The sequence below is a fragment of the Cebidichthys violaceus genome, unplaced genomic scaffold (genome assembly GCF_023349555.1).
Source record: "Cebidichthys violaceus isolate CVI_PGR_0920_01 unplaced genomic scaffold, fCebVio1.0.p SCAF_11, whole genome shotgun sequence".
Taxonomy (NCBI): Eukaryota; Metazoa; Chordata; class Actinopteri; order Perciformes; family Stichaeidae; genus Cebidichthys; species Cebidichthys violaceus.
This window is the reverse complement of record NW_027176274.1, coordinates 5,929,208-6,033,146: the sequence shown is the minus strand read 5'-3', so window position 1 is coordinate 6,033,146 and position 103,939 is coordinate 5,929,208. Positions and strand designations below refer to the sequence as shown.

Sequence of the window (103,939 nt, the reverse complement as noted above, 5' to 3'; positions counted from 1 at the left end):
GCTACAGGAAACACACCACAAAGGACATTTTAATAGTTACCTAAAGAGAGTTCTGCTTTGTAACAGAAAACTGCAGCATGTCAACATTCTACATTTTTCAATTATGATTTCTGCGTTCCAGTACGGCTGGCTGATATAGACATAGACAGTTTTAGGTATGTTGATTTGAGCCTGAATTTTGGTTTTAAACTGCAGCTTTCTTAGTTCTTAGTTCACATTCATCTGTATAACTTTACATCTGGCCCTTTTGATACCTTCATCTAAAATTGACTTAATCCCAAATTTGGGGTTCAGTGTCTGGCTCATGGACACTGAGCTGGGGATCAAACCACCAATCCTACGATTAACAGACCAAAGATACCGTCTCACATGTTTTAACTGTGATTTATTTGAGAATGAACTTCGTGGGTTTTTCTATTTTCTAATGTGATAAAATCACAGTTAAATTATCTTGGTAACAACACATTTCCAGCCTTGGCTAAACAATACATTTGAATTGTTTTCTATTGTCTTTTATTCCATTCCTCTTAGTGAACCCTTGGCTGGTAGTAAACGTTAAAGCAAAAGCTCCATATTTTGAGAAATACACTTCGCTTTCTGGACGAGACTAGGATGAAAAGTTTAAAACCACTGTCATGTCTGACTTTTGAATATGAAGCTACAGCCAGCAGCCAGTTAGCTTAGCATTTAGACTGGAAACAGGGGGAAGCTAACTGGCTGTTGAATGTACTATGTGGTGACTATCGTCTCATGTAACTCAGCAAAAGAGCCAATAGGCTAATTTCTGAAAATGTCACAAGTATTTCTTTAAGTGTCTTTTTTTATGATATCAGTCACTGCCTTGAAATGTACTTTCATGGGGCAGGAAGAGATGTCAGTCCATGTGGTTCTTGTTTACAATCTTTAGCTGGTTCATCAGCTGACCTTACAAAGTGCGTGCTGTTGCATACAGAATGCATTTAATTCGGACATACTGCCTCGTCATAACATGGCATCTTGAGCTGTGATTCTCTTGCTCATATATCTGCTCCCTAAAGCGTTGTGGGTCCTAATTGCAGGTAAAGCATGCTGGCCTGCATACTGCAAAATGGGACCGGATACAGTGGGACATCCTGGTATTTCACATATTATGCATTGGGACATACTAAATATTTTTGGCATGCTAAATTGTATAGTATGGGTATTGGAATGCACAAAGGGAGGAGGTATCGCTTGACAACGCTGCATCCTCGCTGCTCCACCATCATACGTTTTGATTTTGTGTTCATGTTTATTAAATGTTGTGTATCTCAGGCTCTGCATTAAATGTTCATATGTATTTAAAGTTGAGCACTAAAGTTGCATGAAAACACTACATAGTGCCAGCAGCATCCAATAGTAAGGAACGGTAAAGGGTTAAAAGAAACAATCATTGTACACCTTTTCCCAGTTTTACACTCCATGATGAACACTTAAAAACAGAATAATAATCATCACAATCAATGTTTATCTTCAAATCACCAAAATACATAAAACATGAATGGTAAGATACTGCACAATAAAAGACTGAATATTTTGCTCTAGATAAATAATAAAATATTAAGCAAATTAAGGATTGTTTAAATTCATTAAATTATAACTTCACTTCGGCTCGATACTTTTTAAAATAATGACCTAATGAAGTCTTTCTAATTGTATACCTTGTCTCTTTAAAAAGAGGAACCATCTCTATACCAAGCACATTTTCTATAACGGTATTTACAGGTGTATTTCAGTGAATCAGTATCAGTGCTCACCTGTGCAGCTGACTTGGTCTGCGGCTCTGAAGAAACAGACTCTGATCAAATCAAGCTGAGGGAGAGTGTCTTAGGGTGAGCCTCAGTGCAAAATCTCACCCCCCTCTCCTTTTATTTCTCCGTCTCCTGCTCTTGTTAAATCCCAAAAGGTGGATTAAAGATGGCTGGTTCACTTTAACATCTTTTAAACTTGGATGGATGAATCCAAAGTGAGGGAGATAAAGTGAAGCAGAAAGGACAGCTAGCTTAAGGACTCGTCCTGGGGTCTTAGAGCGGCAGGTGGATCATGTGCTGAGCCGTGACAGCCTCTGGGAGCTTTGTGGTTGGTTGATCAGCCGTGATGTCACCTGCTGGTTGTGCTCCAAAGTAGCCATGGATGCTAATACTCCCTCACTCGGCTCTCCTGCCAATCTCGTCTTCAACAGGTCCAATCACTCTTTACTCACAAATGGGCAGAATTAATAGACAGGTTTTGTCTGACAAGTCTGTCCAAGTTCAGTATTTAATGGTGTGGTCCTGTGATCTGCTCTCTACCTACGAAGTTGCCCAAAATAAATTCAGCTAGGGCTGAGGCCAAAGAAACTCTCCTCATTTGACTGACAGATCTGTAAAACCGAGTTTCTTGTGTTTACCAGAGAGGTGCTCATATGTTTCTTGGAATAGTATATGAAAAACCATAAAAAATGACTATGTCACTGTAGAATTCTCAGTCGACTGAAACCAAAAAAAACTTAATGGGACGGTAATCATGCTCTTTATACAAGCCATACAATATGTACATACAATGTAGTGGCTTTGTCGCTCCACATCACATCCTGACCCGAAGAGTGTATTAAGTAGAAGATAGCTCTGATGTTTAATAATGTAGTTATGAAGCTTTTTTTTTAATAATGTATCAAAGAAACATTGGAATCTTCTGCATAAATTGCTGATAAGGTTTATTCCGTAACTTTCAGTTCAGCTAAAGTCAGTTTGAAACGGTGGATGACTCTAAACACTTTGACACCGATGAGTCTCAGCCGTTGGTGCTGTGGGAAAGAAGTGAGCTATAACACTGTCTGAGCAGGTCTGCTGGCTCCCACTGAGGTTAGCAGGGCAAAGTTAAAACCTTCACACCACAGAAACCAGGTCAACACATCCAATCCTATTACACACACACACACACACACACACACACACACACACACACACACACACACACACACACGGTGCATTTACAAGTACTGTACTTAAGTGCAAATTTTGAGGTGCTTAAACTACTCCACTAAATCTAAGAGGGAAATATTGTGCTTTTTACTGCACAACATTTATTGAAGTTATTTTACAGATTCAGATTAATATAATATGATCAACAAATCAATTATGACAGGGTTCAACACTGTTGATCACGGGGGGGGGGGGGGATTCACAAGCTACCCAGCATTATTCAAAGCAATTAAAATGGGCTGCACCATTAAAGGTTCTATAACATTCAGAACCACTAGATATCGCAGTAAAGCAGCAGAATCTCAGACCAAAACAAATGGGCGCAAAGGCCACACAAGCACTTTAAAGTGGAGATGAAGTGATTGAATTCGGACACAGTCACAGAGGAGGATTCTCTGCTCAGGACTCTACTAAATCTTTACATAGCAAACAGTTCTTTGCTGCTAATGTTTAAAATATATACAGTTCCTTTAAAGTGATTAACACAAATGCATCAAATACATTTTTCCCAGTTTATTCTGGGAAACGAGTACTGCCATTTTGGGTACATACAGCATATTTTTACAATTCATTCTAAACTGTGGTATTACTGCGTTTACTTAAGTACAATATCTGAGTTTATATACAGGCACTTTCTCTCTCTATATTTTTTGGTTGTTGTTATTATTTCACCATATAAAGATCATGTAGCTACAATATTTCTTATCTTAGCCGGTCACTGTGTCATGTTACCTGTTATGTTGTGTTACCTTGACCACCACTTGCTATTGGTTGTATAGATGGCAGTTAAAGCTGAATAATGCAGTGAGAAGATGCTAATCCTCCTGTTAAATCGGCTAACCTACAGCTGTCTTGCAGAGGATTAACCTGACAACAGAGAGAGAAAGAGAGAGAGCGAGAGAGAGAGCGAGAGAGAGAGAGAGAGAGAGAGAGAGGGGGGGGGGGGGGAGACAAATGCACCCACATGGCTGTAGCTTGATCTTTAATTAGGACACATAATACATGTATGTACATGTTCACTTTTATTCTAAATAAAACCAACACGTCATGCTTTTCGTAACGCTGCCAGTCTTTGATGATCAAGTCTTTTCAGAAGGTTTAGACTGAAAAGTTGCCAGCATAAAGTTTCAGAGGTAGAAACTTCAAGACTGGTTGAGTTAAACTGTAATCAAGTGCCGTGGAGCAGTTAATGGGAGCTTTGCAGTGAGCTTCAAGCTCATTATTTATCTGTCCGACCCACGACTTTACTGTTCTGGTTCACCCTCACCGCTCTCATAGTGTCATTTGCAGGGAAGAAGCAGTAAAAACCTGCTGCACACTATACCTGCTCAGCATCAAACGGCAGACAGACACAGTTAAGAGACTATAGCTTGTGAATAGGAGCTAGAGGAGACCAAAAACAGAGCTAAAAGAGAGTGAATATTTGACTGACATTCATCAAGTGGACACAAACACCACTCAAAATGAATGATCATGTTGCTCCGTGAGTGCTGGATGTGCAAATAAAAAGCTGTTTGCTTACACGTTCAAAAACAGTAAAGATTAAAGAAATGTCCAGAAAATCTAATAAAAACCTATTAATTAACCTATTCATTTAACTCAAACCCCCTTGTGTAACATGTCACTAGTTCTACAAGATCCCCTGGACAGAAAGAAGGAAATCTTTTGTAAAACATCAGAGTTATTAGAGGAGGGTTTACAGGTGAGGTGCCACAGCAGTTATTGAGGCTTGTCTACTGCCAACACAAACCCATCTATAAAGAGTTAATAATTTAAATACATTTGAAAATTTAAGATAGTGACGTAAATAGTATCAAAAGCAATACAAATGAACTTTAAAGTGCAGCTTTTAACAAAAGACATGAGGTAACGTGAGACGACAGTCGTCCTTTATTCTTATTATTCAGTATTATTCAAGCTAGCTAGTAGGTACTTACAGAGTCTGCTATCCTGCCAACATCGAGAATGAATAAAAAGAGAATGTAGAGGTTGTTATTCAGTCAGCGAGTGCTCTGAAAAACATGCTTCACATCGTAATTCTTCCCTGAAAAATATCTGCACAACTATAAAACTATACATACTATCTGAGAGTTTTGGTGCAAATTCCAAAGACGGAAAAACGAATACAAATTCTCTTCCGGCAATCTCCTCTCCATCATGTCATCACGTCCTTTTTCTTCTCATCTGTCTCCATATCCAGGTCTTTTCTCTTCTCCCAATTTGTCTTCCATCTCCTCCCCAGTTCTTTAAATTTCACTTAGTATTGTCCCCTTTTATCCAGCACATCTCCACTTTATTTTCTTTTCTTATTGTCACTCGTAGTTTTTATGTCCCATAATCTCCCCTCTCCTCCTTTACTCCTCCGTCCGGCTCCAGCTGACAGGTATCCACTGTGGTTCGTTCTGTGCCTCCTGGATGATGGAGCAGAGCTGCATGCAGGCGTGCTGCAGGTCGTCGTTCACCAGCATGCTGTCGAAAAACTGTTTGTACTTGGCCTCCATCAGCCGGGACGCCTCCTCCAGCTCCACAAAGTCCTCCTCCTGCAGAAGTGGAAACATGAGGGCTACATTTTTTTAGCATTTTCACTTCTTTCTTTCTGCACTTGGTGCTGTTACATGAAATATTTGTGTTGTTGTGCTTTCATTTTGTCAGAGCTCTTACTGTGAACGCTCTGTTGATGGAGCACTTGATGATGATTCGGGCGTCTCTCCGTGTTTGCCTCAGTCTGTCTGGACTGGGAGCTTTGATGAAGATCACGTAGGGCTTCAGTTTCCTCGTCCTCAGCGGCTGGATGCTCTGACGACAAAACCAACATATCTGTGATTACTAGTGTGTTAATCCACCGCTAAAAATAGTCCCCAACATATGCACTACTTCCTCCCGTTTGTTTGATACAAACTATACAATAACCAGCTGTTTTAGGAAATTAATGAGACTTTTTTTTAAACATGGAGTTATACATTTGTGTTTTAAAGATTGACGTCTTCCATATGAACTCTCAGACAGTACTGAGAGACGGACTACTGCATTGTTGGCTTCTTGTCATGTGATTTGTTGACAGTAAGGAAATATAGAATAACCTAAAAAAAAAAATGATTTAATTTTTTACAAATACATCCATGCATGTAATCTGACCTCTGCATTTAACAGATCATAAGAATTAGGAGCAGGGCGCAACTATGGGTTCAGTGTCTCACTCAAGGACACTTTGACATGCAGACAGGAGGAGCCAGGGATCAAACAGCCAATCTTCAAATTACCAAACAACCCAATCCGACCATCTGAGCCAGCTAACTAGTGAGCCTTCATTTTGTCTACTTACTGTATGTCTTATAACAAGCACTTTGAAGGTGCAATGTGTAAAATCTATCCATAATTTTATAATACGTCCATAATTTTATAATACGTCCATAGTATGTGTGTGTCTTGATAGTTTGGTTACTGGCATAAATCCAAAGTGGCAGAAACGAGAAAATGACTCGCACCCTTGCCACGTTGCCCCACCGCTGGGAGGCTGCTTGGCCGGGACTAGAGCATGGGGCAGCTCCTGGAGATGCACCTCCAGTAGCAGACGAGACGAAGGTGCACATTGTTTTCCCGTTTAGTTTACGCAACTATCAATGCGTAAACTAAATAAGTGGATCCATGCTGTCAACGACAGGCTTCTTGATGAGACTCACATGTGGTTCAACATCGAGGATGCACATCCGTCCTCGTTTAAGCACCTCATCAATAGCATCAGTGCTAGTCCCATACTGGTGGCCCTTATACTCCCCATACTCCACAAACCTGAACACACGTCAACACACACATGGCAGAGGTACAAATACAGATCAGATAACAGTACAGTCAGAAAAGTAAATCAAATTCAGTTGACCATGTGGCAAACATACATTTAACCTGAAGTAAAATAATCACAGTATATCCTAATAATATTCAAAAAGACTGTGCTTCCAAATACAGTGTACAGTCAGTACAATACAGAAATCATGTCAAATGAAAATAAAAGTTAGGAGAAGCCCACCTGTGGTTACAAACCATGTACTCAAACAGCTCTTTGGTGACAAAGTGGTACTCTCTTCCTGTCTGCTCCCCTGCTCTGATTGGACGAGTGGTGTCTGGAGGAACAGGGCGACAGCCAATCAAAACCAGTGCGTTATTATTTACTTCACATGTTTTTTAGTATATTTGTCTTCATGTAGAACTCAAGATTATGAACCATTAAATCCTTATGAAACCTGACAAGAACCATTGACCTCATAACCCTTCTTCTGGTTTGTTCCATTTCCTGTTCTGTCTCTGTGCTTTTTGCTGCTATTGCTGACTTAAGTAAATTAAAGTCACAAGTCTTGGTCCTGCTGAACTGACAATCCTCACAGTTGTGAGTTGTCAGTTCAACTAACAGATGAGACTCTGTGACTCTGTCAGGAAATATTGTATCCACACACATTTCGAATGTCTACTCAGACGAATTCTGTTATGATGTCATATTGTTATAAGAACATAATAAAACACCAAAACACTGTGGCCAGTCAACATGACGATTATAACAATACTTGTTGGTTTATTAAATTCCTTCACTTAGCTGTTAACATGACTGAAGACTTAGACTTGTTGTTATGGATGTCTGTATGTGTAAACTAAAACTAGTCCTAGAAAATCAAAAAATGTGTATTTGATTTTAAAGTAACTTTTATCTTCCTTTCTTTAATTCGATGATCTTTTACATATCACATAATATTCCATGTGAACATTGTGAATGATGTGCAATATGAAAACACATTATTATTGCTTTTATGTCTTTTACTTTTTTATGACTTATAATTTTGGAGACACTGTATGTGAATATGTTGGATTTGTGGAGGGCACATACGAGGTACGGGTCCCTGGAAGGTTGAAGGGTTCAGTTTGATGAGTCTTTTCCTCAGTTCATTCACTCCAACTCTTGTAGCACCTGGACATGTGGGAATATATTGTATATACAGTTGATATTGTAGAGAAATGGAAAATTAAAGAGGAACATACTGTGAGCGAAAACAGTCAGAGCTGTCATCAAAACAAAATGATAATTTGAAGATTAATTTCTCACCGATAAGGACGATGAGGCGGTGGTTCTCCTGTGGGGGGCGCTGGTACAAAGCCACCTCCTCATAGGGGGTGGACAGGGCACTGCTGTTGGGTGAGCAGGAGGTACAGGACTGTCGTCTCCTCCTGAAGGATGTCCTCCTCCAAAAACGGAAACTCTGCCGGAAACCAGCTAGTGAACACAATTAATTCATTCACTGATTGTATCTGTGACACAGTGACAGTATTTTGTATGTATTAAACTGCTGACAAACTCTCCCAGGGATTAAGTGGAGAAATGAATACACATTGGTACAACTTTATACATCTATACTGTATATAAATAATCATATATACAGAATAAAGAATATAGAATATATATATATATATATATATATATATATATATATATATATACATATATATATATATATATAATTGGGAAATTCAAGTAACTTTTGACAATATTTATCCAAGATCAAGATCTTTCCCTAACCTTAACCAGGAGCTGTGAGTGCACAACCATAAAGAAGTTCAATTCAGTTTTAGTTGCTACGAGTGGATTATAGGTCATACGAAATTAATAAAATAAGTTATCAGCAAACATTTTTGCTTATTTGTGTATAAACTGACAAACAAATGAAACAAATTAATTAATTGTGTCTTACCCAGGTAGATTCCATCAGTAATATCAGAGTCAGCCTTATCTGAAGGCAGAAAACATAAAATGTCTTTACTCACTTCAACTGTTAACACAGACAACCATTGTACTGCAATGCCTAAATAAACACCTACCGAAGTATATTTCTTCCAGCTCTGTGGAGATGAGGAAAACAGAAGATGATGATTAATTTCAGTCTATATAAAACGTCACGTATCATATATTCATCATTGTGTTGGACATGTTGTACCTGTTACGGTGCGTTTGTCATCAGAATGTATTTGATTATTCTCTGGAACATATAAAAAAAAGGTACTTTTTAAAGTCAAAGCTCGTCTACAAAGTCACAGTAACTATAACACTGTGTGATGAAAGGTTTTGGTGTAATGACCAGGAATAATATGAAGAATTAATGTTCCTGACAATATTTTTAACTGCGTCTAAATAAAAAAGGCGCCGTCTCTACACACAAAAAACTTGGAAACTTCCCCTTAAGCTGCTTCTTAATTGTTGCCACACATAAACCTCACCTGAGGCAGTACTGCAGTTTTAGTGTGAGAACAACTCTGGTTGTGGGTACAGTGTGTATGTGTACAACTTGTCTTGTAAATTTGAGTTTAATAGCTTGCATTGTATCGTATGTGGTGCTGAAATATAACTTAAAGGGAATATTTTGTGTTTATATGTATATGAAATGCAGCTAAATAATATTTATTATTAAACTAATAAAAATGACTTCACATTATTTTGTCATTAAATTAACTTGTCAGCCAAAGTGATGAAAATATATTATAGCAAAGACAAATTCAACCACAACTACCATAATCTAAAACAAAGTACATGTCACATCATTGCTATGCATGGCATAAACAGAAATTGTGGTGTGTGTGCGGTGTGCTAATGATCAACCCCACAACATATTAAGGTAACAAATTAAGTAAGTACAGCTTGGACCAAGTACGGATCAATTTATGTCTGTGTAAAAATAAATAAATAATGACTTTCCCCTCCACGGATAAATAAATACAAACCAAGCTTTAACATTTGGACACAGTCATAGATAGATACAGCTACGTGCCTCACCATTCATACCACATTACACACTTCATCAATATCATAATAAACTTACTGAAGTCACACGAACAGACAAACTATTGGATTTAAATGTTTGAATTAATAAAAGAACAACTGACACAATGAGTGAACAATAAGCTGTCTCACTCACCGTCACCATCCAGAGTCACTGAGGACAGACAGAAGAGAAACGTTGTCAAAAGAGTTTCTTGTTGTTTTTAAGTCACATTCACAACATGTTAAGAACATGTTAAGAGTCTGTACTCATGTTCATGCATTGCGATCTTGATTTGATTATGTGTGAGTGATTTTATAGTCTGTATGTGCTTTTAAATGCGAGTGCTTCTGTGTTGTATGTTTTAACTCAGCACAATGCATTTTGTAGTGCATGCATCTATTAATGTTAATATTGCTTTGCATGTCTTGTATTTCGTGTTTTTGTGCTGCATGTTTAAATACCTTTAGTACCTTATGTTCATACTATCTCTTTATAAACTATTTCAATAACTTTTAAATCTTGTTATTGTGTAATCTTAATAAAATGATGTTATTAAATATTCTATATAGCAGGACAACTTTGAAACGTCTGTCCAGGGATCACAGATGCAAAACATCTCTGCAGCATTTAAAGTTAAATAAACCATACCTAACTCAGTTACTACTGCTACACATTGCTGTAGATGCAAATCAATATACAGTACATAAATATTAGAGATAATAATGATGAGTGCTTACAGGGTCGAATGCAGGTATGAACCTGTAATGGCTGACACCACCACTGTTCCCTCTGTTTACTGCAGAGAGAGATGATACATGTTCATTTCTTCCTTTTGTACAACGTTTATATACTTAGTTCTTTTGTATTGTTTTATTTCATTTAAATTTTGAACAGTGAAATATCGGTTCACATATTTTCTGAGTGTGTTGTATGGAGGGAGTTCCAACTGCATTTAATCTCATGTTAATGACATCAAAGCTGAACCTTGAAAGCATATTTCAGAAATCTTACAGTTTGTATAGTAAATGGTATTTCTATTAAATCTGTTAAAAGATGCTAAAACATTAGTATGGCCCTTTAAGATTTGTTGGGAATGATGAAACACATGTAAGGTTCACATTCAGGGTGTGTGAGGTGTCACCTCTTCAGCATGCTGGCAGAGGGAATCAGACCAGCGCAGGATGCGGAGCAGGGTAGCTTCCTGGCCTGCCACCAGCGTCCGTCCGACTGGTCGACCACCTCCAGCAGGTCTCCTCGGCTGAATGCCATCCCTGCATCAGGACAGGGGATGGAGGAGTCCTGCAAGGGGGAGTAGTCCACCAATGCCCTCATATACACCTGACAGACACAGAGAGAAGGATTTAAAGGAAATCTCCCAAATTTAAACATCCTCTCACAGGTCTTGTCAATTCCGATGTTTATCAGTTGTTAGCGGTTCCACCAAAGAGACATCACCTCTCCAAACTTCTCCCATGATTTCATTTAAATAAAAGTCTGAAGTTTGCCCAAAGAGGGAAACAGATTTAATGTGTCATAATGTAACACAGAATCAGATATCAGTCACAGGAGATGTCATACTGCACAACCAGTACTTTCACTGCATGAAGCTGATAATACTTATGTACTTTTACTGCTGATACTTTAAGTGCATGAAGTAGATAATACTTATGTACTTTTACTGCTGATACTTTAAGTACATGAAGCAGATAATACTTATACTTTTACTGCTGATAGTTTAAGTGCATGAAGCAGATCATACTTATGTACTCTTACTCAAGTAGTCAAAATAAGTAGTTTTACATTAATCTATTTGCACTTTTAGTAAAGGTGAATATTTTTTCCACCACTGGCAAAGAGACAGAATCAACAATCTGAGGACATTTGCTGGATGTTTCTTACCGACTTCTGTCTCATGCTGCTCTGAGCTTTTTCAGGAATGACTTTGAACAGGATTGTTCCCTGGGAATTGATCTGCAAATGCAACAAATACTAGTAAATAACTGATCAATTGTTTTAATAATCAGATTATGATCACAAGTATGAGCACCTGCAGTCACAAAATCACACAGCAGCTATTCCTTATTCGATTTTCTAATTAATTTAATTGTTCAATATTGTGCACAGATATTTTTTGCTATCAACACGTATGTCATTTTCTGCCTTTATTTTGTTATATTTAAGTATTTATTTTCCCCTCAGGTGTCCTACCAGTATCTGGATGACCTGTTCTGGCTCCAGACCCCCCACAGGGTTTCCATTGACCTCCACTAACAGATCACCAGGATGGAGAAGTCCTGGGACGCATACAAATTAAACCATGGTATTGCACATTCTCACCATGTTTAATACATTAATAACTCTCTGGTATTACATGTCATATTTAATACATATTTATCTCACTGCTGCGGTCGGCCAGTCCTCCATGAATCACCCTGGCGATGTAGATCTCTCCCGTCTCCTCGTCCCTCCTTATTGTCGCCCCCTGACATAAAGACAGTTATTCCAAATTGAATAACCTTCAATGGCTACAGAAGCAGTAACTATCAGCGCTGTATAAATAGAGAGGAGTATAATTGGGGAAGAATACAAATGGAGGATGGGATGAAAGCATGATGACTGAACCTCTTAAAGCATGAGCTGATGCAAGGAAATGTTTTGTATACAGTCTTTGGTTTATGCCAATTCAAATTATCAAATAATTTCACAGTGTAGTATTGGTGATTTTACTTAAATAAAGGATCTGAAAACTTCTTCCACCACTGGCAAAGATATACTAGAATGTAAGCATTAAGAGACCAAAACTCTATAGCTATGCTCTATTAGGCTGTATATAGGAGCTAAATGCTAACATCAGCATGCAAACATGTTGATTTTTAGCAGGTATAATTGTATAATAACCTTCTCATGCTGCCATTAAAAGACTGAGACTGATTTAGCATTACCATCCTATAACGAATCATGATAGACTGTTCAGAATCGATGTAGCAGAACCAGAGATATCAGTTTTTTTCATTTCACATTTTTCTTTTTTGTCTAAACCTGGTGCCTAAATTACCCACAATGCAATTCCTACTCTGACAGTGGTGTAGTAGATTGTTACATGTTATGCCAGCAGCAAATACTCTGAAGCCTCCACCATGCAGCAGAGATGAACAGTGGGCTTTCTTTCTCACTCCACACCTACAGATTTTTTAAATATTCGTATTCATATGTTAAATGTTTATACTTATATTTGTTCTACTTTTTTGCTGCCCTTTTTTATTCTTTATATATTTTTTCTTGTTTATTAATAAAATAGTGTATGTACATTGAGAGTGGAGTGGAAACCGGAGCCAAATCCCATGTATGCGTACGTATACATGGCCAATAAAGCTGATTCTGATTCTGATATTCAAACTTGTAGTATTCAGGCCCAAATTACGCTGACTCAAGTGACATAACTTGAGGACATTTATCAGATTCACACAGCTCCCACAAAAGACTTTCTATTACTTTAAAAAAACATGTGCAGTAGAATCTCCAACACCTGTTAACACACTGATCTGTGGTGTTCAACATGATGATGACACCCAAATTTACCTTTCTCTGTCACTAAGCAACTACTGTCCAGTTGATTTGTGCATTAAACCACTCAATGTTTTAATGAGCCTAAACTTCCTTCAACTAATTAAAGCCAAATCGTAAGATAAGACGGACATATGGTCTGACAAGAGCAACTACAATGAGTACCATAGAGGCAATGACGGTGGTCACAGTTTTAAGTATAGCTGGATGGAATAGGAGATGTAATATTTTTGTACCTTCAAATATTTGCTTTTCCCACTTCCAGTGATAAATCCAGAGATGAAAAAACTGTCTCTCAAAAGTGTTTGTTGTTCGAGTCAGTCTGCTTCTTGTATATGGTTTAACTTTGTTCCTTAAACTTATATTTGGAATCCAAATTCTGATATAGATTTATATTAAAAAGAATAAGTAGAGATATCTTAATCAGCTTCAGAGTCTATTTTCAACACAACAGCAGACAACGAGACGAGATGGTTCATTTTCGGGGCCTACTTATTATTTTTCTTCTTCTTGGTTGTCAAGCACCCTGTGCTGTGACAGTCTTGTTGGTCGTCCAGAGGAGCTCTAGAGACTGCTCCATTGTTGAGCCTCACTTGTCCATTACTACCACCACCACCCGCCCTTTGGGTGGCACCAAAGGTCACCACCGTCCTCTTGGAGCCTCCGTTCATTCCTTTTGGACTCCTCGATGTTGCAAAGCCGTCTGCACAGGAACTGACAGACGTGGATGAAGACGAGGAAGAGCAAGAAGAGGAGGACGAGAGGTGTCGTGGGTAAGGTGTGGGAGGTTTGCGGACCTCTTTTGGAGACATTGAGGAGACCCTTGGAGGAGGTGGGGGAGGAGTGCGCTGTTTGGGCCTGCATGGAGGTAACGCCTCTGTGTGTTTGCTGGCCACAATGAGCCCTTGGAGCTTGTCGACCACCTCAGCCAGCAGGTTGAGCGCCTGGGCATTCTCCTCCACACTGTCAGTGATCATCTCTGTCGCCGCCACCATCTTCTGGCCAAGATGGCGGACGTCTTGAGTGCCATGCTCAATGCTAGTGGCCACCGTCTGGACGGTGGACCTGAGTTCCTCCATGCTGCACTGTTTGGTGAGCTCACGTTGTTGACGGAGTTGTGGTTGCTCCTGCTCGTTTCGTGTCTGTTGTGGTTGCTTCTGGCGTCCATTGTGATGAGAAACAGTAGAGTATTGGGTCATTGAGGGACGACTTAGAGGCTCTTCTTGGAGTTTGCTATGAGACCCAGTTTGACACACATGTGGCCTGCCAGGGGTCGGGAGAGTACTAACCCCCTGCTGCCGAGTGGATCGATGAGGTGCAGGACTAGAAGGTGCTGTGTGGGCTCTAAGTGGGTTTATCCCAGTACAAGATGTTCTCCTGCCGGGTGTAGGGATGTTCCTTGAGTGTCCCTCTGTAGCCCCCTTTTTGTAAAAGATGGGAGAATTGGGAAAGCTCAGACTGTAAACTGGGACTGGAGGAGGAAGGTAGGCGTAGTCGTCACTGCTCCCTCCGTTAGAGGCACCTTCTCCCTCGTTGTGATTGGGTTTTTCAAAAATTGGACCTCCATGTTGGGTGGTGGATGAAGACAAGAAAGAAAGCGATGACAGAAATGTAAAATATACATTATTGAAAGAAAACAGCAGTGCAGGAACAAGTAAAAAAAAGAGCCAAAGGATGGTAAGATGAAGGAGACGGATGATGACTTGATGACAATTGATGAACGGTGAGGATCATAAGCATGTTTGTGAGGTACACAATGGATGAAGTAATAGATGAACTGGTTGCTGTCTTTCAACGCATTTTCTGGATGAACCAAAGATGGTCTTTCCGACAAAGGAATGTGCAAATGCCGAGATGTATGTATGAATGAAGGGATGAACCGAACGATGTATGATATTAGGGCCCGTATTTATCAAGCATCATCAGAAGAAATTGGTCCTTTTTCTGGCTGATATTTAGGAGAGCTCCACAGGCGTCCTAACCTGTTAGAAGCAGCAGGAGAGCTTATGAGCTTAATAAAAGATACTGTTTCAGCAAAGATTGAACAATGTTTTGATGAGCCTTGTGCAGGATGCAAAAGAGAGCATGATCTTCACAAAAACTGAGCTCCTCACAACCACGCAGAGATCATATTTTTGCTTCTAAAACCTACCTATGCACAATAGCCGTCATAAAAAAAGTTGAGCTATTTTCTGTATTTTTATTTTATTCATTATATATAGTACAACACATCGTCATAAGTTGTACTGAGAGTCATGCTCTGAGTTTTTAGTCCTCTGTTAATGCGTGATTCCTGATCAAATACGCCCCCTGCTGGATGAAATGTTTATTCACCGTTCCTAATATGGTGATCGGTCGTCTTGAGTGAATGAAAAGAAGGACGGATGCTTGATGATTGCATTGATTGACAGTCGTCCTCCTCTTACCAGGGCAGGAGGCCGGGCTAAAGACAGAAGGAGCCGATTGGTTGAGCCCTTTCTTCCAAAGCGTTGTGGTTTGTGGACGCAAACAGCAGCTTCCCGTTGACTCGTAGCGGGGGAGAAAAGGACGTGACTGTCCTCTCCTGGGGAGGGGCAAAGGCCTGGCTTCACTCTCAGTTGCTCTGAGCTCCTCCCCCGACCACGCCCTCCTTGCAGGGACGAGACGATCCAACGTGAGCCGACGGAGGCTGCTCCAACGACTACGAATCACCCGTACTCCGTCTCCTACACTTCCTCTGCTCTCTTCTCCGTTCTTGGTGAACAAAAAATAATGAAAGATCTCTTCTCATAGCTTGAAATGAAATGATCTGTGAGGCATTTACAGATCAATACCTCTACCAACTCTCAGCCAAATTGCTTTAAAGACTGGGGAAATAAATTGTTATTACATTCACATAAATTATTTAAATCTTACCATATGGCCTTAGTGTGGTACATTCCCCCAAAATATGGCAGTTATATCTCACTTAATACCATGTAGAATACATTTATAAAGAAGAATATGAAAATCTACAAAAACTGTTGTCAGGGCATAAAACCAATGATCTGCTGATCTTTACGAATCAAGACTTGATCATCTAACAATGGCAGAGAGCTGAACAAGAATCGTGACACAACAAATCATAATCCAATAATATACTATACATTATTCTGTAATGAGCCATTCTGCATAATGAGTACTTTTACTGATTGTACTTTATGTATGTTCTTATCATAATACTTTTGCACTTTTACTTAAGTAAGAGTTTCAATGCAGGACTTGTACTTTTAACAGCTAATTTGTACACTGGTGCTACTTTTAGTTAAATAAAAGATCTGAATACTTCTAAAGTTTTAAAATAAATGTAGTACAATAAAAGTACAGTATTTCCCTCTGAGATTTAGTGTAGTAGAAGTATAAAGGAGCAGCAAATCAAGTACAGTACAAGTACCTCAAAGTTCTTAAGTAAACAAACTTATTTACCTTCCTAAGAAAAACCTAAGAAACTGGGTTGAATAATTAATATTAGTTCACCAAACTATTATTTCAGAGAGAATATTGGTCGTCATTGACAACCAGATTTATTTATTTAGGGAGGTATAAAAAAGATATGATTTCAGGTTTGACCTGTTTCAGCATTTTATAACTTCTACAACAAAGAATTTGTCTTAGGCTTTGTGTTAACTGCACCAGTTACACCAGGATCTCACTTTCCTTCAAACAAAAGCTTATACCATTAGAACAACTTTCCACCACTAAGTTACTATAATCATAGGGTTTTTATTTGTTTTACAACCAGATCCTTATGAAACTAGAGTAAAAAACTACAATTGGAGAAAAGCTTATGTCTCACCAGCGGCTGGTTGTTCTTCACCAGACAAACAATCCTCATGGCCTCCTCGCCCTCGGGCATCTCATCAGGCAGAGGCGGTAAAACAGGTCCATAGTCTGACTGGGCCACACTGTCGTGAGATGATAGGAGGGCCTGAGAGACAGGTAACGTGTGTTATAACAAAGCACCGAGTACAAGTTCTGCAAGAGCTTGTACATGAGAGACACACACCTGGATGTGTGGTGAGCTGAGGAGGCTGTAGAGCTCTCTGGCTTCAGCAGAGGGACGATGGACCTTCTGTATTGTAGCCATGATCTGATGGACAGACAAAGAGACAGTCAGACAGAAAGACAGACAGATAGTCAGACAGGAATATAGATGATAACACTCCAGAAGATCAGATGTAATCTGTAAAGCCTCTATTTTCTTAAAATGAATAAGATGAAGAAAATGAGCTCAATCTTTGGTGATGGTGTTGGGTATGAACAAGGACATGTTCCTACTGATGTAGGAACATCACTGAGGCAGTGCTGTATTTTTGGGCTTATTTTCCCTATTTTCTGTAAAGCCCTGTATAACCTGGTTAAGAAAAGTTTGTGATTATGATTATGACTATCATTATTATTATTATTATTATTATTATTATTGTTATTATTAATATTATCATTATTATACATGCATAATTTCTGAAGACACATTTTCTGCATTGCCCTTCTTTCTGTTGGAAAGAAACATGAACATGCTTATTCTAGTGTGTACAAGATACGTACTGACACATCTACGTGTGTGTGGTGGGTGTGTGTGTGTGTGTGTGTGTGTGTGTGTGTGTGTGTGTGTGTGTGTGTGTGCATTAACCTCATGTGAGAGTCCTGAAGCATAAGGCAGAAGGGGTGTGGGTGTGGACATCTCAAACTGCAACAGGCACTCATGAATCTAGAGCAACAAAACAGGAAACAAGGTCATTGTTTGACATGTCCATGGTGTGTCTGCTTTAGTGCAGGGTTCGTTGAGTCATGTCGTACCTTCAGCAGAGCGTGCAGCCACGGTGCACTCAGCAGTTCATGCAGAACTTCAGCACCAAAAATGTTTCTGCTGACCGCGTGACTGACGTCCTCCATCACACTGGACAGCATCTCACTGACACCTGCACAAACACACACACACACACACACACACACACACACACACACACACACACACACACACACACACACACACACACAGAACGCAGTAAAAAATTAAGAAATGAATGAAGACTTGCAGTTTGAGTGCAGACGAAACATTTTGACTTTTTAGAGGTAAGTTGTTCTCACAGGACAGCGACGCTATGATTGCTGTAAATGAAACTACCCAACAGTATATAAAGGAGTTAAAATTAGCACAACTTTCAGGAATCTTTGACAGCAGTTAAAATGCTATAAATACACATTAATGCAGCAGTAATAATAATCTAAAATGGTAAATCACTTACAAGGAACATTTACTGCACAATTAATACTTTTACTTTTCATGCTTTAAATAATTTAACTGATAATATTTACAAACCTTAACTTTGGTAAGGTGTAATACTTCAGTAAAAGATCTGAATACTTCTTCCACCACTGGTTATGTCATGCATTATTTCAGATGAACAGCGTGACACTACTCAGTTAATGGGAGCAATTCATGTATTATAAATGTACGAATATCAAATATGATAATCTCTGCCACTAAAAAGTGAAAGAACAAAGGCTCTGAAGCCTCGCCATGTTGAATAAGATGCATTACATCGGTCAACAACGGAGGACAAAATTGTATTTGAACATTCTGTAATATCACGGCAGATGCTTCGGGATGAAAGTTTCTCCTGAGTGAAGGGTGAAAAACAGACTGGTTTGGGCCAGACGGATTAACTGACACTGAGAAGCCCTGACCCCGCAGAGAGACACTAATTCCATCTGAATTAGATTTCACATTAGAATTAAATTGAAGCAAAACACACCCCTGGATTTAGACTCAAGTTCAGGATTAAGACTGAATTCAAGTCAGACAATAAACAATGAATGCAACCAATGAAGTTTAGATAGACAGAGTGTGTGTGTGTGTGTGTGTGTGTGTGTTTGTTTCTCACCGTCCTCCATTGCTGGTCTCATGGTGATTGTCCAGACTCACCGCAAAGAAAAGAAGGTTTTTACTGGAAAAAAGAAGGGGAAAAAAACTTCTAATATGAATCATACTCTGAGCTAATGCAACAGGGTCATTACTTAAAACATCGAAACAATCAACATAATTCAAAATCATTTTATGAATTGATATCAATGTCTTTAGTTAGTATTTTTTTCATGTAAATATCTGTGACAGTGTTACAATAAAGAACTTTGCATATACAATGTCTAACAATGCTATTAGCGCAGCAAACAGCGCTAACAGCAACAGTGCTGACAGTGAGCGCCTCTGAAATAATCATTTTGATAAAAACTGAGTGCGTTCACATCTGCGGTAAGTAGGTCAAAGTTTAAAGCAGGAAGTCTTTCTGCCGCTGACATCACAAATACTTTTGTTTGTTAGGGCCTTTTCGCACCTTCCTTGTTTGGTCCAGTTTTTAAGACTTCTCAGTTTGATTCAAACCAAAATTACAAGTGTGAAACATCTCCCAAACCATAGTCCGGAGCAAACAGCCAAAACTTGGTCCGAGAAAAGTGGTGGTCTCGGTCTGGATCAAACTAAACCATGGTTCGGTTCGTTTCTAGTGTGAATTTTTTTTTGGATTGTTCTGAGCTATATAAAGAGTCAGTCTGGAAAAAATAAATAAAACTGATAAGTTAATCACTTAGCACTTCAGTTATTTTCTGAGGAGGGGAGAGAGTTAGAGACCAATCAATGCCAATTATAGGGAGACACAGTTCACGTTGGTGAAGACGTCAAGTATCGTCCTTTAGTGGGCATGCATGATTGCCTTATGAAATCCAAAATGTACCCAATGTAGCAAAAAGACCAATCTTTTTTCTGACTATCAGGAGTGAAAAAGCCCTAATGTCAGTGCTTATTTCCACTTTCAGCACTTAAAGAGCAAGTCTAAAATTCTCTCTCTCTTATCTCCGTTTTTGGTCTCTACCAACTCCTGAGGGAAACATTTGTCTCTTTAGCTGCTAAATGAACCACTATGTTCACCAGCTAGTCTCAAACTGTGTCTGTCGGCTGTTTGCTGCTGAGCAGGTGGAGTACGGTTGGTTTATCAGAGCTTTTTTAATGAAAACACTGAGACTAAACAAAACAGTGAATGTCCCACAAAACTAGAAGCAAAAAGAGGCTAAAAATCTTACATAACACATTGTCATATGTGCATAGAACTCTCATGTAACATATTCACATTAGTTCATATTTGTATATGTTTTTATGCTGGTTTGAGAAGTTCTTGGTTGTTTCAGTGTCTTTCTTCATGTAAAAGCTGAAAAGTGGGTTTTCTTGGTGCATATGTTTTGGCACATAAGATGTGATTAAATGCGATTGTCATTTTGTTTGATATGTATGATTTACTACCCCTTTAATATTACTCAAGATGAGCTTAGAAAGCCTAGTATTATCATTTATATTTCCAGCAGCCAATAAGCTGTGTGATATTCCTTTGTGAGTGTTAATGATTTGTAATTTTTTTTAATTCTGTCACGTTCCCCAAAAGCAGCAGCACAGAGACAACCACTGAATGACCTACATGTTTAAGGTACAGCTTGTGTTATTTTGGTACTTCCTCTGACAGCAGCAAGTTTCTAAATATGGGCTAATTTTATGTTACGTCTCCTCTTTAGCTTCTTAATTGGCTCAGCTTCCGTTTCCACTTACGCTGCAAAAGCTTTCATTAACTAGATCTCAAAGTCATCAAATGTCAACTGAGCAAATCACGCAGCCTCACAGAACCTCTTGAGTTATGTAAAGCCCTGGATCATTCCCACTGGCTCTAAATACTACAAACTCAAACTCAATACAATACAGGAGTGGATTTTACAATGAAGTCTGAAACTGCGGTGTCTGACTTCTGCCAAAAGTAAGAGGGCTAAGATTAATCAAAACGTTTTAATTGTCCATATTTAACACATTTCTTTCCTAAAAAGTCACAACACACTTAAGAACCACTGACAACAAGCCTATTTCAAAACTCCAGCAATGCTTAATATATAGTAATAATATATAGAAACAACTTAATTGTTTAGACCAACACGTTTCGGCTTGTGGTCTTAAACCAGCCTTTTGCACAGGTATTTATTCATTTGTTGGCTGTTTAAGGACAACTAACTAGGGCTGGTGACTTAGCTTTTAGTTGAGCATACTATTTCATTATTTCATGGCCATTGAAATGTTTCCCTAATTACCAACAGTTCACGTTTTCCTCCCTAAATTTACCTTGTCAAATTGAACTAATTGCTCCACTATTCATAAATATTTGTTGCGACAGAGGAATTTTGTTAAATCAGCACTGTGAAATTAAACTCCGAGCTTATTGAAAAATGCCTCAGCTACAGTCAGAAACCTAACACCAAAGCTACTGAACTGAGTGCCAAATTAATTTGTGAATTCCTGCAAACTGTTAAAGTTCTCCATTTTGTTTCAGTTAGCTCTGCCAGGAATTTCATCCTGCCATCAGAGCCAAAGAAATAGATGTTTTAAAAGGTTTAAAGCTCATTTTACAGGTGAAACAATGGATATAATCTTAAATTGATTAAAAATGTTCTTTTCTTGAAGGTACAAATATTGAAGGAAGTTGAACTCTTTAATGTGGGTTTTTGGGCACCAGCTGCTGTGATGTTTACATTGTTAATGCTGTGTCTATATATAATCTGCTTTGATGATTTATTCTGCTTTTGATTTTATAAGAAGCATCAGGTTATTTAATTTATGCAGTTTGATAATGTCTGTTGCACCTGCCATGCCTTTTTTTATTTACAGTTTTATGTAATAGTCCTAAGTTTTGTCATTTTTCTTTCTGGAACTTTTGGATGGTTTGCCATAATATTGTATACAGATATTAATTATACCCAGAAGAGGATTTCAATGCTTTGGTTTATGACCAAATAACTAAACTGATGATAACCAATAAGCCTCAGCTGTAATTTGTGTTTACTGCTAATTAACAAATGTGAGCATGCTAAACCAAGATGGTGAACATGTTAAACATTATACCTGCTAAACATGTTCATGTTAGCATGCTGATGCTAGCATTTAGCCTCACAGAGCTGCAACAGACTACAGAGTCTAGCATGAAGTAGAACTCTTGCTCGGGGAGCTCAGTCCTCGACTCTCAAACACATCCAGTCAAAGCTGTGAAATAAGACCAACTCACCACCTCTTCGTCCTCCTCTTCCTCTGGTCCGGTGATGTTACAGTGTGTCAACAGTGAGCTGAACTGAATCAGCAGTGTGAGCGTGTCAGCAGCAGCCAGTGGTGACTGACATGGAAGCGATTTTACTACCAAACCAAAACAGACATTAATCCTCTCTAACCCGACTTAATCCACCAACCACCAACCTCTCTCTCTATCTCCCTCTTCTCTCCTTCTCTTTGCTTCCTTCTGTTATTTTTAAAATCTTATTCTTTCCCTGCCTCACCTCCTGTCACTCACTGCATCTGTTTCTTTGGTGTGCTCTTCACTCTTTCATTGTGTAGCTCCCTCTTTCTATCATTAACTCGCTCTTTCACTCACTTTAAGCACTTCTACAGCAGATCACAAAGCTTCTTAACTCTTTGCTGCTTTTAGCACACACACACACACATACACGCACGCACGCACGCACACACGCACACGCACACACACACACACACACACACACACACACACACACACACACACACACACATACACATGTGGCAGGTCAGACATGCTCAGCAGCAGCAGCAGGCAACACAGTGTTAAGAGGGCAATAACAATAGTTATGATGCATTAAACCCTGCTGCAACATCTGGGTTTTCAAGAGGCAAGCCGTTATCAACTGTGTGTGTGTGTGTGTGTGTGTGTGTGTGTGTGTGTGTGTGTGTGTGTGTGTGTGTGTGTGTGTGTGTGTGTGCGTGTGTGTGTGTGTGTGTGTGTGTGTGTTGGGGGTTATCACAGAGTAATGGTCACTGGGTCACCTCCTCAGGGATTAACACTGATCCTTCAGAAACAGAGACTGTGACAGACGCCACAAAAACAGGCAGACATAAGAAAACATGACCGCCAAAAAATGAGCCCTGTTCTCGTACAGCTTTTCCCCCAAAATATCAAACCTCTGCAGGAACATTTCCTCCCAAATTGTACAAATAACTGTGAAAACATTAATATATATTTAAAATAGTATTGTCGCTTTAAGATAAACAAAATGTTTCAAAATTCCAGGCATTGAAATTATAAAAGGGTGATTTTTTTTTTCCAGTAATGCTAAATGAGTCACGCAACTCATACACACATACGCACAGACACACACAAAAAGTTATTCAGTTATGCTAATATTTTCTTTCTATCGCAAAGCTTTAAAAAGCTCTTTAGACTTTTGAGGTATATAATTGTACATGAAAGGTATGTTGTTTATTTTCTCCTTTTCAACAATGCTCTAAATATATTATAAATTAATGTTACTATTCATACAGTGCTTTGGCAATGCTGTATCTGATCATGTTGATGGCAATACAAGACCCTTAAAATGTTTATGAAAACATCTTAATTGCTTTACAATTTCTATTCCTAAATAAAAAAGATCAGGAGGTTTACATTTAACAGGTGGACACCACATCCGAACGCAGATATAATTTAAATATAAATTTAAATTTAATCGGAACCTGGAACAAAGTACAACTGCAAAGCGACACATCACCTATAAAATTGAGAAAAAATATTTTATTATACTGTAGAGCAGATTTTTTTAGTGTATAGGCATAACTAGTATTTTAAGTCAGGTTTCTTATATATTATAATGCCCGATTATTTATTTCATAAATGTCTGAATTCTCTGATTGATTGCTAATCATCTGAGGCTTAATATCAGCAACACCAAAGAACAGGTGGTAGACTAGCAGAGGAATGGGGGCCCCCTATCATCCAGGGAGAGGAAGTGGAAAGAATGGACTCATACAAACACTGAGGAAGGGACAAAGCAGAGTGTTCGTCCTGAGGAGACTCACATCTCCCATCGTCTCCCTACTCACATCAGCAGTAGCCAGCACTCTTCGCTGTGAGCTGGGGTTTAACAAGCTGGTAAGGAAGGCCGGCTCTGTGGTTGGGCAGGAATTGGACAGTCTGGAGTCAGTGGCGGAGAATAGAATGGAGAACAAGATCAACGCCATCCTGCAGTTAACCCCTCTCACCCTCTCCATGACGAGCTGTGGTAGGTGGGCAGCTTGTTCAGCCACAGGATCAACCCACCCAGATGTGAAGCCTGTGTCCACTGCCATCTGACTGAACAACAACAGTGTACAGGGCAATCAAGTATGATTTGTCAAAAAACGAAAAATCTTATTGTTTTAGTTTTAGTATTTTGACCGGAATGCAGATTTAACATTAGCACCCTGACATAACTCCTACCAGCCAGCTTCAGATAACCTGATATGTACAGGTGTTCAGATTTCACTGAGTAATGACGAGGCAAGGAGTGCACTTCTGACGTTAATTCATTGCAGGTAAGAAGGTGAACAAGGAAGCAAATGCAAAGATACTTCTTTTGATGTATTTGTAGATAAAATATTTATTTCCGGGGGAAACTGAAAGAAACAGTGGTACTGTCTAAGGTTTGCTTTGGTTTAGGCACAAACACAACTTGGTTAGGGAAACATTGTGGTTTGGATCAAAAGTAGTACTTTTTTGCGAAAGATCAACTAAATAAAAAAACTGACACCAAAAACACTGACCTCACCATTGTGTTGTTTTGGATCACAGAGGTCCCCTGAGGCCTTCACACTGTGACTACTGGGTCATAATTAGAGACTGGCTGTAATCAGGCCACTCCCATGAGTCCTGGCCTGTTGTTCACCACAAAGGAGGTGGCCTACTAATGACCCTCATTACAGTATCCTTACATCAGCTGTGTTTTTGTGAGATTGCATCATACTAAGTGGAGGACACAATCACACACACACACACACAAACATACACACACACACACACACACACACACACACACACACACTACAAACAAAAACTGTTTTTAAAAGTTACTTTATTACCATAGCAGATGCATTGAAGATATACTGTTATGAGAATAGATACAACTACTGCCATACAAAGGTTTTGAATCAGCTGACAATGTTTTTCTTCTTTCCTTCAATAATTTCAACAGAGACAAAAACTGTATAATTTAGACATCAAAATGTATTATTTACATTTCAAATAGTTTTGGACCCAAAGGAAGAAAAATTAAATGATTCAAACTTCCATTTCGTCAACGTCTCCACAATAGAGAGTACTGTTGAAACTTATTTTGAATGAGTTTATTGGTTTTCCCGTTGAGAAAATCATGATTAGTACCCTACACTGTAACGAATTACCGTAAATTTACGGTGGATTTTCAACGGTATCTTACAGTATTTCATAATAACTGTAACATACAGTTAAATGTTCATCCCTCGCATGTAAATCAACAGTTAACGCCGTAAATTAATGGTTAATGCTGTCAATTAACAATAACAGCAGACTACCATAATTTAACAGCATGATACAGTATTTTTTGTGAAGAGGTGGATACACGCTTCTCTATACAAGTTCAGTGAATCACAATCCATCTACATCATACTGTCTATTGTAGGTTAATGTGTCTGTAATGATGATAGAATATTTTTATTATTCAAACTGTTCATTGCCTAAAAGTCCTTTTTGAGTGACAAGACGTGACCGTCTGCTCGTGAACTCTGGACATCACAGCTTCAGTTCATCCTTCTGAGCTCAGCCATGTGATCAACGGAGGAGCCGAGGTAACTTACGCTTATCATCATAAATTCAAAGTTCTCCTGTATTGTTTTGTCTTTATGATTATTGAACTGTTAACAGCTCAGATAATGTTTCACTTGGTCTGTTTCATTACATCAGGTTGCTAATATTGGTGGAGCTAACATTAGCTAAGTAATGTTAGCTAGCTCAAGCTCAAGTAGCCTTAGAAAGGTTAGCGAGCTAACAGCATAGCAAATTAAGTTAAAATAAATAAAGTTAATTACAGTGTTAAGATGTAACATTAGCAACCTAACTTGTGTTTACTTGTGCTCTTATTGAACCGACTGTAGGACCGTAAACGGGATGATTATCAAAATGGAGAGGGGACCAGAAATCACAGACAATGAACAGTTGAGGTAAGTTAACGGTAACAGTAATGTTACGTGTGTGTTATCCCAGGACCAACATTAACATCAGATCAAACTAATTGTATTGTTGAACGTTAGTCCATTGTCTTAGCTTCATTACTTCACCTAACGTTATCAGCTCATCACATAGGCAAGTCTGTTTAACTGTATGGTATTGTTGTATTAGCTTTTTTTAAAGACTTCAAAGTTCAGAACATTGTGTTTCTAATTTTTTTATTTTGTTTGTTTTACAGTCACTTGTCATCAGATTGAGGATACCAGCCAGACGCTGCAGTAAAGTCCTCTTTCAAAGTGTTCTCTCTCTTTATTGTTTTCATTCATGTGTGAGTTCATGCAGTTCAAATTGACTATAAATGTGTATAAGACTTGTTAACAAGCTAGACTGTGATGCAGTTCTATTACACTGTTCTTAATACTATTTTAATTCAATGTTACACTGTTGCTGCTAATGAGTTTAGTTAAGCTGTTCATTAACGATTTTATTAGTTTTCTTCTAAATATGCAGTACATTGTGAGTTTTGTGATGTAATACAAATGTCCCTTTATTATTTGAGAACATGTAATAAACTGCAACAAGTATGTATTGAATATCTATTGTTATTATTTTATTTGTTGGTAAATAAAAGCAAAAGTATTGGGTTGTATTACCCTTTGTAAATAAATGGTAACCTTCTGGCATATACCGTAAAATCACGGTAAAACCCAGTTATCCTACAATCATCCTACCATAATCCAGTTTACGGTAAGATACCGTAAAAGTAAATTACGTAGTGCACCGTAAAAAAACAATAAATTACTGGCCCCCCCTGCTGCCAGTAAGTTACCGTTAATTTACGGTGGAATAATTTAGAGTGTATGATTAGAAGGACTGAGCATCGGCGGGAGAGAGCACCTCTCAGCAGAGATGCAGGCCCTTTTATGGAGTGTCTCATTTCCACATTCTAAACCGATGTATTGCCTGTAAGATGTCTAATTGGCAGCTGCTAGAACTAACAGGGTTATCGGTTGACCACCATCGACTTAAAGGACACATACTTTCATGCCGAGGTGGCACACAGGAAATTCTTGGTTTGCGCCTTCCAGGTAAAACCCTACGAGAACAACAGGCCACTATTCAGCTATTCCCTGGCCCTCATGCTTCACACAGCCCAATTCATCTTACACCTAACCAAGTTGGGGTTCATGATAACTTGGCTACAGAGCAGTCCCCTACCATGACAATAGAATATTCGTGGGTTGTGCTCGATTCATGCAGCTGATGGCCCACTCTAGCTGAAATCAGACAGACTGCCGTGTTGCAGGCAGCTGGCTACCTGCGGCGGGGTGTGAAAGTGTTGAGGTCATGCAGAATTCTGCAGAGGTGGTTTGCCAGTCTCCACTTTGATGCCAGGAAGCACAAGAGACATTTGGATACTATTCCCCCCTCAATAGAGAACGACCTACGCTACTGAGGATCCTCATAGCACCTGTTAAAAGGGAACGCAGATGGTACTAGTGTGGTCCTATGTCGCTGTGTTTACGGATGCATCCCTGACGGGGTGAGAGGGGGAACTTGCCTTGGTAGAGCAAGTGTGTGGCCTCAGGTGGTGGGCCTCAAGAGTAGCTGTTGTTTGTAAAGGCTCTACACATTCTAGGACTGGAGAACAAGGGTGCCTACATAATTTTGAGAGGCGGACCCTACCAGACAAGTGGAGGCTTCACCCAGAGATGGTGAGGCAGATATCAACCCAGTTTGGGAAAGTGTAGGATGGGTGTGTTTGCCAACCAACGCAACAACCACTGTCCGCTATGGTTTTCCCGGGCACAGGAGATCAATCCCACGCTGGGGGTAGACACAGTTGCACACGTGCCATGGCCAAGAAAGTTGCTTTATGCCTGTATGCTGCTCTGCCTCAACCCTCCCCCGATGCAGAGGGTGAGGTAGGAGAAGTTGTCGGTCATTCTGGTAGCTCCAGGTTGCCGCTCTACCTCGTGGTATCCAGAGGTGACTCAGATGATGGTCACTCAGCCCTGGAACATCCCCCAGTTCTTGGGGTCTCTGTCTTAAGAGGGGGTGGTAATAGACCTGCTGCTGAGGAGGGCTGATCTGTCAACACAGGCTGTGCAGACCATCCAAGCGGCTAAAGTAGGATCCACCATTGCCTGTTACAAGGCAAAGTGGTCAGGGCTCCAGTACTGGGAGAGGGCTGTCAAATGTCACTATCACTGTGCAGCCCTTTCTTCCAAGGGTTATGTTAGAGAAATTCACTCGAAGTCAATGTAAAAGTAATTATCACAGGACATTTATTCTTGCAAGAAGGAGACAGAGTTGAAACACATACAAGTCATGTATCAAGGCTGCTCAGAGGTCTGTCTCTGAGTCTCTGATATTTATACTTCGGATAACACACACGTGCGTTTGCACAGAATAATTTGCATAAAGCTACATGGCATGTCTTGAACTTGCCCCTTCCGCACAAGCAAACGTCATCTTGACGTTTAGTAAGAAGGTCACAGTGACTGCTAAACGAGGAACATCTGAGATAGCAAGTGTGAAGAGAGTTCACACAGTAGCCACAGACTTCACGGAGCCTTGTATGTTAAACAATAAGAACTGATCATTCTAAAAGTTATTTTCTCCAACAGTTTTGGCAAAGTTAAGGTGGGTAAGGAGTAAGGACTAGTATGGGCCCCCCACTAGCGGCTGTTTCCTTTTTCTTTGCAGGGAACAGCAGCTGCGTGTGGAGTAGCAGCAGAAGACAGGATGGCGCTGGCAGCTAGCCTTCAAAGCAGGACTGAGAGAGAGTGGCCTGCCAATGGAGGAACAAGGGAAGTGGCAACGGACTTGCAAGGGACTCTGTATCTTAAAGAAATTGTTACATTTTATTATTATACAAGGCTTTGTTTTTTAAACTGATTATTGGATAATTTGTAAATAAAATATTTAACTTGAGTTCTGTGTCCCCTTTGGTAATTTCTACTATTCACCTCTATTAAACTAACAAACACACGTCATATCCTCTAGGTGGTGTTGTCACAAAGAACCTCTTCTTGGTCCACATTTACATATTAGTATCTATTTTGGTGGTTTAGTTTAATTGGATCCTTGGAGGGTGAAATAATCTAATAAAGACTTTCCACAAACACAAACAGTTCATTTCAGTAACATTCATATTCATTTCATCTGAATTTTGGAAGTGAACATACACCAAAGTGTACTTCAAGGCCAGGTATCTGTGAATGAGAAAGATACTTCAGCAAAGGTTGAATGTTGGTGTAATTGTTATAGTGAGACTTATGTTTTGAACTATTATTCATGTACACATTAATTTCATCTGCCTGTTTTATTATTGAACATTTTAGACAACAGTAATGGATGATGAGCAAAATGTTACATATATAACATTTACTAGCATGTGAAGTTAACAAATGCAGATATGTTTATTTTTTATAACATTGACAGTATATATATTCTAATAATAAGCAGTATTTGGAGTCACACAAACTTCCATGAGTCTATGCATATTTTTATATTGCAGCTTTGCTACTGAACTGTGTTCTTTTCAGCACTAGAAAGCTTCCGATTTACTATTTATCCGTAAAACAGATGTTATTCCGCCTGTCTTTTTCTCACCAAAGTGCATTTCAAAGTGAGGTATCTGTGAATGAATAAAACAGTCCAATAGAGGCTGCATGTTATTTGCTGGTTCTTTGATCGGCCTGTTCTATTTCTGAACATTTTATTTTAGACAACATTAATGGATGAACTTAATGTAACATATATAACTCTTGGTGGGCATGTGGAAGTGCACAAATACAGATATCTTTATTTTGTGATCATGTTTACAGCATATATTCTAATAATCTTCTTTAATTTCACCATTGTGTACCTTATCTGGATACACAAAAACCTGCATGAGCCAATGTACATTTTAATTGCGGCTTTGCTACTGAACTCTGTTGTTTTCAGCACTACTATCTACCCAAAGTTGTTAATTGACTATTTATCTGAAACACAGATCATATCATATTCAGCCTGTCTTTTTCAATTTTTTCTATGCTATACCTTATGTGGTACAGAGTTCCTACTGTTGTCAGCCATGTCTTATGACAGGTATGTTTCTATTTGTAAACCTCTTCAATATCCAACTATTATGACAAAAAACACTCTGAGTATTTTCCTGATTTTAGCTTGGCTTCTGCCTGCTTGTCAGACTGCAGTCCCAACAATACTGAGTGCTGACACGAAACTCTGTAATTTTACTTTAAAAGGATTTTTTTGTAACAATGCAATTTACAGTCTCCACTGTGCAAGTTCTAAAGCACAGACTATATATGGCTTGGTTGCTTTGCTAAACTTTGCGCTTTTCCCTGTCCTCTTCATACTTTTTACATACACCAGGATACTTATAATATCTTATAAAAGTTGTAGAGAAGTCAGGACAAAAGCTGCACAGACCTGCTTACCTCACCTGTTGGTTTTAATCAGCTTTTCCTGTTTGTGTGCATATGATGTCATTATAGTTCGACTGGGATCTGATTTTCCAAAAATTGTAAATTTCATAATGACTTTACAAACAGTTTTGTATCATCCTCTCTTTAATCCCATAATATATGGACTAAAAATGAAAGAAATCTCTAAACACCTGAAGAGGTTGTTCTGTCAAGTCAAACTGATCTAATGTATTAAAAGTGATGTTACAGTAATAATGATGTTAGTGATACTAATGTGCAGTCTTTTCTTACGTAGGAATAATAATAATAATGCAGAAATGAAAACGTTATACTCTTTGGAAGGATAGTGATTGTGTCCACGTCGTAAAGATCATCTTTACTATTCAAGGTTGAGGTTTGAACTTTGGCGATACATATTGAGCGAGAAGTCTGTGGGCCCTCACCCAGACATTTTTGAGGGTTAAAATATTTAATTTCCTGCATTTTCGTGAACTTTTTTTGCATCAATTTATGGTGGAAATGTCTGTATAACACAAAAGTCAGGCGCCAGGTGACAATTCAAAATATAATGTAATACAATGCAGTAAGGTTCTCAGACATTCTGTATCCCTTTCAATACGTATTCTGCTTTAGATCAACTTTTCTTTTGATGATATCTATGCTGAGCAATGAAGGTAACAGTATTCTTGTAGCTGCCATGCAGCGCTAACATTGTGTGCTGAGCACTTGTTTTCTGTCTGTCTGTCTGAGTGCTATAGGGCCGGTGGGGAGCGTGGCCGCCCAGACAGTGGAGGGTTTGGTGATAGAGTTTCTCACCTGTGCTTCGCACCCCCATAATCGTGTGTTTGGTGGTAGTTTACTTTGCACTCCCCCTACCAATTGTTTCTTTACCCTATGGTGTGTGTAGGGCACCAGAGCATGTTGAGTACTCTGTCCCATTATTACTTTCCCCTCTCTGCCTTAGGCTACGACCATTTGTCCTGTAGCACTCCCCTTTTTTACTGTAGTTTGTGTCACGAAGTATATTTGATATATACCTTTTACTGTCTTGAATCTATTAGATTTAATGGATTTCCTATGTTCTTAATACCCTGTTTAAAATATAGTTTGATGTAATAAACTTTGTAATCTTGGGGGAATCCTTTAGTCTCAGTCATCATTTACCGCCACATGTACTAATAGAGGATCTGTGGGCATTTAGTTGGTTTGAGCCAGTAATAAAGGGTCAGTGTACTCTAAAAGTTTTAAACCGAATCCGGGCCTGGCAGTGGCCGGTGGTTACCTATGGTTTATGTCCTGTCGGTGGTGAGGAAGACTCTTCTTACACTCTCATTCATTCACAAATCTCTCTGTCTCCCTCTCTCTTCGGCTTATACCCTAATCAGCTGATTATTGGCGTTCACTCTTAAGCTCAATAACTAGATTCTGCCACGATCTCCCTGAGCCAATCACATTGTTGCTGTCAAATTTGAAAACCGCTCTCCTCTCTGCTGCTGTCAGTTGTCATTTCATCATCATCATAATTTCTTCATCCCATCATTGGATCATCAGCAGTTCCCTTCACCACCACCACCACCACCACCACCACCAGGGTCTCGACTTTGCCGTGAATATTAGTGCCGCAGCATCATTACCCCCTTTATTATACTACGTCACTATGGAGTATAATCTCTTCATTATTCATCTCACCATGCATGTGTAGTAAATATTTTTTCACTCTAAGTGAATTCTCTCCTGATTGAAATAGTTTTAGTCTTACTAGTGCAGTGTTTGTTCAAAACATGCCTGTTCAGAATGAGCAGAATCCTTGGCCTGTTGTGTTGCTGCTTGGAGCTTTCTTAAAACAACTGGACACTGTGCTTCCTTGAGTCCAGAGAAATACGTCTGCCATGACATACTTGTGTCACACACCCAAAACACGGCTACTCACGGTCTAAAACAGGTGAAATTGGACTACGGTGTGGTTCACTGTTAAAAAACACCAGGGGCAAACTTTACTGTTCTGCAAGGTTGGCACCCTGAGCTTGGGACGCACAACTAAAAAGCCCCCAAACAGCTTTAGGTTTATTATGATGTTTCGATATACTGCTTAATGAAAACTTAACAAACACCAGAAGTGCTCCAACAAAATGGTAAATGCACAAGCATATACAGCTTGAATCTTGTTGTGATAAGATGATGCCATAAAAAACATCTATGACCTCAGGCTTCTAGAATCAAGTTGTTTACCTAGCTCATTCTTTGGAGAGTTTAATGAGATCCATGGAGGGAGAAGTAGTCTGATAAAGACATCCCACCGACTCCAACAGATCCCTTTCCAGTTCCTGTGTTTGCTGGATCACACCAGAGCACATCAAGGTCAGGTACTGAAGACTGAATAAGACAATCTAGTGCTGGTTACATGAGCTTTATTATTTTTGTATCATCTCATTTGATATATCAATAATGGATAATAGATTAAATGTGACATATATAACTTTTAATGGGCATGTGGAAGTGCAAAAATATAGATATCTTTATTTTGTGATCATGTTTACAGTGTATATTTTAATAATTTGCAGTAATTTCACTATTGTGAGCATCATAGTGATTCACAAATCCCTCCATGAGCCAATGTACATTTTCATTGCAGCGTTGTTAATCAACTCTGTTCTTTTCAGCACTGCTATCTACCCAAAGCTTTTGATTGACTTTTTATCAGAAAAACAGATCATATCTTATCCAGCCTGTCTCTTCCAGTGGTTTAGTTTTTATTCTATAGCCGGTTCAGAATTCTTCCTGTTGTCGGTCATGGCCTATGATAGATATGTGTCTATATGTAACCCTCTGCAGTATTCAACCATCATGAGAAAAACAACTGTTATTATCTTCCTGATTTTTGCTTGGATTCTGCCTGCTTGTCAGATTTCAGTACCAATGTTATTGAGTGTTAAAAAAGAAATCTGTAAGTTTAATTTGAAAGGAATACTTTGCAACAGTACAGTTCACAAACTTCACTGTGTGAGTTCAAGACTGCTGAATATTTATGGATTGGTTGTTTTTGTGAGTGCTATCCTTCTCCCTGTGCTCTTCATACTTTATACATACACCAGGATACTTGTAATATCCTATCGATGTAGAGGAGTCAGGAGAAAAGCTGCACAGACCTGTTTACCCCATCTGCTGGTTCTAATCAACTTTTCCTGTTTAAGTACATATGATGTACTTCTTGCTCGACTGGAAGTTGATTTTCCTAAAATTGTACGTTTGATAATGACTTTACAAATAATTACATATCAACCTCTTTTTAATCCAATCATTTATGGACTAAAAATGAGAGGAATTTATGAACACCTTAAGAGGCTCTTCTACAAAAGGGTCTAATGTATTCACACTGTTATCTGTTGTACAGTCATCGTTTTGTGTCATAATAATGCAGAGATGTGATAACTTTCAACATTTAAAGACTTGGTTCTGATATAATAACGCTCAGAGAATCTTCCAAAAGGTAATGGTTAAGTCTAACAGATAACCACGACTTAATAATACATCATTTTACAGTTTGATTGTAGTTACCGGTGATGACATGACCATCGTCTTCAAATGTATTGCTTTAGTTTATAATATCCCTTAAATAAGCATAAGATCAGATGAGATAAGCCTTTATCAATCTCTGGAAGGCAATCCAGTGTTTTAGCAGCACAAAACAGAAATAAATATAGATAAGAGAAGTAAAAATAAGTATTATAATATAGTATGTGGTGCAGTGAGTTGTGATCGGGCAGTTGTTGTTTTGTTATGGTGGGGGTTGTGATGAAATGAATCCATGTCAATATTTTAAATGAACAACGTTGAAAGCATGAGCATGTTTCTGATTAATTTTGCAAGAGGGAGGTAAACAGAGTGGATTTAAGCTTATAATTTCAGGGGTTTTTTAACCCTCTTCTAATGTTTATGACTGTGTAAACAGACAGCTCTCAATAAATACTATGCTTAGACACATGACTATGCAGATGTGATGATTGATTTACTGTTGAATTACCTTCATAATAAAAAAAACTCTGATCAAAATTACATGGATGATGCACTGAGTGGGGGCCAGCTCCCTGAACTGGTGGAGAAGTCCTGAGGTAAAGATGAGAATAAGATAGGAAGAAAAGAGTTCTTTATTACAAAGGGATCATACTGTAATAAATAAACAGACATTCCTCCAACCTGTATCCATCAGGATGTTGACTCTGGAGCATCTATTCACAGGGAAACTCATAGGGAAGTTAGGACTCAATCAATTAGAGATATATTTTAGAAAAGTTGCAGTTTTGTTTTCATCAAGCTGAGATTCCTCTGTACATGAACTGCTTTACTGTCACCACCCGGTGCCAGCCAACACCAGGGCAATAACTGATGAATTCAACTCTTTCAGTCAGTTCTTGCAGCATCCACAGTGTGGGTTTGAATCATTTTCAATTAAAATAGGGAAAGTCTATGAAATGTTGCATATGTCGTTTTCTCTTACATGCAAAATACAGACATAAAATGTGTGAATCTGCTTCCACAGTGTTTTAAGCGTTTACGGAACATCTGAGTTTCTGGGCTTGGTTGTAACTAAAAATGCCCCCCGAAAAAAAAACGGGAACCGGTTTTAGATTTGTAAAACTCTGAGTATTGATAATGTCAGGGGTTAATGGTTCTACTATCGATTCGTTAAAAGTTACGGAGTGAGATCTCCAGACTACAGCAGCATCACAAACCTCCTCTCTCTGCCTCTGTGTCTTTGCACGAGGGCCAGAGTCGTGCTTTACTCTGACTCACCAACTCCGGCTCAGTTCAGCGTGAGACACACATCATGGCAGAGAGAACAAAAAGATTGGAAGTGTGGCTACATTTTACTCGAGTAAATTCTAATAACTTTGACAAAAAAGCAAAAAAAAACAAGTAAGGGAATTAATACCAGCAATTTATCACAACATTTGGTGAACAAGCAGAACATAAATCTGCAGAAATTAAGTTTTCTACTGTTTGGCGAGCAGCCGTCCATCCTCGTCCACTGCAGGTAACGTTAGCGATGCCATGAGGAGTTAATAGGCTAATATATGGAAGCTAATCGCTTAGCTAATTGTTTAGCTGTAAATTTATGTTCCAGACTTTGGAACTTTTTGTTTTGCAGCTCACTAACGACTATTTTTTTACATACAAGAATAATGAAGCGATGTTGAGTCTTTTATTAATTAATTGTCCTTTTCTTCTCACAAAATAATCAAAAAGAACCGATAAGGAACTTAAAACCGATAAACAGTAACAAGTATATAAGAGTACTAGTATCGTATTGTTTGTTACTAGTATAGTAACATTTGATTTGGCTGTATTTGATCAGCTCTGTTGTCTTCGTTCTTATGTCTATTTCTGTGTAAGTACATTGACAGCAAGTCAGAAACCAGAGTCAAATTCTTTTTCTGGGTAGACATATTTGGCAAATAAAGCTGATTCTGATGAAGGCTTGGACAGGCTTGAGTATTTACAGGACCTGGTTTCACATCAGCCCAACCCCACATGATCTCTAGCATCTTTTCTGGCTTCAAATCAAGTTCTGTGTGACTCTTAAAACTCTCTTCTTAACCTTCAAGTGTCTTCATAAGCTGAACCGTAAATGGCTCCCATAGGGCTCAGTAAAACCACGCTTTGCCGCTGAAGCACAACTCACAGACAGTAAGGTAAAAACAAAGATTACTGAATAGATCTGACAGGCAATGACAAAAGTAAGCAGTCATACCTGGAAAACAAGTACCAAAAAGGCAGGCAGGGAAGTACTGGAGCATATGTTTTGTTAAATAAATATTGAAATCAAAACACATATGTATGGTTTATGTCCTGTCGTGGTGAGGAAGACTCTTCTTATGCTCTCATTCACAAATCTCTCTGTCTCCCTCTCTCTTTGGCTTATACTCTAATCAGCTGATTATTGGCGTTCAGGGTCTAGGGTCAAGGTCAAGGGTCTCTAATGTATTCACATTGATAACTGTTGTACAGTCATCGTTTTGTATCATAATAATGCAGAGATGTGATAACTTTGAACATTTAAAGACTTGTTTCTAATATAATAACGCACAGAGAATCTTCCACTTCAACAATGTAATTATAAGTACTGAGCAATTCACTGCAGTTTTTCAAAAACCCAAAGGTAATGGTTAAGTCTAACAGATAACCATGACTTAATCAGACATTTTTCCGTTTGATTGTAGTTACCGGTGATAGCATGACCATTGTCTTCAAATGTATTGCCACAGTTTATAATAGCCCTGAAATAAGCATAAGATCAGATGAGATAAGCCTTTATCAATCTCTGGAAGGCAATCCAGTGTTTTTGCAGCACAATATAGAAATAAATAGAAGTATCATAATATAGTATGTGGTGCAGTGAGTTGTGATCGGCAGTGATTATGTTATGGAGGAGGGTGGGGGTTCTGATGAAATGAATGCATGTCAATATTTCAAATGAACAACCTTGAAAGCATGAGCATGTTTCTGATTTGGCAGTGTATGTAATTTAAATTGTAGTTTTGTGCCCTGAGAGACATTTTTTTCTTCTTCTTTTAAATAAACAATTAAACCAACTGTTGTTTCTGTCAAGTTAATATTGTATCATTATTACCCCATCTTGAGCAAATAATCACATTTATAAAAAAGTAAAATTTTGTATTAGCTTAAAAGTATATATATATACATATATATACATATATATATACGTATATATATATACATATATATACGTATATATATACATATATATATATATATATATATATATATATATACGTATATATATATATATATGTATATATGTGTGTATATATGTTTATATATATGTGTGTGTATATATGTGTATATCTCGTCATGAATGGGGATATTAGATATAAAGACCAAAAATATTTTTTGTACAAAGCTGTAAACTGTCTGTACTGTTGTAAAGTTAGCCATTTAAAATGGGGGCCTATGGATTTTGACTCCCTTTTGCAGCGAGCCCCAAGTGGCCATTCAATGAACTGCAGTTTTTGGAGTTCCGGTTTTTGCTTAATTTGTCAGCCTGAGAGGTTTGCTTCTTGTGTGGACTACAACAGCTGATAACTTGAGTGGAAAAGATTGCGTAGTGCTTAAGTTAAAGAGTTCAAGATCCTTGGTGGATGAAGCTATCTAATAGAAACTCTCTACAGACTGAATTTTGGAGACAAACACCAAGTGCATTTACCTGTGAATAAATAAGACACTCCAAACAGTTTGGATGTTTGTATTATCATAAAAGACAGAGTTCTTTTTAAAGTTTAATTCATCTATGTTGGTACAAATTCTGCCTGTTTTATTACTGAACATCTAGTTTAACATTAATGGATGAGGAGGTATAACATATATAACTCTTGATAGGCATGTAAAAGTTAGCAAATACAGATATGTTTATTTTTTGGTTATATTCGCATTATATATTCTAATATAATGCAGTAATTCTACTATTGTGTACCTTATCTGGATACACAAAAACCTCCATGAGCCTATGTATATTTTCATTGCAGCTTTATTACTGAATTCCATTGATTGCACTGCTATCTACCCAAAGATTCATCATATCAGATCATATCTCATTCTCTTTCAATTTTGGCTCAACTAAATGTTATCTAACATGTTGATAATTTCTGGGAAGAGGGTTTGTTGACCCTCTCCAGAATGTCTCCATGGCGGAGCAGCTTTGAGATCCCGAGAGATGTGTGTTGTTTTCAAGTGTGGGTAAGTGGTTATAACATATAATGATACTATATGCATGACATATATTGATACTACCATATGAGACACATAAAAACAAAAAATAACCTATAAGAAAGCACAATGTTGCTGTCGTTATTTCCTTACTATGCATAGTCAACTATTGGCTTGTCTGTAACTGCAGAACACCCATAGTGAGACACACACACACACATTAAAACGTGGCTGTTGGAGCTCACACAGGTCAATGTCAACTGAAGCTGTGTCAATCAAGGACACCCTAGCTCAGGGGTCACTAATAGGCGGACCGCGGCCCGGTTCCGGACCCAAACGCCGTTTTATGTGGACCCGTACCTAAAACCGATAGTTGATAATTAATACATTCTAACAGAGTGCTTTTATTTTTACCGACACAGCTTTTCCAGCCTTTACGGCACTCGTGCACCGGTCCAGGAAACACACAGACCAATTACATGCGTTGTAAATCATATACTGTATGTGTATTCCTATAAGCGTCACAACTCCAGTCGGAGAAGTATGTGAGTTAGAGATTTTATCTCACATAGTGTTCTCTAAGAAGAGACACGTGACCAGAGAGACCAGAGTCTTTATCCATGAATGAACAGACTCGTATATCTTCATTCTTCCTACAGGCAGATCAAAAGCAGTACGTCATATGTTCAGAGACCGTAGAGTGAGTTTAGAAGCGGTAATGTGAAGCGCCACTACGAGACAAAGCACACATCTTTTGAACAAACGTAACCACTCAAATCCGAAATGAAGGTACAAAAAATAAACGATCTAAGAGCCCAAAAAGATCAGAATCCTAAAACATGAATTCACCCTCCAACAATGATGTTAACAGAGAGGAATAAAGCAGAAACAAGTGGTAACAATAACCACAGATAAAGTCCCTGCACACTAATTTCTCTTTTTAGAAGAAATGAATATGGATATCGGGGCTTTTTTGATTAATTTTCTAAAATGAAGTACTTTATTTTAAGAGTCACATTTTTCAAAAGCTTACTGATATGTATTTCATTTTTTAATTCAGCCTACATCTTACTTAAGAGAACATTTATTTATTATTAGAGTATATATTATTTATAATTAATCCAGTTCAATTTGAAATCTGACAATAAATATTGTTTAGATATTATTCAATTGAACTTTCTTTATTTGATTTGACAGTCAGATGTTGACTACATACAGACGTTAATACAACTGTTGGCTACTTCAATATACATGGGACTAAATCACAGCGCAAGTTAAGACATTATTTGGTGTTCCAGACCTTTGGATGAGGAAAATCTCTCCAACTGGACCTCGCTGAACTTTAATTGAATACCCCCGCCCTAGCTGTTCAAAGAGGCTGAAATGTCCAAAAGATTCACATCTGTCCTCCCTAAATGTCCAGAAGCTTCCCATATGTCCCGGGACAATTTGGGATGCTTTTGGCCAATCGTGTTAGGACATTTGGGATGCTTTTTGACTGTTGGACATTTGGGAGGTATCCTGCCATTTGTTAGGGGGACAAATCGAAATTCGAAATCGAATACAATACAACACACACACACACCGACTCCGGCTCAGTTCAGTGTGAGATGCACATCGTGGCAGAGACAACAAAAAGAATGGAAGTGTGGCTACATTTTACTCGAGTAGATGCTAATAACTCTGTCAAAAAAGCAAAAAAACCTAAGTAAAGGTGTTAATACCAGCAATTTGGCGAACAAGCAGAACATAAATATGCAGAAATGCATTTTTCTACTGTTTGGCAAGCAGCCGTCCATCCTTGTCCACTGCAGGTAACGTAAGTGATGCCATGAGGAGTTTGCCAATAACAATATGGAAGCTAATCGCTTAACTAATTGTTTAGCTGCAAATTTATGTTAAAGACTTTGGAACTTTTTGTTTTGCTGCTCACTAAAGACTATTTTTATGCATACAAGAATAATGAAGCGATGTTGAGTCTTTCATTAATTGTCTTTTTTCTCACAAAATAATGAAAAAGAACCAAAAAAAGAACCTAAAACTGATAAGCAGTATCAAGTATATATGAGTACTAGTATTGTATAGTTTCTGTGTAAGCACATTGACAGCAAGTCAGAAACCGGAGTCAACCCCTTTATCTGTGGACACATACTTGGCAATTAAAGCTGATCCTGATTTTGATGAAGGCTTGGACAGGCTGGAGTCTATTTTCCATTTTTAGTTATAGTATATAGTATATAATTGTGAATTTTTGTACTTTTTTAATTAGTTGATATTCTTTACTGTTTATTATTTATTTATAATACTTGCTGCTCTTGTTTTTTTTACCATGTACCTTGTTTGCACTGTCCACTTTGCTGCTGTGATCCTGTAAATTTCCCCACTGCGGGACTAATAAAGGATTATCTTATCTTATCTTGTCTTATCTTAGTATTTACAGGACCTGGTTTCAAATCAGCCAAAGGATCTCGAGCATCTTTTCTGGCTTCAAAGGCAATGACAAAAGTAATCAGTCATACCTGGAAAACAAGTACCAAAAAGGCAGGCAGGGATGTACAGGAGAACATGTGGGTCTGGTAGTCAGGAGACTGGGTCTGGTGGGAAAACACTGAAGACTCCTGGTGAGGCTGGGAATGGCAGCATCTGAAATGTGAATGGCAGGTGAGTTACTAACAAGGCAGTTAAAAATGTACAATAACAGAAACAAAAAGTAAAAAGCTGGCAGATGCTATGACACCTATTTCCACTTGTATTCTTATCTCGGAAAAAAAAGCAGAATCAAACAATACAACTCTCATAACTGATTTCATCAAATACTTAAATCAGTAGCACTCATTTATCTAGGGTTTTGTTTGTGATTAATATTATGTTTTAATTAAATATTGAAATCAAAACACATATGTATGGTTTATGTCCTGTCCATCACTATGGAGTATAATCTCTTCATTATGCATCTCACCATGCATGTGTAGTAAATATTTTTGACTTTAAGTGAATTCTCTCCTGATTGAAATAGTTTTAGTCTTACTAGTCCAGTGCTCGTTCAAAACATGCCTGTTCAGAATGAGCAGAATCCTTGGCCTGTTGTGTTGCTGCTTGCAGCTTTCTTGAAACAACTGAACACTGTGCTTCCTTGAGTCCAGAGAAATATGTCTGCCATGACATACTTGCTTCACACACCCAAGACACGGCTACTCACGGTCTAAAACAGGTGAAATTGGACTACGGTGTGGTTCACTGTTAAAAAACACCAGGGGCAAACTTTACCGTTCTGCAAGGTTGGCACCCTGAGCTTGGGACGCACAACTAAAAAGGCCCCAAACAGCTTTGGGTTTTTTGTGATGTTTAGATATACTGCTTAATGAAAACTTAACAAACACCAGAAGTGCTCCAACAAAATGGTAAATGCACAAGCATATACAGCTTGAATCTTGTTGTGATAAGATGATGCCATAAAAACATCTATGACCTCAGGCTTCTAGAATCAAGTTGTTTACCTAGCTCATTCTTTGGAGAGTTTATTGAGATCCATGGAGGGAGAAGTAGTCTGATAAAGACATCCCACCGACTCCAACAGATCCCTTTCCAGTTCCTGTGTTTGCTGGATCACACCAGAGCACATCAAGGTCAGGTACTGAAGACTGAATAAGACAATCTAGTGCTGGTTACATGAGCTTTATTGTTTTTTTTATCATCTCATTTGATATATCATTAATGGATAATAAATTAAATGTGACATATATAACTTTTGATGGGCTTGTGGAAGTGCAAAAATATAGATATCTTTATTTTGTGATCATGTTTACAGTGTATATTTTAATAATTTGTAGTAATTTCACTATTGTGAGCATCATAGTTATTCACAAATCCCTCCATGAGCCAATGTACATTTTCATTGCAGCGTTGTTAATCAACTCTGTTCTTTTCAGCACTGCTATCTACCCAAAGCTTTTGATTGACTTTTTATCAGAAAAACAGATCATATCTTATCCAGCCTGTCTCTTCCAGTGGTTTAGTTTTTACTCTCTAGGCAGTTCAGAATTCTTCCTGTTGTCGGTCATGGCCTATGATAGATATGTGTCTATATGTAACCCTCTGCAGTATTCAACCATCATGAGAAAAACAACTGTTATTATCTTCCTGATTTTTGCTTGGATTCTGCCTGCTTGTGAGTTTTCAGTACTAATATTACTGAGTGCTAAAAAAGAAATCTGTAAGTTTCATTTGAAAGGAATACATTGCAACAGCACAGTTCACAAACTTCACTGTGTGAGATCTACACTGCTGAATATTTATGGCTTGGTTGTTTTTGTGAGTGCTGCACTTCTCCCTGTGCTCTTCATACTTTTTACATACACCAGGATACTTGTAATATCCTATCGATGTAGAGGAGTCAGGAGAAAAGCTGCACAGACCTGTTTACCCCATCTGCTGGTTCTAATCAACTTTTCCTGTTTAAGTGCATATGATGTACTTCTTGCTCGACTGGAAGTTGATTTTCCCAAAATTGTACGTTTGATAATGACTTTACAAATAATTACATATCAACCTCTTTTTAATCCAATCATTTATGGACTAAAAATGAGAGGAATTTATGAACAGCTTAAGAGGCTCTTCTACAAAAGGGTCTAATGTATTCACACTGATAACTGTTGTACAGTCATCGTTTTGTGTCATAATAATGCAGAGATGTGATAACTTTGAACATTTAAAGACTTGGTTCTGATATAATAACGCTCAGAGAATCTTCCAAAGGTAATGGTTAAGTGATGACATGACCATCGTCTTCAAATGTATTGCTTAAGTTCATAATATCCCTCAAATAAGCATAAGATTAGATGAGATAAGCCTTTATCAATCTCTGGAAGGCAATCCAGTGTTTTAGCAGCACAATATAGAAATAAATATAGATAAGAGAAGTAAAAATAAGTATGATAATATAATATGTGGTGCAGTGAGTTGTGATCGGGCAGTTGTTGTTATGTTATGGTTAGGGTTGTGATGAAATGAATCCATGTCAATATTTGAAATGAACAACGTTGAAAGCATGAGCATGTTTCTGATTAATTTTGCAAGAGAGAGGTAAACAGAGTGGATTTAAGCTTATAGTTTCAGTTTTTTTAACCCTCTTCTAATGTTTATGACTGTGTAAACATACAGCTCTCAATAAATACTATGCTTAAACACATGACTATGCAGATGTGATGATTGATTTACTGTTGAATTACCTTCATAATAAAAAAAACTCTGATCAAAATTACATGGATGATGCACTGAGTGGGGGCCAGCTCCCTGAACTGGTGGAGAAGTCCTGAGGTAAAGATGAGAATAAGATAGGAAGAAAAGAGTCCTTTATTACAAAGGGATCATACTGTAATAAATAAACAGACATTCCTCCAACCTGTATCCATCAGGATGTTGACTCTGGAGCATCTATTCACAGGGAAACTCATAGGGAAGTTAGGACTCAATCAATTAGAGATATATTTTAGAAAAGTTGCAGTTTTGTTTTCATCAAGCTGAGATTCCTCTGTACATGAACTGCTTTACTGTCACCACCCAGTGCCAGCCAACACCAGGGCAATAACTGATGAATTCAACTCTTTCAGTCAGTTCTTGCAGCATCCACAGTGTGGGTTTGAATCATTTTCAATTAAAATAGGGAAAGTCTATGAAATGTTGCTTATGTCGTTTTCTCTTACATGCAAAATACAGACATAAAATGTGTGAATCTGCTTCCACAGTGTTTTAAGCGTTTACGGAACATCTGAGTTTCTGGTCTTGGTTGTAACTAAAAATGCCCCCCGAAAAAAAAACGAGAACCAGTTTTAGATTTGTAAAACTCTGAGTATTGATAATGTCAGGGGTTAATGGTTCTACTATCGATTCGTTAAAAGTTACGGAGTGAGATCTCCAGACTATAGCAGCATCACAAACCTCCTCTCTCTGCCTCTGTGTCTTTGCACGAGGGCCAGAGTCGTGCTTTACTCTGACTCACCAACTCCGGCTCAGTTCAGCGTGAGACACACATCATGGCAGAGAGAACAAAAAGATTGGAAGTGTGGCTACATTTTACTCGAGTAAATTCTAATAACTTTGACAAAAAAGCAAAAAAAAAACAAGTAAGGGAGTTAATACCAGCAATTTATCACAACATTTGGTGAACAAGCAGAACATAAATCTGCAGAAATTAAGTTTTCTACTGTTTGGCGAGCAGCCGTCCATCCTCGTCCACTGCAGGTAACGTTAGCGATGCCATGAGGAGTTAATAGGCTAATATATGGAAGCTAATCGCTTAGCTAATTGTTTAGCTGTAAATTTATGTTCCAGACTTTGGAACTTTTTGTTTTGCAGCTCACTAACGACTATTTTTTTACATACAAGAATAATGAAGCGATGTTGAGTCTTTTATTAATTAATTGTCCTTTTCTTCTCACAAAACAATCAAAAAGAACCGATAAGGAACTTAAAACCGATAAACAGTAACAAGTATATAAGAGTACTAGTATCGTATTGTTTGTTACTAGTATAGTAACATTTGATTTGGCTGTATTTGATCAGCTCTGTTGTCTTCGTTCTTATGTCTATTTCTGTGTAAGTACATTGACAGCAAGTCAGAAACCAGAGTCAAATTCTTTTTCTGGGTAGACATATTTGGCAAATAAAGTTGATTCTGATGAAGGCTTGGACAGGCTTGAGTATTTACAGGACCTGGTTTCACATCAGCCCAACCCCACATGATCTCTAGCATCTTTTCTGGCTTCAAATCAAGTTCTGTGTGACACTTAAAACTCTCTTCTTAACCTTCAAGTGTCTTCATAAGCTGAACCGTAAATGGCTCCCATAGGGCTCAGTAAAACCACGCTTTGCCGCTGAAGCACAACTCACAGACAGTAAGGTAAAAACAAAGATTACTGAATCGATCTGACAGGCAATGACAAAAGTAAGCAGTCATACCTGGAAAACAAGTACCAAAAAGGCAGGTAGGGAAGTACTGGAGCGTATGTGGGTCTGGTAGTCATGACACTGGGTCTGGTGGGAAAACACTGAAGACTCCTGGTGAGGCTGGGAATGGCAGCATCTGAAATGTGAATGGCAGGTGAGTTATGTTTTGGAAAAACTTCTAATTATAAATCGGGAGAAGAGTTTTGTTCACAAATCCAAAGATAATAATGAAGTCTTCAAATGATTCAAAGTTGTCCCCTTCTATTTTATTTTGCTTGCAAGGGAAAGATGCACCACAGCCACCTCAGTCAGTGTCTGTGATGAAAAGTTCAACATCGTACAAGATACCAAACCATTTTATGCACACATGAGTTCACGCCCTGGGATAAATCATAGACAAAGAGTGGATGTTCTCGTACCCTGGCTATCGTTCTTATCTAAACACATGCCAGGTGCGTTAACTGGGAGTCAGTGATTGTTCTACGGTCCGTCTCAAAACTTGCCATACAGACAAAGAAGACACTGTGTCTTCACTTTCTCTTTCTGAAGTGGGAGTGTGTGACCAGCCTTGAGAAACAAGACACTGTGTTCATTAAAACTGATTAACTACTTCTATAGGACTGCTGTGTTATGTCAGTATTTGTGTTCCTCACCTTACCTTTCAGTTTTACATCTTTTAAAACATTTCATGATATAAGAATATATTTTTTCCCATTACAGTTACTAACAAGGCAGTTAAAAATGTTCAATAACAGAAACAAAAAGTAAAAAGCTGGCAGATGCTATGACACCTATATCCACTTTTATTCTTATCTCGGAAAAAAAGCAGAATCAAACAATACAACTCTCATAACTGATTTCATCAAATACTTAAATCAGTAGCACTCATTTATCTAGGGTTTTGTTTGTGATTAATATTATGTTTTAATTAAATATTGAAATCAAAACACATATGCATGGTTTATGTCCTGTCGTGGTGAGGAAGAATCTTCTTACACTCTCATTCATTCACAAATCTCTCTGTCTCCCTCTCTCTTCGGCTTCTACTCTAATCAGCTGATTATTGGCGTTCACTCTAAAGCTCAATAACTAGATTCTGCCACGATCTCCCTGAGCAAATCACATCGTTACTGTCAAATTTTAAATCTGCTCTCCTCTCTGCTGCTGTCAGTTGTCATTTCATCATCATCATAATTTCTTCATCCCATCATTGGATCATCAGCAGTTCCCTTCACCACCACCACCACCAGGGTCGCGACTTTGCGGGGAATATATGCCCTGTTTTAGCCTGTTGCACTTTGAGATTTAAAAAAAAATAAAAAATGTAAAGTGCGATACAAATAAAATGTATTATTATTATTATTATTATTATTATTATTATTATTATTATTAATATATCATGTCACTATGGAGTATAATCTCTTCACTATTTATCTCACCATACATGTGTAGTAAATATGTTTTGACTTTAATTGAATTCTCTCCTGATTGGAACAGTTTTAGTCTTACTAGTGCAGTGCTTGTTCAAAACATGCCTGTTCAGAATGAGCCGAATCCTTGGCCTGTGGTGTTGCTGCTTGCAGCTTTCTTGAAACAACTGAACACTGTGCTTCCTTGAGTCCAGAGAAATATGTCTGCCATGACATACTTGTGTCACACGGCTACTCACGGCCTAAAACAGGTGAAATTGGACTACGGTGTGGTTCACTGCTAAAAAACACCAGGGGCAAACTTTACCGTTCTGCAAGCTGCTGAGCTTGGGACGCAAAACTAAAAAGCCCCCAAACAGCTTTAGGTTTATTATGATGTTTAGATATACTGCTTGATGGAAGAATAACTACAAACACCAAAAGTGCTCCAACAAAATGGTAAATGCACAAGCATATACAGCTTGAATCTTGTTGTGATAAGATGATGCCATAAAAAACATCTATGACCTCAGGCTTCTAGAATCAAGTTGTGTACCTAGCTCATTCTTTGGAGAGTTTAATGAGATCCATGGAGGGAGAAGTAGTCTGATAAAGACATCCCACCGACTCCAACAGATCCCTTTCCAGTTCCTGTGTTTGGTGGATCACACCAGAGCACATCAAAATCAGGTACTGAAGACTGAATAAGACAATCTAGTGCTGGTTACATGAGCTTTATTATCTTTTTATCATCTCATTTGATGTATCAATAATGTATAATAGATTAAATGTGACATATATAACTTTTGATGGGCATGTGGAAGTGCAAAAATATAGATATCTTTATTTTGTGATCATGTTTACAGTGTATATTTTAATAATTTGTAGTAATTTCACTATTGTGAGCATCATAGTAATTCACAAATCCCTCCATGAGCCAATGTACATTTTCATTGCAGCTTTGTTAATCAACTCTGTTCTTTTCAGCACTGCTATCTACCCAAAGCTTTTGATTGACTTTTTATCAGAAAAACAGATCATATCTTATCCAGCCTGTCTCTTCCAGTGGTTTAGTTTTTACTCTCTAGGCAGTTCAGAATTCTTCCTGTTGTCGGTCATGGCCTATGATAGATATGTGTCTATATGTAACCCTCTGCAGTATTCAACCATCATGAGAAAAACAACTGTTATTATCTTCCTGATTTTTGCTTGGATTCTGCCTGCTTGTGAGTTTTCAGTACTAGTATTATTGAGTGATAAAAAAAAAATCTGTAAGTTTCATTTGAAAGGAATACTTTGCAACAGTACAGTTCACAAACTTCACTGTGTGAGTTCAAGACTGCTGAATATTTATGGCTTGGTTGGTTTTGTGAGTGCTGTCCTTCTCCCTGTGCTCTTCATACTTTATACATACACCAGGATACTTGTAATATCCTATCGATGTAGAGGAGTCAGGAGAAAAGCTGCACAGACCTGTTTACCCCATCTGCTGGTTCTAATCAACTTTTCCTGTTTAAGTACATATGATGTACTTCTTGCTCGACTGGAAGTTGATTTTCCCAAAATTGTACGTTTGATAATGACTTTACAAATAATTACATATCAACCTCTTTTTAATCCAATCATTTATGGACTAAAAATGAGCGGAATTTATGAACACCTTAAGAGGCTCTTCTACAAAAGGGTCTAATGTATTCACACTGATAACTGTTGTACAGTCATCGTTTTGTGTCATAATAATGCAGAGATGTGATAACTTTGAACATTTAAAGTCTTGTTTCTAATATAATAACGCACAAAGAATCTTCCACTTCAACAATGTAATGATAAGTACTGAGCAATTCACTGCAGTTTTTCAAAAACCCAAAGGTAATGGTTAAGTCTAACAGACAACCATGACTTAATCATACATTTTTCAGTTTGATTGTAGTTACCGGTGATGACTGGAGGGCAATCCATAGTTTTAGCAGCACAATACAGAAATAAATATAGATAAGAGAAGTAAAAATAAGTATTATAATATAGTATGTGGTGCAGTGAGTTGTGATCGGGCAGTGGTTGTTATGTTATGGAGGAGGGTGGGGGTTGTGATGAAATTAATGCATGTCAATATTTTAAATGAACCATCTTGAAAGCATGAACATGTTTCTGATTTGGCAGTGTATGTAATTTAAATTGTAGTTTTGTGCCCTGAGAGACGTTTTAAAAACCCCCAAAACAATTTAAATAAAAAATTAAACCAACTGTTGTTTCTGTCAAGTCAATATTTTATCATTATTACCCCATCTTGAGTAAATAATCACATTGATAAAAAAGTCACATTTTTAATTAGCTTAAAAGTACTCCTGAAAATAGATTTTATATTATTATTATTATTATCTGATTTCTAATTTGTAATTGTCAGCTGGAATATTTAAAAAAAACCTATCATGTACACACCATTGTGATATCCAAGTCTTGCTTGTGGGATCTTTCATCCTTTATGGATAACAAATAACCGTATAACATTGACAACACATTAATGTTTCAATGTGTGGTGAATTTTCCAAAAGGGAAGTAAACATAGATTCAAGCTTATACTTTCAGTTTTTTTTGATTCTCTTCTAATATTTATGACACCAGGATACTTGTACTATCCTATCAATTTTGTCACAGTTCAGCTCCACACCCTCCTCATTCTACTTGTCAGTCTCTCCCTCCTCATCAGTCTAACTCCCTTCGCCTGTTCAGTCACCTGCCTCTGATCATTAATCAAGCCCCTATATATACTCCGGCCTCCCAGACACACACTGCCAGATTGTTCTTCGGTTTTTGATGCCAGACTCTACAGCACTTTGCCCCTGTTCTACCCGCCTTGCCTGACTCTTGGTAAACCCACCAGCCTTCTGATCCTGACTCTGATTAACTCTGCCTGCTGTATCTGGAAGTTTGTAATAAAAGCCAAAGATCCCTGGAATCTTGTGTGTTGCATTTGGGTCCATATACAACCGGTTACATTACAATCTGGCCAGTCATGGACCCAGCACACACCCCTGCACTAGTGAGTCGTTTCGAGAGGATCGAGGGGGCTCTCCAGCAGCATGAAGCGCTGATGACCAACATCGCCGCTGAGACACGTCAGTCAGCAGCAGCCCAGGAGCAGGCTATGGCTGCGTTAGCCGCTCAGGTCCAACAACTAACAGCAGCCCTGACCCAGCATGTAGTCTCAGCTCCTCCTCCTGTCCCACCGACGCCTGCTCCAGCACACAAGCCCGTGTGGGAACCCCAGAGCGCTATGCATGAGAACCTGAGGGCTGCAATCCATTCGTCACAAACTGCTCCATCTTGTTTTCCCTGCAGCCCTACACGTTTGCCTTGGAGCAGGCTAAAGTATTCTTCACCATCAACCACCCGACGGACAGGGCACGACTGTGGGGCACCGCTGAATGGAAGAGGGCACGTCAGCCTGCTCTTCCTTCCTGGCATTTTCTGCGGAGCTACGCAAGGTGTTCGGGGCGGTCTCCAAGGGCCCTGACCCTACCGGGGGGCTTGTGGAACTGTGTCAGGGAGACCGGACAGTTGTAGACTATGCCATTAAGTTTCGCACGCCTTAGCGACTGGAACTCTGCAGCTCAGTGTGACGCTGTTTTGGCTGGACTAGCTGAGTATATTAAAAATGAACTGATTTCTTTTGATTTGCCTGCCAACCTGAATGGCTTAGTTGAACTGACTTCCCGAGTGGACCGATGCATCCAGGCAAGGCGACAGGAGCAACGCAAGGGGGAGACAGATCTTCCACCCGGCCTCGAGGTCCTCCAGCAGCTACCAGCGTCACCACAGGGTCTCAACCTGGGGGTGTTGAACCCATGCAGGTGGTGCACACCAGTCTCACTTGAGAGGAGCGTGAGCGCCGCCGCCGGGGAGATCTTTGCCTGTACTGTGGCCAAGCTGGTCACTTTATATCCCGGTGCCTGGCAAAAGTCATGGCTCATCAGTAGTAGGGGAGGTACAGGTGAGCTGAACCACAAGACTTTCCCCCAACCAAAGACCCCTTTGCCACGTTCAGCTTCTGCTCGCGAACGGATCCCAGACCCTCACTACGTTCATTGACTCTGGCGCTGACGACAGAATCATTGATGGGAACCTAGCTCTTCAGCTGGGTATCAACCGGGTACCCCTACCATGCCCTGTTCCTGCCAGCGCCCTGGCTCACCAGACCACGCCAGTCTGTATGCTCCTGTCTGCTAACCACCATGAGACCATCCGGTTTTCTTATCCTGCGGTAGCCCCAGCATCCTCATCCTGTCACCTGATTTGCCTGGACCAAGCTGCTGCACCCCAGCAGTCAGCCTGTTCCAGCTCTGCTTCAGACCTGTCAGGGGTGCCTACTGAATACCATGACTATCGTGAGGTATTCAGTAAGGTCAAGGCCTCGTCTCTGCCTCCACATCGCCCCTACGATTGTGGCATTGACCTGCAACCAGGCACCACTCCACCCAGGGTTCGCCTGTATTCCTTATCTGCACCTGAAAGAGAGGCCATGGAGGCATACATAAATTCCTCCCTAGCTGCTGGGCTCATCCGACACTCTTCTTCACCTGCTGGTGCAAGGTTCTTCTTCGTGGGAAAGGACAAGTCACTGAGGCCTTGCATTGACTACAGGGGCCTCAACGACATTTCCATTAAGAACCACTTCCCACTCATCTCTTCTGCCTTTGAGTTGCTGCGGGGGCTACCATCTTCACCAAGCTTGACCTGTGTAACGCCTATCACTTGGTCCGGATCCGAGAGGCTGACGAGTGGAAGACGGCTTTCAACACCCCCACTGGACATTATGAGTACCTGGTTATGCCCTTCGGCCTCACCAATGCCCCAGCCGTCTTCCAGGCCCTAGTGAATGATGTGCTGAGAGACATGTTAAACAGGCAGGTGTTCGTCTACCTAGACAACATTCTGATTTTCTCCAGGTCCCGAGAGGAGCACATTCACTATGTCCAAGCAGTCCTTCAACGCCTCCTAAAGCATTCTCTGTTCATTCAGGCAGAGAATTGTGAATTCCACTCCTCATCTGTCTCCTTCCTGGGGTACATCGTAGGACAGGGGATTGTGCAGATGGATCCTGCCAAGGTGTCAGCTGTTACATCCTGGCCTGTCCCTGACTCACGTAAACAGCTGCAATGATTCCTGGGGTTTGCTAACTTCTACCGGAGGTTCATCCACGGCTATAGCACCGTGGCTGCCCCACTCACGGCCCTTACCTCATCCATTACATTACATTACATTAGTCATTTAGCAGACGCTTTTATCCAAAGCGACTTACAATAAGTGCATTCAACATTGGTAATCAAAAGAACTACTAGTCACCAGAAGTCATAAGTACATTTCCTTTTCCAAACAAGCATCTAAGAGCATGAAGCAGAGCATAACTCAGAGCCAAAGTACAGTGCAGAAACAAGAAAAACAGTTAGTGCTATAAGTAATACGAATACAATAAGTGCAACAAGCTAGTATGAATACAATAAGTGCTAAGTGGAAGGCTCAGGGTAGCACTTCCTGAAGAGGTGGGTTTTCAGCCTGCGCCAAAAGATGGGCAGCGACTCTGCTGTCCTGACGTCAGTGGGAAGTTCATTCCACCACTGTGGGGCCAGGACAGAAAACAGCCGTGACCGGGTCGATTGGCCGCCAGGACCTCTGAGGGACGGGGCAACCAATCGCCCCGAGGCAGCAGAGCGAAGTGGTCGGGCGGGGGTGTAAGGCTTGACCATGGCCTGGAGATACGAAGGAGCTGTTCCTTTCACTGCCCTGTAGGCTAGCACCAGAGTCTTAAACTGGATGCAAGCTCTTACAGGTAGCCAGTGTAGAGAACGGAGAAAGGAAGTTGTGTGGGAGAACTTGGGGCGATTGAACTCCAGGCGAGCTGCGGCTTTCTGGACAAGCTCCAGAGGTCTGATGGCCGACGCCGGGGCTCCGGCGAGTAGAGAGTTGCAGTAGTCCAGGCGGGAGATGACAAGAGCCTGGATGAGAACCTGCGCTGTCTCGTCAGTGAGGAAGGGACGAATCCTCCTGATGTTGTAGAGCAGAAATCTGCAGGAGCAAAGTGCAAAGTGCTGTTCCAGTGGTCACCCTCGGCTGAGGAGGCCTTTCAGAACCTTAAGGCCTGGATTACTTCTGCCCCTATCCTCCAAGTCCCTGACCCAGAGAGACAGTTTGTTGTGGAGGTGGATGCCTCCGATGTTGGGGTGGGAGCCATCCTATCCAGAAGGATCAGAAGCTCCAACCCTGCTCCTTCTTTTCTAGGCGGCTCTCACCTGCTGAAAGGAACTATGACATTGGTAACCAATGTTACCACCTGGCTCAAGGCTGGCAACAAAAAGGGAGGCCACACACACATATCTAACCCAAAAACAGTATATTTGAGTTACATAAACTTCAGCATAAATGAAAAGAGGAGCAACAGGCCCTGCTGCGAGAGAGAGAGAGAGAGAGAGAGAGAGAGAGAGAGAGAGAGAGAGAGAGAGAGAGAGAGAGAGAGAGAGAGAGAGAGAGAGAGAGAGAGAGAGAGAGACTCACTCCCAGAAGTGTTGTCTTTTATGCCTTCCTGGAGGCTCCAATCAGATGGGCTGGTATCAGCAGGTGACTATCCCAGCTCCTCCCACCAGGAAACCATCATGCAGCAGGACCATAGCCAACAGAGTGGGAGGGTCGTCACACAGAGAGCTGCTAGCTGTTAAGCTGGCCCTTGAAGAGTGGTGCCACTGGATTGAGGGGACCAGTCTGCCCTTTTTGGGATGGACTGATCACAAGAACCTTGAGTACATTCAGTCTGCCAAGAAACTGAACTCTCGGCAAGCCAGATGGTCCCTGTTTTTTACCCGATTCAACTTTTCCCTCTGTTACCCGCAACGTCAAACCTGACTCCCTGTCCCGCCAGTTTGTGGATAAGGGGGATTCCACCCTTGGCAATGACAATATCCTTCCTGCCCCTGTCTTGGTTGCTTCGATCACCTGTGAGGTTGAGGAGAGAGTCAAGGCTGCCCTGGAGGACCAGTCCTAGCTCCTGACCTCCTAACCGCTTGTTCTTCCCTCAGACCCTGAAGTCCGATGTCCTCCAGTGGACCCACAGCTCCACTTGCCACCCCAGAAGCCAGCGTACCAGGGATGCTCTGCAGCAGAGGTTCTGGTGGGCTACTCTGGAAAAAGACACCCGGGAGTTCATCAACACCTGTCCTGTCTGCAACCAGTACAAGCCATCCCACCATGCTTCCGCTGGTTTCCTGCAACCTCTGCCTGTGCCCCATCGGCCCTGGTCCCACGTCTCCTTGGACTTTGTTACCGGTCTACCACTGTCCAACAAACATACCGCCATCCTGACAGTGGTAGATCGGTTCAGCAAGATGGATCACTTTGTGCCCTTGCCCAAGCTCCCCTCGCCAAAGAGACTGCTGAGCTGGTCCTGCTGCATGTCTTCCGGCTCCATGGTCTGCCTACTGACGTGGTCTCTGACCGGGGACCTCAGTTTACGTCAGTGTTCTGGAGGGAGTTCTGCACACTCATCGGGGCCACAGTCAGCCTGTCATCTGGACACCCCCCAAAGTCTAACAGCCAGACTGAGGACAAGAACCAGGAGATGGAGACCGCTCTACAGTGCTTTGTCTAGAGTTTCTCACCTGTGCTTCACACCCCCATAATCGTGTGTTTGGTGGTAGTTTTCTTTGCACTCCCTCCACAAATTGTTTATTTACCCTTTGCTGTGCGTGTGTGTCCAGAGCGTGGTGAGTACTGTGGCTACGACCATTTGTCCTGTAGCACTCCCCTCTTACTGTCTTGAATCTATTAGATTTAATGGATTTTCTGTGTTCTTAATACCCTGTTTAAAATAGTTTGATGTAATAAACTTTGTAATCTTGGGAAAATCCTTTGGTCTCAGTCCATTTACCGCCACATGTACAATTAGAGGATCTGTGGCCATTTAGTTGGTTTGAGCCAGTATTAAAGGGTCAGTGTACTCTAAACGTTTTAAACCAAATCCGGGCCTTACCGTGGCCACATATGATTTGTCCTCTCGGTGGTGAGGAAGACTCTTCTTACACTCTCATTCATTCACAAATCTCTCTGTCTCCCTCTCTCTTCGGCTTATACCCTAATCAGCTGATTATTGGCGTTCACTCTAAAGCTCAACAACTAGATTCTGCCACGATCTCCCTGAGCAAATCACATCGTTGCTGTCAAATTTTAAATCTGCTCTCCTCTCTGCTGCTGTCAGTTGTCATTTCATCATCAGTTCTTCCTCCCATCATTGGATCATCAGCAGTTCCCTTCACCACCACCACCAGGGACTCGACTTTGCGGGGAATATTAGTGATAACAGCATCATTACCCCCTTTAATATATTACGTCACTATGGAGTATAATCTCTTCACTATTCATCTCACCATGCATGTGTAATAGATACTGTTTTCACTCAAAGTGAATTCTCTCCTGATTGGAATAGTTTTAGTCTTACTAGTCCAGTGCTTGTTCAAAACATGCCTGTTCCAAATGAGCCGAATCCTTGGCCTGTGGTGTTGTTGCTTGCAGCTTTCTTAAAACAACTGAATACTGTGCTTCCTTGAGTCCAGAGAAATATGTCTGCCATGACATACTTGTGTCACATGGCTACTCACGGTCTAAAACAGGTGAAATTGGCCTACGGTGTGGTTCACTGCTAAAAAACACCAGGGGCAAACTTTACCGCACAACTAAAAAGCCCCCAAACAGCTTTAGGTTTATTATGTTTAGATATACTGCTTGATGGAAGAATAACTACAAACACCACAAGTGCTCCAACAAAATGGTAAATGCACAAGCATATACAGCTTGAATCTTGTTGTGATAAGATGATGCCATAAAAAACATCTATGACCTCAGGCTTCTAGAATCAAGTTGTTTACCTAGCTCATTCTTTGGAGAGTTTAATGAGATCCATGGAGGGAGAAGTAGTCTGATAAAGACATCCCACCGACTCCAACAGATCCCTTTCCAGTTCCTGTGTTTGGTGGATCACACCAGAGCACATCAAGGTCAGGTACTGAAGACTGAATAAGACAATCTAGTGCTGGTTACATGAGCTTTATTATCTTTTTATCATCTCATTTGATGTATCAATAATGTATAATAGATTAAATGTGACATATATAACTTTTGATGGGCATGTGGAAGTGCAAAAATATAGATATCTTTATTTTGTGATCATGTTTACAGTGTATATTTTAATAATTTGTAGTAATTTCACTATTGTGAGCATCATAGTTATTCACAAATCCCTCCATGAGCCAATGTACATTTTCATTGCAGCGTTGTTAATCAACTCTGTTCTTTTCAGCACTGCTATCTACCCAAAGCTTTTGATTGACTTTTTATCAGAAAAACAGATCATATCTTATCCAGCCTGTCTCTTCCAGTGGTTTAGTTTTTATTCTATAGCCGGTTCAGAATTCTTCCTGTTGTCGGTCATGGCCTATGATAGATATGTGTCTATATGTAACCCTCTGCAGTATTCAACCATCATGACAAAAACAACTGTTATTATCTTCCTGATTTTTGCTTGGATTCTGCCTGCTTGTCAGATTTCAGTACCAATGTTATTGAGTGTTAAAAAAGAAATCTGTAAGTTTCATTTGAAAGGAATACTTTGCAACAGTACAGTTCACAAACTTCACTGTGTGAGTTCAAGACTGCTGCATATTTATGGATTGGTTGGTTTTGTGAGTGCTGCACTTCTCCCTGTGCTCTTCATACTTTTTACATACACCAGGATACTTGTAATATCCTATCGATGTAGAGGAGTCAGGAGAAAAGCTGCACAGACCTGTTTACCCCATCTGCTGGTTCTAATCAACTTTTCCTGTTTAAGTGCATATGATGTACTTCTTGCTCGACTGGAAGTTGATTTTCCCAAAATTGTACGTTTGATAATGACTTTACAAATAATTACATATCAACCTCTTTTTAATCCAATCATTTATGGACTAAAAATGGGAGGAATTTATGAACAGCTTAAGAGGCTCTTCTACAAAAGGGTCTAATGTATTCACATTGATAACTGTTGTACAGTCATCGTTTTGTGTCATAATAATGCAGAGATATGATAACTTTGAACATTTAAAGACTTGGTTCTGATATAATAACGCACAGAGAATCTTCCAAAGGTAATGGTTAAGTCTAACAGATAACCACGAATTAATAACACATTTTACAGTTTGATTGTAGTTACCGGTGATGACATGACCATCGTCTTCAAATGTATTGCTAAAGTTTATAATATCCCTCAAATAAGCATAACATGTAATGGAGTGAGACCTCTGCTCGCAGGAGGCCGCGGACCTCTCGCTCTGTCGTTGTTGTTTGAGCAACGAAGTCACGCTAAGAAAAATCAGCTGGATCCGGCTTACAATGAATAAGTATTTATAATTCACAAATGCTAAAAAGACAATTACAAACTGAATTACACTGTCGACAGTAAGGAATCGCGAAACCGAGTTCAAAGACTCTCCCCCCCACCGGCCTACAAACGCCAGTTTACAGTAAAGAGGATCGCCAAGAACTGAACAACATCTCTCCGAACAATGTTTTTATACCCAAAAGTCAGTAGTTTACTTTCAAAAGTCCATTATCAGCTTTGTGATTGGCTGGAATCCGATTGTCTCCTCCTGTCCTCGGACAATGCTCTCCATTGGTCTAAGTGATCCGCATAATGTCTGAATAGTGTCCTCTGGTCCGACCTGTCCTCCTCCTCATAAAACTGCGTTTACCCGACCCCCATGTTTTCTTAGGGCTGTCTTCATCTACATCTCTGTTTGATCAATACGTCTCCTTCCCCCACTGTTAACACCCCACATTCCTGAAGTCAGCTCACCAAACTCATCACATTATCATACAGTTGTTTTCGGATCTGAAAAGCCTGTCTCAAAGGTCTCTCTCTTTCCCTCAAAACATTCAGTAACTGTATTATATAGTTTGATACATAGAATGATTATACTTTTATGATTTAACACTTTTCCAAACAAACATGTTATAACATTATATCCACCACTAGGAGTGATTATTAAACACATTAACATTGCTTTTTAACTTTAAATTCTTCACAAACATCAGATTAGATAAGCCTTTATCAATCTCTGGAAGGCAATCCAGTGTTTTAGCAGCACAAAACAGAAATAAATATAGATAAGAGAAGTAAAAATAAATATTATAATATAATATGTGGTGCAGTGAGTTGTGATTGGGCAGTTGTTGTTTTGTTATGGTGGGGGTTGTGATGAAATGAATCCATGTCAATATTTGAAATGAACAACGTTGAAAGCATGAGCATGTTTCTGATTAATTTTGCAAGAGAGAGGTAAACAGAGTGGATTTAAGCTTATAGTTTCAGGGTTTTTTTAACCCTCTTCTAATGTTTATGACTGTGTAAACAGACAGCTCTCAATAAATACTATGCTTAGACACATGACTATGCAGATGTGATGATTGATTTACTGTTGAATTACCTTCATAATAAAAAAAACTCTGATCAAAATTACATGGATGATGCACTGAGTGGGGGCCAGCTCCCTGAACTGGTGGAGAAGTCCTGAGGTAAAGATGAGAATAAGATAGGAAGAAAAGAGTCCTTTATTACAAAGGGATCATACTGTAATAAATAAACAGACATTCCTCCAACCTGTATCCATCAGGATGTTGACTCTGGAGCATCTATTCACAGGGAAACTCATAGGGAAGTTAGGACTCAATCAATTAGAGATATATTTTAGAAAAGTTGCAGTTTTGTTTTCATCAAGCTGAGATTCCTCTGTACATGAACTGCTTTACTGTCACCACCCAGTGCCAGCCAACACCAGGGCAATAACTGATGAATTCAACTCTTTCAGTCAGTTCTTGCAGCATCCACAGTGTGGGTTTGAATCATTTTCAATTAAAATAGGGAAAGTCTATGAAATGTTGCATATGTCGTTTTCTCTTACATGCAAAATACAGACATAAAATGTGTGAATCTGCTTCCACAGTGTTTTAAGCGTTTACGGAACATCTGAGTTTCTGGGCTTGGTTGTAACTAAAAATGCCCCCCGAAAAAAAAACGAGAACCGGTTTTAGATTTGTAAAACTCTGAGTATTGATAATGTCAGGGGTTAATGGTTCTACTATCGATTCGTTAAAAGTTACGGAGTGAGATCTCCAGACTATAGCAGCATCACAAACCTCCTCTCTCTGCCTCTGTGTCTTTGCACGAGGGCCAGAGTTGTGCTTTACTCTGACTCACCAACTCCGGCTCAGTTTAGCGTGAGACACACATCATGGCAGAGAGAACAAAAAGATTGGAAGTGTGGCTACATTTTACTCGAGTAAATTCTAATAACTTTGACAAAAAAGCAAAAAAAAAACAAGTAAGGGAATTAATACCAGCAATTTATCACAACATTTGGTGAATAAGCAGAACATAAATCTGCAGAAATTAAGTTTTCTACTGTTTGGCGAGCAGCCGTCCATCCTCGTCCACTGCAGGTAACGTTAGCGATGCCATGAGGAGTTAATAGGCTAATATATGGAAGCTAATCGCTTAGCTAATTGTTTAGCTGTAAATTTATGTTCCAGACTTTGGAACTTTTTGTTTTGCAGCTCACTAACGACTATTTTTTTACATACAAGAATAATGAAGCGATGTTGAGTCTTTTATTAATTAATTGTCCTTTTCTTCTCACAAAACAATCAAAAAGAACCGATAAGGAACCTAAAACCGATAAACAGTAACAAGTATATAAGAGTACTAGTATCGTATTGTTTGTTACTAGTATAGTAACATTTGATTTGGCTGTATTTGATCAGCTCTGTTGTCCTCGTTCTTATGTCTATTTCTGTGTAAGTACATTGACAGCAAGTCAGAAACCAGAGTCAAATTCTTTTTCTGGGTAGACATACTTGGCAAATAAAGCTGATTCTGATGAAGGCTTGGACAGGCTTGAGTATTTACAGGACCTGGTTTCACATCAGCCCAACCCCACATGATCTCTAGCATCTTTTCTGGCTTCAAATCAAGTTCTGTGTGACTCTTAAAACTCTCTTCTTAACCTTCAAGTGTCTTCATAAGCTGAACCGTAAATGGCTCCCATAGGGCTCAGTAAAACCATGCTTCGCCGCTGAAGCACAACTCACAGACAGTAAGGTAAAAACAAAGATTACTGAATAGATCTGACAGGCAATGACAAAAGTAAGCAGTCATACCTGGAAAACAAGTACCAAAAAGGCAGGTAGGGAAGTACTGGAGCGTATGTGGGTCTGGTAGTCATGACACTGGGTCTGGTGGGAAAACACTGAAGACTCCTGGTGAGGCTGGGAATGGCAGCATCTGAAATGTGAATGGCAGGTGAGTTATGTTTTGGAAAAACTTCTAATTATAAATCGGGAGAAGAGTTTTGTTCACAAATCCAAAGATAATAATGAAGTCTTCAAATGATTCAAAGTTGTCCCCTTCTTTTTTTCTTTGCTTGCAAGGGAAAGATGCACCACAGCCACCTCAGTCAGTGTCTGTGATGAAAAGTTCAACATCGTACAAGATACCAAACCATTTTATGCACACATGAGTTCACGCCCTGGGATAAATCATAGACAAAGAGTGGATGTTCTCGTACCCTGGCTATCGTTCTTATCTAAACACATGCCAGGTGCGTTAACTGGGAGTCAGTGATTGTTCTACGGTCCGTCTCAAAACTTGCCATACAGACAAAGAAGACACTGTGTCTTCACTTTCTCTTTCTGAAGTGGGAGTGTGTGACCAGCCTTGAGAAACAAGACACTGTGTTCATTAAAACTGATTAACTACTTCTATAGGACTGCTGTGTTATGTCAGTATTTGTGTTCCTCACCTTACCTTTCAGTTTTACATCTTTTAAAACATTTCATGATATAAGAATATATTTTTTCCCATTACAGTTACTAACAAGGCAGTTAAAAATGTTCAATAACAGAAACAAAAAGTAAAAAGCTGGCAGATGCTATGACACCTATATCCACTTTTATTCTTATCTCGGAAAAAAAGCAGAATCAAACAATACAACTCTCATAACTGATTTCATCAAATACTTAAATCAGTAGCACTCATTTATCTAGGGTTTTGTTTGTGATTAATATTATGTTTTAATTAAATATTGAAATCAAAACACATATGCATGGTTTATGTCCTGTCGTGGTGAGGAAGAATCTTCTTACACTCTCATTCATTCACAAATCTCTCTGTCTCCCTCTCTCTTCGGCTTCTACTCTAATCAGCTGATTATTGGCGTTCACTCTAAAGCTCAATAACTAGATTCTGCCACGATCTCCCTGAGCAAATCACATCGTTACTGTCAAATTTTAAATCTGCTCTCCTCTCTGCTGCTGTCAGTTGTCATTTCATCATCATCATAATTTCTTCATCCCATCATTGGATCATCAGCAGTTCCCTTCACCACCACCACCACCAGGGTCGCGACTTTGCGGGGAATATATGCCCTGTTTTAGCCTGTTGCACTTTGAGATTTAAAAAAAAATAAAAAATGTAAAGTGCGATACAAATAAAATGTATTATTATTATTATTATTATTATTATTATTATTAATATATTATGTCACTATGGAGTATAATCTCTTCACTATTTATCTCACCATACATGTGTAGTAAATATGTTTTGACTTTAATTGAATTCTCTCCTGATTGGAATAGTTTTAGTCTTACTAGTGCAGTGCTTGTTCAAAACATGCCTGTTCAGAATGAGCCGAATCCTTGGCCTGTGGTGTTGTTGCTTGCAGCTTTCTTGAAACAACTGAACACTGTGCTTCCTTGAGTCCAGAGAAATATGTCTGCCATGACATACTTGTGTCACACGGCTACTCACGGCCTAAAACAGGTGAAATTGGCCTACGGTGTGGTTCACTGCTAAAAAACACCAGGGGCAAACTTTACCGTTCTGCAAGCTGCTGAGCTTGGGACGCACAACTAAAAAGCCCCCAAACAGCTTTAGGTTTATTATGTTTAAATATACTGCTTGATGGAAGAATAACTACAAACACCACAAGTGCTCCAACAAAATGGTAAATGCACAAGCATATACAGCTTGAATCTTGTTGTGATAAGATGATGCCATAAAAAACATCTATGACTTCAGGCCTCTAGAATCAAGTTGTTTACCTAGCTCATTCTTTGGAGAGTTTAATGAGATCCATGGAGGGAGAAGTAGTCTGATAAAGACATCCCACCGACTCCAACAGATCCCTTTCCAGTTCCTATGTTTGCTGGATCACACCAGAGCACATCAAGGTCAGCTACTGAAGACTGAATAAGACAATCTAGTGCTGGTTACATGAGCTTTATTATCTTTTTATCATCTCATTTGATGTATCAATAATGTATAATAGATTAAATGTGACATATATAACTTTTGATGGGCATGTGGAAGTGCAAAAATATAGATATCTTTATTTTGTGATCATGTTTACAGTGTATATTTTAATAATTTGTAGTAATTTCACTATTGTGAGCATCATAGTAATTCACAAATCCCTCCATGAGCCAATGTACATTTTCATTGCAGCTTTGTTAATCAACTCTGTTCTTTTCAGCACTGCTATCTACCCAAAGCTTTTGATTGACTTTTTATCAGAAAAACAGATCATATCTTATCCAGCCTGTCTCTTCCAGTGGTTTAGTTATTACGCTCTAGGCGGTTCAGAATTCTTCCTGTTGTCGGTCATGGCCTATGATAGATATGTGTCTATATGTAACCCTCTGCAGTATTCAACCATCATGAGAAAAACAACTGTTATTATCTTCCTGATTTTTGCTTGGATTCTGCCTGCTTGTCAGATTTCAGTACCAATGTTATTGAGTGTTAAAAAAAAAATCTGTAAGTTTCATTTGAAAGGAATACATTGCAACAGTACAGTTCACAAACTTCACTGTGTGAGTTCAAGACTGCTGCATATTTATGGATTGGTTGTTTTTGTGAGTGCTATCCTTCTCCCTGTGCTCTTCATACTTTTTACATACACCAGGATACTTGTAATATCCTATCGATGTAGAGGAGTCAGGAGAAAAGCTGCACAGACCTGTTTACCCCATCTGCTGGTTCTAATCAACTTTTCCTGTTTAAGTGCATATGATGTACTTCTTGCTCGACTGGAAGTTGATTTTCCCAAAATTGTACGTTTGATAATGACTTTACAAATAATTACATATCAACCTCTTTTTAATCCAATCATTTATGGACTAAAAATGAGAGGAATTTATGAACACCTTAAGAGGCTCTTCTACAAAAGGGTCTAATGTATTCACATTGATATCTGTTGTACAGTCATCGTTTTGTGTCATAATAATGCAGAGATGTGATAACTTTGAACATTTAAAGTCTTGTTTCTAATATAATAACGCACAAAGAATCTTCCACTTCAACAATGTAATGATAAGTACTGAGCAATTCACTGCAGTTTTTCAAAAACCCAAAGGTAATGGTTAAGTCTAACAGACAACCATGACTTAATCATACATTTTTCAGTTTGATTGTAGTTACCGGTGATGACTGGAGGGCAATCCAGAGTTTTAGCAGCACAATACAGAAATAAATATAGATAAGAGAAGTAAAAATAAGTATTATAATATAGTATGTGGTGCAGTGAGTTGTGATCGGGCAGTGGTTGTTATGTTATGGAGGAGGGTGGGGGTTGTGATGAAATTAATGCATGTCAATATTTTAAATGAACCATCTTGAAAGCATGAACATGTTTCTGATTTGGCAGTGTATGTAATTTAAATTGTAGTTTTGTGCCCTGAGAGACGTTTTAAAAAAAACAAAACAATTTAAATAAAAAATTAAACCAACTGTTGTTTCTGTCAAGTCAATATTTTATCATTATTACCCCATCTTGAGTAAATAATCACATTGATAAAAAAGTCACATTTTTAATTAGCTTAAAAGTACTCCTGAAAATAGATTTTTTTTTTTTTTTTATAGATTATATTTATATTTGATTTCTAATTAGTAATTGTCAGCTGGAATATTTAAAAAAAAAACATCATGTACACACCATTGTGATATCCAAGTCTTGCTTGTGGGATCTTTCATCCTTTATGGACAAAAAATTACTGTATAACATTGACAACACATTAATGTTTCTATGTGTGGTGAATTTTCCAAGAGGGAAGTAAACATAGTGGATTCAAGCTTATACTTTCAGTTTTTTAAATTCTCTTCTAATGTTTATGACACCAGGATACTTGTAATATCCTATCGATGTTGTCACAGTTCAGCTCCACACCCTCCTCATTCTACTTGTCGGTCACTCCCTCCTCATCAGTCTAACTCCCTTCACCTGTTCACTCACCTGCCTCTGATCATTAATCTAGCCCCTATATAAACTTCGGCCTCCCAGACACACACTGCCAGATTGTTCTTCGGTTTTCGATGCCAGACTCTCCAGCGCTCTCTCCCGGACTGATCTCCTGTTTCTGCCCCTGTTCTACCCGCCTTGCCTGACTCTTGGTAAACCCACCAGCCTTCTGATCCTGACTCTGATTAACTCTGCCTGCTGTATCTGGAAGTTTGTAATAAAAGCCAAAGATCCCTGGAATCTTGTGTGTTGCATTTGGGTCCATATACAACCGGTTACATTACAATCTGGCCAGTCATGGACCCAGCACACACCCCTGCACTAGTGAGCCGTTTCGAGAGGATCGAGGGGGCTCTCCAGCAGCATGAAGCGTTGATGACCAACATCGCCGCTGAGACACGTCAGTCAGCAGCAGCCCAGAAGCAGGCTATGGCTGCGTTAGCCGCTCAGGTCCAACAACTAACAGCAGCCCTGACCCAGCATGTAGTCTCAGCTCCTCCTCCTGTCCCACCGACGCCTGCTCCAGCACACAAGCCCGTGTGGGAACCCCAGAGCGCTATGCATGAGAACCTGAGGGCTGCAATCCATTCGTCACAAACTGCTCCATCTTGTTTTCCCTGCAGCCCTACACGTTTGCCTTGGAGCAGGCTAAAGTATTCTTCACCATCAACCACCCGACGGACAGGGCACGACTGTGGGGCACCGCTGAATGGAAGAGGGCACGTCAGCCTGCTCTTCCTTCCTGGCATTTTCTGCGGAGCTACGCAAGGTGTTCGGGGCGGTCTCCAAGGGCCCTGACCCTACCGGGGGGCTTGTGGAACTGTGTCAGGGAGACCGGACAGTTGTAGACTATGCCATTAAGTTTCGCACGCCTTAGCGACTGGAACTCTGCAGCTCAGTGTGACGCTTTTTTGGCTGGACTAGCTGAGTATATTAAAAATGAACTGATTTCTTTTGATTTGCCTGCCAACCTGAATGGCTTAGTTGAACTGACTTCCCGAGTGGACCGATGCATCCAGGCAAGGCGACAGGAGCAACGCAAGGGGGAGACAGATCTTCCACCCGGCCTCGAGGTCCTCCAGCAGCTACCAGCGTCACCACAGGGTCTCAACCTGGGGGTGTTGAACCCATGCAGGTGGTGCACACCAGTCTCACTTGAGAGGAGCGTGAGCGCCGCCGCCGGGGAGATCTTTGCCTGTACTGTGGCCAAGCTGGTCACTTTATATCCCGGTGCCTGGCAAAAGTCATGGCTCATCAGTAGTAGGGGAGGTACAGGTGAGCTGAACCACAAGACTTTCCCCCAACCAAAGACCCCTTTGCCACGTTCAGCTTCTGCTCGCGAACGGATCCCAGACCCTCACTACGTTCATTGACTCTGGCGCTGACGACAGAATCATTGATGGGAACCTAGCTCTTCAGCTGGGTATCAACCGGGTACCCCTACCATGCCCTGTTCCTGCCAGCGCCCTGGCTCACCAGACCACGCCAGTCTGTATGCTCCTGTCTGCTAACCACCATGAGACCATCCGGTTTTCTTATCCTGCGGTAGCCCCAGCATCCTCATCCTGTCACCTGATTTGCCTGGACCAAGCTGCTGCACCCCAGCAGTCAGCCTGTTCCAGCTCTGCTTCAGACCTGTCAGGGGTGCCTACTAAATACCATGACTATCGGGAGGTATTCAGTAAGGTCAAGGCCTCGTCTCTGCCTCCACATCGCCCCTACGATTGTGGCATTGAACTGCAACCAGGCACCACTCCACCCAGGGTTCGCCTGTATTCCTTATCTGCACCTGAAAGAGAGGCCATGGAGGCATACATAAATTCCTCCCTAGCTGCTGGGCTCATCTGACACTCTTCTTCACCTGCTGGTGCAGGGTTCTTCTTAGTGGGAAAGGACAAGTCACTGAGGCCTTGCATTGACTACAGGGGCCTCAACAACATTTCCATTAAGAACCACTTCCCATTCATCTCTTCTGCCTTTGAGTTGCTGCGGGGGCTACCATCTTCACCAAGCTTGACCTGCGTAACGCCTATCACTTGGTCCGGATCCGAGAGGCTGACGAGTGGAAGACGGCTTTCAACACCCCCACTGGACATTATGAGTACCTGGTTATGCCCTTCGGCCTCACCAATGCCCCAGCCGTCTTCCAGGCCCTAGTGAATGATGTGCTGAGAGACATGTTAAACAGGCAGGTGTTCGTCTACCTAGACAACATTCTGATTTTCTCCAGGTCCCGAGAGGAGCACATTCACTATGTCCAAGCAGTCCTTCAACGCCTCCTAAAGCATTCTCTGTTCATTAAGGCAGAGAATTGTGAATTCCACTCCTCATCTGTCTCCTTCCTGGGGTACATCGTAGGACAGGGGATTGTGCAGATGGATCCTGCCAAGGTGTCAGCTGTTACATCCTGGCCTGTCCCTGACTCACGTAAACAGCTGCAATGATTCCTGGGGTTTGCTAACTTCTACCGGAGGTTCACCCACGGCTATAGCACCGTGGCTGCCCCACTCACGGCCCTTACCTCATCCATTACATTACATTACATTAGTCATTTAGCAGACGCTTTTATCCAAAGCGACTTACAATAAGTGCATTCAACATTGGTAATCAAAAGAACTACTAGTCACCAGAAGTCATAAGTACATTTCCTTTTCCAAACAAGCATCTAAGAGCATGAAGCAGAGCATAACTCAGAGCCAAAGTACAGTGCAGAAACAAGAAAAACAGTTTGTGCTATAAGTAATACGAATACAATAAGTGCAACAAGCTAGTATGAATACAATAAGTGCTAAGTGGAAGGCTCAGGGTAGCACTTCCTGAAGAGGTGGGTTTTCAGCCTGCGCCAAAAGATGGGCAGCGACTCTGCTGTCCTGACGTCAGTGGGAAGTTCATTCCACCACTGTGGGGCCAGGACAGAAAACAGCCGTGACCGGGTCGATCGGCCGCCAGGACCGAGCGACGGGGCAACCAATCGCCCCGAGGCAGCAGAGCGAAGTGGTCGGGCAGGGGTGTAAGGCTTGACCATGGCCTGGAGATACGAAGGAGCTGTTCCTTTCACTGCCCTGTAGGCTAGCACCAGAGTCTTAAACTGGATGCGAGCTCTTACAGGGAGCCAGTGTAGAGAACGGAGAAAGGAAGTTGTGTGGGAGAACTTGGGGCGATTGAACTCCAGGCAAGCTCCGGCTTTCTGGACAAGCTCCAGAGGTCTGATGGCCGACGCCGGGGCTCCGGCGAGTAGAGAGTTGCAGTAGTCCAGGCGGGAGATGACAAGAGCCTGGATGAGAACCTGCGCTGTCTCGTCAGTGAGGAAGGGACGAATCCTCCAGATGTTGTAGAGCAGGAATCTGCAGGGGCAAAGTGCAAAGTGCTGTTCCAGTGGTCACCCTCGGCTGAGGAGGCCTTTCAGAACCTAAAGCCTGGATTACTTCTGCCCCTATCCTCCAAGTCCCTGACCCAGAGAGACAGTTTGTTGTGGAGGTGGATGCCTCCGATGTTGGGGTGGGAGCCATCCTATCCAGAAGGATCAGAAGCTCCACCCCTGCTCCTTCTTTTCTAGGCGGCTCTCACCTGCTGAAAGGAACTATGACATTGGTAACCAATGTTACCACCTGGCTCAAGGCTGGCAACAAAAAGGGAGGCCACACACACATATCTAACCCAAAAACAGTTTATTTGAGTTACATAAACTTCAGCATAAATGAAAAGAGGAGCAACAGGCCCTGCTGCGAGAGAGAGAGAGAGAGAGACTCACTCACTCCCAGAAGTGCTGTCTTTTATGCCTTCCTGGAGGCTCCAATCAGAAGGGCTGGTATCAGCAGGTGACTATCCCAGCTCCTCCCACCAGGAAACCATCATGCAGCAGGACCATAGCCAACAGAGTGGGAGGGTCGTCACACCGAGAGCTGCTAGCTGTTAAGCTGGCCCTTGAAGAGTGGTGCCACTGGATTGAGGGGACCAGTCTGCCCTTTTTGGGATGGACTGATCACAAGAACCTTGAGTACATTCAGTCCGCCAAGAAACTGAACTCTCGGCAAGCCAGATGATCCCTGTTTTTTACCCGATTCAACTTTTCCCTCTGTTACCCGCAACGTCAAGCCTGACTCCCTGTCCCGCCAGTTTGTGGATAAGGGGGATTCCACCCTTGGCAATGACAACATCCTTCCTGCCCCTGTCTTGGTTGCTTCGATCACCTGGGAGGTTGAGGAGAGAGTCAAGGCTGCCCTGGAAGACCAGTCCTAGCTCCTGACCTCCTAACCGCTTGTTCTTCCCTCAGACCCTGAGGTCCGATGTCCTCCAGTGGACCCACAGCTCCACTTGGCACCCCAGAAGCCAGCGTACCAGGGATGCTCTGCAGCAGAGGTTCTGGTGGGCTACTCTGGAAAAAGACACCCGGGAGTTCATCAACACCTGTCCTGTCTGCAACCAGTACAAGCCATCCCACCATAGTTCCGCTGGTTTCCTGCAACCTCTGTCTGTGCCCCATCGGCCCTGGTCCCACGTCTCCTTGGACTTTGTTACCGGTCTACCACTGTCCAACAAACATACCGCCATCCTGACAGTGGTAGATCGGTTCAGCAAGATGGATCACTTTGTGCCCTTGCCCAAGCTCCCCTCGCCAAAGAGACTGCTGAGCTGGTCCTGCTGCATGTCTTCCGGCTCCATGGTCTGCCTACTGACGTGGTCTCTGACCGGGGACCTCAGTTTACGTCAGTGTTCTGGAGGGAGTTCTGCACACTCATCGGGGCCACAGTCAGCCTGTCATCTGGACACCCCCCAAAGTCTAACAGCCAGACTGAGGAGACCTTTGCTGTGCGTGTGTGTCCAGAGCGTGGTGAGTACTGTGGCTACGACCATTTGTCCTGTAGCACTCCTCTCTTACTGTCTTGAATCTATTAGATTTAATGGATTTCCTGTGTTCTTAATACCCCGTTTAAAATAGTTTGATGTAATAAACTTTGTAATCTTGGGAAAATCCTTTGGCCTCAGTCCATCATATACCGCCACATGTACAATTAGAGGATCTGTGGCCATTTAGTTGGTTTGAGCCAGTATTAAAGGGTCAGTGTACTCTAAACGTTTTAAATCAAATCCGGGCCTTACCGTGGCCACATATGATTTGTCCTCTCGGTGGTGAGGAAGACTCTTCTTACACTCTCATTCATTCACAAATCTCTCTGTCTCCCTCTCTCTTCGGCTTATACCCTAATCAGCTGATTATTGGCGTTCACTCTAAAGCTCAACAACTAGATTCTGCCACGATCTCCCTGAGCAAATCACATCGTTGCTGTCAAATTTTAAATCTGCTCTCCTCTCTGCTGCTGTCAGTTGTCATTTCATCATCAGTTCTTCCTCCCATCATTGGATCATCAGCAGTTCCCTTCACCACCACCACCACCAGGGTCGTGACTTTGTGGGGAATATATGCCCTGTTTTAGCCTGTTGTACTTTGAGGTTAAAAAAAAAAAAAATGTAAAGTGCGATACAAATAAAATGTATTATTATTATTATTATTATTAATATATTATGTCACTATGGAGTATAATCTCTTCACTATTTATCTCACCATGCATGTGTAATAAATATGTTTTGACTTTAATTGAATTCTCTCCTGATTGGAACAGTTTTAGTCTTACTAGTTCAGTGCTTGTTCAAAACATGCCTGTTCAGAATGAGCCGAATCCTTGGCCTGTGGTGTTGTTGCTTGCAGCTTTCTTGAAACAACTGAACACTGTGCTTCCTTGAGTCCAGAGAAATATGTCTGCCATGACATACTTGTGTCAGTACCAATGTTATTGAGTGTTAAAAAAGAAATCTGTAAGTTTCATTTGAAAGGAATACTTTGAAACAGCACAGTTCACGAACTTCACTGTGTGAGTTCTACACTGCTGAATATTTATGGCTTGGTTGGTTTTGTGAGTGCTGTCCTTCTCCCTGTGCTCTTCATACTTTTTACATACACCAGGATACTTGTAATATCCTATCGATGTAGAGGAGTCAGGAGAAAAGCTGCACAGACCTGTTTACCCCATCTGCTGGTTCTAATCAACTTTTCCTGTTTAAGTGCATATGATGTACTTCTTGCTCGACTGGAAGTTGATGTTCCTAAAACTTTACGTTTAATAATGGCTTTACTAGTAGTAATATATCAACCTCTTTTTAATCCAATCATTTATGGACTAAAAATGAGAGGAATTTATGAACACCTTAAGAGGCTCTTCTACAAAAGGGTCTAATGTATTCACATTGATAACTGTTGTACAGTCATCGTTTTGTGTCATAATAATGCAGAGATGTGATAACTTTGAACATTTAAAGACTTGGTTCAGATATAATAACGCACAGAGAATCTTCCAAAGGTAATGGTTAAGTCTAACAGATAACCACGACTTAATAATACATTTTACAGTTTGATTGTAGTTACCGGTGATGACATGACCATCGTCTTCAAATGTATTGCTTAAGTTTATAATATCCCTCAAATAAGCATAAGATCAGATGAGATAAGCCTTTATCAATCTCTGGAAGGCAATCCAGTGTTTTAGCAGCACAAAACAGAAATAAATATAGATAAGAGAAGTAAAAATAAGTATTATAATATAGTATGTGGTGCAGTGAGTTGTGATCGGGCAGTTGTTATGTTATGGTGGGGGTTGTGATGAAATGAATCCATGTCAATATTTGAAATGAACAACGTTGAAAGCATGAGCATGTTTCAGATTAATTTTGCAAGAGAGAGGTAAACAGAATGGATTTAAGCTTATAGTTTCAGTTTTTTTTAACTCTCTTCTAATGTTTATGACTGTGTAAACAGACAGCTCTCAATAAATACTATGCTTTGACACATGACTATGCAGATGTGATGATTGATTTACTGTTGAATTACCTTCATAATAAAAAAAACTCTGATCAAAATTACATGTATGATGCACTGAGTGGGGGCCAGCTCCCTGAACTGGTGGAGAAGTCCTGAGGTAAAGATGAGAATAAGATAGGAAGAAAAGAGTCCTTTATTACAAAGGGATCATACTGTAATAAATAAACAGACATTCCTCCAACCTGTATACATCAGGATGTTGACTCTGGAGCATCTATTCACAGGGAAACTCATAGGGAAGTTAGGACTCAATCAATTAGAGATATATTTTAGAAAAGTTGCAGTTTTGTTTTCATCAAGCTGAGATTCCTCTGTACATGAACTGCTTTACTGTCACCACCCAGTGCCAGCCAACACCAGGGCAATAACTGATGAATTCAACTCTTTCAGTCAGTTCTTGCAGCATCCACAGTGTGGGTTTGAATCATTTTCAATTAAAATAGGGAAAGTCTATGAAATGTTGCATATGTCGTTTTCTCTTACATGCAAAATACAGACATAAAATGTGTGAATCTGCTTCCACAGTGTTTTAAGCGTTTACGGAACATCTGAGTTTCTGGGCTTGGTTGTAACTAAAAATGCCCCCCGAAAAAAAAACGGGAACCGGTTTTAGATTTGTAAAACTCTGAGTATTGATAATGTCAGGGGTTAATGGTTCTACTATCGATTCGTTAAAAGTTACGGAATGAGATCTCCAGACTATAGCAGCATCACAAACCTCCTCTCTCTGCCTCTGGCCCTCGTGCAAAGACACAGAGTCGTGCTTTACTCTGACTCATCAACTCCGGCTCAGTTTAGCGTGAGACACACATCATGGCAGAGAGAACAAAAAGATTGGAAGTGTGGCTACATTTTACTCGAGTAGATTCTAATAACTTTGACAAAAAAGCAAAAAAACAAGTAAGGGAGTTAATACCAGCAATTTATCACAACATTTGGTGAACAAGCAGAACATAAATCTGCAGAAATTAAGTTTTCTACTGTTTGGCGAGCAGCCGTCCATCCTCGTCCACTGCAGGTAACGTTAGCGATGCCATGAGGAGTTAATAGGCTAATATATGGAAGCTAATCGCTTAGCTAATTGTTTAGCTGTAAATTTATGTTCAAGACTTTGGAACTTTTTGTTTTGCAGCTCACTAACGACTATTTTTTTACATACAAGAATAAAGAAGCGATGTTGAGTCTTTTATTAATTAATTGTCCTTTTCTTCTCACAAAACAATCAAAAAGAACCGATAAGGAACCTAAAACCGATAAACAGTTATACAAACAGTACTATACTAGTTTGTTACTAGTATAGTAACATTTGATTTGGCTGTATTTGATCAGCTCTGTTGTCTTCGTTCTTATGTCTATTTCTGTGTAAGTACATTGACAGCAAGTCAGAAACCAGAGTCAAATTCTTTTTCTGGGTAGACATACTTGGCAAATAAAGTTGATTCTGATGAAGGCTTGGACATGCTTGAGTATTTACAGGACCTGGTTTCACATCAGCCCAACCTCACATGATCTCTAGCATCTTTTCTGGCTTCAAATCAAGTTCTGTGTGACTTTTAAAACTCTCTTCTTAACCTTCAAGTGTCTTCATAAGCTGAACCGTAAATGGCTCCCATAGGGCTCAGTAAAACCACGCTTCGCCGCTGAAGCACAACTCACAGACAGTAAGGTAAAAACAAAGATTACTGAATAGATCTGACAGGCAATGACAAAAGTAAGCAGTCATACCTGGAAAACAAGTACCAAAAAGGCAGGCAGGGAAGTACTGGAGCGTATGTGGGTCTGGTAGTCATGACACTGGGTCTGGTGGGAAAACACTGAAGACTCCTGGTGAGGCTGGGAATGGCAGCATCTGAAATGTGAATGGCAGGTGAGTTACTAACAAGGCAGTTAAAAATGTTCAATAACAGAAACAAAAAGTAAAAAGCTGGCAGATGCTATGACACCTATATCCACTTGTATTCTTATCTCGGAAAAAAAGCAGAATCAAACAATATAACTCTCATAACTGATTTCATCAAATACTTAAATCAGTGGCACTCATTTATCTAGGGTTTTGTTTGTGATTAATATTATGTTTTAATTAAATATTGAAATCAAAACACATATGCATGGTTTATGTCCTGTCGTGGTGAGGAAGAATCTTCTTACACTCTCATTCATTCACAAATCTCTCTGTCTCCCTCTCTCTTCGGCTTCTACTCTAATCAGCTGATTATTGGCGTTCACTCTAAAGCTCAATAACTAGATTCTGCCACGATCTCCCTGAGCAAATCACATCGTTACTGTCAAATTTTAAATCTGCTCTCCTCTCTGCTGCTGTCAGTTGTCATTTCATCATCATCATAATTTCTTCCTCCCATCATTGGATCATCAGCAGTTCCCTTCACCACCACCACCACCAGGGTCGCGACTTTGCGGGGAATATATGCCCTGTTTTAGCCTGTTGCACTTTGAGATTTAAAAAAAAAAAAAAAATGTAAAGTGCGATACAAGTAAAATGTATTATTATTATTATTATTATTATTATTAATATATTATGTCACTATGGAGTATAATCTCTTCACTATTTATCTCACCATACATGTGTAGTAAATATGTTTTGACTTTAATTGAATTCTCTCCTGATTGGAATAGTTTTAGTCTTACTAGTGCAGTGCTTGTTCAAAACATGCCTGTTCAGAATGAGCCGAATCCTTGGCCTGTGGTGTTGTTGCTTGCAGCTTTCTTGAAACAACTGAACACTGTGCTTCCTTGAGTCCAGAGAAATATGTCTGCCATGACATACTTGTGTCACACGGCTACTCACGGCCTAAAACAGGTGAAATTGGCCTACGGTGTGGTTCACTGTTAAAAAACACCAGGGGCAAACTTTACCGTTCTGCAAGCTGCTGAGCTTGGGACGCACAACTAAAAAGCCCCCAAACAGCTTTAGGTTTATTATGTTTAGATATACTGCTTGATGGAAGATTAACTACAAACACCACAAGTGCTCCAACAAAATGGTAAATGCACAAGCATATACAGCTTGAATCTTGTTGTGATAAGATGATGCCATAAAAAACATCTATGACTTCAGGCCTCTGGAATCAAGTTGGTTACCTAGCTCATTCTTTGGAGAGTTTAATGAGATCCATGGAGGGAGAAGTAGTCTGATAAAGACATCCCACCGACTCCAACAGATCCCTTTCCAGTTCCTGTGTTTGCTGGATCACACCAGAGCACATCAAGGTCAGGTACTGAAGACTGAATAAGACAATCTAGTGCTGGTTACATGAGCTTTATTGTTTTTGTATCATCTCATTTGATGTATCATTAATGGATAATAGATTCAATGTGACATATATAACTTTTGTTGGGCATGTGGAAGTGCAAAAATATAGATATCTTTATTTTGTGATCATGTTTACAGTGTATATTTTAATAATTTGTAGTAATTTCACTATTGTGAGCATCATAGTAATTCACAAATCCCTCCATGAGCCAATGTACATTTTCATTGCAGCGTTGTTAATCAACTCTGTTCTTTTCAGCACTGCTATCTACCCAAAGCTTTTGATTGACTTTTTATCAGAAAAACAGATCATATCTTATCCAGCCTGTCTCTTCCAGTGGTTTAGTTATTACTCTCTAGCCGGTTCAGAATTCTTCCTGTTGTCGGTCATGGCCTATGATAGATATGTGTCTATATGTAACCCTCTGCAGTATTCAACCATCATGAGAAAAACAACTGTTATTATCTTCCTGATTTTTGCTTGGATTCTGCCGGCTTGTCAGGTTTTAGTGCCAATATTATTGAGTGTTAAAAAAGAAATCTGTAAGTTTAATTTGAAAGGAATACTTTGCAACAGTACAGTTCACGAACTTCACTGTGTGAGATCAAGACTGCTGAATATTTATGGATTGGTTGTTTTTGTGACTTCTGTACTGTTCCCTGTGCTCTTCATACTTTTTACATACACCAGGATACTTGTAATATCCTATCGATGTAGAGGAGTCAGGAGAAAAGCTGCACAGACCTGTTTACCCCATCTGCTGGTTCTAATCAACTTTTCCTGTTTAATTGCATATGATGTACTTCTTGCTCGACTGGAAGTTGATGTTCCTAAAACTTTACGTTTAATAATGGCTTTACAAATACTAACATATCAACCTCTTTTTAATCCAATCATTTATGGACTAAAAATGGGAGGAATTTATGAACAGCTTAAGAGGCTCTTCTACAAAAGGGTCTAATGTATTCACACTGATAACTGTTGTACAGTCATCGTTTTGTGTCATAATAATGCAGAGATGTGATAACTTGTAGAATGTGATGTATTGACTTGTGATTGGGCAGTGGTTGTTATGTTATGGAGGAGGTTGGGGGTTGTGAGAAATGAATGCATGTCAATATTTTAAATGAACCGTGAAAGCAAGAGCATGTTTCTGATTTGGCAGTGTATATTGTATTTTTGTGCCCTGAGAGACAATACATTAAATTAAATATTCTATAGTAAAAATTAACAATTAAACCAACTGTTGTTTTTTTCAATTAATTATTTCATCATTATAACATTCATAAAAAAGTCACATTTTTAATTAGCTTAAAAATACTATTAAATACTAATAAAATATGTTTTATATTATATTTGACTGTTTCTAATTTGTAATTGTCACCTGGAATATTTTTGGAAAAGCTCTATCATATACACACCATTGTGATATCCAAGTCTTGCCTGTAGGTCATTTCATCATTTATTGAGAAAAATAATCGTAGAACATTGACAACACATTAATGTTTCTAAGTGTGGTGAATTTTCCAAGAGGGAGGTAAACAGAGTGGATTCAAGCTTATACTTTCAGTTTTTTTTAAGTCTCTTCTAATGTTTATGACTGTGTAGTAGTAAAACAAACAACTCTCCAAAAATAATTTAATGCCTAAACACATGACTATGCAGACATGATGATTCATTTACAGTTGAATTACTTTCATGATAAAAAAAAACTACATGGATGATGCACTTAGTGGGGCCCAGCTCCCTGAACTGGTGGAGAAGTCCTGAGGTAAAGATGAGAACAAGATAGGAAGATCTGTTTATCATATCTTGGTAGGTGTCTCAGTTTTAAATATGACCCTTGACCTCTGTAAAGTTTCCCTTGAAGAACTGTGCTGCAGAGGGTGTAACCAATCCAAACAATCCAACCCTTACCAGCAATGAAGAGGTTTATGGTGACCACACCGCACTGCTTTACTGTCACCACACGGTGCCAGCCAACACCAGGACAATAACTGATAAATTCAACTCTTTCAGTCACTTGTAGCACCCACAGTGTGGGTTTGAATCATTTTCAATTAAAATAGGGAAAGTCTATAAAACGTTGCATACGTCATTTTCTCTTACATGCAAAATGCAAATATAAAAAGTGTGAAGCTGCTTCCCCAGTGTTTTAAGTGTTTACGGAACATTTGATGTTTTTGAACAATGTTACTTAGCAATCATGACAAATCCATATGTCATGATTTTCCCTATTTTAAAAATAATTTATTGTAAACATGTGTTTTAGAAGTCGTCTGCAGAAAAGCATACATTACTTCTATGTGGGGTCTCAGAGACCTCAGTTGATGGTTGGATACAGTCATACAGTTGATGTTGACAGTTCTTTGTTGGCAGTGCTACCTTTGCAAATCCCATGTAAGTGCATTGTGATTCATTGTTAATTCATTTTGATCCCCATTATTTGTCACGCAACATAAATCCCTCAATTAGCTGTTGGAATACAAAAAGAAGCAGAAAGATACATAATACAGGTAAAGAACTGCATTGAGATCAAGTTCAAGCTGCAAAGTGAACTCCTTAAGGTTTTGTTTTTTGGCCAAAGCTACATGATTTAAGTCTGGCTCAGTGCCGAAAGTGTCCAACACGCAAATCATACACCTGATCTACAGCCACAAGTACAAAGTTCCACACACAAACACATTAATACGCACATATATTTTTGACATTTGACAAAATGCACGGCCAAAAGTATGTAGACACAGGACCCCCGAAAAACAACTGAACATTACACCGACGTTGATGATCATGTAATTCCAAAACATGGCATTAATATGCTGCTATAACATCCTCCACTCTTCTGGTTTCAGGCTTTCCACATGAACCTGGGGGTGCAACTGCATGCTGCTACCACACATCATTCAATTTACATGAATGCACATACATGAGACTTCTGATGGCATTTTAATGACAAATGACAAAAAGTTGAGTGCCAGCATTCAAATATATCCAAATAAAATATATGTTCAGAAAAGAATATTCACGTATATTGTACTTTCTATTTGACATCATTTGATGTGATCTTCTTTTATCCAACAAATACCTCCAAAGCACTGTATCTTTTCAGGTCTTAGACTCTGGCTTATTGTTATTTCTCTCTATTTGGCGAAATCATATAATTTCTTCTGCAGACATTTTATTAGAAAATATAATTGCAGGTCACAGGTTTGTATTCAGATCTATCTAATCCCTAACCTGACCCGTAAGATGGTTTGTTTACATATAACCGTCTGAGAAGCCGTCACAGGGTACTGTTTGGAAAACGGCAGGCACTTCCAAAAGATACTTGGCAGGTGATGGAATGAGCCATCAGGAAAGACTAGCGCTATACAAGTAAAATCCATTTACCATCTGTGAATCAAACTCTTGCCGAAGTCTTTCGGTATAGAAGAGCGAAAACATCTTTACCATCAACAGAAGCCTTCAGTGCCGTCCTTTGCTCTTCTCTCAATGAAGAAATTATCTCCGGCTTTGATGTAACTGATGCTATTGCAGCATCTACGCTAACCTCTTTAGCGGTGGCTATTTGTGTTTTGAAGGAACAGTCGTCTCTCACCTAAGCCAGCTGACAGTAAGCTCCTCACAAGATGCTGATTGGTCTGTGCATTTTTGTGTGATATATACGATCCTGCTGTTCTTGTGTGTTCTTGTGATATTGAGGTACAACGTAGTCTTATCCCCTCTTCGCACAATGTTACGTGATGCCATTACCACTTTCTTTGCTGCAGCAACAGACACAGGGGAAGGCCAGCTGCAACAGGGTCTAGTTTGCAGAGAAATATGCAACAGGTCTTTGTTTTCCCCCATGTTCCTGAGTCAAAACTGATGTCATGTAACCGTCTTTCGGTCAACGTATTGTGTGAACGGTGTGTCAAGGAGTCCAAGTGTCGGGGCTGACAGTAGTGCACTGTCAAAGACAGCAGTCTAGGAGTCAGTCCAGGTCAGTTTGTTATGGGCAGATGTTTACGACGAATGAATCATGGAAGAGAGGGATGCCTCGCTTTAGTAGTTTGGGATCCACTTTCTATATTATTATTCCTCAGAAGCTCATCATTTGTTTCTTAGTTTGTGGTTTTGCCTTCTGCTGTGATCACATGTCCATGATATAAAACTTTAGGAAGAGTGAATTTCAATTCAGACAGGCTAGCCTTGTGACCATTTGCAGCCAAAAATGTAAGTAGGACAACTGTATCTTGTTTGTATGCTTCTTCTGTGGGACTGCAAATCATGATACCATCAACATATTGAAACCAAGAAGAACCATTTGGTCAGTGTAAATCAGCCAAATTATCTCTTAAGGCACTGTGAAATACACAAGGGCGTTCTGAATATCCCTGGGGACACCAGGTCCAGGTATAGCCTCTTCCTTTAAATGAGAAGACAAACCAACATTCTTTGTGCACATATACTCACTTTTCCAGAGATAATTGCTGTTGCAAGGGTCAGTCCTCCATATCTCTTTCATACTCTGGAGAACCAATAAAGTACATATGGCCACAGCAACAAAAAAAGTTCAGAATTATGAATGACATTATGATTGACACAATGCAAACATGGTCCAAGTGAAACACAAAATGAACTTAAGCTTTTTGAGAGCAAGATTGCTGCTGCTTGATCATATAAGCCCACATATAATGACCTGCACCTTAAACATCTGCAGCAGGAATAATGATCCAAACAAATATACATTTGTAATATCCATATGTAATAGTAAAACACTGACTGGGTTGACTGACATTTTTCTGCAAAATTAGTACTTTTATCACTATTGTTTGTAGTCCAATTACCTAATTTTCTGTTTTTCAGTTCAGTGCGAGAAATCTAGTCTGTGTTGGGCTTGAACGAGTGCACCAAAGTCAGGTTGAATGTCTGAGGTGGATATGTAAAGGACAGCTGACAGGTGATCGTCAATGAAAAAGGATCTGTATCTGGATTTGTTCAACCAACATCTTCTGAGCATGTTGCTTTTGCAGCTTAGCTATAGCCTCAGATGTCCGTGCCCGCTCTGCATCGCCAACACATTGCAGTGATGCTGCTGCTCGCGCATATTCTCGAACGTACAAACATACGTAAATTGAGAGAAAAAAACAGCAACAGTTGCCTTCAAAATAAAAGCAATGCAGTTGTATTCCATGCATGATGTACAATTATTTACGTTTTATAACTAATTTCCCATTGACGTCCCGTGGGCTGGTCGGCGGCAGCCAAAGGGCCGGGTACGGCCCGAGGGACGTATAATGCCCCAATATCTCCCGTTTTCAGGCCACCACTACAGTGACTGGAGGACTCAATCAGATGTTTTTAATGCAACCTGCTTCCCTTCATTTCTCCAATGTGCAATTCAGACTTAATCATCTTCTTTCACTATTCTCTATTCATTTTACAAACCAGTCTCACTCCCAGCTGCTTTAATGTACACTACAATTTATGTTTCAACAGACAAATATTCCATCCCAAAATAAGTGAGTTTGAGCAGACACAACTTCTTTAAGTCACCACCAACTCTTTGAGGCACTCATCATTTTTCTGTAACTGTGTGGGGCAATTTGTCTTGATCTTTGAACAGTCCAATTGTGAATTGGACTGTTTCTGCTTTGATGCTCATGTACACAGAAAGGGTCGCTAAATGTATGCATATTACCCAATTTAAATATGCGCAAAAAGCACAGGAGCACCAAGACACTATTTGCTTGCCTGTACAGTTATGAGATTATTTTCTTTTTGTCTTATTTGCACAGGTGCTGCACTTACAAATGCTGCGCAATTGTTTATAAATTTGCCCCCCAAGTGCAGTTTTGGCTCAACATGTAAAAACCAGCGCTTACATTTTTCAAAACAAATCATTTTCAATTATTTATTCTTTTAAGTATCTATTTATACAATAAATATCTTTCATTAAATGGTGTAAATTCACCCTAACCTCAAGTTACCTTGCCATCTGGTTGAAGCCGGTCCCCTGGGTTTCCTTTGTTGAGGGACGTGTGACTTGGAGTAGCATGCTCTGCCTCTCCAAACCTGCAATATTCTCAATTGTTAAAGGTAAGACGGCTGAAATATAATCGCAAAAATGTATGTCTGTGTCTCAAAATAAATGAAGTTCCTACTGAGATATCATTTTCATGTTTTCTCTGTTCAGTAATTAGTCTTTCAACTGGTGTAAAGCCTTGTCTTTCCTCTCAGTGGAATGAGAAATGACTTCACACAGATATGTTTGCAAGAAGTCAAAATATTTTGTAAAATGATTTATTCTATTAGGTATCTATTTATACATTAAAGATATATAAATGCTTTTCATTAAAGGGTGTAAGTTATTGGTAAACCGTAACCTCAAGTTACCTTGCCATCTGGTTGAAGCTGGTCCCCTGGGTTTCCTTTGTTTCAGCTCTGTCTGTGTACAAAGGTAATGTATTCATTGTTTTTTGAGAGAGCCGGCTGTTAGTTATATACAATGTTCCACTGAACCCAGAACAAAGTGGGTGAGAGAGGCTCATGTGTCGAGTCTGATCTCCCTCCCAAGAGAGAGAGCACCTTCAATTTCGAGGTCCGTCATCAATACAAGGCCGAATAGCTGGTTCAAGTTAAACCTGTTAAACCCTAGGCCTATTTTTAGGCCTCCGCTCGAAAATTGCATAGCCATACTAAAATGAGTATAGCTTTGCAACTACAAGGGCTATTTTAATAGTTTTGGTGTTATAATAAAGGGAACACTTGTAAGATTTGTTCAGATGTGTAAATATCAATATATATGTTACTGGTGAAGAGTAAATGAAGATGGCACACAGCACAAATTGAACATATTTTTGCCTAAAAAGAAAAGCAAACTATAAATTTCACTTGTATATATCACTAATGGTGTTCAATACATCTAAATAGAGCAGTTTTGGCTTTAATTGAAGGCCAGGATCCTTTCTATGCCCTGTCTGAGTGTCTGTGTTCATTATATTTTTATTTCAGATTCAGGTCTCCCTTTCTGCTTAGAGCTGTACAACTGCCCCCCTTTGCACGATCTGGGTCATTCAACCCTCCTTCGAAGCATTAGAGCCAATAGAATTGACTGGAATCAAATGATTGGCTAACAGTACTGTAAATCATCAAATGCTGATGATTGACAGTACTGTTAGCCAATCAGAATCAAAAACGTACCCTCGCTCATCAGGATCTAAAATCGGATTTGCTGACACTTAGAGCCCTCCCCAAAAGCCGACAAGACACATAAAGACACAAGACCTCCCGAATCAGACAGAGGGCATCCGGCTGAACACATGGAGCGGTGGAAATATTTCTCCTTTTGCTTGAAATCTGCAAAAGTAAAGTGCTGTGTATGATAATAATCGATAAAGCGGTTTTACTTGTTGGTGCTTGTTGGCTTATAACCCGGCGATGGTGTGACAGAAAGAGAAATGGAGGATATCTCTGTAATCTCTGTGGAACGGGCTTGCTTTTTCATGTCTCGCTTTCTTTGTTAGCACGTAGCTGCAATCGTTAGCTTATGGAATGTCTCGGGTGTGCCGACTCCTGGCAAAATATGAATATGATATTTTGGTCATTCTTTTAGTTGGCTGTTTGAGTTGTGTTTGTTGCATGTAAAAATGGCTTGGATACTGTTGTAGCCTCGTTTCTTTGGTTTATCCAGAACTATAACATCATTATATTCGTTCTTCATGGGTTCATTGTTATTAACTTTGTACGCTAAACTCTGTACGTGTCTGTACGCGTGCGTCCAAATGGGGGACACTCGGGTTTAAAATCAAAAGGTATTTAATCTCTAACAAAAGCAAATACAGTTACAAATTGAATCACACTATGAATTACAAAAATATATTCCATGGAATATAGATCTGATGCGTTCCACCCAACAGTCTGGCGTATTCCAGTTAACTGTCCAGTGGTTCACACATGATCTGCCAATCTCCGGAGAAATATAGTCCTTTGTTGCAGGGAAAGTCAGAAAAAGTCAGAAAAAGTTTACTCATACGTCACCACAGCACTCAGCACAGGGATTGGTCGTAACCTGACCTGCTCTTCCTGACCTTGTAAACTGTTGGACTTTAGGTCAGTCACTTCTTTGCAGCTTCTCCTATTGTGTTATCTGTTAAATTCCGGTCAGACACTTTTCACCATCTTCTCCCCCCTCTTCGAAGACTGTGTTCTCATGGTGCATCAACATTCATTACCTAATATGGTGGTGGCGTGAGGTTTCTGGTTTCTTTCACAGTCGCATTATATATTCAGTAACTTTACTTTTGGTCTAATACTTCTACAACTAAACATTTTGTAACACATCATTTCCATCACTAGGAGCACTTTTAATCACAGTTTCTCACACGTCAGACCCATTTAAAAGCAGCGTGGGACCAGGGGTTTGCAGTGAGAACATTAGATGAAAGGGTGAAACAGTGTCACTTTCTCCACTACACTAATAGCACCAAGAACTTGAAAAGAATAATGTGAAACTCCCTTTTTTTGTTTTTGAAGAGAAAACAGAAAGGATGTGATGGACAGTTGTGCATGATGATACTGCTAATCAGCTGATCTTGCACAGAAGATAAGTTAAAGGTTCCTGTTTCCAATATTGATTACCAAAAGGCTTTTAGAGACTACTGTTAAGGGTTTGTGGATCTCCAGCATACTTTTTTTAGTGCGCAGCCTTGGTGTGAGCCTTGTGGTGGACACACTGCAGTCATCCCAGATGAAGAAACTCAATATTTCTGTCAAAGACTCCTGGACCTGAAGAAGGACACGTGACTTGGACTGGCATGCTTTGCCTCTCCAAACCTGCAATATTCTCGGCTGTCGAATGTGGGTTAAAGATTTCTATTGCAACTTATAAGTAACTTTTGAACTTTCCTCAGTAATTACAATCGTTCAACAGGTGTAAAGCCTTGTCTTTCCCCTCAGTGGAATAAGAAATTACTTCACACACGTTTGCCAGAAGTCAAAAGATGTGAGGATTTTAAAAATGTTTTGAACCTACCATGTTTTTTCTTTCTCTCTCTATTTACAACGGAGGTGTTTGCTCCCATACTTTAGAGTATGGATATACCGTACTCTTTAATTCTTCCATTAACTGGAGCAGAGTTCAAAATAATATCAAATTAATCTAGAGATACAGATCATCCACTGCAAAAATATAATTATCACATGGTTTGGGATTGTCAGGGAGTCTGTGTTTTGGGAAGAGGTTAGCACGAGGATATCCTAGTTCACATGTAAACAGTTCACTTACAAATAATTGATGTTTACACCCCCCCAAAATGAGAGAGAGAAAGAAGGGAGAGAGAAAAAGAAAAGGTGGTTTGAGGGGGAGGGATGTGGAAACTGAGTCAAAGGGGAAGTGCTTGGATCAGTTCTGCTTAAATTCTTTTGTGTGGAGGAAATGGGATGTGTTTTGGGAGTGTTCTTTCTTCCCAAACCTAGTTCTAAAACTTTGTCCTTGTCTTCTAAGTGAGCATTTACAGCAGTGGGATGATGTGGAGGACTTTGTTGAGTGATTCTCCCTGTGTCCCTTCAGGCTTAGCCAGTAGTTGACTTCAGCACAACCTCAACAGCATGCACCCAGTTTCCACCTGTAGCACACATACTGTCAACGTAGAGCGTCCATTCTTCCCTACATATTTTACTTTCTTATCTTATTTCAACTTGGATAATTCTGCCAATCAGAAAATCCATTATCCAAATATATTTCCTCAAAGTGCAACTTAATTGGAAGACTTCTATGAATTAATTCTATTGGCCAGGGCCCTCTTTAGCTCCCGCAAGGTAAATGGGTAATTTCACTTTTTCTCCGTGTTGCTTTTCCTACTTTTCCCAAATCTTTTTCCATCATCTGACAAGTTGTGACAGCTGTGAAACCTTAACGTGTTTCCTGCCCTTGAAAACGATTTGTTGAAAAGTGGTTTGTTCCATCCTAAAGTGCTCTCTTTTGGCTGGATGGTTCACATATCACCTATTCAAACTAGGTGAGCAGTCCACAGTCGGGAGCAGCTTGTGGACACCTACTGTGAGACTCAGGCGTTCAATGAGAAGCCACAAGACTGCAACAAAAAACAACACTTTATCTGCCAGTTTGGTTAATAGTCTTACTCACACTTTGAAAAAAATCCAAAAAACTTTGTATTTGCTTTTGTAATGTTCCCAGAGTCTGGGAGATCCATTGTGTGTGCAGGTTGTAACACCACTTTCTGGTCAAGTCTTAACAATGGATGCTGGCTTCTGCGGTTGTAAGAACATTCATCATTGTTGATCCATGCTCTCCCCACCAACAACATCCACAGAGCATCAGTGCGGCTGGTTTTGGCCGTCGCCATCTTGGTTTACAAATGTCGCCATCTTGTTTTTTTTGCAACCAATGAATGCAAGTTTAAGACACTTCCGCGTTGGCTGCACTGTTCAGAACCAGAGTTTGCCGCATCAACAATAACCACTCTCTTAAAAGTTCCTCTAATTTTATCTACTGAATCTCAATCCACTTTGGAAGGAAGCGACTGCCAGATATCTCAAGCACATATTGTATCACTACAGACCATTATTTGCCAAGAATGATTGCAACATCAGGAAATTTAAGGAAGAAAAAAACAATAATATCTTAAAAGCTTAATAGCCTTCATTATATATAAATACTATCTTTTCATTTCAAGGTGAATATTGACTCATACATTTAACTGATGTAAAAAGTAGACTATCCATCCATTCATTTTCAAACTCACCCTGTTCAGGGTCTTGGGGAACAGCAGCCTTTCCCAGCATGCACTGGGTAAGCGGTCTATCACAGCGCTAACACTGAAAGAAAGAGAAACACAGTCAATTTTGTATTCATCTGACTTTGATGTTCTTGAATAAGCAGGAAACCCTCACAGATGTTACTGGTTTAGAATGAAACACTCTGTCTAGATGGTATAACACATTTAATTGGAATGGTTAGACTTTTCATCATTGTATGGCACAAACCCAACATAATTGAGCTCTGCTTTTGCTCTTGACTGTGAAATTGATGTTTTTTAGAGATGTCATCTAGAGGTGAGTGAGTGGGTTGTTCACGTGAGTTCGCGTTTTCGCGTCAACCGCCGTAGTTGTCCTATACACTTGGCACAAGGGAGAAGTTTCAACTGGTTAATCTGCAACCTCACTGCTAGATGGCGCCAGATGCTACACACTGAACCTCTATGACTTGTATTAGCCTGTGAATTGCTAATGCTAATCGGTGACACTTATGATAGCAGACTATTTACTCTTCCAGCACATACAAAATATCCCAGACCAGCTTTGTAAACTCATAGTAGGCTGTATACGGCCCAAACATATGCTTATAATGTTTTCAAGAATGTACACTGCATTTTGTTACCATAACAGTCTCTTTAGAGGACTCTTACCTGTGCATAACAAACTGTATATGACAATAGACAGCAGCACTGTTCAGTCTGGCATTAACTCAACAAACATCAGCACTGCTGCTGTATCGCTCTTGACTGTGAACTGGGCTGTAATGTCGCAAGAGTGATGCACACTGACTTAGCTTAACTCGGAGCGTCCCTCTTTTCATACTAACACTGGCACAAAGTCACACTACAAAAAGTCAACTAATAAGGGCCCTAGCTGGTCCATCCTCCTTAGACACACCAGGCTGCCATCAACTGGTGTTTTATTTTGAAATTTCACATCATTCCAGTAGTCACAGGGTTTGTAGTTACCCCGGCTCCTCCTGTCTCAAAGCGTCCTTGAGCAAGAAGCTCATCAGTTGAATAACATACTGTTATAGAACACAGATTATTCTCACTGGACAACCACACCTGCTAAATATCAAGTGGTAATTCACATAATGTCATCATCATGTCATCATCATTGCCGTGTGTTTTGTTTTCTGTTTCCCAGCTCACAGACGTCAGGTCGGCCAGATTACTGTGGTTGTGGACTCAGTAAGTCATGGCAAACATACATAAATGGTCCAAGGGGAGTCACATGTTCTACATCCAGTAAAGGCAGGTCTGATTGTTTCCCATCCCACCCTGAAACCATAAATAAACCACTGTCACACTGTCATGGCTTACTTGGACACTTGAATAGAACAGCGCCATCATTAATGTCATGAGTAACAATCTGTGCATTTCCTACTCAAATTGTCTGCGGTGAAAAAGCCTTATTTAGTCTATTTTTGTTTCCCAGCTAAACCCCATTAACTCTTAATTAAGCTAGTGTCAAGCAGTAAACCCAAATCCAAATTTCAAAAAGTCCATTCAGACACTGGTTCTACAGTTTCAGCAAACAACAACAGCGAACTACGGATATGCTTATGCAAATATGCAAATATATTCTTCTGACAAGGAGGATGGTGGTTGTGAATTATGTATTAAATCATTTCATTTCATCATATCGTATTGTTTGAATATCAGCAAAGCAGTCACATGTGCAGAGCAAATGAAAAAGGAAAGAGGGAACTCATAGGACAAAAAAAAGAGACAGAAAAACAGATCACATTGATGGTCTCTGATGTTGCCTTGTTGCTGCTGTAGTAAATATCCATGTGGACTTCGTGCCTCTCGGCTGCCCACTGAGATGATGAGGATCTGTGTTTGTCTGTTTTTTTGAAAATCTGGTTGATTACAGGTACTTTGACACATTTCTGGTCATTATCTCCCCCCAGGGCTCACACTGTCAGTGAGCGCTGTGCTGATGTTTGTGATGACGTCACCATCAGTGTGAAGTGGCTCTTACATTTGCCAAAAGGGAAACCTACTAACAAGCTGCGTACTGGAGATGGCCACGTTATTCATCAGCATGTTATTATCTCTTATTTACCAAGAGGGGTGAGTAGTAGCTTTTACAGACTGACTAATGTGGGTTTAAAATGAATACGACTCAGCATGTGAAAACAGTTGTATAGTGTCTTCTGAAGGAGCTTTGTCAAGTTTTAGAAAATAACCCAGATAAAATGATGATTTGGCTTGAGACTTCAAATGTATAAGAGGTTGAAGGACATTGTTGTTTCTATACATCAGGTGTTTCTCCTCAGTTGTCAGCAAGTATAAGTCAATATTTAATAAACTGAAAATTTACAGATCAACTTCTATTAAATGATATCAGTAAGCGAGAAACAGTGTGCTATCTTTAATTAGCCCATATCGTCAACCCATACGGCCATGAAATTAGACCAAAGTCTTTCATGTGAATAAATCTTCACTTTATATATTATTTTTACTGATTTGACTGGTTTATGTGTGACATATGTAACCTGAATTTCTTCTTTTTCTCAGGAAAGCAAGAGGAACATACTGAGGTCACTGCCAACTGTTTCTATGTGTGTTTTTTCTCAGGTTGGAGAGCAGCGAGGTGTACAAATATACCCATCCAAGCACATTTGCTGCGACAGTTGAATGTTCTGCAGCTCAGAACATAATTATCATTCAAGAGTCCATCATAGTTTTTGGTGTCATAAGGTGCTGGGAAACAGTCTTTTCATGCAACCAACTGCAAAGCCCTTTGTAGAGAGCCATTTCGAATTCAAATTGAGGTAAAAGCAGGAAGGTGCCAACATGACCATAATATACCATAATTCATCCAGTCCAATAGGACAGTCACGTATCAGTTATTGGTGTTTGTATTTTCTTTCCATTTTTTTTTTTGCAGGTAGAAATGTGACCTCCAAAATTGAATGAATCTGTGTTTAGAGGAAATGTCCCCGTTAAAGTCATAGTGACTCCAAAAGTGATGACGCGGCATGGGCTTGGCTGCCACCAACTGACCCTTTATGCATCCAACATGGTCACATACCCTGAAGTGTTCACAGTCCTGCAGGTAAATGAACATTAATCAAGTAAATATGTCATATTCTATCAATACAGCAGAAACGTGTTACATGATGCATCAACCCGTCTCTGTCCTGATTGTGATAGTGGCATAGGAAATGTAATATTTGAAGTTGACATTTGGATCATTTGATTAAGGAGTTGTTTGAGGAGTTAAAGCCTTTCTAAATGAGAAATCAAATTTAACCTTTAATTATCGCATCCCACCAACTAATTAGTGGCATATCTGTAAACAACAGAGCACAGTGGAAGCATCACTCCTGTGACTTTTATTCAAAACAGCATCCTGTGGCATCACCTCTTGAGTTTAACATTTAGGCATTAAGCAAATCATTCTTGTACTTATAAACATTAAAACATATGAAAATGTATTATAAATCAAAAGGACTTTGTGCATCTGTCCTGCTGCCTGCGTGCCAAGCTAAACAGATTGAATGATTAGATAACCAGATTTTTTTCCCTTCCTTACTGTCTTTTCTCACGGCAATGAAACTGCTTTGAAAAGAAAAAAAAATCTCACTGCTGCTGTCCAGAAGGTTTCTGCTCAGCTCCTCTGCTCAAATGAACCCCACACTTGAGTTAAAAAATGAGGGGAAAAAAATCAGGTGAGTGCTGTTTTTCACAAAGGTTCACTGTTTTTTGGTAATGAATGGCCATGGGAAAGACAAGGCTGCCTAGGCTCAGCCTTACAATTTGTATGTGTATTTGAGGCAGGATATTAGAGGTGAGATTACAAAAGAAATAGTACTTCAACCTCCCAAAAATATGTCTCTTGTGAGAACTGATGCCCATCACCAGGAAAAGACTTCATTATTGTTTGCAAACGTCAGCTCAATAAGCTCATGCATTTATGTGCAGTAGGTGTGTTTGATGCCAGCGCGACCCGACCCCGGATAAGCGGAGAAAAATGGATGGATGGAGGTGTGTTTGATGTATATTTATTGAAAAAGATATATATCTGAGATATATCCTGAAAGATCCAAAGAAATGTGTGTCTGAGAGAGTTGCGATGGATGACCTTCCTGCTAACCTTTTCCCCTGATCTGCAGGACATCAGTCTGTGACAAAGTAACTCAGCGAGCCTTACTGCCTAGTAGGCAAATAGAGAAATGTCAGAGCCACTTATCCCTTACATACTGTTCATATTCAATGCCTTCACAGTATGGTTCGGGTCAATTTTGACCCAGACCAAGAATTCCCTCATAGTAAGTGTCTATACCAAATGTCAAACTACAGATCTATTTAGAATGTCTAAATAGCCTATGTCTCATTAATACATGTATGATTCATCCTTAATAAATGTTTCAGAGAGCAGGGAGAGAGTGTATTTTTTAAGTTTTACAACATTTGTTTTTGGAGAAAAACATCTACTATTACACATTATCATGTCCTGTTTTATATAAGACATAAAAACATAAAAGCCATAATGACTTAAATATATTTGAATGAATTTGAAAATGGCATGAACATTCTGAAACTGTTGGAATTTATAATATAACCGTGTTTAATCAGTGCAACCATTAAACGCTGTCCTCACTGCTATATCATAAGAAAACATAATTATCAATATTAATTCAACATTTACCTCTTAGAACACAACACATTACATAATAAAATGCTTATTATAAACTAGTCAATAATCAGTCAGTAATCAGAGTTTTCTTCCACGTTGTCTTCCTGCTCTGACACATCCTCCAAACCTGTGACAAGGTACCCTCTGACCTGTGGATGACCTCTGTTCCCTTTGTGCACCATGATCACTCCTGTGTTGTTTTACTATTTCACTGTTTCACTGCCCCTTCAAAGACCAGCAGGTGTCTGTCTCTGCGGGAACCTGGGCAAATGTTGACAGTTCTTGTGACAGTGTCGAGGTCCCCCTTGAACTCTATCACCACTGTCCCATAAAAAATACACACAAACATGGCCTGTACAGTTTCAAGATTCCCTAAAACCTCCAATTGACCCGCACTGGTAGATCTAAAATCCATCTCAATAGCTATGGGTCAAATTAGACCCGAAACAGCCTCAGTGTACAAAAATGTGTAGCACCTGTTCAAAAGTATACCATTTTAAAATATTTAAACTTTTGTGTATTTTGGGTCACTTCAGGAAAAGTCATTAAACTGCAAGCTAAAAGAATGACGTTTAGGGTATTTTTACTGCTGTCAAATGTCAAAACGGGTCAAACTGACCCTAACAGCAGGGACGTGCGGTCAGGGGAGGCATCATGTCATCATGAAAAGTAAAAAACAAATAATGATAAAATAAAATTAATATTAATATTTCTCTACTGATCTGTGCTCATCTCATCTCATCTCATCTCATCTTCGACCGCTTATCCACTATCGGGTCGCGGGGGCAACAGCTCCAGCAGGGGACCCCAAACTTCCCTTTCCCGGGCCACATCAGCCAGCTCTGACTGGGGGATCCCGAGGCGCTCCCAGGCCAATTTGAAGATATAGTCCCTCCACCTGGTCCTGGGCCTCCCTCGGGGTCTCCTCCCAGCTGGTCGTGCCTGGAACACCTCCCTAGGGAGGCGCCCAGGTGGCATCCTCACCAGATGCCCGATGCCCAGATGCCGTTCCACGCAAAGAAGCAGCGGCTCTACTCCAAATTCTGTATGATTCCAATCATTTCAAGCATTTGTATATTCAGAATCGCTGAATTAGCGCATGTCCTGTTCAAACAGAGAGGAGACAGTGAGGTGAGGCAGCGATGAGCTGTTCCTCACCTCAGATTGTGAATCCCTCACAAACTGGGTTGAGCGTGTGCCTTTTGCTTTCTCATTGTTTGTCACTACTGTAATATTTGTAGACACTTTTATTATATGTCCTTTCTTTACATAGAATAGGTAGTGTAGAGCATATTTAGTGTTGCTGATCTGACAGAAACCGCAGTGAAAAAGCACAGAGAGGCAAACAGTACCTCTGCCTCACTGAAGGGGGCGTGCGAGAGCCCACGGGTCGGTTTATGCTTGATCTGTCGTTGCTCTTCTTCTACACTTCTCTTCTTCTTCTTATATTTTGCTTTGACCACAAACATGTAAGATTCTATATCCAAGCTTAAAAATGTCTCAAAAAACAAGGAAATATGAACAAATCAACAGCAATTGAACGTCGGACAGGTAAAGTAACCTTTTATGTGTTTGTTGTTCTCTTTATACATCCGTGGCAGATTATCGCGCAATTTCACAATTTTCACGAGCGCTCCGCTTCTGAAACGCTCCCGGTGGAATCAAATATGTACCTTACCTATGTGTGTGTAAAGAATGCTGATATGAAATATGAAAAACAACCAGTAGTCAATGTGCAAGCTGCCAATTGAATGGTGATTTAAGCTTCTCTATTGGGTTCATATATTTGTAAATCTGACTTATGTAGTGTCAGTGCCTCACGAGCCACGAACCTCACCGCACATCACCGCCTAACAGTATGTAAGGGTTATAAGAATTCCTCAAAAAATATGTATTATTTACCTCAATAGAAGCTATTATAATATAACATAAGCCATGGCATTTCTTCTTATTCAGTTGTTATGAGCTAGAACACCATGAACATGGAACACAATGTCTTGGCTCACAATTGTCTTGACGTTGCAGATTATTACTTATTCTTCTTTTAAAGAGAACACAATCGTCAAATAGGATTCAGTTGTCATTTTAGTGCTCCTATAGCAGGGGTGTCAAACTCATTTTCACTCTGGGCCACATCAGTATCATGGTTGTAACTGTAAGACTGTATGAATGTAACTACTCCCTAACATATTGTTAAATAACTGTCTCTGCATTTGATTATTGTTTATTCAAGTGTAACAATATTGTACATGCAGTAATATAAATGTAAAATTATATTTAAGCATATTTCTGTTATTATAACATAAATCCTTTTAATTTAGGGTTAAGAAACCCACATTACTCTATCAAAGATCAAACTTTTAAAGAAAATAACAAAGACAAATATCATCAAACACAAGTTATTACATTCACTTTGTTCAAAGCTATTTTTGTCAACTCTCTGCATTAATATCCCTTCCCACCGTCGTCCCGTTCATGCAGCTACATCCGAGAGCTCCTCACTGACGGTCAGGTCTGCCTTCAGCCTCTTATAATCACTGATAGATTTATGATGTATCCCTGTTCTCTGTGCTTTCATCAGCAGATAATGAAAAAGACAAGTAACTGCTCGTCTCTTTGGCTAGCAGTGTTGTCAGATTGTCTGCTAGTTCCTGAACTCGGTCTGATGGTGTTTCTCACAAACTGACATTTGTAAAAGTCTGTATCTGGTCGGAGCTCACCTGCTCACATACCTTTAATCATGCACTGGGCTGTAGCTTTTGTAAATATATTCTGCTGCGATTGTAGTCTGCCTTTTAATTCTTGGACAATTTTTGTTTTTGTTGGAGGCTAAATTTAGCTCCGCCTTTGGTGTCAAAATGCCGACTTAAATTGCATTCCTTCATCACGACACTGAGTCATAGCACAGAAGACAGACCGTTTTTCTCCTTGAAGCACAAACATGTATTCGCTTTCCCATCTTTCATTACATTTTCTTCCCTTTCATACATTTTTCTCTTCGTGGACATTTTGGAATTATTTGTTGATCTTGATTTGTCGGGTCTTCAACCCCATCACTTGTTGGAAAACCGCTTTAACCGCTTTCAAAATGCTTTATGTGTTGAAATTTGAGATTAGTCAATCACCCATTGAAGGTGGGAAGAAGCTGGCTTTCGCCTGTTCATATGTCAGTTGCTCTGTAATGAAAATACAATTAATTATTTGGGTTGTAGAAAACTTAATTTAATAGTTTTCTCATACTTTAAACTTTCCTAGAAAGATATATTTTTTATGAGCACATGATAAATATTCAATTTGTAAAGGACATCTGTTAGTTAAATGGCTCGTCTTATTTTAACTTTTTTATTTTTTTATATTTTAACAAACTTGGCAACAACAGAAAGAAAGTTTATTTCTGTTGTATGCGCTGTAAACACAGCTGTGAAATAAAAAATGTTTAATCAAAAATTACAGTATCTGCTTAAAATTAATTTTAGCTGAAAACTCTAATGTGCCCATCTGTTCCATCTGTTGCAGCCTAGATGAGGTTTATGTAGATGTTGCTGCTGGTGGCATAGAGCCAGAGAGCGGCACATGGATAGCTTTAGTGGAGGGATCTCAGACAGTATGAGTCTTGGAGATGTTTCCCCTTGGGCCAACACATTGTTACTAAGTAACCTTTTGGGATTTCATCTGGGTAAGAATGTATTGTCACAGGAAGGTAGGGAGGACACAGAAAGTAGTGACAGCACAGCAATCAGAGGCAGAGTCCGTTCCGCAGGGTTTTTCAGGGTATTTAATTAAACAAACTTCAAGTAACACAAAACAACAGAAAACCTAGCTCAGTCCAGAGCTCTATTACAAAAACAGAAAATATATACTATTTTAGCCAGCCGCTAGCCGGTCTCAACTCTCTCCAACCCTGGAGATCTCAGGGAGAAGCGACTCTCCTCCACATGTTCTCTCTAATCACTTTCCCTGCTTGACATTTGGCCCAATCCCAAAGTCCTAAACCCTAAGCCCTGAACCCTCAGGGACTTACTGACATCACCTGGTAAGTGGTTGAGTGTGAGAGACTGTGAGGGCTTGAAATGGTGTAAATAGGAATGGGACAGCACTTTGCTGCAACATATCACGTTACTATGAAAACGACAAAATATATTATGTATAAATGTGGGTATTTATTTTATACTTTGTACTCCCTGATTTGAACGTCTTCCAGGCTCTTTCCTCACAAGATGAGGTCATTTCATATAATCTATGTACTCATTTTTGTCAAAACGGTTTCTATGACAAAATCAAATATTTGATGAATAAATACATAACCTCTGATTTCATGTGTTTTTATGCTCCATCTTCAACCCTTAATGCTTCTGTGTAAATTGAATAAGACGGGCTGAACACACGTGAGCCGTCCTCTTTGTTTACCTTTTTTTTACTACTCTATGCGTCCACTGGTTACCACGTGTTTAACGTCACATTGCAATGATTTGTGGGTAATTCCCTTAGGGTATTCCGTAAGTCAGCAACCGTATTGTTTTTGTGTGTGGCTTTTATGTAACACCGAGGCCGTCTTGGGCCATAAGGGTGTTGGTGTGAAAGCTGTTTAAAATGGCGTTGCTTTCCAGAAAAGCAGACTTCTCACTCTCATGTTGTGGAGTTAAACAACAATCATTGCCACAGCAGGCAAACAGAATGTTGTTAGTGTCTCAGTTCTTATTGGATGTATTTTTCTATGTAGTTAGTACTGTTTTAGGGATAGGGGTAATTAGACACTTGGATTTTAATAATTTCCTTATGGTGGGCTCATGCCAGAGGGAGCAAATAACAGTTGCTAGATGATTGTACTGATCATAACTTCTCACTGGATCACTGTCATTTTAAGATACTACAGCATGACTGTCTTTGCACCCAGACATCATTTATTCACACACAAAATAAAAAACTGTGTTAACTTTACTCAGTAGCAAATAGGTAGAAAGCCAACCAGGACAGTGAGTGGCAATGCTAAAACCGCACAGACACTGCATGGATTTAGCCCTGAATAGGATTTCTAGCATGGCAAAAATTTTGGTTGGCTGTTTGAGCAATTCCATGACCCAATTTCCCTCATGGCTGTAGTGACTGTAGTCAGCTTGTTTCAATATTACTGGAGCAGTTTTTCCCATGTTGTGGCTGAAACTGTAGACCATATTGTCTGCATCTTCCAGACAATTTTTTTATACAATGATGACAATTTTTTGTCATTGTATAGAATGCGTTGTCTTTTTTGAGTTTGTTTGAACTTTATTTGAAATCCGACTATGCTTGCATCCAGTGTGAGCACACACATCTTGGCCAGCTCCAGCCCATGATGTACCAGACACAGGCTCAGCTTGGAGCTTAAATGGTGCTCTACAGGGGAGATGGCTATGTAGTGGAGCTCGGCCTGGATTCACAAAAGGCCAGCGGGTGCGAACATTTCAAAATCAAAGGCATCAATACGAGAACTGAAGATAATCTTTCCTTTATTTACTGGACTGTGAGAAATGATCCTCAGTGGATTAAGTAGGTACACTGACCCTCAGATTTATCAATCAATAGAATAAAGCGGGTGTGCATACTATTTGAAGACAATGGCAACACACTCTCAATGCTATATAGATGAATTGAATTGAAACAGACAAAAAGCAGGGGGCCTTCAGTAAAAACATTCTTGCGTACTTCATCTACAGCACCCTTGAGTGTGAGTTCATTAACACACGGTTGGGCGATCTTTGGAAGAGTCCACCATTGATAATACTAATATAAATCTCTCCTGCATTGTCGCACTCTTGCTGGAAACCACAGCTGTAACGTTGAGTATTTCCTTTGAAACATGCAATCCCGGCTTTATCAAAGATGCTGGATGTGATGCAGCCTTGTTAAAGAGGAGTTTCAGGAGGATGCAACATTACTGTTACATCAATACGTGCATTTTAGACCATATTGACAGATTGTGTTGCTTCTTCCAACTGTAATTTCAGTCTGATTTTATTCACTTTTCCTATCTTGATATTGATAAACAGTACACTATATGAGATCATGTCTGTATGTGTTCAAAAAAATTGTTCCTGTTGATTTTATATGAGCATTTCAGTGCCTCAGTGAGCTGCAGATTGTTTGTCTTTACTAATCAACTGATGGTTTTCGTTTTGACTGCTGAGATCATATACCTGCTTTTCATACTCTACATGTTCCTTCAGGTACACACTAACATGACTACAAAATGTCCATCCAGCCCCATTAATTGCTTGGTTCTTTGTTATCCATATACCTATATTGAAGTTAGATATTTAATAATAAGACAGGCAGGGGTTTCTATATTCACTGATGGCCTCACAATTCAGACTGACCTCATTGCTTGCAGACAGGGCTCATTAGTCCGTTCACATAAACCCTCTCACCCTTTTTTGGATTGGAGATGCTTTTTGGTTTCGGACCAATTTTTCCTGGACATACTGCTGTTGTTTGCTACCGAGACTGGCAAGAATCCATCCAACAATATAATTATTAACATTAGAGAGATTGATTTGAGGTGGTGATGAAGCCACTGATTCTCTTGTAAATCCAAAAGCAATTTACAAATGACTCAGAGCACATTGTTACGCTCTGCTCATGTTTCCTCTAATCTATCACCCAGCCTGATAATGAAACAGGACATTAGATTTCCTCCTTTGAGTGTACACCTCTTATTATTACATAGGGAAAGAAAAATCTGAAGACATTAACGGTAATGTGTTGACGAGGTTTTGAAGATGTAATAGCGTTCATCTTCTGTGTGATTTTCTTAAAAGCTCTTAGTCGGGTCAGAGCTCCTGCTCTGCTCCTTGTTTTTCCACAGCACAGTTATTTTAAGGACAGTTCTATGGAGTCATAACTCTAATTTTCTACTTTCTTCAGGGCCATGTTGGTTTATATTCATGGTTGTTGTTCGCCATTAACTGATTTCTGAGGCAATAACTGTGAGAACCCTTGAGACTGTTGTTGTGATATAACACATAATAGGTATCTCAATTTACCATGTCTTATGAGTGTTTTGGTTTCAGTGACATCGAAAAGACTGTTTTAACATTAATGCTATTCTTGACAAATACACACAAGTACTTTGTTTTTCTGAAGCCCTTAGCTCCATGGTAACATCCGCTAGCACATTCACTAGTAAAGTCAGGTCTGTTCTGTATCTTTCGGCGTTGAAATGCTGCAAGACCCGACTTGCAGCGGTTATGGCGACTTTGGACAGTGTGTGTTTGGGCTCTTCTTGTGAAAAATCCATAATAAATAAAATAAAATCAATGTTTTCTTTGCAAAGATGAGGATTTCGTGCATGCTGGGATACCTAACATGGCCATGTTTAATGACGTAGTTTGCGTGAGCAAGCGGTCAGAACGGAAAGGGAGGAGTTGAAGAGGTTAAATCAGATTGGACATTGCAGAACCAACCACTTGACAGTGTTAACTGTCAGAGAAGTAATCTCTATAAACTGATTGAGGCAACAGGATAAGATTTTGGTATCATTATGGTTTCTGTTTGTAGTCCGAGTAGTATTGACCCCATTGGAGCAGGCTTTGGTTGAATAAGTAAACAGTCCGCGTGGTGAGCAAAAGAGGAATGATGCACCCCCTCGCTCCTCAGCAATCATGGACAACCGATGGCAGGCTCAACATTTGCTTCTGCATCAAAATGTTGCCAGCTATTTCCTGTTAGATAGAGCAACACCTATGAAATGAACCAATTGACTTGCTACTGCTGCAAAAAAACACAGTTTAAAGACACAATAAGCCTGCCCTTAAATTATTATTTGTATTTAAGAATAGGGTTTTCAGGATTTTTATTAACTAATAAACATTCACCGGTGGCAATCAAGAGATACTATACAACCCACAGATGAATAGCACTAATTCCGGGCGCAGTTGCATAGTAACTGGAACTGGAAAAGGCTTATGATGGAAGGAAGGAAACACTATTCTTCTCATTGTTCTTCTCTGTAAAAGAACTTAATTGCATTTCCCATTTTTTGGACACATTTGACCTTATCAAAGATTAGTATCAAGAGCATCTCTGGCATATGTCTTATCACTCTAAAATTGATATCGTCATCGTGTCTCTCTTACCCAGAGTTCAGATGAGATGGTAGACCGGATGATGAAGACAAAACTGGGACACATGTTCTTTCAAGGTAAGATTACAACAGTGATTATTTAACACACACAAAATGCATATACTTTGATAAAAGCTCCATGAAAAGAAAACATTAAGCCCTGGAAGGTATTGTATTCACACACTTTAAATATTCATAAAATACAGTCAATTTTGAAAAGTTTTTAGTAAAATAAAAACCTTAACAAAAGAATTGGTTTTGCGTAACTCACTCACTTCACTCCAAAATAAAACTACAAATCAATATACATGTTTTGTAGGATTCAGCTTGTAAAATAAAAGCATATTGGATCTCACATCCTGATAAGACATATTTTATTCAATAATCAAAGGAAATACACATACACTGCCATTAAACATTTTGTAGTTTTTTGCAACAAGAGCTGGATTGTGTCCAGTCAGAAGAGGACTACTCTATATTTATGAATGGTCTTTCATGCTTTTAGGTTTAAAAGTCCCCTTTACAAATAGATAGATAGATATTTTGTATGAAAGCTGTGCAATGGTTCAACCACACCATTGAAAGGATGGAATGAGACAAAGATCCCTCTGAGCAACAGTTCTATAAGAATAGAAGAAATCAGCAGTCAATGGTAAAAGAAACTGGAAGCTTATCAAAATGTTTGCAAATTTAAATGGGAACAAGCTCCTGTTTCAAATTCCAAGGGCACAACGTTGCCTATAACAAGTTGGAATCAACAGGCGTGTTACTTTGGCAAAGCTATTCTTCAAACTTCACAATAATAATAGAAGTTTAGTGTAGGGTAAACACTATTGGAATATCAGCTGAACATATTATGGAATGACAAATCACAATTCAAGCCCATTCGATCGAGTAGACGGCCCAAAGTAAAACAGGTTCCCAAAACATTTAACATGTTTCCACCAAAAACTCAATTCAAATTGAAGGTTATTTCTTTTGGGGGGTGGGGGGTTACAACTCTGGGGTACTCTCCCTGTCATGCAACACTGTGGGGTCATCGACTAAGTGTCTTCTTCTTGTGGGGCTTATACTATTTTGATCTCTTTTAAAATATCCATTATTGAAGGAAAGAAGAAAAATATTAATATAACAGGTGATTCTAAAATTTTGAAAGACAGTGCAATTTGTTTAAATACATGTTATAATGTATTAACATGTGTTTACTTGTGTGAGCATTGTATAATTGTATGTGTTTGGTTAATTAAAGAGCACCAAGTCAACATGGCTCATGCTCTGATCTGTTACTTACCTGCACAGTGATTTTTTATTTGTAATCAATGTGATCGTTACAGTAGTAACACAAAAACAACAGTAGAGCAACTGATCTGTCGAAAGTGCATCCAAACACACTCACATTAATGAAATAAAAAAGGCCAGTTAAAAGATCATTTCAACTGTCTGACGTCATACTGCTCACCGCGTAGTAAAGAAGGGGAAGTTGGAGGTGTTTGCCTACAGCTCTCCATTTACCAGCCCCATGCTCCTTAATCAATTAATTAATCCACTGACAAAATAAATGCAGAAATGAACTGTTGTCTTGTTTTGTGGCAGCGTAACTTTATTGTTAAAGTACATGTGTGTTGCCCCCTGAACCATTCTAATGTAAAGCAGCAGCAGTAGGATATGCCGTTTAAATTAGCAGTAACTACACATGCAGTGTAAAGAGAGTGGATTGTAAGCAGTGAGGCTGTTATCAATTGGTTTAAATTGGGTGGATTACATGGTGCATGGTTTAACTGTGTAGCATAGAGATACAAGTACTGTTCAAGTTTGAGAAATAATGGTGTGGCCTCTCCTATATAGTTGCAACAGCCAATAGGAGGAAACCACATGACTAATGTGACTGATTTATTAATAATGAAAAAAAAACATAAAACAAGATTACATAAAAAAAATCATACATAAAAAAATGGAAGATGGGGACACATATATAGGTTTTAACAAAGGCTGTGAGGAAAATTGGTGAAGAAACAAACTTAAAACAGAAGACTTTAAAACATCCAGTCGATGAATCAAAATAGCTTCCCTCTGTTACGTTTCTGTATTCCTTGGATAATAAAACTACAGCGCCACCCCTCTCCACTGGAGGAATGATAATATGATTATCAGAAAGTTCATTAAAGGCTAAGCACTTGGGAGTGAAAGAGTAAGCGTTTAATAATCTATTAACCTCAAAATCCTTTTTCATAGTAAACATTATGAGCACTAGGTTTCATACTGTAGGTGATCGGGATTGGATTTTGGTTTAACGTTGGTAGATGCATCAAAAAAGAACCACATTAAGAAAAACGTGTGAAGCCAGTATTATCGAAGCCACATTGTGAGATAGAGGTTGTGATAAAAATGTTATTGGTCCACTTTTGTACGGTGTCTTTTAGACAAAACTGAAAAGTGTTCTTTGTTTAAATCAACAACAAAAAGATCAATTACCTCTGAAAGAGCCTCTGTGTGATCCCTTGCTCCTCTGTGCAGGTGCGTCTCCTCCCCTGGCGTCTTCTGTATTTACATGTGCTTTGCCCGAAAACACAATGTTTAATGTATGAGGTCATTGCCACCTAATTAATGGATCACAAACATCCATTAACTGACTCACCGCAGCAGGTGACAGTATTTGAGTGTTCACCAATTCCCATTATAGATTGTATTTCTCATCAAAGCACGTGTAGTGTTGTGGCTGGTGTATAGGGAAGTTCTTTATAAATTAAATATTTATTGGATTAACTACACAATTAAAGTACTAAACAGAAAATAAATGAAATATTAATGGAATGAATAAAAAATATGATGAACAGTACAATGAATAACAATGAACCACAAACAAATTAAAAGGAAAAAATGTGACCCGGTAGAATCAGTGACTCATATCATTGACTGATTAATTAAATGTGTTGATTGAAGTCTTACATTCAATTTTGTTCAAAACATTTATGCACCGTTCAGCAGCTGAGAATTTGAGAAGCACCAGTGAAGATTGTGAAGCACCTTTTATATTAGTTTGAATTTAAATTGTATTAGATTCCGCTTCCTCCGATATCTTCGGAACCTGGTCGTCTTCTTCGGCTTGAGCCGTTCTTCCTCGTCTCCATCTCTTTCAGCAGGATGCTGAATCAACTCATCACCCCCATCGTAGCAGCAGGGGTCATTATGGCACCTTTGCCAGTTCAAAAGTCTTTAATCTCAGTCTTTTCTTTTGGAGTCTCTTGCTCTCAATAGTTGCTGGAATAAATCTTCAGCACGTTGGTGCATCGCAAGACGAAGCTGCATGGCACCTTTGATGGCACAGGGTAGTGGAGACCAGCCTTCATCGTCAAAGTCCAGAGTCAAAGTGCAGTGTGGAAGAACCCAGAGAGAATTCCTCTGGTTGCTTTTTATTCTTGAGAAAGGGAGTGCAGTTCATGGCGGGAACAACAAAACCACTCCCATCTTAACAACTATCTTGATTATTTAATTTAAACTTGGTTACCAGTTGTTGGATCGACCTCTCACAGTCAGCTGGGGATGTGTGTGAGTGAGACCTCACCAGTGAGTCAGCAAGGAGGCACAGTGCCAGTAAAGCACCAGGGTCAAGAGCTTTAATCTCACTTCACTTTTGTGAAGAACATCTACTGGAAACTACTTCAGCCACATTATAGACTTTGCAAGGAACACGTGCTGACCAGGTGCTGAACAGGTGCAGGTGCATGTTCGTAATGGGTACTATGTGTAATCTGGTGCATACACATGTTGTGGCCACCTCACATGGTATCCTGACCTAACCGGTGTACTGAGAGAAAAGTGTTAAAAAAATGCCCTTTTTAATAGCCTTTTAATAGAAACAGCCTTCCCCAAACTGTTGCCACAAATTTGGAAGCCCACTACTCCTCCACAAAAATGTATTCGTAAAGGAAAGAAGAGATGTTTTGTGAATGGCAAAACCAAGAACAAAACTATTGTGATACATTGTTTTGGCAGTTCTTTTCTGCGTGCTTGTGTGGCCTACCTCTCTCATGTTAACCTGTTGTTCTTTCCCACTATACAACAACAGCGCTTACATTTGACCGGAGCAAATCTAGCATGGCAGTAATTTGACAATTTACTTTTTAGAAAGATATCATCCAATGACCGTGAGTCCACAGTTTCTGTAATAAATAAAAAAAACATTTTCCTCTTGAAATCAGGGAGCATAAGAATTTACAGAAATAAAAGGTCAAATTGTAATGAAAATGGAGGTGGGTGTAACTCTGTGGCTCTTGAATATTTGTTGTGGTGGAACAGCAGATGCAGACGCTGTGACAGCCCTTGAAAGTGCATGAATTCCAGAAATTACACAGGCTGTATGTAAATGTAATTCCACAATGGTATTAAAATGTTCTGCATATGTATGTGTTATTTAAGTAAAAATTAAAATGCAATAATCAAATTTTCATTTTCACATACTTGCGTGGGCGTTATATGACCATATTTAATAAAAATAGAAAAGCTGTTTCACCCCGCTGTACAGTGGACGATATTGTAATTCAAATTTGAAAATGAATAATGCAAATCAAACAATATAATTTGATTTTCTATATAAATCAAAATTAAAACACAATTTTCTAATAATTTGAAAATGAAACGGCTTTTTACAGAGGAGCAATAGAAAGCCTCCAAACTGGAAACATTACAAACTGGCATGAGATGTGTGTGACCTAGGACAGGGGGACTCTAGAGCGGGTGATTAAAACCACCCAAAACATCATTGGCATGCACCCATCTACTGAGCATCAGTGAAATTGGTGAGAAGAACAGCGTGCGAAGAGCTAAAGGAATAAGCCCGACGCTGAAGCATTTACCGTCGAAAAAAGTCCATTTATGCATGTGTACAATTTATGAATATGAATATTTTATATCCCAAATTTTTTTTTTAAATCTGGGTAAAACAAACAATCTAAGACATTTTTATAAACTCCAAACACCATTCTACACAACTATTGTACGCAAATAAAAGATTTATCACAAAATCACGTATTTCTAGCCATAACTCGCTCTTCTCTGAGTTAGCATAACAAAGCTAACGGTTAGCATAGACAACCAAGAACTACCATCAGATCGTCTCTCCAGTAAACCCTCACAAGGCTGTGAGCAAACAAACACCAGAAACACAATGCGTAATATCCTTCAAAATCATCCAAAGCTCCTTACCTTTTCGTTGTTCTGCTGTAAATCTCCGCTTAATTCCATCAACAATATTTCTACGTATTTCCGGTGCGTCTCTGAAATGTCCCCGTGTAGAAACAAGGGTCTGTCTAGCAAGGTGCCGTGGGGGGAAGGGATTGATTTTGGCGATCTTTTACACACGTTTCAGGTGACGCGCCACGGTTTTACTCCTTACTGGCTAACGCTTCTGTCAATCAAAATCACGATGGGTTTGTTAGATGCTGTGGACGCTTCTAAGGAGGGTCCATTGACTGAAATCGACCAACCATAGGCTGAGCTAGGAGACCTGGACTGGAAGCCAGACGAGAAAATCCCATGGATGACAGACATAAACAGGCTCAGAGAGGATCCAGGCTCTCTAAATGATGCCAAACTGCTGCATATGATAGATTGAACACTATTAGTCACAAAAGAAGTGAAATATATAATTATATACTATATAAAATTACAATGGAACAGCTGAAACAAAATTACATTTTGATTGACCTCGGCTGAAATTTCTGCACTCAAACCTCTCTAGCTCTTGAATGCTTCACTTTATCAAAGAACAAATTATGCAGAGAGACTCTCAACCTATTGGGCTATGATCTGGGAGAGGTTTGAGCTTTCAACTACAACATTAAAAAAAATATATCTTATCAAATTTGGATTAAATTTAAATCGGAGATAAAGAATTTAAATTTGTGCTGTGTTCCATCTTAATGTACTCTTAACCAGTAACATATATACTGATATTTACAAATCTGAACAGATCTCACA

General features: G+C 39.6%; 9 protein-coding genes across 13 annotated transcripts; 7 read left to right on the top strand and 2 right to left on the bottom strand.

Annotated features, from left to right (window-relative positions):
- Positions 1-3,948: 3,948 nt before the first annotated feature.
- Positions 3,949-36,631, bottom strand: LOC137866112 (MAGUK p55 subfamily member 4-like). Of its 3 annotated transcripts, XM_068701790.1 has the most exons (24): positions 36,610-36,624; positions 24,444-24,534; positions 24,285-24,349; positions 22,450-22,574; positions 19,246-19,308; positions 18,158-18,279; positions 17,991-18,068; positions 17,367-17,450; positions 17,157-17,288; positions 12,179-12,260; positions 11,987-12,072; positions 11,678-11,749; positions 10,920-11,116; positions 10,516-10,574; positions 9,932-9,949; positions 8,957-8,998; positions 8,841-8,861; positions 8,714-8,752; positions 8,071-8,238; positions 7,855-7,935; positions 7,006-7,099; positions 6,662-6,770; positions 5,643-5,777; positions 3,949-5,521 (listed from the first exon to the last, which is right to left on the bottom strand). In XM_068701790.1, the coding sequence occupies exons 5-24, from the start codon at positions 19,265-19,267 to the stop codon at positions 5,336-5,338; spliced, it is 1,827 nt and encodes a 608-aa protein (XP_068557891.1). In that variant the 5' UTR covers positions 19,268-19,308; positions 22,450-22,574; positions 24,285-24,349; positions 24,444-24,534; positions 36,610-36,624; the 3' UTR covers positions 3,949-5,335. The 3 variants fall into 3 exon arrangements, with proteins under 3 accessions (XP_068557891.1, XP_068557909.1, XP_068557901.1); XM_068701808.1 differs by lacking the exons at positions 22,450-22,574; positions 24,285-24,349; positions 24,444-24,534 and having other exon boundaries at positions 36,610-36,631; XM_068701800.1 differs by lacking the exons at positions 24,285-24,349; positions 24,444-24,534; positions 36,610-36,624 and having other exon boundaries at positions 22,450-23,054.
- Positions 24,359-103,234, bottom strand: LOC137866129 (uncharacterized). Of its 3 annotated transcripts, XM_068701830.1 has the most exons (12): positions 103,166-103,234; positions 85,200-85,272; positions 80,830-80,881; positions 80,424-80,508; positions 78,907-78,961; positions 72,905-73,028; positions 62,111-62,205; positions 60,170-60,293; positions 45,540-45,663; positions 43,811-43,893; positions 42,080-42,183; positions 41,108-41,225 (listed from the first exon to the last, which is right to left on the bottom strand). In XM_068701830.1, exons 2-10 carry the CDS (start codon positions 85,237-85,239, stop codon positions 43,840-43,842), a joined length of 753 nt encoding a protein of 250 aa, XP_068557931.1. In that variant the 5' UTR covers positions 85,240-85,272; positions 103,166-103,234; the 3' UTR covers positions 41,108-41,225; positions 42,080-42,183; positions 43,811-43,839. The 3 variants fall into 3 exon arrangements, with proteins under 3 accessions (XP_068557921.1, XP_068557931.1, XP_068557939.1); XM_068701820.1 differs by lacking the exons at positions 42,080-42,183; positions 43,811-43,893 and adding an exon at positions 24,359-24,375 and having other exon boundaries at positions 41,102-41,225; XM_068701838.1 differs by lacking the exons at positions 41,108-41,225; positions 42,080-42,183; positions 43,811-43,893; positions 45,540-45,663; positions 62,111-62,205 and adding an exon at positions 58,458-58,523.
- On the top strand, positions 30,164-31,087 carry LOC137890617 (olfactory receptor 13C2-like). Its single transcript, XM_068734779.1, has one exon. The coding sequence runs from the start codon at positions 30,164-30,166 to the stop codon at positions 31,085-31,087; it is 924 nt and encodes a 307-aa protein (XP_068590880.1).
- Positions 33,306-34,223, top strand: LOC137890609 (olfactory receptor 6N2-like). Its single transcript, XM_068734768.1, has one exon. It carries the CDS (start codon positions 33,306-33,308, stop codon positions 34,221-34,223), a length of 918 nt encoding a protein of 305 aa, XP_068590869.1.
- Positions 42,297-43,214, top strand: LOC137890602 (olfactory receptor 10K1-like). Its single transcript, XM_068734755.1, has one exon. It carries the CDS (start codon positions 42,297-42,299, stop codon positions 43,212-43,214), a length of 918 nt encoding a protein of 305 aa, XP_068590856.1.
- Positions 47,709-48,626, top strand: LOC137890597 (olfactory receptor 6N2-like). The gene has a single exon (XM_068734741.1). It carries the CDS (start codon positions 47,709-47,711, stop codon positions 48,624-48,626), a length of 918 nt encoding a protein of 305 aa, XP_068590842.1.
- On the top strand, positions 56,062-56,979 carry LOC137890585 (olfactory receptor 6N2-like). The gene has a single exon (XM_068734730.1). The coding sequence runs from the start codon at positions 56,062-56,064 to the stop codon at positions 56,977-56,979; it is 918 nt and encodes a 305-aa protein (XP_068590831.1).
- LOC137890578 (olfactory receptor 6N2-like) lies at positions 62,327-63,244 on the top strand. Its single transcript, XM_068734717.1, has one exon. It carries the CDS (start codon positions 62,327-62,329, stop codon positions 63,242-63,244), a length of 918 nt encoding a protein of 305 aa, XP_068590818.1.
- On the top strand, positions 74,495-75,412 carry LOC137890568 (olfactory receptor 6N2-like). The gene has a single exon (XM_068734706.1). The coding sequence runs from the start codon at positions 74,495-74,497 to the stop codon at positions 75,410-75,412; it is 918 nt and encodes a 305-aa protein (XP_068590807.1).
- Positions 103,235-103,939: the final 705 nt, after the last annotated feature.

What these genes read in the sequence shown, in the direction of transcription:
- LOC137866112 (XM_068701808.1), bottom strand. Translation starts at nt 19,267, where the DNA reads ATGAGACCAGCAATGGAGGACG. An exon ending in GAGACCAGCAATGGAGGACG is followed by an intron (nt 18,280 to 19,245) that starts GTGAGAAACAAA and finishes GTGTTTGTGCAG; the next exon opens with GTGTCAGTGAGATGCTGTCC. An exon ending in TCAGCTCACCACACATCCAG is followed by an intron (nt 17,289 to 17,366) that starts GTGTGTGTCTCT and finishes CCTGTCTCTCAG; the next exon opens with GCCCTCCTATCATCTCACGA.
- LOC137890617 (XM_068734779.1), top strand. Translation starts at nt 30,164, where the DNA reads ATGGATGAACTTAATGTAACATATATAACTCTTGGTGGGCATGTGGAA.
- LOC137890609 (XM_068734768.1), top strand. Translation starts at nt 33,306, where the DNA reads ATGGATAATAGATTAAATGTGACATATATAACTTTTAATGGGCATGTG.
- LOC137890602 (XM_068734755.1), top strand. Translation starts at nt 42,297, where the DNA reads ATGGATAATAAATTAAATGTGACATATATAACTTTTGATGGGCTTGTG.
- LOC137890597 (XM_068734741.1), top strand. Translation starts at nt 47,709, where the DNA reads ATGTATAATAGATTAAATGTGACATATATAACTTTTGATGGGCATGTG.
- LOC137890585 (XM_068734730.1), top strand. Translation starts at nt 56,062, where the DNA reads ATGTATAATAGATTAAATGTGACATATATAACTTTTGATGGGCATGTG.
- LOC137890578 (XM_068734717.1), top strand. Translation starts at nt 62,327, where the DNA reads ATGTATAATAGATTAAATGTGACATATATAACTTTTGATGGGCATGTG.
- LOC137890568 (XM_068734706.1), top strand. Translation starts at nt 74,495, where the DNA reads ATGGATAATAGATTCAATGTGACATATATAACTTTTGTTGGGCATGTG.
- LOC137866129 (XM_068701820.1), bottom strand. Translation starts at nt 85,239, where the DNA reads ATGCTGGGAAAGGCTGCTGTTCCCCAAGACCCTGAACAGG. An exon ending in CTCTCCAAAGAATGAGCTAG is followed by an intron (nt 60,294 to 62,110) that starts GTAAACAACTTG and finishes TTCACATTTCAG; the next exon opens with ATGCTGCCATTCCCAGCCTC. An exon ending in TTTTGGTACTTGTTTTCCAG is followed by an intron (nt 41,226 to 45,539) that starts GTATGACTGCTT and finishes TTCACATTTCAG; the next exon opens with ATGCTGCCATTCCCAGCCTC.